The sequence below is a fragment of the Carya illinoinensis genome, chromosome 8 (genome assembly GCF_018687715.1).
Source record: "Carya illinoinensis cultivar Pawnee chromosome 8, C.illinoinensisPawnee_v1, whole genome shotgun sequence".
In the NCBI taxonomy this organism is placed as follows: domain Eukaryota; kingdom Viridiplantae; phylum Streptophyta; class Magnoliopsida; order Fagales; family Juglandaceae; genus Carya; species Carya illinoinensis.
In genome coordinates, this window is record NC_056759.1 from 2,672,726 (window position 1) to 2,811,197 (window position 138,472).

At 37.0% G+C, this 138,472-nt stretch overlaps 15 protein-coding genes and 1 pseudogene across 47 annotated transcripts; 10 read left to right on the forward strand and 6 right to left on the reverse strand.

Moving 5' to 3' along the window:
• Positions 1-4,650: 4,650 nt before the first annotated feature.
• LOC122318829 (casein kinase 1-like protein HD16) lies at positions 4,651-17,512 on the forward strand. 15 transcript variants are annotated; one of them, XM_043136497.1, is made up of 21 exons: positions 4,665-5,459; positions 6,241-6,372; positions 6,473-6,546; positions 6,657-6,726; positions 6,831-6,886; positions 6,974-7,045; positions 7,251-7,358; positions 7,465-7,559; positions 7,661-7,727; positions 7,819-7,948; positions 8,027-8,245; positions 8,700-8,842; positions 8,925-9,099; positions 9,284-9,374; positions 9,461-9,618; positions 9,711-9,899; positions 9,990-15,598; positions 15,728-15,775; positions 15,878-15,983; positions 16,553-16,656; positions 17,270-17,512. In XM_043136497.1, exons 1-17 carry the CDS (start codon positions 5,064-5,066, stop codon positions 10,047-10,049), a joined length of 2,235 nt encoding a protein of 744 aa, XP_042992431.1. In that variant the 5' UTR covers positions 4,665-5,063; the 3' UTR covers positions 10,050-15,598; positions 15,728-15,775; positions 15,878-15,983; positions 16,553-16,656; positions 17,270-17,512. The 15 variants fall into 15 exon arrangements, with proteins under 15 accessions (XP_042992436.1, XP_042992431.1, XP_042992429.1 ...); XM_043136495.1 differs by having other exon boundaries at positions 17,284-17,512; XM_043136498.1 differs by having other exon boundaries at positions 16,564-16,656.
• Positions 17,513-19,412: 1,900 nt separating this feature from the next.
• Positions 19,413-25,539, forward strand: LOC122318323 (NADP-dependent malic enzyme-like). 5 transcript variants are annotated; one of them, XM_043135568.1, is made up of 21 exons: positions 19,413-19,600; positions 19,935-20,119; positions 21,184-21,304; positions 21,399-21,473; positions 21,709-21,860; positions 21,933-22,038; positions 22,175-22,240; positions 22,715-22,810; positions 22,914-22,985; positions 23,089-23,172; positions 23,267-23,365; positions 23,444-23,491; positions 23,570-23,623; positions 23,702-23,800; positions 23,897-23,986; positions 24,111-24,188; positions 24,337-24,411; positions 24,498-24,588; positions 24,818-24,946; positions 25,044-25,145; positions 25,343-25,539. In XM_043135568.1, the coding sequence occupies exons 1-20, from the start codon at positions 19,568-19,570 to the stop codon at positions 25,130-25,132; spliced, it is 1,842 nt and encodes a 613-aa protein (XP_042991502.1). In that variant the 5' UTR covers positions 19,413-19,567; the 3' UTR covers positions 25,133-25,145; positions 25,343-25,539. The 5 variants fall into 5 exon arrangements, with proteins under 5 accessions (XP_042991502.1, XP_042991506.1, XP_042991504.1 ...); XM_043135570.1 differs by adding an exon at positions 19,798-19,834 and having other exon boundaries at positions 19,422-19,600; positions 25,044-25,539; XM_043135571.1 differs by adding an exon at positions 19,810-19,834 and having other exon boundaries at positions 19,422-19,600; positions 25,044-25,539.
• LOC122318325 (protein cereblon-like) lies at positions 25,475-37,007 on the reverse strand. The gene is made up of 10 exons (XM_043135573.1): positions 36,696-37,007; positions 36,329-36,411; positions 36,153-36,230; positions 30,001-30,113; positions 29,853-29,918; positions 28,914-29,015; positions 28,213-28,783; positions 26,488-26,693; positions 26,214-26,377; positions 25,475-25,906 (listed from the first exon to the last, which is right to left on the reverse strand). The coding sequence occupies exons 1-10, from the start codon at positions 36,824-36,826 to the stop codon at positions 25,771-25,773; spliced, it is 1,650 nt and encodes a 549-aa protein (XP_042991507.1). The 5' UTR covers positions 36,827-37,007; the 3' UTR covers positions 25,475-25,770.
• Positions 37,008-37,643: 636 nt separating this feature from the next.
• Positions 37,644-49,914, forward strand: LOC122318837 (tryptophan--tRNA ligase, chloroplastic/mitochondrial). Of its 5 annotated transcripts, XR_006244915.1 has the most exons (16): positions 37,645-37,840; positions 37,928-38,080; positions 38,865-38,952; positions 39,434-39,475; positions 40,347-40,436; positions 40,542-40,664; positions 41,270-41,341; positions 41,640-41,752; positions 41,880-41,901; positions 41,987-42,052; positions 42,659-42,715; positions 42,943-42,989; positions 43,175-43,256; positions 44,615-44,704; positions 45,790-46,056; positions 49,302-49,438. XR_006244915.1 is itself a non-coding variant. In XM_043136518.1 (15 exons), the coding sequence occupies exons 1-15, from the start codon at positions 37,770-37,772 to the stop codon at positions 49,434-49,436; spliced, it is 1,251 nt and encodes a 416-aa protein (XP_042992452.1). In that variant the 5' UTR covers positions 37,646-37,769; the 3' UTR covers positions 49,437-49,914. The 5 variants fall into 5 exon arrangements, 4 of the variants coding, with proteins under 4 accessions (XP_042992455.1, XP_042992453.1, XP_042992454.1 ...); XM_043136518.1 differs by lacking the exon at positions 45,790-46,056 and having other exon boundaries at positions 37,646-37,840; positions 49,302-49,914; XM_043136519.1 differs by lacking the exons at positions 39,434-39,475; positions 45,790-46,056 and having other exon boundaries at positions 49,302-49,914.
• Positions 49,915-54,366: 4,452 nt separating this feature from the next.
• Positions 54,367-58,708, forward strand: LOC122318697 (histidine-containing phosphotransfer protein 4-like). The gene is made up of 5 exons (XM_043136267.1): positions 54,367-54,506; positions 54,567-54,635; positions 58,278-58,349; positions 58,476-58,548; positions 58,655-58,708. The coding sequence occupies exons 1-5, from the start codon at positions 54,367-54,369 to the stop codon at positions 58,706-58,708; spliced, it is 408 nt and encodes a 135-aa protein (XP_042992201.1).
• Positions 55,426-56,846, reverse strand: LOC122318632 (annotated as a pseudogene).
• An 8,522-nt stretch (positions 58,709-67,230) lies between the features above and the next one.
• LOC122319076 (receptor-like protein kinase HSL1) lies at positions 67,231-70,796 on the forward strand. The gene is made up of 2 exons (XM_043136956.1): positions 67,231-70,073; positions 70,194-70,796. The coding sequence occupies exons 1-2, from the start codon at positions 67,298-67,300 to the stop codon at positions 70,631-70,633; spliced, it is 3,216 nt and encodes a 1,071-aa protein (XP_042992890.1). The 5' UTR covers positions 67,231-67,297; the 3' UTR covers positions 70,634-70,796.
• Positions 70,797-71,158: 362 nt separating this feature from the next.
• On the reverse strand, positions 71,159-77,447 carry LOC122319077 (nuclear poly(A) polymerase 4-like). 4 transcript variants are annotated; one of them, XR_006244994.1, is made up of 12 exons: positions 76,990-77,447; positions 76,811-76,888; positions 76,298-76,405; positions 75,402-75,464; positions 75,156-75,317; positions 74,640-74,753; positions 74,382-74,444; positions 73,939-74,268; positions 73,686-73,850; positions 72,309-73,528; positions 71,786-71,826; positions 71,159-71,665 (listed from the first exon to the last, which is right to left on the reverse strand). XR_006244994.1 is itself a non-coding variant. In XM_043136957.1 (10 exons), exons 1-10 carry the CDS (start codon positions 77,113-77,115, stop codon positions 72,761-72,763), a joined length of 1,977 nt encoding a protein of 658 aa, XP_042992891.1. In that variant the 5' UTR covers positions 77,116-77,447; the 3' UTR covers positions 71,159-72,760. The 4 variants fall into 4 exon arrangements, 1 of the variants encoding a protein (XP_042992891.1); XR_006244995.1 differs by having other exon boundaries at positions 71,159-71,826; XR_006244993.1 differs by having other exon boundaries at positions 71,786-73,528.
• Positions 77,448-77,555: 108 nt separating this feature from the next.
• Positions 77,556-84,071, forward strand: LOC122319078 (endoribonuclease YBEY, chloroplastic). 4 transcript variants are annotated; one of them, XM_043136959.1, is made up of 12 exons: positions 77,560-78,129; positions 79,361-79,612; positions 79,687-79,782; positions 80,620-80,797; positions 80,897-80,980; positions 81,065-81,165; positions 81,400-81,492; positions 81,733-81,804; positions 82,296-82,415; positions 82,501-82,551; positions 83,118-83,306; positions 83,715-84,071. In XM_043136959.1, the coding sequence occupies exons 1-12, from the start codon at positions 77,632-77,634 to the stop codon at positions 83,880-83,882; spliced, it is 1,902 nt and encodes a 633-aa protein (XP_042992893.1). In that variant the 5' UTR covers positions 77,560-77,631; the 3' UTR covers positions 83,883-84,071. The 4 variants fall into 4 exon arrangements, with proteins under 4 accessions (XP_042992896.1, XP_042992895.1, XP_042992893.1 ...); XM_043136960.1 differs by having other exon boundaries at positions 77,562-78,129; positions 80,912-80,980; XM_043136961.1 differs by lacking the exon at positions 81,733-81,804 and having other exon boundaries at positions 77,558-78,129.
• Positions 84,072-84,137: 66 nt separating this feature from the next.
• Positions 84,138-102,454, reverse strand: LOC122319081 (early nodulin-93-like). Of its 3 annotated transcripts, none has more exons than XM_043136968.1 (5): positions 102,432-102,454; positions 87,544-87,717; positions 86,144-86,205; positions 84,908-84,983; positions 84,138-84,540 (listed from the first exon to the last, which is right to left on the reverse strand). In XM_043136968.1, the coding sequence occupies exons 2-5, from the start codon at positions 87,653-87,655 to the stop codon at positions 84,443-84,445; spliced, it is 348 nt and encodes a 115-aa protein (XP_042992902.1). In that variant the 5' UTR covers positions 87,656-87,717; positions 102,432-102,454; the 3' UTR covers positions 84,138-84,442. The 3 variants fall into 3 exon arrangements, with proteins under 3 accessions (XP_042992902.1, XP_042992901.1, XP_042992899.1); XM_043136967.1 differs by having other exon boundaries at positions 102,428-102,445; XM_043136965.1 differs by lacking the exon at positions 102,432-102,454 and having other exon boundaries at positions 87,544-87,854.
• LOC122319079 (ATP-dependent 6-phosphofructokinase 3-like) lies at positions 88,735-98,919 on the forward strand. The gene is made up of 13 exons (XM_043136963.1): positions 88,735-89,211; positions 89,543-89,589; positions 89,703-89,742; positions 90,295-90,357; positions 90,443-90,580; positions 92,054-92,212; positions 92,310-92,363; positions 93,104-93,172; positions 93,279-93,408; positions 93,556-93,821; positions 97,973-98,021; positions 98,136-98,290; positions 98,537-98,919. Exons 1-13 carry the CDS (start codon positions 89,110-89,112, stop codon positions 98,696-98,698), a joined length of 1,434 nt encoding a protein of 477 aa, XP_042992897.1. The 5' UTR covers positions 88,735-89,109; the 3' UTR covers positions 98,699-98,919.
• Positions 99,097-102,505, reverse strand: LOC122319080 (serine/threonine-protein kinase Aurora-1-like). The gene is made up of 9 exons (XM_043136964.1): positions 102,349-102,505; positions 101,884-102,000; positions 100,921-101,067; positions 100,727-100,822; positions 100,484-100,579; positions 100,296-100,392; positions 99,935-100,052; positions 99,477-99,549; positions 99,097-99,391 (listed from the first exon to the last, which is right to left on the reverse strand). Exons 1-9 carry the CDS (start codon positions 102,382-102,384, stop codon positions 99,290-99,292), a joined length of 882 nt encoding a protein of 293 aa, XP_042992898.1. The 5' UTR covers positions 102,385-102,505; the 3' UTR covers positions 99,097-99,289.
• Positions 102,506-103,891: 1,386 nt separating this feature from the next.
• On the forward strand, positions 103,892-106,495 carry LOC122318808 (glutamyl-tRNA(Gln) amidotransferase subunit C, chloroplastic/mitochondrial). Its single transcript, XM_043136447.1, has 5 exons — positions 103,892-104,199; positions 104,324-104,364; positions 105,456-105,511; positions 106,092-106,143; positions 106,231-106,495. The coding sequence occupies exons 1-5, from the start codon at positions 103,936-103,938 to the stop codon at positions 106,304-106,306; spliced, it is 489 nt and encodes a 162-aa protein (XP_042992381.1). The 5' UTR covers positions 103,892-103,935; the 3' UTR covers positions 106,307-106,495.
• Positions 106,496-106,674: 179 nt separating this feature from the next.
• LOC122318806 (RNA polymerase sigma factor sigC) lies at positions 106,675-111,046 on the reverse strand. 2 transcript variants are annotated; one of them, XM_043136445.1, is made up of 7 exons: positions 110,821-111,046; positions 109,837-110,000; positions 109,027-109,593; positions 108,718-108,948; positions 108,420-108,560; positions 108,119-108,319; positions 106,675-107,325 (listed from the first exon to the last, which is right to left on the reverse strand). In XM_043136445.1, exons 1-7 carry the CDS (start codon positions 110,912-110,914, stop codon positions 107,044-107,046), a joined length of 1,680 nt encoding a protein of 559 aa, XP_042992379.1. In that variant the 5' UTR covers positions 110,915-111,046; the 3' UTR covers positions 106,675-107,043. The 2 variants fall into 2 exon arrangements, with proteins under 2 accessions (XP_042992379.1, XP_042992380.1); XM_043136446.1 differs by having other exon boundaries at positions 109,837-110,438; positions 110,821-110,975.
• Positions 111,047-113,281: 2,235 nt separating this feature from the next.
• Positions 113,282-115,301, forward strand: LOC122319241 (EPIDERMAL PATTERNING FACTOR-like protein 2). Of its 2 annotated transcripts, none has more exons than XM_043137215.1 (4): positions 113,282-113,649; positions 113,754-114,434; positions 114,521-114,555; positions 114,643-115,301. In XM_043137215.1, the coding sequence occupies exons 2-4, from the start codon at positions 114,323-114,325 to the stop codon at positions 114,910-114,912; spliced, it is 417 nt and encodes a 138-aa protein (XP_042993149.1). In that variant the 5' UTR covers positions 113,282-113,649; positions 113,754-114,322; the 3' UTR covers positions 114,913-115,301. The 2 variants fall into 2 exon arrangements, with proteins under 2 accessions (XP_042993149.1, XP_042993150.1); XM_043137216.1 differs by having other exon boundaries at positions 113,283-113,649; positions 114,646-115,301.
• Positions 115,302-118,688: 3,387 nt separating this feature from the next.
• LOC122319376 lies at positions 118,689-122,041 on the forward strand. Its single transcript, XM_043137423.1, has 2 exons — positions 118,689-119,118; positions 120,628-122,041. Exon 2 carries the CDS (start codon positions 120,649-120,651, stop codon positions 121,804-121,806), a length of 1,158 nt encoding a protein of 385 aa, XP_042993357.1. The 5' UTR covers positions 118,689-119,118; positions 120,628-120,648; the 3' UTR covers positions 121,807-122,041.
• Positions 122,042-138,472: the final 16,431 nt, after the last annotated feature.

Below are 138,472 nucleotides of genomic sequence, written 5' to 3' on the forward strand. Positions count from 1 at the left end.
TACAAGAATCGAAATAAAAGCAGTGAAATGAAGCAAGTTGGCTCTACATGAGTCCCAGTAGCCTCAACGAAACATTTCTTTCTTTAGCAATCTTTAAGCACATCCAGAAACCCAAACCCAAAAATTTCTTTATTTTCTTCTTGGGCGGGAGAGCATAGGTAGTGGGAGATGAATTATTTTAGTTTGAAAATAATATTTAGCTAGCTCAATGGGCTGGCCAGATTTGACCAGTCAAATAACCTTAAGTTATAATTACTGTTAATTTATTTAGTCTATTACAGTGATTTATTGTACAACTTAGCCAAACTTTAACCAAATTTTAACTATGTTAAATCCACTACTAGTGCTCTAACAGTAAACAACAAATATAAATGAAATTGGATACCTCTGCTTTGGTGAGTGATTTTGATGTTACATATTCTGAAGATGAATTTATATATTCTTTTCAATTAGGCAGGATTATTAAACATTTATACAAGAATATTTTGATGCAAGGGTCTCTAAAGTAATAAGATCCAACAGTAAAGTACAAGAATATATGCCTAATCAATATATGCTTGCTTAAAAAAAAAAAAAAAAAGTACAAGAATATCTAAATCTTGACCGGTGAGTGCCACAGATGCTTTTCCATTAATGTGCAAATTGCACCGCAGCTTGGTACCAGGGCATGCGGTAGCTAGCTAGGTCTTCTTCCACTGCAATTTCAAACCTTAGTGATGACGATGGGGGCCGGAAGGAAGATCCGGGAAAAATGCATCACATGCAGCATTCATTGACGTACAATTTTTTTTTTTTTTATTTTTTATTTTTATTTTTTTTTCCGGTGATAGATTTAAAAAACGGCAGTACAAGTTGGAGGTATGGATTATATTCCTAATATTTTTTCTCCACTCGTGGGGACTGCTTACAAGACTTGCAAATTACAAATACAAGAGAAAGATATGTTTTCTCATAAATATATGTGTTTGATGGATGATCATGTAGACTACGTATATCTTATTGTGTTCGTTGTATATGGTTCAACAAATTATCATAGAGTTACTTATAAAAAAGTGTATTGAGAATCATTTATAATACACAAGAAAATAAAAATAGTGAATGATATTGAACTCTCTTAAATAATCAAATATATTACATTAATCTCTCAACCTTCTTACTTTTTTTTTTTTATAATCTTTCAATTATTTCCTCTTTCTCTTTAGTTTTATAACATTTTCAACATTATCCTGAGTTCTCGATCAAAGCTGGACCCAGATATCGGCCTCTGAGTTCTGACCCTTGGCCCAATTTGACAGAATCCCACCATTCCTTCCTCCAGCGGCAGCGATAGGAAATTATTGGGATTAAAGAAAAATGATATTTGGATTAAGAAAATAATTTGATTTATGTGACTCCAAGAAAACGGTAAACTTTATTAATTGCGTTTTTCGTAATTATTACTTTTCAACCAATCCGACTTGTAATGAAACTCAATTTATTTTATTGAAAACCAAACTTTTTTTTTGGTCTTTTCATTTTATCCTCTCTCTTGCCCAACTTGGCAAAATTCCTCACTCTATTCTGCATCAGAAATCGATTAGTCCCTCGTTCCATGTAACGGCCCCGTATTTGGAGGGTCGTAGCCTCCTAGAATTGTTTTTTATCGCTAAAAATTACATTCAAATGGTACATCTAGACTCCAAAAATCACAACTTGTAAAACTACTTTAGTAAAATTATACATACTTTCACAATAAATAACATCAATGAAATCCTCTACAAATTTTATTAAAATCAGTAAGTTTCCAACAATACCGACTCAAGAAAAATGACTAGGTTTTCAAAATAAAACCTCCAATACTCCTATATATGATACTTATCTCACTGCACCCAACTAGTTTTGCCCACATATTCTTTTCTTGATTCCCCGTTGAACCATCAAGATCATTTAAAAATATTGAAAGTAATTGAATAAATTATCAACAACTCAGTAAGAAATAAATATATACTAATATATAAACATGAATCAATTACATAATGCAGAAATAAATAAATGATCTAAATACTAGAGTAACGGTTCATAAATATTAATATACAAAAGTCTTATGGCATAGCAACAGAAATACAACGCTAAATTTTCTCTTTATCATTCTCGGAGCTTGAGCGTGTATACAGAAAAGATCATGCAAAAAATTACTTTATTTTTAAAGTGGGTTTACAAAAAATAGAGATGTTGATACCAACATAATAACAGAAGTCATAATTTTACACTCATGGTAAGATCGGGTCGAAAGCACAAATATAATGTCATGCTAAAGGGTTTCCAGATGTAGCATCATATCATAATAGAATACTGAACAAATATAGATTATATTCATACCATAGTGTATACAAAATTTCAGATTTCATATTCGTTCTTTTTATATAGTTGATCAACAGAGTTGCCAAAAATGCTCATGTTTGCACTAGTTATGACAAAATATTTTTTTTCTTATTTGGATACAATGATTTATGCAAGAAAATGACCATTTAGGTAAAGTCTAACATTGGAGCACTGTTTACCTGAGTCTTACATAGAATTACCAAAACCTTGAACTTGAACTCTAGCAATATGATCACAACTTAACAAAAAAAAAAAAAAAAAAAAATTCACTAACATGTTAATAATCTACACAAGTGCAAATTCAATCTAACTAATAAAAGTTCATAATTCTAAACTATATTCCCGCACACACAATTCCATTATGATGTCTCGATTTCTAATCATGGTATAAACACAAACTCCACAACTCACTACACCAATATTTATTCCAACCTCCTCAAATTTGCTTAACTAATCACCACACACGAGTCAAGCAACAACCCGTACTTTTAAGTCAAAATAAACTTATTCTCAACATGTTAAATAACTAAATGGCCACTGTTAAGTCTTTTCCACTCACAATACTACAAACCCGAGACTCTCTACATGTAAACAAACAGCCAATAATAAACTTTTAACACGTCAAAATAATCTACATTTCAAGTCAATTCCTTCCTCAGTCTCCAACATTGTATTCAAGAAGACCTCCATACACCAACCTACTATGTATTCACAATCTCCACAATTTTACAGTCACAAAATTTTCCAAACAGCAAACCACCAACAAATCACACACCTTAAGATTCAACCATAAGGCTATGCAATTTTCTAGTGGACACAACAATACATGCCACGAAATAAACAACGCAAAAAGCGAGACAAACGCTCAGGACAACCATACCTAATTTAGTGCAATTGATTTAGAAAGTGAAGGGTGTTGGAGACGTCTTGTGATACCGGACATCAACATCAAAAACCAATTTCAAACAGTGGGGTAACACACTGTAGTGGGGACTAAAATTGGACAAATGGTAGAGAAGAATTACTTTGGCAGCTAGAGGTGTACGTGGACTTCGGTGGCCTTATCTGTCATGGACTAAATCTTAGACGGAAAGTGCTACTGTAAGAGGGAGAACCCGAGGGTCTTGTTATGGCACAACCAAAGGGAATTAAAACCCACTGAAAATGGAGACACAAAAGAGGGAAGGAGAGGGAGAGAGATGATTGTTTGTGCGAAAAATCAAACAAAATAGACCGAAAGGAAGACTGAGAAATGTAGATAAACGGAGAAGAGTCAAAGATGGGTGGAGGAAGCTTATCGGCGTGATGTAGGGCAACCGACGATGGCAACTTGACCCGTGAAGATGCACGACGTGGAGAGAGGAAGGGGCGAACTCTAGAGAGAATTTGTTGGGTGAAAAAAGAAAAACTGAAATGGCATATAGGGGGAACGAGGAGAAAGTGACGAAAATAGAGAACCTGAAGATAAAAAGAAGGAACCATCGGGAGGATGGGAGAAAAAGAGGTAAAAAGAAGGCGGACAACCTTCGATTGTATGGTGAGATGACCAAAAAAAAAAAAAAAAAAAACCTCCCCTCTTTATTTCTTAAAAATATATAGCAACTCAATCTTTGTAATTTACATACAATTATCATATTATCTCCTCAAGCATGATATCAAACAATATAATAATCATTTATATTTTTTATCTAACTATCTATTATTAAACATCACCTTAAAAGATGAAAGATTAATATTTGAAAACTACTATAATTATAAAAATATGTCACAAAAATAAATTTATAAATTAATATAATATTTGATAAATTAAATCTATTTAATAATAAAAATAATTTATAATTTAATATATTATATCAATTTATATTAATTTGTAAATGAATAATATTGAATATAATCATAATTATACAAGTACTTTATATTTATTTAAAAAATAATAAATTTATTATTAAAATATTAATTTTTTCATATAAACCTTATATTTATATATTTTTTAAAAAAGATACCATTTGCATCATCGATAATTATAAATAGAGAAATATTATATATAATCGTAGAATTGCAAACGCCGCACAATTATTTTAAAATAGAGTAAGATCCATAATTTTTTTCATATAAATTTCATATTAATTTATTTTTTTCAAAACAACTACATATTACTTACATAACTACAATTACAAATATCATTTCCCTTATATATATCATTTCGTTTCTCTTGATCAGAGTTTACGGAGGGGGGAAAGCCAAACAAATTCTCCCCGAAAGAACGGAAAAGTTCTCCCATCCAATTGGCCCTTTCTAACTTTTAGATTTATTCTCCAACACGTGGCATCATCCCATTTGTAAAAATGCATGATTTGCATCAGGAAAAAATAAGAGAGGAAAACAAGAAGGAAAGAAAATCAAGAAAGCCATAAAAATGTGGTAATTTCTATCTGTTTTTCAATCTCCATGGACAAGAAATAGAGAATCTGCGATTGCTATTTCCCTCCACAGTTCTCCAAACTCCCTCGCTCACTCTGACCGAACCCTGAAAAGAGTTTGGTTCCGTTTTCTCTTGTCTATTGGGCACACATTCCGGCCCTCTGTGAATACATTTCAAACCCAGATTGAGTTCGAACCCGACTCTAGAAGCTTTATGAATCTTCTACCAGCGCATCACCGCCTCCAAGGACTCCCCCTCTTCATGGACCTTCGTCCCCACGATGCGTGATCTGCGTAGCCGACCACGCAGGAACCGGGCACTCAACAACCCTGTGCCGAATCCGATTACCCCGCAACCAGTACCCCACAACAGTGAGGATCTTCTTTTAACTGTACGAGGTCGCCAGAGAAGGGCAGCCGAGCAGAACCGGACGAGTAATAAGAACTCGATCGGCGTTGCTGAGAGGAATATTGTGACGAAGAGAGGCCGCAAGGTCATCAAAACGAGGTCGCCGAAGGGCAACAAAGTATATAGAGAAGAAGAGGAAGGGATTAGGGTTTTTAGAGGGGGCGTTGAAGAAAAAGCGATGGATGAGTACGACAGCGGTGGCGGACGGAGCGGCGATAAGGGGCCCGCAGCCGAGGACGAGGGCAGCACTGCGCCTCTTCCCGAGAAGGTCTCTCTCTCTCTCTCTCTCTCTCTCTCTCTCTCTCTCCTGATTTCGTGCTTCGTCTATGCCTTTTTATTTACTCTTTGGTTTTACTGTCGGGGTGATAAAAAGCTGAGTAAAAGGGGAGGAACGAGACTCTTGTTTGTGGGCTTTTTGTCTTCCTGTTGTTCCATAACAGAAATCCTGTCGATGTTCGGTGTTGGTCGGATTATAATTAGGGGGTTTGATGAGTGAGGCGAGCTCATCTCTACGTCATGAAACCTAAAATTTCACAGCCCCTTTCTCATCGATGAAAAAAACGGGGAAACATTTAGGTTTCTGGATTCTCTCTTTAGGCGAGCTCAGCTCTGCGTCGTCAAAGCTATTATTTCATAGCCTTTTTTTTTTTTTTTTTTCATTGATGAAAAGATTGGAGAAACACTTAGTTTTTGGATTCTCTCTTGAGTCGCTCTCAGCTCTTCGTCACGAAAGCAGATATTTCTTAGCACCTTTTTCATCGATTTGGGTTTTTGGATTCTCTCACAATTTAGTTGCTAGGAAGATGTAGTGAAGGAAGCAGTGTTTTAATCTTATTCTCTAACTTGTTTTTTATTTTTTTGGGGTACTTTTTTCTGCTATCATTCTTCTTAGCTCCCTCTCTTGATGGTTGCATTCGCTTGAACTATATTAAACTAATAAACCGAGCAGCGAGAACACAATGACGATAACTGCGTGCTATTTATGACATGAATACAGTATTCTTATGCATTCATGATACTCATTTTGTTATATGGTTTCTCTACAACAGGTCCAAGTTGGTGGTTCCCCAATGTACAAAATAGACAGAAAACTGGGTAAAGGAGGATTTGGACAAGTGTATGTTGGTCGACGTGTTGGTGCTACCAGTGTAAACGAAAGAACTGGCCCTGGAGCTGTTGAGGTATCGCATATTTGTTATATGATGTATGTGCTCACTTAGTAATTCTGTTGGATAAGAATTTCGATGTTAACCTGTCTGAATGATCATTCTAAATTTTCAGGTAGCTTTAAAATTTGAGCATAGGAGTAGTAAAGGATGTAATTATGGACCGCCGTATGAGTGGCAAGTTTACAGGTGAGGCCCCTATCAGTGCCTGTATTATACTTTTTGGTGCATTGCTTTCTCACTTTGAACTCTTACTATATGTATGGACTCGACTGACACTTTTAATTATTACTGTGCAGTGCACTTGGTGGCAGTCATGGTGTTCCACGAGTTCATTATAAGGGCCGGCAAGGTGACTACTATGTCATGGTATGTGTTATTCACTTGATATGTTCCTTCTGATCTCACGTTAATGAAATCGTAGTTTATTATCTCTCTTTCTTCAAACTGTAAGATAACTCTATTGTTCACAGGTCATGGATATGCTTGGGCCAAGTTTGTGGGATGTTTGGAATAATAACTCACACACGTAAGCTTCTTTTTCAAATTGATACTTTTGTATGTTCATGCAATCAATTTTACCCATTTGATGTTTCCTCATTTCTTTTAACTATAGGATGTCTATTGACATGGTTGCATGTATTGCCATTGAGGCCATCTCCATATTAGAGAAGATGCACTCTAAGGGGTGAGACTTTTATTGCAATTTGGACTTCCTGTTTCTTTACAGATATATGTGATATATATTTAAACAGATTAAACCTAATTTTTATGTTAGTTTTTTTAAAAGTTAATATGATTATGGTATGTGGGGGCATCAATCTCCACAACAACCTTATGCCCTATTTTTTTGTTGGAAACTCTTTATAGCATCTGATGGAGGTCTGGCACAGAATATCTAGGTACTTTTGGGTGCCGTGGTTGAAGAGCATTGTTCTCTTCCTTGGACCCATCGACCTTTGTGTTCAATTGTATGACACAGTCTTCCAGAGTTATTGCATGTAATTGTGCTAACTAGTCCATGAAAGTAATGGTTTAGCATTTGAATGGTTTCTATTCATTGCAATTTATATGGGGTTATTATGTTGCGGCTGATATTGTTGGCAGATATGTGCACGGGGATGTGAAACCTGAGAATTTTTTGCTTGGTCCTCCTGGGACTCCTGAAGAAAAAAAGCTATTTCTTGTAGACCTTGGATTAGGTAAACTTTTAAAATACCTTTTCCTTCCCACAGCATGTTGTTACCCGACAATGAAGAAGTGTTCCATACCTTTTTATTCTGTGTATATCTTGACCTTACAGCCACCAGGTGGCGAGACAGTGCAACTGGCTTGCATGTTGAGTATGACCAACGTCCAGATGTTTTCAGGTAAAATTTAACCGTGTATTTAACCACAAGTCTGCTTGAATTTCCTTTCTGTGGTTCTTAGATTCTTATTGGCATGTGATAATGTGTCCAGGGGAACTGTCCGGTATGCTAGTGTGCATGCTCATCTTGGTAGAACTGGTAGCAGGAGGGATGACTTAGAATCACTTGCTTACACTCTTGTTTTTCTTCTCCGTGGCCGATTGCCATGGCAAGGATATCAGGTACAAAACTTTCAAAATTCAGTGAGGTTTGGTTTTTATGTAGTTTTGCTTGACCTTCCAACATGGTGGTTGTACTAGGGGGACAATAAAGGATTCCTTGTATGCAAGAAGAAAATGGCCACTTCCCCAGAATCTCTGTGTTGCTTTTGTCCTCAGCCTTTTCGACAGTTTGTTGAGTTTGTGGTAAATTTGAAGTTTGATGAAGAACCTAACTATGCAAAGTATATCTCCCTCTTTGATGGGATTGTTGGTCCAAATCCGGATATCAGGCCAATTAACACTGACGGCGCTCAAAAGGTACTTTTAACATTCTTGCATCTTTGTGTTCTTGACACATGGTGCCAATCAAAAATAAATAAATAAATAAATTCTTGCATCTTTGTTTAATGATTGACTGCGTGTTGAAGTAGAAATCTTTGGAAGTATGTTTCTTTGTCAAAGCCACATATATGTCTTTTGATGGTTGCTAATTAGGCTTTTAGTTTTCAAATTGGGTGACATCATAAACAACTCATAAGATAGCCAATTCCTTCACTCCAGTAGGACAGTTCAAGGTCAAAAAACTGAAATGAAGATTTTTGAAAAACATATCAACCAATTTATAAGCTGAATTCTACTTATAATAAAAATTATAAGATGAATTCTCCATAGAACAAACTTGATGTTACGTGTAATTTTCAGGCATGATACATAAACCTTTGTCTAAACCATTTTTTTCTAAATACATATGTATTTCTTTTCTATGTCGAAGCTTATATGTCAGGTTGGACATAAGAGAGGACGATTGACCATGGAGGAGGAAGATGATGAACAACCAAAGAAGAAGATTCGAATGGGGATGCCTGCAACTCAATGGATTAGTGTTTACAATGCTCGCCGGCCTATGAAGCAAAGGTATGTGTCTGAAGTCACCCATTTAGCTTGTCAAGTATGTCACAATAGGGTCAGAGGCTGACGTTTTCCTCTCTTTTTGGAGATTTCACTATAACGTAGCAGATGTAAGGCTCTCCCAACACATTGAGAAAGGAAATGTGGATGGATTATATGTCAGTAGTGTGGCTTCATGTTCAAACCTTTGGGCCCTTATCATGGATGCTGGCACTGGATTTACCGCTCAAGAGCACGAACTCTCACCCTATTTTCTTCACAAGGTTGTATGTTTTTTTTTTTTTTTTTCATCGAGAACAGTTTTTATCAGATATAAAATTGTACATGTTTAACTGCATTGCATTTTTGTGCCTTCACTATGCCATATGGATGTTTACATTGGTGGTTATAGAATTTGGAGTTTGTGTGTCACCTGATTATTCTTGTCTATCTTCTAATTATGTGAAGGAATGGATCATGGAACAATGGGAGAAGAATTACTACATCAGTGCAATAGCAGGGGCTAATAATGGGAGTTCGTTAGTTGTGATGTCGAAGGGTTAGTCCAAGCATGTTTAAGCATGGATGGTTTTGAGAGATTTTTTTAGTTTCCAATCTTAACTTCTATTGCTTCATTGAATTTAGGGACACAGTACTTACAGCAGTCTTATAAAGTCAGTGATTCATTTCCATTCAAGTGGATCAACAAAAAATGGAGGGAGGGGTTTTATGTTACTGCCATGGCTACTGCTGGGACTAGATGGGCAATTGTTATGTCTCGTGGTACTGGATTTTCTGACCAGGTTTTGTTCGATTATCTGGACCTGTTCATTTGGAATACCCAGTAGTAGCACAGGAAAAAATATGTAATCTATTTTAATTTCTATTTTTTCAGGTTGTGGAACTAGATTTTCTCTATCCTAGTGAAGGTATTCATCGAAGGTGGGACGGTGGTTACCGAATCACATCAACTGCAGCAACTTGGGATCAGGCTGCTTTGGTTCTTAGTTTTCCTAGAAGAAAACCTGCAGATGAAACTCAAGAGACTCTCCGAACTTCTGCTTTTCCCAGTACACACGTCAAGGTGGACTATTTAGATTTATCATTTTTTTCAATTTTCTTCCTGTTCATCCTTCATTTCTGAATCTAGAATTTCCACGTGGTGTTTATGCAGGAGAAATGGGCAAAGAATCTTTATATTGCGTCTATCTGCTATGGTCGAACTGTTTCATGAACTACCAAAGTTCTGTTAGGATGCCACTTAATGTATTTTTGACCTCACTTTTATGATCCATGAATGGGTGGGCTCTTACCATCTAGTTTTTCTCAAGAAGCGAAGATCATGTCGAGGCAAATTTACTGATCATAGCATTTTGGAGATGATGTATGCTAAACTCTTCTTTATTGCTGCCATCACATAGCATCTGTTACAAACACCTGTGCACTGTCTTTAAATTGCGTCAAAATGCTTATGAGGCTAATTTTAAATCGTATATCCACCTGCAAGGTGCTTAATTTTTCCTATCATTACAAAGTTTGTATAGGTTTGAACAATAATCACATGGCTGAAGGCATGTTCACAGGAGAGCATTTTGATTGTTGATGGTATTTTCAGACGTACAATTATTATTTTGCTGTGGGCTTTGGACATTCTCAGCTGTTAACCCTGTATCTAGTCCTTTTTTTATTCTCCTTTCTGGTCTTGAAAGATAGTTTCTGGGTTGTCAGAATTTGACTTGAAAGGAAGTGGTTGTACACTTTGAGCAAGAGTTTGTAATGATCTCTTTATTATTGTTTTTCTTCATGTTATATTTTAATTGCAATCTTCTGCACCTCCCTTTGACCAGCATGGTACATAAGGTGCATGGCTTGTCTAAGTATACCAAGGTGTTATGTGTTTATCTCATTTTTTTACTTACAAGAAAGTGCATCAAAGTGCTATTTTTGTGTTTGACACAATCATGGAAGTTGGTCTTTTTTTTTCCCCTCCTTAAAGCAGCCATTTTTCCCCTTGTACAATTCTTTTCTCACCATCTGTAACATGACCCCAGTGGTTTCTACAATCTAGATTTTGAACTGGTCACCAGAGTACATATTGTCTGGCTGACCTGTTCAAGTTCAGAAATTTCATAATAGTTTTCTTCATATTTGCATGTGCATGCGCATGTCTTATATTGTGTGTACACACAGGCCACGGGAATACATAGATATGACTTACTCATGTTCATTGCATTTGACTGTCTTAGAGGCAGCAGCAGTTGGCTGTTTTTTGATGCAGTGATCAGTTGCAAGTATATTTTTTGTGGAAGAGTTTAGATCAGTTGTGGGCCACTTGAGTACTTATTTGCCTTGCTGGTTTGTAGGTTCATTTATATAGAACTTGGCAATATGAATGTGCTAAATGTTAAGTGTTTTAGCATCAAAGATTAGGTAGTTGATGGTGGAGGAGCCGGATAACCTCTCCAATATGTGTTTGGAGACTGGGGGTCTGTCGGCTAAAGAAGATGGGTATTCATTGGGCACTGACAATAAGGAGTCGGGGTCTTTTGATGATGAAATGCTCCTAAGGCATTCTCAAGGTTGTTTAGATATCATTGGGGTGGAAGAAGTCTTGCTGGTGGAAGATACTTATAGACAGGGAGTTCAAGAGACAGAAGTTGTTCTGAACAGCTTAGTTCCCATACAGGTAGCTGAGGAAACGGGGATGGTACAAGCTGAAGAGAGTGAACCAGTCCCTTTAAACTTCTTGAGCCTAGAACAGCCCAGGATTTCAGACTGGGTTTTAATACGGTAAAGGATATTCAACATTTGGTGGGTTTGAGGTGTGAAGGTTATGAAGAGCAGTTTATGGGTCTACTTACAGCAATTGAAACAGGCCATCATCAACATAGACAAGCAGAGTCAAAAAAAGCAGAGAGAACTGAGAAGGTTGAATTGGTCCATGAATTCAGAAGGAAGTGCAAGCAAGGAAAGGACCAAAGGGAAGGAAGGGTGTGGCATATTCCAAATGAAACCAAAAATTGTATCGTGGAATGTCCGCGGGTTAAACGAGGACAATAAGCGTCTACAAATAAGACACTTGTTGTGCGAGTGGAAGGCGGACATAGTGTGTTTACAGGAGACAAAGCTGAAAATTATTAGTAGAAACTTGGTGCGAAGTATATGGAGCTGCACATATGTAGATTGGGTATACTTGGCAGCCGAAGGGGTATCGGGTGGAATTCTAGTGATGTGGGATAGAAAAGTGGTGGAGAAAATTGAGGAGTTTGTAGGAGTATACTCGGTGGCCTGCTCTTTTAGAAGTGTGGCAGATGACTTTTTGTGGGCTTTTGCAGGTGTATATGGTCCTAACCTAGACTATGAGAGAAGATTATTATGGGAAGAATTGGCTGGAGTACATAGCCGATGGGATCTTCCATGATGTATAGGCGGAGACTTCAATGTAACTAGATTCCCAATTGAGTGTTTTGGGAATAGAAGAATGAGGCCAGCTATGACAGAATTTTCGAAGTGCATCTTTGATTTGAATTTAGTGGATTTACCACTAGCGGGTGGGTACATGTACCTAGTCGAATAATCATACATGGTCTAGACTAGACAGATTTCTAATCTCACTAGAGTGGGAATGTCATTTTCCTGATGTGTGGCAAAAGAGATTGCCGCGTTTGAGTTCGGATCATTGGACTATTTTGTTGGATTGTGGAGGGGTCCAAAGGAGGCGTAGGTCCTTCAAATTCGAAAATATGTGGTTGAAGGCGGATGACTTTGAGGAAAAGGTCAGGCAATGGTGGACTTCATATCAGATACCAAGAACCCCTAGTTTCATTTTTGCGGGTAAACTGAAAGCTCTAAAAAAAGATCTAAAGCTGTGGAACAGACAATCTTTTGGCGATATAGGGGAGCGTAAAAAAAGCAAGGAGGTGGAGATCAAAGGTCTGGAAAGAATACAAGAAAACTGGCCCTTAACACAAGAAGAAATAGCTGTAAAAAAGGAGTTGGAAGCAGATCTGGAAAGAATAGTAGTTCTTGAAGAGACATCGTGGTGTCAGAAGTTAAGAGCGTTATGATTGAAGGAAGGAGACCGAAGCACCAAGTTCTTCTACAGAATAGCTAACTCACATAGAAGATACAACAACATTGAGATGCTGAAAATAGAAGGAGTGGAGTGTCGGGATGAGTCTGTGATAAACCACAATGTAGTTGACTTTTTTGAACAATTACTTTCTGAACAGGTGGTTTGGCAGCCGAAACTGGAAGGGCTTGGCTTTGATTCCATTGAACATATTGATGTAGACCGACTAGAGAGGCCTTTTGAGGAGTTGTAGGATTTTGAAGTTGTGAGGAAAATGGTTAAAAACAAGGCGCCGGGCCCTGACGGTTTCTTTATGGGTTTCTTTCAAACTTGCTGGGTTGTAATAAAAGATGACCTATTGAAGGTGTTCCAAGAGTTCTACTCAGCCGGAAAGTTTGAAAAAAGCCTTAATGTTACTTTTCTCGCACTAATTCCAAAGAAGGTGGGGCCGAGGAGATTAAGAAGTTTCGACTTATTAGCTTAGTAAATGGGGTTTACAAGATAATTTTCAAGGTGCTAGCGAATCGTCTGAGTAACGTAGTGGGGAAGCTTATTTCGAAACCTCAGAATGCATTTGTTAAGGATAGACAAATCCTAGTTGCGGTTCTTATTGTGAATGAATGCCTAGACAGTCGGTTGAAATCTGGTGAGGCAGGGATTATATGCAAGCTAGATATGGAGAAGGCGTATGATCATGTCAACTAGGAGTTCCTTCTTGATCTTTTGGGGAAATGCGGGTTCGAAGAGAAATGGTGTTCATGGATTAGGTGGTGTATATCAACGGTGAAATTCTCCGTCTTGATAAACGGAAACCCAACTGGTTTCTTTTGTAGCACATGAGGCTTAAGATAAGGAGATCCGTTATCCCCTTTACTCTTTGTGATTATGATGGAGGCACTGAGCCAAACGTCATCAACCTTGGTTACGAATGGGTTGCTCATTGGATTTAAGATTGGATCTCCGAATAGGGGACTTGTTAATGTATCTCATTTATTGTTTGCAGATGATACTCTTTTCTTTTGCAAAGCAGTCCCTAACCAGATTCGAATTTTGAAGGCCCTTCTCCTTTGTTTTGAAGTAACTTATTGAACGTTAATTTGGGAAAATCCGAGATGGTGCCTATTGGACGTGTTCGGCATATTAGACAGTTGGCTAGTATATTGGGATGCATGACTGCATCTTTACCCATGACTTATCTGGGACTTCCACTGGGGGTGACCTTGAGAGCGGCTTCTTTATGGGACTCAGTTATTGAGAAAGTGGAATGTCGGCTAGCTGGATGGAAGAGGTTATATTTGTCAAAAGGTGGTCGGATTACACTAATTAAGAGTATTCTTTCTAATCTACCCACCTATTTTTTGTCATTATTTCTTGTGGGGTGGACTGGGTGTGGAACAAAAATTTCACCTCGTTAGGTGGGACAAGGTATGTAGCCCTATCTCGAACGGGGGTTTGGGCATCAGAGATATGGGAACTTTCAATTAGGCGTTACTAGGTAAATGGCTGTGGAGATATCATAAGGAACCTGAAGCCTCTTGGAAGACGATAATAGAGAGCAAATATGGGGACCTATGGGGGGGTTGGTGTACATAAAAAGTGAGAGGAGCGCATGGAGTGGGTTTGTGGATACATATAAGAAAAGGGTGGGAGGTTTTCATTCGTTATACCCGAATCCGTTTAGGAGGAGGAACCCGTATTAAGTTTTGGTACGATACTTGGTGTGATCATGTGGCACTAAAGGAATCTTTTCCTTTGTTATTCAGAGTTGCAAGAGATATTGATGCCTTAGTAGCAGATGTACTGGAAAGATTAGGGGAGAAAATTCAATGGAATATCATATTCAGTAGGGCAGCACAAGACTGGGAGATGAGCAGTATTGAAGCCTTTTATAGCCTTTTGTATGCTACTAAACCAGATAATTTATAGGATAGTTTATGGTGGATACCTACAGTTAAAGGTACTTTTTCGGTGTGCTCTTTTTATAAGTCTCTTTCCCAAGAGATACCTATTCAGTTCCCATGGCGAAAGATATGGAGACATAAGGCGCCACTCAAAGTAGCTTTTTTTGTGTGGACTGCAGCATTGGGTAAGATTCTCACAACTGATAATTTAAGGAAGCGCATGGTGATCATCATAGATTGGTATTGCATGTGTAGAAAGGGAGGTGAATCGGTGAACCATCTCTTAATACACTGTGAGGTAGCGAGAAGGCTATGGAATGAGGTACTTGGCAGAATGGACTTGGCTTGGGCTATGCCGGAGAAGGTGGTCAGGGTATTGGCCAGTTGGAAAAATCTGAGAGGAAATCAACAGATAAAAGCAGTATGGAAGATGATCTCTATATGCATCATGTGGTGTCTATGGAGAGAGCGCAATGACAGGACGTTCAAGGACAAAGAGAGATCAATGGAGGAATTGAAATTTTTTTCTTTAGAACTCTTTGTCCATGGATCTTAGCGGTTGATTTCAATGGTTTGGGGCTACATGAGTTCCTTATATCCATTGTTCATATCTAGATGTGGTCACTAATCTTTGTGTCTGGCTTTTGCCTTCTTTTGATAATATAATTTATTTTACTTATCAAAAAAAAAAAAGATTAGGTAGTTATGCTCAAGGTCTTGGAAGCAGAAACATTGAAGGCAAAGCTCCTTGCATCCATGCAGAATTAGAAAAAAACTTTGCTACCAAGAAAAACCCCAGTATTCCACTTGGTAAGTCCAGGGATTTTTGCTGGGAAACTTAATGCAAATTTCTTTGATGTGGAGTTTGTGGAAGCATATTCTGATAGTTAAGGTGAGTTTGGTTGCTTTATGATTGATGAAATTTAATTCTATATTCAGGTACCACTTAAGATTCTGTTGGCATAATCATACCAAGACTCTACCCTGGTAAGCATCCGATTTTATTTGTTTGCATTATGCCAATAGATGGCTTTCGTGATTTTCTTGAAGAGAAGTAGACTGAATATGAGGAAAATGCTGTGCATTCAGGGCCTTGATGCCATGGAATCTGACTGAAATGAGATATACTCAAGGTGGTTGCAATCCTTCATCCACAGTGGCACTACATGAAAAGTTGGAGTCATCAGGTTGAATGGTATGAAATTCTTTTTCAAACCCCAACCCCCAAACAACACACAAGTATCTCTTAGATGATCATTTTTGGGCGATTGATGACTGTGCATTCATTTTGATGCATGCAAATAATGCAGTCGGAAATTGGCTTGTTCTGCACGCATTTAATATCTGAGCACCTGTTTAATAGTCAATCTCCAAACAATCACAAGCTTTTCTTTCACTTCATTACCAATTTCAGCTTTGGGATAGAGCCATCTATGGATCTTTTTACTGTCTTGGCTACTAAATTCAATAACATCAAAATGGAGTTCACAGTGCACACTTTATTGAGTAGGGAAATAATTTATTTATCAGAGAAGTCGACCGAACTTCCTGTACCTATGTATACCAAAATAGTGGAGTTGTTGAAAGAACTTTTGCTTCTTCTCCAACGTATTTCTTTTTGTCTTTTCTTTCCTTTTATTCAAGGTGTAGTGTTGTACTTGACTATATTCCAACCATTTAGATGGTCCTTGAGTCATTGGAGGTTCCAAATGTGAATACTTCCCAATAATTCTGGTCTTGAACTTTTTGTTGCACTTTTGGGAGGTGTGTGACAGAAAAGTGAAAGCAGCTTGAGTCTCCTGGAGCGGGGAATTATGTCGCCTCTTTTGTGGTGGTTTCTTAAATTTCTCGAGATTTTGAATGTCAAGGTGATTGTCTTACCGATTGCTGCTCTTTCCTTGAATGAAGGGAAATTATGCTATGCATACTGTAATAATTAGTTTAGTAGTTAAGTCGTCTTCTAAGACCACTGGAGGTTATTTTTTTGTTGGTGGGTTGGGGGGGAGGGGGGGATTGAGCCCCTAACATGGTAGCACAGAAAAGGTGCCAGATGATTCTAGGCTTCTATGCCTTTCTTTGGCAACCATTAGTTTAGTTTTGTGTGATATCGTGTACAGTGTTAGGGATAATCGATTAAAAACGATTAAGCTGTTGAATTGCTGGAAGATGCTTTAAAAAAAAAAAAAAAAAGAAATAAAAATTATGTAGGCCAGATTGTCCAGTAAATCACGCCAAGCTTTGCTAGGTTAAAGTGCATTAAGAGAGCTGGGAAAGAGAGAGGATAAACGATTGAATGTCTTTTCTAGTCTTGTGAGCTACCGATTGTTTTCCTTCTTAAAGAAGATTTGTTGAGAAAGTGCCTAAAAGACATGCCTGCCTGTAAATGTTCGTTCAAAGAAATAGGTTCAATTCATGCATAAAATGGAATTGATTTTCTCGGGTTATATTGATAAGCTTTGATCTTATAACACCAGTTTGCAGTTATTTTTCCACAGGTGGAAGGGCCCGGCCCCTCTGTGAGCGAGCTTCGGCGTTGATATGGCCCTGTTTAAATGCAATTTAGGTGTCACGAATTTTATTTTACAACTGAAGAAATACATCAAATCGTGAGCTTTCTACTTAATTTGATCCCATTTGAATACTAATAAATACATGTAATCTCGATTATTGATATTATTGTTCAAAGACTAAATTTATAAATTATTTCGTTTTGTATTCTGTCAACAGATCTACATGGTATTTCTGTCATTCAATCAAAAGAAAAAAAATTGACTCATAATAAATACAAATCGTGAAAAAATATTCACTCCATTAAAAAAAAAAAAAACACGGTGAACAAAAATAATTGAGAAATTACTCGAATTTAAATAAAAATAAAGAAAAAAAAAAGGGTCCCCAGGAGGTGGGTGCCGTGTGCACTACAACAGAAGTGCACACCCTATGATAGAGCACGAGCAACCCATTGTAAGTGGTTTTGGCTGAGACATTGCCAGGTGTCAAGCTTCTGTTGAGTTAGCAGACATCATATACAGGATGCTTTCATTGAAAATTCGTGAATATTTATGTAGGAATTGAGTCGTTGAAATTGAAAACCCGATAAATCTTTTAAATGCTTGCGAAAATTTGAGATACAGAGATATAGGTGTCAGAGAACGTTTATTTAATGATATTTATTTTGAAAAATTATATTCTTGTAGAGCATATCAGATAAAATACTTATAGGACATAATTTGATTTAGAAAATAAATTTTAAAATTTAAATCTTATAAATTAAATCTTATTATTTAGGTGTTAATGGTGTATTTTACACATTGACTTGAAATTAGAATAATTTATTTATTTTTACATGGGTCTGTGTTAGGTAAAATGATGGAGGGGCATTTCACCAAACTGCAACATAACCTTGTCTATTTACCCAAGATGGCAAAAGTGGTCTCTTTGGGACTAAGGGTCATAAATATGCGCACCGAGTTTGTTAGGTTTTGTGGCTGCATATTCTCGACTTGGCCCATCACCAACTCCATCACAAAGATACATTCCATCTACAATTCATTCCCAGCACATGCTTGCATTCTTTGGTAAGATTGTAATGTCAAGTTGAAGTTAGTAGGTTGAATGTAATGTGTATTTGTTCCATAACATTTAAATGATGAGAGGGAAACTTGTGGATATGTCTTCCCTAATATGTGTATAGAAGACATTATTTAGACTATTGATGTGACAAGATTTAGTTTGTAAAATTTAAAATTTAAAATTTCTCTTACAAATCGAAATTATGTCATATAAGCAGTATGAAATGTGTATCATCCATACCAGTTTGTAAATAAAAATATTCTTTATAAATGATATTGCTCTATTGCTAGTTTATTCTTCATTTTTTAACCTTTGTCTTTACAACTTATGAATCTTATGGAATTATTATTTTATTTAATGAAGTTTGGGGTAATATGTTGTGAAACTTTGCCATATTCTGAAGTGAATGAAATTTTCCACATCAAATTCTAAGGTATTATATCCAAGATAGAGGTTTAGAAGGGTGACTCTATGCTAGGTGAGCCCTCCCCTACACATGAGATGAACCTCCCCTCAAGGAGGTGTTTATAATGTGCTAACAAGAATAATGACAAATGGTTTAACAATTGTTTTAGGTGTAATTTAGATACTGAGGTGAGATGAAATGATTTTAAATGAAAGTTAAAAATGGAATAAAATATTATTAGAATGTTATTTTTTAATATTATTATTGTTTTGAGATTTAAAAAAATTGAATTATTTATTATATTTTATATAAAAATATAAAAAAATTATAATAATAAGATAGGATGAAACTGTTTCTATATCCAAACGAGACGAGGAGGTTTGGTGGTAGAGATGAAAATTTTGAGTTTGAGATGAAAATTTAAAACATTAGTTTTAATAAATAGTTTTAAATAGTTTTAAATAATTTAAATAGTTTTAAAACAAAAGTTTGAATTTCCAAACCTTCCCACTAAATGCCGAATCTTACGATACAACAAAGACAGTACAAGGGTAGACAACTCGATCCTACTTGGCGCTATCCTCACCGTACACTACCACAAATCATAAATATTCTCATCGCCTGATCCCTCAGTGAGAGGATTTCGTGGGAAATGGACCAATGGCCATACTTTCTATAACCCCAAACACGGGGTAAGAAAATCTTTCTTTACGACGGCCACACTCTCACTTTTTTTTCGAAGCCAAGACTCCTCGCATTATTAAAGAACACCGCCTGCCTTCACACGCTCCTTCATTAATATGATCTCGTTGAGCAAGAGCATCAATATTCTGGTACGCTCAAAAAACGTCGTGACTTCGTAATCTCACTTGACTTCTCTTGCAACCCCCATTTTTGTACATTGGAAATAATCAATGTAGAATAATGACCACACATCTCTTTAACGTGCGTATTCCACCTTCTCTTTGTCGTTGAAACCTAACTCCTTTTCTTTTTTCCTTTTCAACCCTTTTGCAATAATCCAACTAAGAAACAACTACAGGGAGAGGAGGAGGCTATAAAAGGAGGTTTCTGGCTTTTGTTTATGCAAACCTTTCTGCTTTTCGTGTCGGTGTTTTTATTTTTGGTATTCCGCGTTGGTTTTGTTTAAGCACCTGGTATTTGCAGAGACTGTTGCGTGTCGGAAGAGGAGCGCTGATGCAGAGAACAATGAAGGAGATGAGGAACGGTGGCGATTCGTTGGTGGATGTGGAGGGTAAGTCTGGTTTTGGAGGTGGTCTTGAGGATGTGTACGGTGAGGATAGGGTCACCGAGGATCAGCTTGTTACTCCCTGGACTGTCTCTGTTGCTAGGTGAGAGTAAAAATCAGAAATGAATGGACGTAAGAAGTTGCTGTTTTATTTTATTTTTGGTCTGCATTTCTAGTTAAATTGCATTTCTTTACATATAATATTTGGCTCTTTTGTCTCCACATTGCATTGGATTTCGATGCTTCATACTTTTTAATATCTTTATATGTATCAACTTTCTTAAATTGATTTGATTTCTTCTTTTCTCAGTCCAAATGGAAAATAATCTTTATTTTAATTTTTGTTGTTGTTTACGTGATCTTCTTTTATAGAGTTTAACATCTTCCGAGCTTCTCCCCCCGCCCCATTAGTTCGGTCTTTGTTTCTTGAGGCTTTTTATACGTAGAAGGTAGGATATCTAGTAGTGTAAAACAGTAAAAAGCTTTTCCTTTTTGTTGTTTTCCGAAACTGTCGTTTTGGGCTTACTGTGAAAATGATTAAATATGTCGTTACATGTCCTTTTCGTTGAAATTTCTGATGGACAAGTGATCGAGTTATAGAATAGGAAAAATTCAGTTGTAAGTATAATTATGTATTAATACGTATATTAATTTAATGTGATTGATAAAAAAGTAGATTTTATTGAAAACAGTACTAATTTAAATTTTAAATATGAAGTAATCAGTATTGATACGCAGATTAGTACGCGACAAGCATAATAAAACTCGTTGGCTGTAGCATCCTCCGAGAAGAAGGCTAAATGCAGGCCTTACTCCATTCATAAAGACTTTAAGAAAGTGTGCTAAATTTCCTGTCCAAAATTCTGGTGTCATGCCAATTTAAGATTTTGCTTCTAGTGTCTAAATGAAATTGTTGCACTCTGTTATTTCAGCTTCAGTTTTATAGATTCCTTCTAATTTTGTCCCAATTTAAAGAAGCTTATAGACTGGCTGTTCATTGCTTTTTTGTTGTTCCTTAGCGGTACTCATTCTTACCAACCATTCTGAAAACTTTTCCTTTTTGCGCATTCATTTCTTGGTTGATTAATCCATATCGTCGGGTAATGGCATCAAGTAGCAAAGCTGGAATGCATATTGGGTTTTTGATGAGCGGTATTCATTTTACAGTGGGTACACATTGCTGCGGGATCCACGCCACAACAAAGGGCTTGCCTTCACTGAGAAAGAGAGAGATGCCCATTACCTTCGTGGCCTTCTGCCTCCGGCAGTACTTTCTCAGGAGCTTCAGGTTATTTAAATGACCATGTTTAGGTTGGTTAGACAATTTGTGCTCGACCCTAAATGGATAATCTGTGATTGTTTTCTATGGTTATCATGTTTAGGAAAAGAAGATAATCCACAATCTTCGCCAATATAAAGTTCCATTGCATAAGTACATGGCCATGATGGATCTTCAGGTAATTGTTCACCTGCCTAATTTTATATTGGCTTTGGAACTGGTAAACATAGTTTGCTTCCTGGATTAAGTTAATTTTCTCGTGCCCCTCATAGAGGTCATACTCAAAACAAGGGGGGAAAAGTTGAAATTTCTTTTTAGGTGAAGGTGAAGCCAATCATGTTTCAGGCTGTGCAGCCAATATTTAAGGAACTCCTATTGAAGCTCTAGTGCAACGTTGTTGTATTATTGTACAGGAAAGAAATGAAAGGCTGTTTTACAAGCTCCTAATTGATAATGTTGAGGAACTACTTCCAGTTGTCTACACTCCAACTGTTGGTGAGGCTTGTCAGAAATATGGGAGCATTTTCAGGCGTCCACAGGGCCTTTACATCAGTTTGAAAGAGAAGTATAATTTCTGATTTTTTTGTTGATGTTCTCAATAGCCCGGAGCAGGTTATGAATGCTTGTCAATTTTTAGGGGGAAGGTCCTTGAAGTCTTGAAAAATTGGCCGGAGAAGTCTGTTCAAGTTATTGTTGTGACTGATGGTGAGCGTATCTTAGGGCTTGGGGATCTTGGCAGCCAGGTATGGCATGTCCGATTAAATTTGAATTTCATATTTTGTAAATCACGACCTGGAACTCACAGTCTTATCTCCCACCTCACATCACAGTTGAGTTTACCATCAACTTCCTTGACATGATCATCTCAAATCTGTGCAGGGAATGGGAATTCCTGTTGGAAAACTTTCTCTGTATACAGCACTAGGAGGAGTTCGTCCTTCAGCAGTAAGCACTATTCCTCTATTTTCTTCGTTGGGTTTTTTCGTAGTTTCTCCTTACGCTCTTTGAAATAAGACGCTTATTAAGGTGGATTTAAGTCAAGTCTAAGGTTCTTGGTATTATTTTTTCCAATGCACTTTTGTTTTGACCAATCCTAACCAAATATATTGGCCAAAAACTGCAAATAAAATTTGAAGTAATTGCATAGTTTCAATACCTTTTTCCTGAGTTTCACGTTAGTCCCAACAGTGCAGGTTCCATTATCCGAAACTTGTTTATGCCTTTTTTGTATAATTTGGCCCGACTTGGTAGGTTATGGTAACAATTTCCTCTTGGTGTAGTTTGATAAATTCCTCTTGCGGAGACTTTTGATTAATTATTTGTCAACAGATTGACAAAGTAATCGAACCCTTGTTTTTGGTAAATAAATTCAAAGAACCTTCATCATTGTAATTTACAATCTGAATTTATTGTCTACAGTGCTTGCCGATAACCATTGACGTTGGCACAAACAATGAGCAGCTGTTGAAGGATGAATTTTATACTGGGCTTAGGCATAAGAGGGCAACTGGGCAGGTTTTTTATGTTCTTGTCTTCTACCCTTTTCTGTTCAGTTTACTGCAATTGTTTAACTATTTCAAATTCTGTATTATTGAGGTGGTTTTTCACGTTGATTTAGGAATATACAGAGCTGCTTGATGAGTTCATGTGTGCAGTTAAACAGAACTATGGGGAGAAGATTCTAGTACAGGTCTTTTTCATTTTCAACTAACTAAATTTCATGGTTTTTGTACTTTTTTGAGTTTTTTTCACCTTGTTTTACTGTCATCTTAATCTTTAACCCTTTTCCCCAGTTTGAGGATTTTGCTAACCATAACGCATTCGAGCTGCTGTCACGATACCGCTCAACTCACCTTGTCTTTAATGATGATATACAAGTGACTACTTCGAAAACTTTTTGACCGTTAATAACATCTTCATTTCAAGTTGGTAATGTTTTCTCTAAAGGCGACCTCTTTCAATTTGATTCAGGGTACAGCATCTGTGGTATTAGCAGGGATTATTGCAGCCTTGAAATTAGTTGGTGGAACCTTGGCTGACCACACTTTCTTGTTCCTCGGTGCTGGAGAAGTGAGGCTCAAATTCCATTTGCCTTTGAAGCTCCTTTTACCTTTTTTTGTCCTAACTCTTGTCCCTTGTTTACTGAAGGCTGGAACTGGCATAGCGGAGCTTGTTGCACTGGAGGTGTCAAAACAGGTATTAATTTCTTCATCTAGACCATTTTCATTGTGTTCAGCGAACAATCTACGATCTTGTTTTGTTTACTTCACACAGACAAAAGCTCCACTGGAACATACCCGCAAAAAGATCTGGCTTGTGGACTCAAAGGTAATGGCTAGGAAGCTCATCTGAGCCGCCCCCACCTCTTCCCAAATATAATCACTTATAACGTTATACTAACTGCAGGGACTGATTGTTAGCTCCCGTCGGGAGTCACTTCAACACTTTAAGAAGCCATGGGCTCATGACCATGAACCTGTTAAGGGACTCTTAGATGCTGTCAAGGTGTGAAAAATGTTCCGGGTCTTGCTTCGTCTTCCTAAAAGATTACTTGATAAGGAAATTTTCAGGTAATCTTATACTATGCTTCCAATATGTCAGGCAATCAAGCCAACAGTGCTGATAGGATCGTCAGGAGTGGGAAAGACTTTTACAAAAGAGGTGCTTGAGGCCATGGCATCTTTCAATGAGGTTCTCTCTCTCTCTCTCTCTCTCCCATACTGTCGAATATATGTATATAATGTAAAAGAAAGTCTGATATTGATGTTAATTATCAACAATAAGTATGAGATTGAGATAGGTGATTGGATTGTAGAAACCTCTTATTCTAGCTCTCTCCAATCCAACTTCACAATCAGAGTGTACAGCTGAAGAAGCTTATAAATGGAGCAAGGTAGAATTCTGTTTCTCTTTCTTGGATTTTTAATTTGAGATTCCACATTTCTTGCATTTTGAAAATGGAAATATTATGGCTAAATGAACTAGTATCACTCTTTTTATACCATCATGATTCATGACCCTTGACCTCTGCCAATATGCAGGGCAGAGCAATCTTTGCCAGTGGAAGCCCATTTGATACTGTCGAGTATGATGGGAGAGTTTTTGTGCCCGGCCAGGTGAGGTCCTAAACTCTAATATATCTTAAATGACTCTTTACCCCCTATTACAAAGATTTTGAAGCTCACTTATTCATTTCATTCAGGCCAACAATGCTTACATCTTTCCTGGTTTTGGTTTGGGTTTGATCATCTCTGGTGCAATTCGAGTGCATGATGACATGCTTTTGGCAGCTTGTAAGTACACAAAAGAATGGGTGAAATTCAAACCCGATGATGGATAACTGTAGGAACCAAGTTGATAATGGAAACCAATGGGAACTTGGGAATGAATGGAAGAGTGGAAGAATGCAAAGAAAAAAAGTCAATAGGAATCATGTTTCTTCATTGTTGTTCTTCGTTTAATCAAAATGGTCTTGCTAGGTTCATGGTTTAACTTCTGTCTTCTTTTCCCCTCTTCCAACAGCGGAAGCTTTGGCTGCACAAGTGACACAGGAAAACTTTGATAAGGGGCTGATTTACCCACCATTCTCCAATATCAGAAAGATATCGGCCCACATTGCTGCTGATGTCGCTGCTAAGGCATATCAACTTGGTGAGTCTTTTATTTTTTTTTTGTTCCTGATTTGTTCAGCTCACTCAAAAGATGCCTGGACTGTTAAACATTGCTGCATAATTTAATTGCTTTATAGGTCTTGGTTCTCGTCTCCCTCAACCAAAGGATCTTTTCAAGTATGCAGAGAGCTGCATGTACACCCCAATCTACCGAAGCTATCTTTGAAATTCCTCCATTTGTAAGTTTCAACTTACCCGAGCATCTAACAGACCCCCGGGGTGATTGGTTTTCCTATATAGAACTCTAGTTCGTCAAGTGCAGTCGGGGTTGTGATGTTGCTATTAGGATGATAAATATTTTGTTTCCCTTTTTCTTCAAAGATGAGGGAGCCAAAAAAATTATTTTTTTACTCTTAGAAGATTCTCAATGTTTCAGATTCTAAGTCGAAAGAATAATATTCTGATACCAGAAAGAATCGTTGTGATTATGTACCTGATGCCAACCGACTGATGTGGGGGCACTTGGGGTCAATTCGGCTCAACATGGGTGTGTCATAGATGTGAGATGTATAGAGCAAAAATCTGTTCCATTGGATGGTTAAGGTAATATTGGAAATAAGATTTAGCTTGTCACATGCTTCCCATCAAAGACCAACATATCACAAACCTTTTATCAAGTAATTATGTACCCCATGTATATGTAACTATGTTACCAGCCGAAAATCTATTCATTCATGGATAGCAGAAGGCACCGCAAATGAACCCAACACATTACACATCTGAGAGATTGACACGAAGCCCTAACACATTAATATTATTACATAGTTACTGGAACGTTCAGGGAAGCACCTGATAACTTTGCGGTCACTGCATGTCATCTGCAACTTGAGAGCTCCTAATCCCCCAGAATGATCTGGGCTTCAACTTCTTGTTTGTGGCCGTGAATAACCACCCCATTTGAATTTCACAAGTGGCACAGTTAGTGATCGTCCATGCATACCTGCAAAAAATGGCAAATTGTCAACTGCATCTCCCAGGACAAGGATCACCCAAGAGTTGCATCATGATCGTACCACAAGTTACTTCTACATCTATATTAGCAGACAATAGCAGGAATATAATTATAACATTAAGAGAATGGGTTAACAAACAATCATTTCCCTGCTCGCGTCTAAGGTTCCAGGCACGCTTTTCATTGGCCTTAACAATCAGTCAGTTCACACTTTACTTGTGTTGGGTAAAATAGCACAAGTAGATGTTTTTCGAACTAGGCACAAGGACATGAGAACAATGGATAAATACCGTACCCAGGAAACCAGCTGTATTCTATCTGTGGTCGCCCTCTTGGCGCCAAGCCATTTGCTTTGTAAAGAGTCATTATCTCATGTACAAAGCCCTCTGGGTTCACGTAAGCACCAAGAGGACCTTCGCTGGACATGACCAGGATATCACTCCGCCTCGCAATTGCCGTCTGCATCAAAGAAAAAGGAAAGAACGGAATCATTAGGCAAACATGAGTCGCTACATACTAGTTAGCAAAAGCGCGCGCACACAGAGGATCAAATGAAGATGAGATATAACCTGACAAGTTTTACATCGAATAAGATTGACAGTCTCAAGCAACTCAATTTCCCGACGCAATCTATATGAAGTCCCATCAATCTCTAGGAGCTCCTGCCTTGTCGACTCAGAAACAGGGATTTTACTGGCAATATAAAATGACATATGGTCAGGCGTCCGAATAAGGCCATCCATGCTGGGTGCCCCGACTATCTTTTTCCACATATCTGCAAAATCGAGAGCAGAAGCATGAGTATCATCAACTGAGATAAAGAAAACAAAATCCGGAGGAAAAATTCCCTTTGTTTCATAAGATCTGAAACTTCACTAGATACTGCAATTTTCCACCTGAACCAATCAAGCACAGCTAAGATACTCTGGAGTAAATGAGGCTTTTTCCATTTTTTTTATTTCCTTTGAGGAGGAATTACGAATCATATAAGATTAGGGCAGGTTTGGTAGATGATAATTCTTATCTCAAATTCAAAATTCTCATCTTATCATTACAATTTTCTCAAATCTCCACACAAAATATAATAAATAATTCAATTTTTTCAAATCTCAATATAATTTTTTCAAATTCCAACATAATAATAATACTAAAAATAATATTTTAAACTTTCATTTCAAATTCAAAATTCTCATCTCTATCCCAAAACCTTAAGAAGTTTGATTCTACAAAATTCAAGACAATTTTGCAGATTTATCTATTGTCTATGGACAAACTTTTTTTTTGATAAGTAATAATATTATTGAAGAAATAGGCATAAGCCAAAGTACACAGGATGTATACAACGGATAAACCTACAACTTCCAGAAAACAAAAAGAAAAAAACTCAGAAAACTAAAACAGGTTCAGAAAATTATCCACCATTACATAAACTTTCGCCCAAAAACCCAAAGTACCCATGAAAAAAACCCTAAGATCTTCCAAAGTATGTTCTTTCTCTTCAAAACATCTCCTATTTCTTTCTATCCACAAGCACCACATGAGACAAGGAGGAATCATCTTCCAAACAGACGCTGCCTTCTTACAGCCCTTCAAACCCTTCCATCCAACCATTAAATCCACCACATCTTTGGGCATCACCCAATGCAAACCTGTCAAGCTCAGAACCTCATCCCACAAGAATCTAGACACTTCACAGTGAAGGAAAAGATGATTTACAGATTCTCCATCCTTTTTGCACATAACACACTAATCAGAAATAAACAGTCATCTCCTTCTAAGATTATCAGTTGTCAAAACTTTGCCCAAAGAAGCCACCCAACAGAAAAAAGCAACCTTGGGAGGAACTTTCACTTTCCAAATACTTTTCCATGGGAAAACACAACTACCATGACTTGACATAACTCTATAGTAAGAAGAAACTGAAAACTTAGCATTTCCAGCAGAAGACCATGCCATACTATTCCCCCTTTCAGTCTATGGACAAACTAAAGCAACATTTGTAAAGCTTTCCCATGCTTCGTAAAAGGATCAAAGCAAACATTTTTTTTTTTTTGATAAGTAAGGATCAAAGCAAACATTATTAAAGCCTTAAGACTTAAATTACAGCTGACATTTAATGTCTCTAGTGTTTTCTAACATTGGATTGGATACATGACAGACTTTGTTTAGGTAAATAAACAAGAGAGTTTTCAGAACTTAAGACTCTTGAGGTACAATATTCAGTCATGATTGAAGTCCAAAACCTCAACATTGGTGAAAGGAAGGAAGAGTGTATGGGGATGAACAAAAGTCACCTGCAGCCCTTTCGGCAAGGCAGTAGGAGTCATACATACGGTACACCCAATAGGGCCAGAATGCTCTTGGAACCCTGCGGAACTTGTTGAAATCCATTTTTTCCCAACAAGTGTCTGGCTCTTCTCCCTTGCAAGATAGCTTTCCGGGAGTGGAACTGGTCCCCAATCCCAATTTGACATTTTCAATTTGCTTCTTGTGGTCTTCATGCAACGATCCTGTGGATTCAGAGTCATTCAGGAAAGATCTTCTAAATTGTAGGTCTGACTCACACAAGAACTTGTCATCATCACTGCTTGCTGATTCATCCATTCTATCAGAAGAATCAGCCACGGAATGGTGGCTTCTCCTTTCCACAAGGGAGAGTGCACTCTCAAAGCTTTCTTCAGAACTTGAATCCAAAACATTGTCCTCATCCCTATAGGGATGCAATTTATCATGAGAGACTTTTGAAGGCCGCTTTAGTGAGACAATAGGGCTTCGAAGACTACAAAATGGTGGCAATTTCCCACATGCATCACGTGGAGTTCTTAATGGTTGATCTTCCTCGATAATTTGGACCTCTCCACATGGCTAAAAAGATGAAAGATATAACCCATATAAGCTTTTATCGATAGAGGTAACTAGAAAAGGGAAAAGAAAACAATATCATTCAAGCATGATAATCTTTCTTTGGGAAAATAAACATAGATATCATACTAACCGCTCCTTCCACATCAATCCAAGGTCTCCGTAGATGAAATCTCTGCTGGCCACGAGTAACCACATTCAGTGAACCGTCCTCTAACCGCCGGTATTGCCGAATCTATAAAAGTTTTAACAAGTGAATTAAGCTGTTTCCCTAGGTAACATAACAAGCATTAGAGCCCAAAATCTAACACTCTGAATGAAGACTCCCAAATGCATAAAATTTCTCTAGCTCCCATTAAAAGAGGCACTTTGCCAGCAGGTTTATTGGGCATGAAAACAGTATCATGATAGAGATTGCTTCACTTTCATTTCTGACAAACGTGAGCCCCAATCAATTTTACAACTGTTAGCCTCCACTTAAAAAAATAAAATGTCAGCCATAAGAAACATGGATATGCATAGAAAGATTCTCGGTATGTCTTGGTCTAGGCTCTGAAAACATTTATTATCCAGAGCAAATAATTTTAGGTGGGAAAATAATAGCCCAAATTAATCCACATGAATGTTCACATCATACAACCAAGTACTTCCAACCTCCATTTAAAAGGAAAAAGTTCTGATCATATCAATGGAAAAGTAGCATTATCCGTCAGATCACAATGAAAAGTTATCCTTGTATCAATGGGTTGTCCGTGCACATACAAAAGCACACAAGCAATGTGTGAAATGATAAATACAAGATAATTCTGTCAAGTTATATATATTTTTTTCATAAGTAGAGTTCAGGATATTACAGAGCCCAATAAAACCATGAGAAACAAACCCAGAATAAATTCAATAAATTTCTTTCTCTATGCGTTTCTTTCGTTCACTGCAGAGTACAACTTTGTTTGGATCTTAAATATGATAAGGGAAAAAAGTAATAAAGTAATTCTCTGAAGTTCTTAAATATACCTGTGAGAGAGGGGGGGGGGGGGGGAGAGGAAAAAGCTGCAGGGTTTTTTAATTATACCTCTGCTGTCGTCCCAATGGTTGCAAACCTTATTCTTCCGTTGTTAGGATCCCTGTGCACACGGACCTGAAAGAGTTCGACAAAAGCAAGGAAGAAATACCAACCAGAAAGAGATCAAGTGAAAAGCAGTCAGGAGGAGGTCACCTACCACTCCAATTATATAAGGAGCATCAACCTGGGTCAGTGCTCTCTCGACAGTGGCTATAAAATTTGACTGAATAACTCTTAAAGGAAGGGTGGCCCCTGGGAACAGAACAACTCCTGGCAAATATCACACGGATCTCCATTTTAGAAAAAGCTATAAGGGGACGAAAAAGAAGAGGAATGAAAGCATCCCCAGAATAATAAAAGACACCAGATAACAAGGTGGTGCACTCTACCATCATGAGATCTCAAAAATAAAAGGATTAACAGTAAACTAAATTCTCTTTTCTTTGAAGTAGAGGCCATCACAACTGAATTTATGCATGATAGTGCAAAAGCCATTAGAGTATGAATGGGGAAAATGAACACACTCACACGCACAGTTGCACACATAGGCATGAAATCTTCTCCAGAAAAGTTTGATAAAGAATATTAATAAGATAAATGCCAGCTATTTAAACATGTGGCAAAAACCTTGATATTATTTGTCTTCAGTGCTCGGTACAACTCGAAATACAGATTCCTCACTTCTTAAATTTCAGAAATTTTTAGATTATTCAATAACCGAACCCATTTTTCGGTAAAAATCGTGAATACCAAAGGCTGGGGCATATAAAGTATGGGTGTAGGGTTTAGGGAGAGAGAGAAAATTCTCTCCGTACACCTAAAGTTTTCTCATGAGGAAAAGTGAAAACTTTCCTTCTGGTGAAGCTTGAGGTTGCTAAATCTTGAGTGGGATGGGGCTTTCGAAATTTGTGGTTATAGAAGCTAAGGAGTTTGAGGTTTTTAGAGATGGGGTGCAAGTGTTCATTATCGAGAGAGGGAGAAGAGTGATAACAGAAATATGTTTGGGTCTGAACACAGTTAGATGGTTCATTAGAGCCATGAAGGATTGTCTGAAAAGTGGGAGGGAGGTGTTCTATTCTGCCCATCGAGAAGGAGGAAGAGGTTACACTGCTCAGAGATGCTCCAACTTCAGGGGTGGATACATGGAGGTGGTGGCATATGGAGGAGGTGGCCATAGAAACTCTGTTTGTATACCAGAGGACAAAGATGGTAGGGGATGAAGGATGTTGATGGAGGTGCTGAGGGAGGTGGGAAGAGGCCTTGCTGTCCCACCACCACCAGAGAAGGCTGTGCAATATGCCTCTCGGTCGTATAGGGAGACCCTTCAATAGAGGTCTAGTAACCAGCTTTCCAATGTCAGAATAGGGGACAAACCGAGAGGTAGGGTAGGTATGCCGAGAGTAGTTTTTCCAGCTGCTACCCAGAGTGTAGTAGGAATGGCAGAGAAAATGATGGTCTTAATATGGAAAGGGAGGAATGTGTGTTACAAGAGCTGATGACACAAGTCAAAGCCATGCAGGAAAAAATTGAATGGCTTATCAAACGAGCGGAAGGAAAACGAAACATGGGCTTGGGCTTGGACCTGGGCCATGATCCAGAAGTGTTGGTGGGTCAAGACTTGGTGGCTAGGCTGAAAGGTAAAGGGTTGGATTTTGGCCCAAGCCCGAGAAAGAAGTGGGTGGGGGAGAAGGCTACCCGCTTCATCCGAAATTTCGGCCAAGCCGAAATCTTCAATATCGGAGCTGATATTTGGGCCAAGGGTGACAAAATCGACCCATAATTTTTCGGTGGACTCGGGGGAGGCAGATGGTGGTCCGGTGGAGGCCAGCTTAGCAGTTGTTACGGAAGAGGGGGAACTTCTGGGCAACGACGGAGATTTCCTAGACCTGTTTGCGTGTAACCCGACGTCTGTGGATGAGGAGCTAACCTCGCCAATGGGATAGAAAACGCCGACAACTTCAGAACTAACTTTGTGCAACCCGATGTCACTGCAGGAGATCCAGAGCACGCCGATGAGTGAGCCAAGAACTGCTAGAAGGCTAATGAGTGTGATGGAAAGCTTGGGTCAGACACAGACCAAGACATTGGAGGAGGAGGAACCCCTAGCAAGTGAAGAACAGCCTAGGTCTGGGGAAGAAGTTGAAATTCCAGATGTAGAAGGCGTTAAAGCCTCTCGGGTAGGGGAAAAAGTGGAAGAAAGGGAGAGAAGGGAGGTGGAGGGGGAAGGTTCAATGGTTCTGTTTGAGGGAGAGGATTTCTCATAGGAAGATCCTTCTCCAATAAGCATGATAACTCCCTTACCTCATAATTGGGTCTTGAACAAGGTGATAAAGATGCAGAGTGTGGTGGGGATCTCGTGTGTGGGCTACGAAGACCAATTTAAGGCGCTGCTAACAGCCATTGAGGCCAGTCACTATCAACATGGTGCTGTATAAAAAAAAAAGTAGGGAGTTGAGAAGGCCTACTTGGTCTATCAATTATGATGGCAAGGATGGAAAGGAGGGGAGTACAAGTCGTAATAGAAATAAGGGAAGGGCTGTTTCAGTTGTTAAATGAAGCCAAAAATTCTGAGCTGGAATGTAAGGGGGTTGGATGAGGTTAACAAACACCTCCGAGTATGATCTTTGTTGAGACAATGGAAGCTGGACATTATTTTCTTGCAGGAAACAAAATTGAAGATTATTACAAGAAGAGTCATAAGGAGTTTATGGAGCTGCCAATTTACAGGATGGTCCTATTTACCTTCGAAAGGGGCCTCGGGGGGAGTTTTAGTTATGTGGGATAAAAGGATGGTGGAGAATATTGATGAGTGTGGGAGAATATTCGGTGGGGTGCTTGTTCAAAAGCTTTGAAGATGGGTTTGTGTGGGCTTTCGCCGGCGTTTATGGTCCTAATTTGGATTGTGAGCGGCGGTTGCTTTGGGATGAACTTGCAGGCATGGCTTCATGGTTGGAGGTTCCATGGTGTATTGGAGGAGATTTTAATGTGACTAGATTTCCTAGCGAAAGATTGAGGGAGAGTCGACAAACTCTTGCTATTAGGGAATTTTCAGAAATTATTTATGAGCTGGAATTAGTGGATGTACCACTAATGGGGGGTGATTATACTTGGTCCTCAAACCAAGCTTGGTCAAGACTAGACAGATTCTTAATATCTCCTTCTTGGGGGGAACATTATCCAGATCTCTCTCAGAAAAGGCTCCCTAGGATTTGTTCGGACCACATTCCCATTGTGCTGGATTGTGGAGGGATCCCAGGGGGTAGAAGGTCTTTTAAATTTGAGAATATGTGGTTAAAACATGAGGGGTTTGTGGAGCTGGTGGGACAATGGTGGAGCTCATATCATTTACAAGGCAACTTGAGTAATGTATTGGCTGGAAAGTTGAAGGCTTTGAAAAAGGATTTGAAGTTATGGAATGAGCAAATATTTGGTGATGTTACGCTACAAAAAAAAAATCTGTTTTAAGAGTTACAAAGCTTGGAGGGAGGTGGAGATGAGAGCAATCGCAAAGGGCAAGTCGTTGCTGATTTGGAAATAGTGATTCTTATGGAGGAAATTTCGTGGCGAGAAAAGTCAAGGGCATTGTGGCTTAGGGAGGGAGATAGGTGCACGAAGTTTTTTCACCGCATTGCAAACTCTCACAGGAGGTTCAATACCATTGAGTCCCTAAACGTGGATGGCGGTGCACTTACAGATCAAGCTGAAATTAAGAATCATGTGGCTGGACAATTTGAACACTTGTTATCAGAACCTCATGATTGGAGACCTACTTTAGACGGATTAGCTTTTGAGCATATCGACCAAAGTAGTATGGTTTGGTTGGAGAGACCATTTGAAGAGGAAGAGGTACACATAGTAATCAGGAAAATGAATATAGAGACAAAGCACCGGGCCCGGATGGCTTTACTATGGCTTTCTTTCAGAAGTGCTGGGAGTTGGTGAGAGAAGATATAATGCAGGTTTTTCATGAATTTTTCACATATGGAAAATTCGAGAAGAGTTTGAATGCTACTTTCATCGCACTGGTCCAAAAAAAAAAGGGTGCTATAGAGGTGCAAGATTTCAGACCTATTAGTCTGGTGGGGAGCATTTATAAGATAATCTCTAAAGTCCTGGCTAATAGAATGAGCACAGTTATGGATAAAATTATTTCTAAAACTCAAAATGCTTTTGTGAGAGGGCGCCAAATACTGATTCGGTTCTTATAGCAAATGAGTGTTTGGACTACAGGATCAAGTTGGGAGAGCCAGGTATTTTATGCAAATTAGACATGGAAAAGGCCTATGATCATGTCAATTGGGACTTCTTGTTATACATGTTGAGTCGATGTGGTTTTGGGACAAGATGGAGAAAGTGGATAAGACATTGTGTGTCAACGGCTCGTTTCTCAGTGTTAGTAAATGGAGATTCGGTGGACTTCTTTAAATAGCTCACGGGAACTACGACAAGGTGATCCATTATCACCCCTTTTATTTGTCATCATAATGGAGGCCCTAAGTCGAATGCTGTCAGCTGTGGTGGAGGGGGGATTCTTGGCTGGTTTTGTAATGGGAAACATTAACATCTCACATCTATTGTTCGCGGATGACACATTGCTGTTTTGTGAGGCAAATGCAAGACATGTACAAGCTTTGAAGGCCATTTTATTGTGTTTTGAAGCGGTATCGGGGTAAAAAATTAATCTTGCAAAGACGGAGATGGTTGCGGTTGGTGAGGTGAGGAACATTAGAGGGTTGGCCAACATTTTGGAATGCGGAGTCTCTTCTTTGCCATTGAAGTATCTTGGCCTCCCCTTGGGGGCTACATTCAAAGCCAAGGTAATTTGGGAGGAGGTGTTGGAGAAATTAGAGAATAAATTGGCCGGGTGGAAAAGGTTGTATTTAACTAAAGGGGGGTGGACCACTCTTATCAAGAGCACACTATCCAACCTTCCTACATACTACTTGTCTCTATTTCCTCTCCCTGCCAGCATAGCAACAAAAATGGAGAAACTTCAACGTGATTTTCTGTGGAGTGGCTTAGGCGAGGAGCTCAAATTCCATCTAGTAGGGTGGAATAAGGTGTGTACTCCGTTGAGAGATGGGGGCTTGGGGATCTGGAATGTGAGGGCCTTTAATGAGGCATTATTAGAAAAATGGTTATGGCGGTATAACAAGGAAAGGGGAGCCTTATGGAAAGAAGTGATTGATATGAAGTATGGAAGTGAACGGGGGGGTTGGTGCTCTAAGGAAAGTAGGGGGAGTTATGGGGTGGGGTTATGGAAGTAAGTAAGGAAAGGTTGGTGTACCTTTGCTAGTAACACTCGTCTTTGTGTGGGAAATGGCATGAGGGTTAGCTTTTGGAATGAAGTGTGGGTGGAAGACACGGTTCTAAATAAGGTTTATCCTAATATTTTCAGAATTGATCGGGACAAAGAAGCAATGGTGGCTGATTTGAGGGTAATAAGCAATGGTGCACAGGAGTGGAATATAAGTCTTACCTGGGATGCACATGATTGGGAAGTTACCGGGATGGTGGAGTTTCTCAGCTTGCTAATAACACGGTTATTGATGCTACACGTGAGGACAAGATAGTATGGAAACCTTTGAGGAAAGGGAAGTTTTCTATGTGCTCCTTTTATGATACAATTACTATGTAGCAAAGACACAACAATTTTCCTTGGAAGAACATTTGAAGGAGCAAAGCACCTAAAAAGGTTGCATTCTTTGTATGGATAGCAGCATTAGGGAAGATTCTTACCATGGACAATCTAAGAAGAAGAGGCATAATCATAACCGAATGGTCCTGTATGTGTAGAAAAAATGGTGAAACGGTAGACCACTTACTTTTACATTGTGAATTTGCTCGGGAAATCTGGAATTATTTCTTCAGCAGAAGGGATATAGCATGGGTCATGCCGGGAAGAGTGATAGAATGAATTGCAAGTTGGAGAGGAATTGCGGGGACACCACAAATTACGGCTGTATGGAAGATGGCTCCTCTTTGTATTCTTTGGTGTATTTGGAGTGAAAGAAATGATAGACTTTTTGATGATCAGGAACGTTCCATATAAGAGTTTGGGAGGTTTTTTTGGAAGACTTTATTTATGTGGGCCATCGCTTTAGAGCTGAATGGTCTCAGTTTCCAAGATTTTCTTGTATCAATTACTAGATCCTAAATAGGTGTATTCACATGTATACCTCTAGTGTACCTGGAATATGCTTATTAATAAAATTTCTTAAAAAAATAAAAAAAAATCGTGAATAACTTTGCACTACTGGAACTGAAAGTCAATACATTGATATTTTACATAAATTGATAAATAAGGACCTTCAAGATAAAACAGTGGGAGGTTCAAGATGGCGCCGCCTTCCAAGAAAGCCTTCCGATGGTGAGTGTCTTCAACCTCTGTTGCATGCAAGTGATATCATAAACCCTATATGTTTTGGATGAACATCAATATATGTATATGCATAAAACAGAAGATCATATGCGGCTATGCCTACCGCCAAGATACGTATGTGATGAAGCCAAACGGGTGTTAAATGTGAATTCGCAAGACGAAGTAGCACCACCATAACCACGATCACTTTAATTTATACGAAATAAACGTAGGAAAGTCAGCAACCAATGAAAATAATCAAAACGACATTAGTGAAATCAATTCCAAAGCATTATGAAGGGAAAAATTAAAAAAAGATTAAGCACACCCATCCCCTATTGCTAATTGAGTTCAAGCTAACATGCAAATTTTAACTTGAACTCATATTTTCCATATCTATTAATCTCAAATTTTTCATATCCATTAATTCAGCTTCCATAGGAGACAAAAAGGCTTTTGAAATCAAACGACGAAGAGACTAGCGAACTTACGTGGCGGCAAGCTCATCATTGGATGGCTCGCGGTGGTCATCTACCTCTTCGACCTGCAATTCCACGAGATCGAGCTCTCGAATCTGCTCCCTCCTGTGCCTCTCCATCTCCAATATGCGATTGTCGTCCATTTCTTCTGATTCTCTCTCAGCTGTGCTCTTCTCCCTCACTCGGTGTTATAGATTTTGGGCTTTGGGCCTAAGCTAAAAACCCATACACTGGACTCTGAAAAGTCACCCGCTCAAGAAAAGCATAGAGTACGAATCAAGTGGAAAATTTCAAATGAAATTGTGGTAAAATTTAAACCTAAATTATACGAATTAATCGATGATACCAATAACATTAATACTTTCTTTTGAGGAAAAATATAGAAAAACCTTTTTTAAATTTGAGTATTTTAAGTGGCCATATGAAACTTATCATTTAGATATTATCTTAACATGTGGCTACCACGTAATTTATTATAAAAATATATATTAAAGTAAAAGATCGTCGGAAGATATAATAAGAAAAGATTAAAATTTTAAATTTTCTCCATTTTTTATATTTATATTTTTAATTTTTTTAATAAATTATAAGACATTACATAAAAAATACCATCTAAACAATAAATTCAGAGGACAACTATTCTTTAAATTTTATACCTCTGAGGTAACGATTTAGGAACAGAAAACAAAAGACATATGGATGTTTTTGAGTGGGCCGTAGAGTCCTATACAGATCAGTACCGTGAGCCATGCACGTTTGTTTATTTAAATTTAAATTATTTTATTTTATCTCTTTCATTTTATTATTATAATTTTTTTAAATTTTTATAAAAAATATAAAACATAATTTAAATTTTCAAAATTTTTAAATAAAATTAATATTAAAAAATTATATATAATAATATTTTATTTAATTTTTTACAAAACATTTCATTCATTCCATATATATAACCAAACAAGATTTTGTCCTTCTCTCTTGCGTTGAACTGAACATGCTTCGCGCAGTCGGATAAACCCCTCGACGCGAGCCGTTAAAAAGGCTTAAGAAAAACAAGGACGAAGTACAAGGAAGACGAAGAGGAAGAGGATGGGTCGCTCGATTCTCTCCCACTTCCTCACCATCTCACACTCCTCGTATCCTCGCTTTACTCCGTCACTGTACTCTCTCTCTCTCTCTCTCTCTCTCTCTCCAATGTAGTAGTAATGTCTGCCCTTGTCGTCAGAGTTTTCGTTTTCTGTGAACAGATGCTGTGGATCCCCAATGAATTACATGAAAAAAACCGATCTTTTTCGTAGTTCTTGGCGTCCCAGTGGCCTTCGTGGAACCGGTTTCCGGTGCTTGTGCAGTGCCTCGGTCACCGAACCCCTTGTGCCGGAGACTCCTTCAAGCTCTGTGAAGTAATTCCGTCTTCTATCGATTATCATTTGTTGAAATTCGGCTCGATGTATTAGCATGAGGAATAATATGGGTTTACTTTACAGAAAGCTTTTTTTTTTTTTTTTTTTAAATTTTATAATTGATCGAAGATTTTATTAAAAAGGGTTTACTTGGCTGAAACTAGTTATAATTTATAAATAAGCTCTGCTTGGGCTTATAGAGCTGGTGAGATTAGCTTACAAAACAATGAGTCACGAAAAGAAGTAACGGAATGGAGTCCAATCGCGTAAAGGTAGAAAATAATCCAATAAATGAATCACAATTGAAAAATTCGAGGCTGCTTTGCAGGAAGTTGAAAACTTGTAGGTATTCGAATAAATTGATTGGATTTTCGGATTTGCGTGAACCCTCCTGGAAACAGTGAAGTATAAGATTACATAATTTTTGTAAGCATGTTGCCAGGGTTTGGTTAATGTACATTAAGTTAAAGCATGCTTTTCGTTTCTAAGAATCACAGGATTTAAGTTGGTCCATCATCCTTAATTTATCTTAATGTTGCTTCTTTGTTTACCGGGCTAGGCGCCCCCCCCCCCCCCCCGGGGGGGCAGGGTGGGGGGGAATTTGCTTGAAGACGTGTCAATAAAATTAGCATTTTGAGACTTGTTGTATCCACTTAAATTTAATCTCAAGATATTACCGATTACTTTCTAAACTCGTCCTACACTGGTGTGCAGGCAATGTACTTTCTGTTATATTTAAACTCTCCTGGATGTGTGTTAGATTTAGTTGAACTTTGTTTTACAGGAAAAGGATCGTGTCTGGAGTTCAACCAACTGGATCTATTCACCTTGGAAATTATCTTGGCGCCATAAAGAATTGGATTTCACTTCAGGTTGTTTTTTACTTTCTCTGATATTCTCTCAATGGAGACCATTTTGCAAAAGCTTGAACACTATATTTGTTGCTTATCAGATAATACCATAGCATCATATCAGAATATGGCTGTTTCTTGCCGCAATGAATGGTGGAATGAAATTTTTTTGTTTAAGCATCCGAATCATATATTCCATATATTTGTTCAGCTTGCCATTTTTTTGAGAACTAATAAAAATTTCATTAAAAAGCACAAAATGTGTGCTCCAAATTAAACTCATGGTTAATGAGGTATCTCTTTGCGCTCAAATATGCCTACTTGGGTCAGGTGAATGATAATAGTTAAGAGAAACTATATTGCTAATTTTTTTCAATGGGATGGTTGCTAGTTTGAAACCCAAATTGCCTGTGCACACTTCAAATGATTTTTTTTTTTTTTTTTATTAACCTGTTGTATTGTCCATGTTTGAGTTATAAGTTCTGTGGTTTAAATCTTGCAGAACGCTTATGATACTCTCTTCTTTATTGTGGACCTCCATGCGGTATGTTTCATACTTGAGTCACAGTTTTTAAGTCATGAAATACTTAGTGATGTTATCTCTCCCGCTTTTTGGATGCAAAGCCGCTGGAGGAGTAAATTTAATTTTTCATTGTTAGTGTACAAGATTGGAGATATCTAATACCCTCTAACCTTCTTGAGCTCCATTGAAATATCTTTTATATTTTTTTGCTTGCTCGTTCTCTGGGTCTCTTTTTCCGAAATTTTTTCAAACTAATATGTACCATTATAGTAGACTATGTATTTTTAACACTTAGTAAGGTGCATCCATTTTCTTTTAGTAGGTAGTGTGGATGAATGAATCGTGGTTATTGATGAGTGGAAAATAGCTACTTGTGTGGAGAGGGAGACTGGTAATTATTGAAATAAAGAGCTGTCCTCTCATGTTTGTATAAGCGTCAGTGTTTGATGTGTAAGAGTTTGCAAGGTAATGGGGTAATCTTTCCTCCTTCAAACTTAGCTGTCTTGGTGCCATTTTACTGTGAAGGTGCTCGACAAATAAACCCCAGCATAATGCTGTTATCTGCTTATGCTTCTAATGAGCTTTGTATTGATTTGGTATTTGAGTCTCCCTCCTAAGAAATCATGAGATAAATTATTCTGTTTGATAGGTGCTCCTGAAGCATCTTAAGTATCTAGGTGTGGTTAAGTACAGTACCGATGCCCTCTTTATTTTGGGTGAGAATACCTATAAAAAAAGGTATCTGGGTGTGGTTAAGGGAAGTGAATTCTAAGCCCTTTTTGTTATGTTAATATTATGCTCTTTGACAGATATCAATGGACCATGGAAACTATAATTTTTGGCCGTGTTTTATACTACAGTAGGCAATTAACAGCTTCATATCTAATTACAGATCACATTACCATATGAAACACAACAACTATCAAAGGCAACAAAGGATACTGCAGCCATTTATTTGGCATGTGGTGTGGACGCTTCAAAGGTTTTGAGGCAGCTATTATCCTTAATAAACATGTTTTAAGTTTTTTGTTCAATATAAAATATTTGTGTCTCCCCATGAAGGAATGAATCTGCCCTGTGGTTATAGGCTTCTGTTTTTGTGCAATCTCATGTTCGTGCCCATGTGGAACTAATGTGGTTATTGAGTTCTGCAACACCAATTGGCTGGCTCAACAAAATGATTCAATTTAAAGAGAAATCTCGCAAGGCGGTGCGTTTTTAGCTGTATGACAGCTCCAGCTTCATTTATGCTGTTTATTCTGATAAATATGTATTAAAACCTGTAATTTTCATCTGTTAAGTCAAATTTTTTGAATTCAAATCTGGTTAATGTCCAAGGGATCAGATCGGTCCCACTTGAAAATTAGTTTAATACTGTGAATATTGATCATTTTCACCAGTCAATCATTAAAATTTAACAAAGAAAAAGAATCCTAACATCAAGTTTCGGGTTTGTCACTCAGCTTTGGAGATCACAATTAAAAAAAAAAAAATCCTATTTATTGCTTTTATTAATGAAGGGAGAGGTAAAAACTTGTATTTTTGGATGTAAAAAATAGCCATAGGATATCTACAGTTCCATAATATACTCTTATTATGCTAATAAGTTATCTCTTAGTTTAGTCTATATCTACAGTTCCATAATAATACTATATCTACAGTTCCATAATAATGTTCTGGTTGTTATTAAAATTTAAGTTTTTATGGTAGACCCCAATTTATCTCTTAGTTTAGTCTTTTTTGTATTCTACTGTTGACTGTATAGTATTTTTACTGACTCAGAAGATTATGTTTCTTTCATTTTGGTTTTTCTAGGGGGATGAAAATGTTGCTGTTGCTCTTTTGACTTATCCTGTGCTGATGGCTTCTGATATTCTCTTATATCAGGTGGGTCTTTCAATATCTGCAGCATAACGTAATGTGAGACACAAAATATATATCTCTTGGAAAGCTTTTATCTGATTTTTCGGATTCAATCTGATTTTTGTTTTTTACGTACTTATGAGGAAGCTAATTAATTATCCTCTTTTAGTTGGTGTAGTAGAGTTTCGTTTGGCAGTATCATCTCGAACTTAATTACAACAAGCTCAACAATTTGATTTGTGCTTAATCAGCTTTGCACATTAATATCAGCTTTCTTACCCTGATAACATATGATTCTCATATACTCAGCTTGCCTCTGCAGTCTGACTTTGTACCTGTTGGTGAGGATCAGCAGCAGCATCTGGAATTGACTCGTGAGCTGGCTAAGCGTGTTAATTATTTATATGGAGGAAGGAAATGGAAGAAATTGGGTGGGTAAGAAGAATCTATATTTCAACTTGCATGCGAAGTTGCTTGTAAATAGATTGAAAATTTTCCAAATTTCTAAGCCTCCTATTTATTTCTGCATGACCCTTCAGAATTTTTTATGTTCTGGTTGCAGGCGAGGTGGTGCTATCTTTAAGGTGGATTTGTTGAAACCATCTAATTTGCTCATGAAGTCTCTTGCAGTGGGAGCATCCCCTTTTCTAAATGTGTATCATGATGTAGGTTCCCGAGGCCCTTATACCACCAGCTGGAGCCCGAGTTATGTCCCTCACTGATGGTCTTTCCAAGGTTTCCATTGTTCTTTCTTCCTTGCAGTTTGTTTCCTTCTATAGTTTTATACATCAGACTATTGTGTGCCTTAAAAATTACAAGTTTAATATTTCTATTTATTTTGGCATCAGACCAGGACATGAATACAGTGGAAACTAATTCAGCATTGAATTGCTTGAATGTGTTCATCAGGGATTCTTTTGCAATTTTGACGTAGTTGAACTGGAGAATACATTTTTTTTTTTTATAAGTAGTTGAACTGGAGAATACATAGGCCAATAAAGAAACTAGTTGGTATTCATGAGCATTTTACCTTTGCTAAATGCTCATGAAGTACAAGTTTAATTTCATGAGCATTTTACCTCTGCTAAATTTTCTTGAATTAAAAGCAAATTCAATTTCTTATGTGAAGGGTGTTGTTCTACAAAAAGGGCCAAAGTGTTTTCTTTGTAATAAAAGGTTTTATAACTGAAGATATTCACTCCAATCACCTTGATAACTATAACAAATTTTGGTTGACCTTCCTGATCAGTGGGTTGTATTAAGATTCTTTAATTTCTTGTTGCAATTCTCAAGAAAGTTTTTTAGATACCATTTGACATTTTTTTGGGCCCAATCTTATAGATGTCCAAGTCTGCACCATCTGATCAATCTCGAATCAATCTTCTTGATTCAAAAGATGTAAGTATGCATGCGTACTTTTTGCCTTGTAAGTTTTAGTCGGCATGCTTCCAATGTGTATGTATAATTGAATTTATTTCCATTTAATAGATTTCATATTAAAATGAGGCAAAATATCACTTATGCTAACATCAAATGTTAATGATAAGATTGTTGATGTATACATGCAATATCAAGCATTATCATTTTTCCCCTCCTTTGTTCTGAGTTGGCTTGTTTTTTTGAAGGAAATAGCAAACAAGATAAAACGTTGCAAAACAGACGCATTTACTGGGTTAGTACTTAATCATGAATTGTCTGCTTTTTTTCTACCTATAATTGTTTTTTTGTTCTGTTCAGTTTCACCTGTCCATTGAAGTCATTTTCTTTTCTAATCTTAATTTTCCCTAACAGTTTTTTTCTAATGTAAGTTCTGGTAAGCTCTTCCACGTTGTGTGTGTTTTCTGGTGATTTGTACAGATTGGAATTTGATAATCCTGAAAGACCCGAATGCAACAATCTTCTCTCTATATATCAGCTCATGTCAGGGAAGACAAAAGAGGTCTTGAATTTTCACCTATGATTTCTTTTTGTTGTAATTCCCACTAGTGGTTCGATGACCTTATTTCTGTTATCTATTTGTTTATATGTGATGGTTGTTTAATTTTTATTTATTTTAGAAAATTAAATAATTGAAATTTGGAGGTTTCATGAATTTTCTGAGTCATTACTACCATTAGTTTTTAATATAAACATTTGTTTGCACATGCTGAAAACTTGATATGTGTTAATTTAGTTGGAGCATCTATCAATTGTAATCTTTGATAACGATTTTCTAATTGTTTTTTATTTATAAAAGCTAATCAGCTATAGCTCTATTCAAATGGAACATCCCCCTTTCAAGCCCTGTTGGTAGGCCTGTGCAAAAAAGGGCCTGGCCTGATCAACCCGTTAAGCCCGAGACTACCTCACCCGCCTAAAATCATGTTCAGCGGGTCAAACCCATTACCGGGTTTATTACCCATAACATTGGTCGAAACCGATCACCCGCAGTGAAGAAGAACAACGCCCAACAACCCCATTGAATCTCAGATATTGTGGTGATGGAAGTGGCACAGGCGGGCGGGAGGACCAAGGCTTGACCATTTCTAGCCATGGCGGTGAGCTCAGCAACCACCACTAAGAGGAGGAAGCTCCACGCCGAGGGATGGAAGTGCTCTTCGTCGCCATTTTTGAAGCTGAGAAGGAGACGCCTCGCGATCAGCACAGAGGCGACGGAGGAGCGCCTGTGCTCCAGCCCTACTCAGATCATGACGCGGCACTGTGTTGCTAGAGTCATGGGTTGAGCTTGTTGCTCTCGGAGGAAGAGAGATTTCTTCGGGATGGAACTTGGTTGCTGCCCTCAATACGGCCTCGTTTTGTCCCATTTCACACAAACCCTAATCCCTCTCTCCTTCCCCAGTCCTCCCTCTTTCTCGTTCTCGCTGAGCTCTTCTCTGTTCTTTTTTTTTTTTTTCTCAGGAATATATTATTGCATTATTAGCCATTTTTGAGATTGATTAAGATAGAAACCATCTTCTTCTTCCTCTCGCTAAAGCTACGATGCAGAAAGTCATTTTGCCCTCCGTACATGGTAGAACAAACGAGGAGAAAGCGAACGGGTAGAACGGGTTCGACCTGACCTAAATTTCACGGATCGGATCGGATCAATTGTGTTTTTGTTTTCCCTGCGGGTCGGGTCGGTTCGGACCAAAATCTGAACCGGGTGGTTCGGTGTGCAGCCCTACCTGTTGGTGTAACCTTTTGAAATTCTGACAATCATGTAGCAATTGTATGCTTTTTTTGTTATTTCTTAGTAGGATAAGTATATTCCTTTTATGTGAAAATATTCCTTTTATGTGAAACAATATTTTGTTGCAGGAAGTTGCACAGGAATGCCAGAATATGAACTGGGGTACATTTAAAGTCCTGTTAACGGATTCCTTGATTGATCATCTGCACCCTATCCAGGTTTCTACTTCTATCATGATACCTATTTCAATATGTTGGTGCATTATATGCTTTTTTCTCTACCAAAATGTTTCTTTCTATCATTTGCCAAAGTTTTTCAATTCTTTAATATTGAAGAGGTAATAGATATGCTGTTGTGGTTGAGCCGCAGCCTGTAACTAGTGGCCCAACATTAGCCACACTTCAATCATATCCATTCAAAGCTCTTGGTGTTGACAGTTCATAGTGACATTTTGTTGACAAAAAACTCTGATATTTTTGTTAATATTTTGTTTATAATGCTGCCAAAATTATAAAAATGAAATAGGCCTAGAATTTTTTTTTCCCTTTTTGTGCTCTCATTAATAAATAAGCTGATTAGAGTATTATTTGTTAGAACTCTTTTTCTTTGGGCCAAAGCTGTAGACTTTAATGGCCTGGACTTTCATGAGACTTTAATGGCCTGGACTTTCATGAGTTTCTTATTTCTCTCGCTTCCTCCTAGATAGGTGTTATCTCTTGTATACCCCTTGTGTACTTGGGCTATGCCTATTCTTATTAATAATATTTTAATCCTTTACCTATAAAAAAAATTAATAAATAAGCTGATAATGACTTATCACAAGCATTGCCGTTAACTTAGCTATCTAATATGACCTTTGTGGTATAAAATCATAATCGTGCTTGTTTTTGGTTGACCATTTTAATGGATTTTTTTGCGAGTCATATTAATATGATAGTGGGAGCTATTGCCCAAATGGCCAAATTATTCTTATTGGTGATGTCAGACACATACTGCACATTCTGGTATCCACCAAGTCAATGATGAGCACAAAAAATGGGCTCTCTGTGTTTTGGTTTTCACGGAGTCAACACTTATCACAAACTAATTTTCTTTACCAGAAATAATTTAATTTGCGTATAATACGCATAAAGTTTTCCTGACACCATTTACAGAAATTTGGTGAATTCATATTGTTGCAAGTTAGAAGTTGAAAGTCCTCCCTGTTGCATGCGTCTTTATTTGTATGTGGGTGCAGTGTGTGTTTGTTGTGGAGGGTGTGCTTGCAATCCGCATGTTTTGGCTGAACATTGGCATTTTGCAGTGATCGTGGGGACCCATACACATTGTGTCTTGATCTATTTGTCTGCTTATGGATCTCTTATATTTATCTATCACAGGCATGACTATACTTTTTTGCCAATTTCGTAATGTCCCTGTTTCTGCTTACAACTTTCCGGCAATTCTTTTTCTTTTACTGTCTAATGGTTTACCAGTCTTTTCTGATATTATTAGTGATTATTAGTGTGACGCCCCCAAATTCCGTTTGGGATCGGACGGACATTTGAAGCGTCGAGACATGCAACACAAGGTTACCTGCCCCCGTTCATGACATATAAGATGCAATAATCCTAACATGCATCTAACATTATGCAATATTCGCAGCGGATAATTTTTTTCTTTAGCAATACTATGCACCAAACTGAAAATATCCCAATACTTAAAACATACTTCATACATAAAGATCCATTGAATAACTAAGATCACAGCACTATTCCAAAATAGTTATGATCCAAAAGTACTGGAGATACAACTCCATCGTACAAGTAGTAATTTAACTACTATATTAACATTAACAACGCACCGTCGTTCAGTCGACTGTGTCTAGTTGGTCAGCTCCTGGTCCACCTTCAGATCCTGTAACAAGATCTACCATTCGGGAGGAATGGTAGTTGGGACTACCACAGTGAGATTTGATTACAAATCTCAGCAAGTTAACAAAAAACTTCCACACAGACTAATGATGCATGGATGACAGTAAAAGCATAAATGCATAATCAAATTCATAAGTAATTAAAGCATAACTTAGCGTACAACATAGCATAATTGACATAGCTTAAATTGAATCATGAACTGAACTTGACTTGACATGAACTTGATCTGAAACTTGAATTAACATGAAAAATACATACTCCACAGTTGTTGTGGCCCCATGTATTCTACACAAACTTGACTTAACATTAAAAATACATACTCCACAGTTGTTGTAGCCCCATGTATTCGACATAAACTTGACTTAACATGAAAAATACATACTCCACAGTTGTTGTGGCCCTATGTATTCTACGTGTAAATACATACTCCACAGTTGTTGTGGCCCCATGTATTCTACACAAACTTGACTTAACATGAAAAATACATACTCCACAGTTGTTGTGGCCCCATGTATTCTACGTGTAAATACATACTCCACAGTTGTTGTGGCCCCATGTATTCTACGCATCACAATTGTAGTAAAATACATACTCCATAGTTGTTGTGGCCCCATGTATTCTACACAAACATAATGTACTCAAGATGAAACGTGACTTAAACATAACTTGAAATACATGACCAACTTGAGATAGAAACATTTCGTAACATGGCATAACATATAATAGACAACATATTTAACATGACATACTTGCAACAGTGAATATTACATGACTTGACATACATGTAATAGATGGCATACTTAGCATGACGTACTTGTAATGTACAGTAATACATAACAGAATATATTATGTAACAGATAAAAATTGATGACAGAATAAATTCTGTATAATAAACAATTACGTGATAACTTGGCGTGGCATGACATATATGATAACACACATACATACACTATAGTTCTTTTACTTAGCACACATACACAGTAGACTGCTAGTAAGTTAAAAGCTAACTTACCTCGATCTCCGCGTTTCTTATAAAACCTCAAGCGCGATCACGAGGAACTGTAATTAGTGATTCTAAAAGTTAGTACTAAATCACTAATAATTTGAAATATGGAAAAATACTAACTTAAAGAGTAAAATTTCCATTTTACTTCCTACATGTAGGAAAATGACCGTTTTACCCATAACTTAAGGATTTTGCATACTAACTCCAAAAGTCACCAAAATTTACATGCCTCATGTAAATTTTATCCTCAACTCAAATATCAATTTAGAAAAATTTAAAACTAATCACAACTATTAAAACTCCATAGGGCCGAAATTCTCATATGCTATTTCTATTGATTTTTGTTTGTAACTTGTTTTGATCAACCTTTTGATCTATGACTTATAAATATGTGATCTTCAAACCAAACCATCACATGGTTTAAAAAGATGTCCTAAAACATATATAAGCTTCTAATTCAAGATCACATGGTTAAAAATTAACCAAAACATAAATTTAGCCAAGAACATCCACACTTTGGCTTATCTGAATATCTCTTTGTATAAAATTTCATATCTTTGAAACTAACATCAAATATCTTCAAAATAATAATATAACATGTATATAAGATGCTTAGGATCCTCCAATAAAATTATCAAAGTCATTAGAATAGGTTTAGACCACCAAAGAGTTAAACTTTCTCAAAATAGAAACTGTTTTTCTTCTTCCAGTTTCTAAGTTTCTAAATCTAAGCAAATATTTCATCAAAACCTTCAATCATGCAAAAATCCTCAACCAATAGTCATATATACATGTTAACAATACTCCATAAAAATTTCGGACCAATATCTATCCATTAGCTTGGTCAAAAACTCCAAACTATAACATATTCTCCAGTTTATCTCCCAGAATGACCTTTCTATAGTTTACACAATATTTGACTGACCAAATGATCTTCAAATGGGGCAAATAAGATATCCATGTAAACTAGACTCAAAAAGGAACAATTTATATGAATGAGACTTTATGATAAAACACTTACAACAGCTTCGAAATGGGCATGCAAAAGAACTCCTAAAAGCTGTCCGAGAGAGAATGTTTGATATTCTTTTAAAGAAACGTGTAAATGAAGATAAGTTCGTGGGTGATGGCTGGAGATGCTTATGGAAGAGATAAGGGAGATGATAAGGCTGGAGTTGAGAGTTGAGTGTGGTTTTCTCCTACCCAAAATATCTATAAAATATTATCTCAAAATATTCTATCCAATAATATCTATAAAAATCAGCTCAATATATTTTCCAAATGTGGAGTAGACTTGGAAGAGTAAGGTGGCTAAAATCTTTCTATGTGTATTTTAAATCTCTATTCTTAAGATATTTTCCAAATGTATATTTTGCTTAGGTGTCATGATCTCACACCTTGATTTCCTTCACAATTCCATCTAATGGTTTCTCTTTGTGCCAAGTATCTAATACTATTCATTATGTGTGGTTAAGATCTTGCCAAGTGTCCAAATAAAATATCGCTATCCTAATTTGGACATTTCACACTATGATTTTGAAAACACTGCGCTCAGTACATTTACCGAGGTTACTATTCACTCCAAAAATAAACGTAATAAACTTAGTACTGAAAAATTCTAAATATTTAATTAAGCCTAGTGGTGTAGACTATAATGTATTCTGACACTTTTAACTATCTCAAATAATTAAAATCGCATTTCTAGCACCATAGTGAGTGATAACACTAACTATGTTGACAGGCTAAAATTTATGCGATTAGTCGATTCGTGTAAACTTACAGAGTTTTCACGAGGTTCCTAAAGTCAATAGAAATTCCTTAATTGAATTTCTAGCGGGCTGTTACAATTAGCATTTATGATTCAGCTTATCTAGAACTTCGATGACTTTTTTGCAGGTTCGCTACAATGAAATAATGTCTGAATCAGCTTATTTGGATAGAGTCTTGGCAGAAGGTGCTACAAAAGCTGCAGATATTGCAGATGCTACTCTGAATAATGTCTACCAGGCAATGGGATTCTCGCGAAGATGAGCAGAATTGATGCTACTGACAGAATTTATGCCGAAGGATGAGTAAGACAGCAACCTAAGTGTAACTTTTGGATAATCATTCATTGCGAAAAGTTTTTGAAGTACATCTCTAAGCATGTTCTTTGAAGAGTGAAGATGAAAAGTTCCGTGAAGGCCCCCCAGATTTTTGATGGAGTTATCTCCACTTTTCTCCTCTCATTGGTGCATATATATTCCTGGTGTTCCAAAGAATCTGGTAGTTTTAGGATTTATTTTATTTTATAATTCAAATTATCAAGCAGTATTTTACATGTAATGGAATATGATATCATAGGATCTGGTTTTGCTTTTCCATTTGTTATACATTCATTCAGCCGAACTAGAGCTCTCATTGTTGTCACTCTTCACGAATTCATGTAATATGAAGCCATCGTTGGGCTTTGCCAAGATTGCTGTTAATAAATAAAACAAATGTAATATGAAGCCGTAGCTTTATCAAACCTTATAGTCCATCTGTCATATTCTCTCTTCTGGCCTCAGTCTTTGTGATGGTTCTACTTTCCTTGTGATTCTTCATTTAAACTCATCAACAGAAATTTACATGGACTGTTTCAAGAGTTTAAAGAGATCAGTCCTTATTCCCCTGTATTTTGTGGAGTCCTTATCGGCATGATATTTAGAACGACTTAACTTGTAACACTCATGACTTCATCTCATTTGGGACAGCATGATATCTGGAACTTTTTGCTGTCGGGTGGATTATGAATTTATGCAGTGAACTCATGACTTCATCCCATTTCCTTATTTTCAAACGTGAGAGCATACGTTGTGCAAAACTCCACAAATGCAGAGGCATAGAAATCTTGAAGTCAATGAAGGCTGCAAGGTAAAAATGATTGTATGTATTTAATCATTATTTAATTATTATCTAAATATAAAAATTAATATAATTTTTATAAATTTTTAAATAAAAATAATATTTAAAATTTAAATTTAAATAATTTTTTTAATTTTATGATATTTTTATATATATATATATATATTTTAAATTTAATAAAATATCCCAAATCATATAAATATTATTGACATAAATTAAAACTGCACTCGTACATCGGGCCCATGTGGCCGGGATTCTTATCAACACAAAAGCCTTTATTATTTTATTTTATATATACATATTTAGCAGAGGAGGAGATGTGACCATGCATCTGGACATTCCGTTACGGGATTGGGAGAAGATCTTCCAAGCTCTCTTCCTCTCTTTAGTGGTTCCTCTCTTTAGTGGGTCCAGTAACACCCCAAATCTCTATGTACCGACACGAAAAAATCAAGATGTCTGAATGGTGATATCACGAGTCACCACCTTATCGCCAAGTGTCAAGTATGTGCATAAGCAATAAATATACACGAAGAAACACGCAGCGGATATCAAAGTCATAAACTAAGTACCATAATTTTTCTTAGTTTAATATAAAGCCGTTCAAAATATACATAATAAAATATTACAAATTATAAATATTGTTTCAAACCCAACAATAAGGCATAAACTCCAACTCAAAACTCCGACGGAGCCGCATCTTCGAGCACAGCCTCTTCCTCCTCCTCGATCTCTGTATCATAATCTACGGTACCAAAAATGGTACCGCAGGTAAGTAAGATTCAAATGCCACTAGATAAAAGCATATTAAAACTCAAACAATATGCATGAAAGAATGTCAATGCACATAACCCGTAAAACCATATTTTTCCACACACGCCAAAAATTTCATTTGGCTCCAAAAACATATTACTTTCCAACTCATGCCAAAAGTTTCATTTGGCCCAAAACCAACTCATATCAATATCCAGTTAATCCGAATGCACCATGACCTCACCTAGGGGTCATCCGCACACCCTGGCTCCTAAACGACCACGTGTGTGACACCTAAACGAGGGATGCCCAGTTCCGCGCCCCGCGCGTTCGTAGCAAGCATCCTCTAGCCCTCGACAGCGAAGGGCCACAGAGTCTGTACGAGAGCGTTACCATCCCGCCCGCTCCCGTTGTCGCCCAACAACAACTCATGGGACGTCACTCAGTATATTACGCTCCCGAGTGACTAGAGGAGCTCCACCAAGATAATACCCCATCTCGACTTGGGGTCGTGATACACACGCACCCAAAAATCCATTTACGCAAATAAAACATGATTTTATCAATTAAAATAAAATGCACATGTATGCTTCATGTAATGCACGCCTCAAGGCACAAAACAACCAACCAATTACAGATCAATAAACCAAGCAACTCCGTCCTCAATCCATCCGACCCCTGAACTCCTCGGACTCAGTCCGGAATCAACCAATCAATCCAATAATTTATTGTAAGAGCAAAAATATATTTAAATCTAAAATGAAATTTGGAAAATACTTACAGCACTATAAGGTATTTTTCGAAAGCTTACGACGTCGCAAATGGCGGAGGAAAAACAACGTAACAGTGTATTTTACACTGTGGCCGTGGGTAGTAAATTACCCACTTTCGAACGGGGACAAATCAAGACATGAAATTGATAGGGAATGGTCTAGAGATGTTTATGAAGCTAAAGGAAGTGAGCTTTGGCCGTGGGTGGCGGTGGAAACGGCAGTGGAAGTGCAAAAAGGGGCTGATCGGAGTTGAGCTCGTGGGAGCTGCTCCAGCAACGGATCGGGGCCAAAAATGGGTAGGTTAGGACGGCAAGAGGTAGGGGGAAGAAGTGGTGAAGAGATGGTAGCTGGAGGTAGAGCGACGGCGCCAGAGCCAGAAACGGCTCAAAACCGTGCTGAAAGAAGGGGTTCTAGGGGGTTAACGGCGGCTCGGATGGAAGTGATTTTTGGTGGGGGTGTTCAATGGCCGGAGGGGGATCGAATGGTGGTGGCTGTGTCGGCCGGCGGTGGCGGTTCTGGGTGGAGAACAGATCGGCGACAGGAAGAAGGAAGAGGGAGCCTTGCGCGCGCGGGGAGAGAGAAGGAAAAAGAAGAAGAAGAAAAAGAAAGAAAAGGAAAGAAAAAGAGAAAGAAAAAGAAAAGAGAAAAAGAAAAAAGGGAAAAAGAAAAGATGAGGGAAAAGAAATGAGGTTCAGTCCTCACCTCCGGAGACCAAAAACTGATCCGACGAAAACGATTTTAAAAACCGTAAAACGACTAAAATAAATTAAATACCACAATAAATAAAATAAAACCAATTTAAAATGCGATAATTTAAAATAAAAGGACTACTATATTAATTAAATTAAAAACAAATCTTTCAGTGAAAATATACGTAAAAACGGTGTATCACAGGTGGCATAGGATAGGAGTAAGAGAGGAATCCCTTTTCAACTCTCTTTTCCATTTTTGGTAAGAATTATAGAGAAACGGATAGAACAAAGGCATTCCAAGAACCACTGTCTGACTCAATTAAAGGTAATATATTCTCTTTTGAGTAATGTTATATATAGTCACTTTTACATATTTTTTGTATATTCTACTGATGTGATTAGTTGCATCAATTTTTTTTAATATACAATCAATCATATTAGTGGAATACGTAAAAGTGATTGTGCATAGAATTTTGATTCTCCTTTCAATCATTATTTGAAATTTCTTTCTTTCTGCTTCTGGACTTCAAGACAAACTCTTGTAGCTTCTCAGTTTTCCATGTAATCTTATTTCCCAATTCAAAAGAAATCGATCATAGGCATCATATTATTTAGATCCAATAGTACTTTAGGAAAGTAAACTAGAAGGAAAAAAAGAAAGAAAGAAGAAAGCTATTTGCAAGCAGATATGGAGGACTCATTCTTCCGACTACAAAGATGTCATATAGAAAATAATTTTAAATTTTTCTTACGAATCATTTTTTATCATGTCGGATAATCAGTTTCTAAGTAAAAGGATCTCAAAACAAAACTTTTCTTTCGGTTATAAAGGAGAAAGATGTGTAAAGCTTGATCTCCTTGCTCATTGAGTTGACCGTTTGTTCATTACTTGTATTTACTGGCCAACTAACCCAAATGAAACGAATGAGCAGCACAGTACCATCACAGTGAAGATTATAAAAGTAAGAAGATATGTTCTTCCTAATTGAGGGTTTTGGAATCTCATGAATGCATATACTCTGGCAACTAAATATGGATATGAAAGCATCATATCCTTGACACGTACCTACCGTCTTGAACACACGCACTTTTGCTCTCTTTTTTATGATTTTATCGCTCTCGCCGGAGTGTGCTCTATAAATACCTTGGTCAGTCTGCCATATTACCGTATAGCCTGTGAAACCATCAAAGCCTGCGCACCACTTTACGCCAAGAGATTTGCTGTGTTTGTCATACTCTGTTCCATCAAGTTCTGCCACTTTTTAACATAGGGGAGGGGAAATGGTAAAAAATCACATGCAACGCCAGCTTGACATGAAGAGGTCTCTCCTTAATTAGGTTCTGCTCACACTTCCCTGCACGCACTAGATTATTTACATATACATACATACACACATACATACATACATACGTGTTCACCGCTCTACGAGACAACGGACTTTGTTTTCCCAAAAGCAGTGAGATTATTAAGGATTCGAAGGAATGGTTTTTTTTTTTTTTTTGGACCATAGCCTAAATTAATCAAACTTTATTCTGTGGGCTAAGCTTAAGGTAGAAGATTCAAATTAATGGTGCTTAACTTGACCATGCTAGTGGTAGCCCTACCACGTACTGCTCTCTTTCTCCAGCCACTGAATAATTACTATTTCAGTAAGGTTGAGTGCTTTCCAGCTAATTTGCATGAATTCTTCACCAAGTCACTGCATAAAATGAACATTTACATCTCTCTCACTTTGGGCTCTTATATTCGTGTAAGAACTTGATGGGATTTTTTTTCACCTATGTGTGCAACGGTAATTAGAAATTGAAAAAAAAAAAAAAAAAAATAGGTGACTTGGCCAGTCAGATGACAATGAAATGCTGCAGGGGTACCTTGATGAGCAATTTATACAGCTTGAGGAGTTGGAAGATGATGACAACCCTAATTTCGTAGAGGAGATTGTGACAACATTCTATAATAATGCTGCTAGACTGCTACAAAACATTGAACAGGCACTGTACGTGGATTAATGTTCCTGCTTCTATTGTATTTTGTTATTAATGATTTATATATACAGGGTTAGTCGACCTATTGATTTCACCAAGCTGGACAATTGTATGCACAGATTCAAGGGTAGTAGCTCAAGGTAATAATTCAAGGAAAATGCTGGTATGCCGTTCCACTTGTACCGCTACAGTATACTGCTAGGCTTTTTTTTTTTTTTTTGGTAATTAAAGAAATGATTTTAAGTGTATTGATGTATTTTTATTTATTTAGTAATTAAGAAAGTGATTAAAAAATGTGAAAAAAATTGAAAAAAAAAAATTGGGCGGCACGCCCAGCAGTATGCTCCAGGCGGATTAGTAGCCGCACCAATAATTCAAATGGTTCATAATTTAAAGGGAATTGGTGTTGAAAGCAAGGAAAATGCAGCACTACTCACCCAACATAAACATATACTTTCAGCTTCCAACAGTTGTTTGAGACAACTACCCATTTAAAAGAAAGTGGAACACTTCGAAAGAGATATTTATAACAGATCTTAAATCAGTGGATCAAGAAATAGATATTAGTACATATATAACTTGACCTTTGTGATATGGAAGTGGCACTTCATTAGGCCTGTTCATCCGGGTTCCAACTCGGGAATCCGGATAGACCCAAACTGGAACCTGGATTTCAAACCCGGGCTGGAACCCAGACCGAGTTAACCCGGGTCATAAACGGGCCGGAACCCGGATAAATCAGGGTTTTCAAAACCCGGATAAATCAGGGTTTTCAAAACCCGGATTCCGGGTTCCGGATTGAACCCGGGGTTTTTTTTTTTTTTTTTTTAAACCCATATAAAAGCCTAAATTTATATCTAATATTTTCACATGTAGCTCTGATTCTTTTATAAAAAACAAAAGAATAAATTTATTTATACACTTTAGAGGTTGAAAAATATCAACTCCTCTATCAAAATTCCACTTAATTTGCCTCCAATAAAAATGCATGTAAAACAAAAAAAAAAAAATTCCAATATTCATCTATGCAAGTATACATGCATTACAATACAATCCACTACATATTATATTATTTGTTATTTATACATTACATTACAAAATACTAAATTATAATATAGGAATTACAAAATCAGTGATTTAATTTCCCCACATATGGCTCCAAGGCACTGCATGATGATGTAGAATAGAGCTCTTGTGAGAGAGAGTTTCATTGCCAAGAGGAGTCCAAAGGTCACAGCAGGATTGATGTGTCCACCTGTTGCAAAACGAGCACAAATATTTGGTTACTAAACATCTTCCTTAAAAACATTTAGCTCCATGGCCTTTCTCCAAGAAAAAGTCCATAGCAGCTTGAAGAAAGTCAGACTCACATTACACATAGCAGGAAAAACCCATTAAAAGGAGAGTTGGGAAAGCTAACCTGAGATACCGGCCGTGCAGTAGACAAGGGCAAAGATCATACCACCAAAAGCCCAAGCAATTCCTTGGATACCCACACTTTTACACTTTTCAGACTTGCCCACACCCATAACAGTCAAGATGGTGATGTAGAGGAACAAGAAGGTAGCCACGAACTCTGCAATTCCAGCCCTATAGAAGGACCATGAGGAAAGCTCCCCTGGCTCAAACAAAGGAGCTAGGGGTGGCTCCTTGTAGTCTTTGTCTGTCTAAGCAGTTGTGCCCAAGTCTTAAAACTAGTAGATCCTCAAGTCTTAAAACTTGCTACTGTTTACATATAAGAGAACTAGAAACCAGAGTATGGAAAAATTATGTCTTTCAACTTCCTTCAAGCTATGAGAACTAGCAACTCATGTACTGCCCCACCATTAAGTACAATAGCTGAAAACCAACTAAACAAAAAACATATAAAGAATTCCCAGATTTCATCTTCCATGCAGCTGCCACTTGAGAGCAAGGAAAAAGGTCTAGGCCAACATGCAAGTGCTTCTACTACTGAATTAGGCATAAGCCAGGACAGTTCCAATCTACCAAGCACACCATCCCATAACCCTTCAGCCACATCACAATGAATAAGAAGATGGTCCACAAATTCTGCAACTTTCTTACACAAAAAGCACCTTCCACAACAATCGTGCCACGCTTTCTCAAATTTGAATAAGATCTAACAATAAACTTTTTAGATGTTGTGTGTCTCCAGTACATTTGATCTCTCACGTGTCTTATTAAAACTACACAAATTACGAATCCCCAAACCTCCATCAACTATAGGACAGCAAACTTTATGCTTTTTTAGGAGTTATTAAGACTTCATTGTAATGTTTTTTAGTAACTATGCTCCTCTGTTTGGAGCTTCTTAATTTCTTTTGTTTAACTGGTTTACCCAGTGCCATTCTTGTGGATTGCTAATGTTATAAAATAGAAAGAAAAAAAATAGAAAATAGAATCCAAACAATGAGGTGATAAAATTATAACTCTAAGCGTCTCAGATCTACTTTATACATATTTAACAAAATAACAAAAGAAACCCAGATCTACCAAAGGTTCTTCCCCTTTTCATTTTCTACACAATGTTACGAATAAATTTTTTTTTCTTGGTTCAAAGAGTTCGATTCATACATTTTTCTTATCGTAATAAAACAAACCCAAATCTAAAACATACCCAAATCACAGAGAACAACCTTGAGGTCGAGGATGATAGCGAGTTGGCGACGACGACGATGGGTCACAGGATAACGGGGTTTCTTCGACCGGCACTGAGGGAGGGAGGCTAGGGTTTCTTCAATCGGCACTGAGGGAAGAGAGGAGGGCTATCTTTTCTTCGATCGGCCGACGGCAGTGAGGAAGGGAGGCTAGGGTTTCTTCGGATTGAGAGAGAGAGAGAGAGAGAGTCAGAGAGGCGGAATGACCTAGAGGGATGGGAGAAAGGCATTGGGAGATAGATGATGGGTAGGGTTTCATTTTCTAATTTATACAAACTTGGTACCCGGTGTTTTAAAAGGAAACCCGCTTTTCATACTGGATCTGGACTGCATATACCCGGTTTTCATAATATGGGTTTCAGTCCGGATTTAATTCGGGCTGGAACCCGTAACCGGAAATCCGGTTATCCGGGTTTCGAACTGGGCCGGGTTTTACCCGGCCCATATGAACACCTCTACACTCCATGATTCGTCTCACACTTTTTTTTAACAAAAGAAGAACTTCATTTATCAACCTACATTAAGGCCGGAGTAAGGTTATGATAGAAATACTCCCAAAATCATGGATTGTGATTCAAGCAATATCATGCCAACAAAATATACTAAGGAAACAGAGGATATCATGAAACATAATGCTCCATGCTGACATACCAGTTGCTGTGTTTTTAGAAGTTTTGGTTGTACTTGCTAACGTGCTTAACTCCTCAAAAATACAATAGCTGGCCTATTGGTGTGGAGGATTATGTTGCATGATATCCTCCCATGATTTCTCAATATATTTTGTTGAATTGTGCTTGAATCATGACTCATGATTCTTCTCATCCTCAATTTGATATGTTTACTTACATCATCTACAAACTTACATATAAAGTAATGCAATCACTTGGTAAGTTTTTATGATTAGTGGTGATTTAATATAGTATTAGAACGGAAGTACTGAATTTGAACCTTGGCTCCACCCTTTATTTCACGTACAGAGTCTATTTATTAAGGGAGAATCTAATCCTTAAGTGAGGAAGAGTGTTAAAATAAAATAAAATGATTAGATTTACTTATTCTGGTTAGCTCAAGTTGTTAAGACAAAGTGGTTGTCTGACAATTTTTGGATGATTTGTTTTGCAGCATAGGAGCTACAAGAGTGAAGAAAGAATGCACAATATTCACAGAATACTGCAAAATAGCCAATGCAGAAGGGTAATTATTCATAGTACCATTTTAGCTTTGCTCTTTTGAACTTACAACTCAGATTGATATATACGCGGCATCGGTTCCTTGAAAGGGGTTTTATATTTCTTGGATTTTTACATTCCCCATATCCAGATGCATTAGGACATTCCTACAAGTCAAACAAGAACATGCATGTTTGAGAAGGAAGCTGGAAACTTACTTTCAGGTATCTATCCTGTCTTGTCCTCTCCTCTGTGTGTGTGTTTATCCTGACTAGCTCTTTACTCTTCCTTATATATTTGCTTGCTATTGTGTTTTTAACATTAATTTAGTTGGGAAGACAAGCTGCTGGACCATCTGCAAAGGCAGGAGGTCAAGTCGGATGATTATATGGACACACATGAACGATCCAGAGTCATACTTCATACACACACACACACACATATAGAGAGAAATGGTAGTTACAGTCGTAAGTGCGTAAGTATCGTTCAATCACTTTAAAAAAAGTGAATAAATATGGAATTCACATAAAAAAATTAATTTTTTAATAGTAGACCCTGCTTTTTTTAAAGCAACTGCACGGCACTTGCGCACTACACGACTATATGTAGTATTACTCAATGCCTTAAAATCTAGATCCTATACAAATAAAACAAGTTCGCTTGTCTATCTGTATGGCTTATGTTTGCTTGTATTGTCTCGTCTGTGTGTGAGGAAGATCATGTTGAAATCTGAACACTTGAAGATAAAAATATTGAAATAGAGAGAAACAGCAAGCATGAAGAGAAAAAGATTCACTTTCCTTCTGTATTGATTTCTCTATATTTTCGTATGTTGTTATAATGATAACTACACACACACACACACATATATATATACACACAAATACAAAGAACCAAAAGAGCAACAAAACAAAAGAATGACAGCTAATCCTAGAAACAGACAAAGAAGATAGTGGCCACGAATTGCTGTTATGGTAGTGGCAACAACATCCTCTGACACTAAGAGACAAAACTTTCTAGTGCTACCGTGCTAGGCAATTTTCTGTGGTGGGACTAAAGGTAGAACTAGTGCATCCCTCTGATCCTTTTGATGAAGTTTGATACTCCCCCTCAATATGGGCATAGATGTTAAGAATGCCCATCTTGGACAGTAAGAAATGTAGTGTAGCAGTAGGCAAGGCCTTGGTGAAAATGTCAGCTAATTGAAATTTGGAAGGAAGGTGAACTGGTATGATCATTCCTGCTAAAACTTTTTCCCGAATGAAATGACAATCTAGCTCTATGTATTTGGTCCTTTCATGAAAAACTGGATTCTTTGTGAGGTGTAGAGCAGATTGACTATCATAGTATAATGTTGCAGCCTTAGTGTGATCAATCTGGAAATCTTTTAAAAGGGAAATGATCCAAGTGATTTCATAACTCGTGTGGGCTAAGGCCCTATATTTTGCTTAAGTAGAACTTCTAGAAATTATAGCTTGCTTTTTAGATCTCCAACTAATCATAGAGTTCCCAAGAAATATGCAATACCCTGTGATTGATCTTCTTGTCTCTGGACAAGCTGCCCAATCCGAGTCACTAAATGCCTTTAAATGCAAAGTTGACAAAGCTGGGAACAATATACCTTGCCCTATAGATCCTTTCAAATATTTCAAAACCCTATGAGCAGCTTTCAAATGTATCTCTGCTGGTTTGTCCATAAATTGGCTGAGTATATGGAAAGCAAAGGTAATGTCTGGTCTTGAAATTGTTAAGTAGATTAGGCGTCCACTTAATCTTCTATAGATTGTAGCATCTTGCAACAAATCTATAGAAGTGTGACTGAGCTTGTAATTAGTCTTAATGAGGGTGTGGACAAGTTGCATCCCAAGAGATCTGATCCTCAAGTATTTCAAGAGTGTACTTCCTCTAACATATATGTATTCCAGACCTTGATCTTGCAATTTCTAACCCTAAGAAATATTTCACTTGCCCCAAATCTTTAATTCTGAACTATGAATTCAAATATGTCTTTACAACATTAATGGTTGATAGATTCAAGCTTCCAATGAGTATGTCATCTATATACACCAATAGAACAACAAAACCATTTTTATTTGACCTTGTAGACAAAGAATAATCTGATCTAGACTATTGAAATCCAATAGAAAGCAAAAAGGAAGAGAATTTTGCATTCCATTGTCGAGAGGCCAACTTGAGACCATACAATGACTTGTGCAGCCTACAAACTAACTCCCCATTTCCACCATGAGTCTCCCCCTTGATTTGATAATCTGGAGGTAGGTCCATATATATTTTTTTCATCAAGATCCCCATTGAGGAATGCATTATGCACATCCATTTGACTTAAATGCCAATTATGGATGGTAGCTAAGGCTAGAAAAATTCTGACAGTGGTGAGCTTCGCTATAGGACTAAATGTTTCTTGATAATCAAATCTCTCAACTTGAGTGTAACCCTTGACCACTAAACTGCCCTTATATCTCTCCACAGACCCATCTGAATTGAGCTTGACTTTGAAAACATATTTGCAGCCCACTGAGGTCTTTCCAGGGGGTAAATTAGTGACTATCCAAGTTTCATTTTCTTCTAAATCTTTCAACTTAGACTGTACTGCTGCTTGCCAATGCTGAGATATCACAGCCTCTTTGTAGGTTTTTGGTTCATGCAAGAGGGAGAGTGAAGGGGCAAAAATTTTCTGTGATGGAGAAAGATGGGAGTAGGATAAATGTTTGTAAAGTGGATGATTAGTGGAAGTGGAGAGTGATATTTGAGTGGGATTGCTAGTGACTATTTGACAGTGATAGTCATGTAAATATGAAGTGGGTTTCCTAACATGATCAGATCTCCTGAAAGAGGTGGTGGGCTAAGTGTTGTCTTGTGAAGGAGTTAAGAGATGAGCATTTGGAGTGGGAGTTGGTTCAAGGTTAGTGTGAGGGAGAGAGGAACTAATTGGTGAGTCTGAAGTGGGAATGTGAGAGGAGGAATTAGATTGAGGTGTTGAAGGAGAATCAAGTTAGTTTGTGAAAGGATCAGATGGGAAAGAAGGAGAATGTTCTGTGACAAGTAAAACTAGAGGTATGTATTGATCATGAAAGGATTGATCATGAGAGGAAGATGTGTTAAGATTAGAATTTTGAAAGGGGAATGTGGATTCATAAAAAATCACATCTCTGGAGACAAAACATGATTGATTCTCGATGTCATAAACCTTGTATCCCTTGACACCTGCTGGATATCTTATGAAAACACATTTTCTAGCACGAGGATCCAATTTAGATCGGTTGTGTTTATGAGTGGAGACAAAACACAGGCAGCCAAATAATCTTAAGTGATCATAGGATGGTGTAGAAGAGAAAATTTTATCATAAGGTGATTTTCCATCTAAGACAGGTGAAAGAATCCTGTTAATTAAGTATGCAGTAATGATGACTGCATCACCCAAAAATTTTAAAGGAAGTGAGGCCTGGAAAAGAATGGCTCTTACAATGGAAAGTAGGTGTTGATGTTTTCTTTCAACGACTCCATTCTGTTGTGTAGTATATACACAATACTTTTGATGTAAAATTCCATGAAGATTATAGAAAACTGTCATATTGAACTCAAGGCCATTGTCTGGTCGAATTTGTTTAATTTTAGCATCAAATTGAACTTTTACCATGTAGACAAAAGACTGTATTAGAGTTCTAACTTCAGTTTTAAACTTCATAAGAAAAATCCAAGTCACTCGATTGTAGTCATCCACAATTGTCAAAAAGTATTGGTGCCCTTGATTGGATACTTGAGAATAGGGTCCGTAAGTGTCACAGTGAATTAGTTGAAAGAGGGAATGAGAAATAGAAGTACTCAACCGAAATGAATTTCTCTTTTGTTTAGCCAAATGACAAATAGTACACTGAGTTTGCTCTCTACATTTTACATTAGGAACTTGAGAGTGAATTAAACCCATTCTCTGATTGGATAAATGTCCTAATATAAAATGCCATAGATCAAACTCATGCTGTCCATTTGCATTGAAAACTTGGATTTTGATTGGAGGCTTGAGATGGTGACTGGAAGGAAGATATCTTTTGACTGCAGTGTTATGAAGGGAGCTGGGAAGGAGATAGTAGAGTCCATTGTGGACTTTAGCTAGACCAATCATCGTCCATGAATAAAGGTCCTGTATAACACAGTGTTTATTCAAGAACAAGAGACACAAAAGAGGGTTATCAGTGAGTTTAGTCACATTAAAGCTAAATGATGGCACACATAGAACATTAGTGAGAGTTAATGATTCTAAAAGTTTGACAGCTCCAATGTGAGTGACTCGAGCTTGTGTTTTATTAGGGAGCTGCACAGAGGCTTGAGTGAAACATATTACAGAAGAAAAAAGGGAGATGGAATAGACCATGTGGTCTGTAGCACCAGTGTCCATAATCCAAGGTGTCTTTTGTGTTTCTTGTGTGGAGGTGGGATTGTGATGCATCAGTGAACCAAGAGCAGAAAAAGCACAAGAGAGACAGATACTCTTACCTGCCATGTTAGAACTTGATGGAAGTTTGGTCACAATATTAGCTGACTGAGTGGGGTTACGTTGAATGGATGAGGTTTGGCTAGAGGATAGGTGGGTCTTTGGTTCATGTATGTTCACCTGAGATGTCTGAGCATTAATCAATGCAGCTAATAGTTGAATCTGAGCTTGATTAAGAGGTTTGATGGACTTCCTGAGTTTTGCTCCTAGTTTAGGGATTGTACCTGATGTGTAGAGTGGCTAGCACCAGAAAAACCACTAGAATATCCAAATTTTGATTTAGCGAATTTGAAATTTGGTGGAAAACCCACCAACCTGAAACATTTCTTCTTAGCATGCCCAACCTTGCCACAATGATAACATGTCATATCAGATTTTTCTTTCCTCTTGTTATTTTGAAATACAGTAAGAGCTGATGGCTCAGGTGAAGGCAATGATACAATGCGTATTTGCCTTTGCCTTTCCTCTTGCAAAACTAAAGAGAAGGCCTTGTCAAGGGAAGGTGTGGGGCTCATGAGTATGATCTGTCCCCTTATGTTATCATATATGTCAATCAACCCCATCAAAAACTTGAAAACATTATCTAACTGTTGTATTTTGCCAATGTCATTCAAAGCATTATAGGTACATTTTCCACACAAACAACGAGGCAAAGGTTTGTAGCTATTCAGTTCTTCCCATACAGCATTAAGTTGAGTAAAATATTCACTTACAGACAAGTTTTCTTGCACAATGGAATTTAGTTGCTACTGGAGATGATAAATCCTTACATTATCAGGTTGTGAAAAACGATCTTTGAGTTTCTCCTAGACATCCTTGGCTGAACTCATGAACATCACATTTGAACCAATCTCCTTCGAAATGGAATTGAAAATCCAAGTGAGGAGTAAATTGTTGCATCTTAATCAGGGAACATAGAGAGGATTAGAAATGTCTGGTGTGGGAATAGAACCATCTAGAAATCCTAGCTTATTTTTGACAGAAATAGCCAATGTGAAAGATCTATTCCATGCAAGATAATTTGAACCTATTAAAGGTGGAGTGACTATCACCGTGTGAGCATTGTCACTATGATGTATAAAGAAATGGCTATTAGGATCTTCTGAATGAGAGTTATTTTTGAGTGATTTTGGTTAAGGACTCTCAGCCATTGAGATAAAAGAAAAAATAGATATGAGAGATTAAAAGAGGTGAAGAATGAATCAGTAGCAGATTGAACCTTTAAGCAACTTGGCGCTTTGATACCATGTTGAAATTTGAACACTTGAAGATGAAAATATTGAAATAGAGAGAAACAACAAGCATGAAGAGAAAAAGGTTCACTTTCCTTTTGTATTGATTTCTCTATATTTTCGTATGTTGTTACAATGATAACTACACACATATATATATACAAATACAAAGAACCAAAAGAGCAACAAAACAAAAGAATGACAACTAATCCTAGAAATAGACAAAGAAGATAGTGGCCACGAAATTGCTACTAACAAGTTGCTACTATGGTAGTGGCAACAGAGTCCTCTGACACTAAGAGACAAAACTTTCTAGTAGTGCTATTGTACTAGGTAATTTTTTGTGGTGAGACTGAAGGTAGAACTAGTGCATCCCTCTGATCCTTCTGACGAAGTTTGATAGATCAGACAGAGAGAGAGAGAGTAATATGTTTTAAAACATATTAAAACACCAATATGTTTTAATATTTTTTAATATGTTTTAATATAAAGTAATATGAAAAGAATTCCAAATCAAGTAAATGTATCAATAAATATTGCATTAAATGCGTCCATGTAAATTTAAATACACAAATTAATTGAAATTTGTATTAGGAGCAATTCGGCATCGGAGCTGAAAGCACCAAAAGCTCAAAATGATCATAAATATGTTACAGTTGAGGAAAAACAAGGGAAAGTTTGCCGCCGCTGTTTCCTCTTTCCTTCCGACTTTAGGTGACCTAACTTTGATTTTTGCATCATGTCGAACCGATAAAAGAGACTCAACTGTAGCTGGGGACCTACCTCTTGCATAGTTTGAAAAGAAGAACCAAGGGAACAATTCTAGATGAGTAATGTTCACGTTTGGAAGTTAGACTACTTCAATCTAATTTTAAATTAAATTTAATATTTAAATATTTAACTTTTAAATTATTTAACTCATCTTAATTTAAAATTTTTTTACATATGAAATGCATAATTTTTTTAATTTCTCATAAATACATCTATACTCATTTTAATATTTAAACATATTTAAATTTATCTTAAATGAGTTCCTCAAAATTCACTATATTATATCAACTCATTACTATTTATAAAAACTGAATTCATCTTAACTTATTTTAACATCCAAACCGTTGTAATTAAATTGGTGCACTCATCTTAAAAAAAAAAAAAAAACAATTGAATCTATCATAAAAATAAATTAATTTTTTTATATATAATTATTTTTAGTACCAACTTGCAACACACAAAAGACCTTGCATGCTTCAAAAGTTCAAAATTTTAGACTTTTGACTACTGAGTAAAATATTATCAGTCAAAAACAAACCACGTTGTCGTATGGAGAAATCAAATTCCGGCAAAAGGGATAAAAAGGAAAGAAAATAAAGAACAAAAACCGAAAAGGTGTAAACTTCCAGCTACTTTCCATTATCTGCGAACCATCGAACTTGTTACAATTCTTTGTTTTCCACTGCATGCATCATCGTCCCAAATGGATTGACTTCAGGCATGATCACTTTTTTTAAGTAATTTTTGACTGGAGATCGAGCTTGGGCTTGAGCAAGCTGATCTGGGTCACTTTTATTTCCCAAATTCTCCCCGCACTCATGTATAGATCAGTACACAGCAATATTGGATCGAAGATATGTTTTTTTAACAAGAGATTATATAAATATAAATTTATAAATTGATATAAATTGATGTAATATATCATATTAAAAAATTATTTTTATTATAAAATAGATCTAACAGATCATATAAAATCATATCAATTTATAAATTTATTTACATGTAAATCATGTAGCACTTCTAATATTGGACCAGACATATTTTGTTAATGTTTCCTCTCTCCGATATCAAAGCCACCCATAGATCCACATCCGCTAGCTTAATTACAGCTTTCTTCCATAGAAAATAAATCCAACCACCTTGATATTTTTTTTCCGTCTCATCTAGATCTAGCTGCTTCAAATTTACAAGTTCAACGCGTGCTTAATGATGGTCACATCAACGTCACTATCTTCATCCCGTTGTAGGACTATTCAAACTCACGAGCTTTTGGCTTGGATCTTCTCTCACGGCAGCTCAAACTAATTCAAACTCTTGGGAGGTTTTCTTTCCTACCTTACTTCATGCAACTACTAAAGTTTTAAAGGGGGAATAGGCTTTAAACCATCTTCCATAAAGACCAAAAGCTTGGACGTTCATGAAGGATTTATTTTGGGCATACATGCATGCATGGAATCGGGGCATATAGAAACTAAACAGACAAGGACCTCGTGAGACGCTCATATTGCCGAATTGTCAAAAGTGATCATGGCCAAGATCCATGCATTCTAAACTTCCAGAAGGAGCCTCTGAATATTGAAAGCGAAACATGTTTATATCCCACATGAGTGTGCGCTAGCTGCCACGGAGTATTAGCTTCTGTCTGACTTCTAGAACGACGGATTCAAACGGAACTGCCATCTACTTCGATAAGTAGATAAGTAGGCAATTAATATACTCAATTAAACATATCCTATAATTTAAATCCTCAAAGAATAAAATTACCGAATTTCACGATGAAGAATAGAAATCCAAAGTTGGACATAGGTTTTTTTATTCAAGGATGTGTACGAGGAGGTAGAAAATGGAGTATGCGAATTTTTTTTTTTTTTTTAAATTTTTAAGAAGACGAGTCCCTAATTTTATTAAAATCCTTACCTATGTTCCCTAATTTTATTAAAATCCTTACTTATGTTTGGAGAATATCGTGAAAACGAACACGGAATGCATGAACCTCACGGTTTAGGATGCCTGAGGTCCACTTACCCTTAAAAATGTCTCTCTCTCTTTCTGATCTCAATATTTATATGAATTTCTTATATATAATTATATATATAATTGTAGAAAGAAAAAATTTATTTATAATCTATTTTTTTATTATTTTATGATGTGATATTAGATAATAAATTTATAAATAAAATATAATAAATAATTTTTAATTATTTAATATCATATTAAAAAATAATAAAAAAATAAATAATGAGTAACGTTACACATTGAAAAGCAATAAGGTGATAAACCAAACACTTTGAGTTAGAGTTGGACTCGGACTCTAAAAAAGTTAAATGTCTTTGAAAAGGAAATGCCTTTGTTTTTTATATTTATGCATGGATTTGTAAAGAATTTTCAACATCATTAGTTTGACTGCATTTCCATTAGCCGCCAATAACTTTTGGGGTGACAAGTGGGATCCATTGATATATGGTCACGTCACACTCAAATTACATCTTAAATCCCCACGAGGCAAAAAACTGTCAAAACCTCTTACGTGGTATTCCATGTATGAATTTTGACCGTTTGTTTCCCACCCTTTTTCCCCGGCAACGGATTCCGATCCGAACTGAACCCACACTCCAAATGCCGCAACTACCCCTATCGTTCCCCCAAACCCCGCTCCTCCTCTTCCTTCTCCTCCTCGTCCCCATACCCCCCTATGTAAATTCTCAATCGGAAAACACCGTCCTCCTCAACCTTAGACAGCAGTGGGGCAACCCACTGTCCATCCAGTCCTGGAACTCCTCATCCTCACCTTGCGATTGGCCGGAGATCAAGTGCACCGATGGCGCTGTCACCGGAATTATCCTCCGCGAGAAGAACATCACCGAGAAGATACCGGGATCGATTTGTGACCTCCAGAACCTCGCTATCCTCGTCCTCGCCTCTAATTACATCCCCGGAGAGTTTCCTAGAATCCTATACAATTGCTCCAAGCTCCAAACTCTTGATCTCTCCCAGAACTATTTCGTCGGTCCAATCCCGGAGGACATCGACCGGATTCCGACTCTCCAGTACTTAGACCTCAGCTCGAACAATTTCTCCGGCGATATCCCCGTCGCCTTCGGGAAGCTGCCGGAGCTACAAACCTTGTACCTCCTTGGAAACTTGTTTAACGGCACGTTTCCGAAAGAAATTGGGAACTTGTCCAATCTCGAAGTTTTGGCCATGGCTTACAATGAAAAGTTGGTGCCTGCGCCGATACCACCAGAGTTTGGAGGGTTGAGGAAGTTGAAGTTTTTGTGGATGAAGCAGATGAATTTGATCGGCGAAATACCGGAAAACATCTCCGGTCTTTTGAGCCTCGAGCACTTGGATTTGTCAAGGAACAATTTGGCAGGTGCCATTCCTAGTAGATTGTTGTTGTTGAGGAATTTAAGCCTCGTCTATCTCTTCAATAACAAATTGTCTGGGGAGCTGCCGAGCTTGGTCGAGGCGTCAAATTTGATCGAACTTGATATTTCTAAGAACAATTTGACCGGTTCGATTCCTGAAGATTTCGGAAAGCTAAAAAACTTGAAAGTATTGAATTTGTTCGCAAACCAATTAACCGGCGGCATTCCGAGAAGTTTAGGTCTACTTCCACTGATTGTTTTTCGAGTTTTTAGCAATAAGTTGACCGGAACTTTGCCATCGGAGCTAGGCCTGCATTCGGAGCTCGAAGCATTTGAAATCTCGGAAAATCAACTGAATGGTCCATTGCCCGAAAACTTATGCGCTAGAGGTGCTTTGCAAGGACTGATCACATTTTCCAATAATCTCGGCGGGGAACTGCCGAAATGGGTAGGAAATTGTCGTACTCTGCGGTCGGTTCAGATTCATGAAAACAACTTCTCCGGTGAGGTTCCTCCTGGCCTTTGGACATCATTTAATCTATCAACCTTGATGTTAAGTGACAACTCGTTTTCGGGCGAGCTTCCTAGTAAGTTGTCTCGGAATTTGTCAAGGTTGGAAATTGGAAACAACAAATTCTCAGGTCAAATCCCTGTCGGAGTCACTCTCTGGGTGAACCTGGTTGTCTTTGAGGCAAGCAACAATCTGCTCTCGGGAACAATTCCGGTGGAATTAACGAGTCTTCCTCGTCTGAGTTCTCTCTTGCTGGATGGTAATCAACTTTCCGGTGAAATTCCGTCGGAGATAATCTCATGGAAGTCGCTAACAACTTTGAACCTATCAAGAAATGAGCTTTCTGGCCAAATCCCAGCCGTGATCGGTTCTCTACCTGACCTCATTTATTTGGACTTATCGCAGAACCAATTGTCGGGTGAAATCCCACCTGAAATTGGCCACTTGAGGCTCACTTCACTCGACTTGTCCTCCAACCATCTATCTGGGAAAATCCCATTTCAGTTTGATAACCTTGCATATGGAAACAGTTTCTTCAACAATTCCAACCTATGTGCTGTTAGTCCAAACCTAGACCTTCCAAGCTGTTATACCCAAACCCATGACTCCAACAAACTGTCCTCTACCTATCTAGCCATGATTCTTGTTCTCGCGATTGTTGTTTTTATGGTCGCTGTTTTGTCGGCATTCTATAAGTTCAGAAACTATCGCAGGACAAAGCACAGACGCGATCTTGCAACTTGGAAGCTTACCTCATTCCAGAGATTGGATTTCACAAAAGCGAACATCCCGTCGAATTTGACGGAGAACAACCTTATAGGAAGTGGCGGGTCAGGGAAAGTATATCGGATTGCTACAAACATTCCCGGTGAGTTTGTTGCCGTGAAAAGAATTTGGAACAACAAGATATTGGACCACAGGCTGGAGAGAGAATTTCTGGCTGAGGTTCAAATACTGGGCACGATAAGGCATTCCAACATAGTAAAGTTGCTGTGCTGTTTTTCGAGTGAGAATTCAAAGCTTCTCGTCTATGAGTACAAGGAAAATCACAGTCTGGATAGATGGCTCCATTGGAAGAAGGGAAAATCGATGACAGGGACGAACCCAATGCAACATATGGTCTTGGATTGGCCAAGGAGGTTGCAGATTGCAATTGGGGCAGCACAAGGACTGTGTTATATGCACTACGACTGCTCTCCTCCGGTCATTCATCGAGATGTGAAGTCTAGCAACATTTTGTTGGATTCTGATTTCAGGGCAAGCATAGCAGATTTTGGGCTAGCCAGGATGTTGGGTAAGCACGGAGAGTCCCACACGATGTCTGATGTCGCAGGCTCTTTGGGCTACATCGCCCCAGGTAAGATCATCTTCTCATTAGTATATTGAAAATTTCTGCTTTTGAAACAAGACAAACAGAAACAGAGTTTAGTATCGGAAACTGTTTTGAGAACGTCTTATTTATTTACTTACGTTACAGAATACGCTTATGCAACAAAGGTCAACGAGAAGATAGATGTTTACAGTTTTGGAGTTGTACTTCTTGAACTCGTCACTGGAAGAGAACCCAATTGCGGAGACGAGAACAGGAACCTAGCAGAATGGGCATCGCGACACTACCTCGAAGGGAAGCCTGTAATTGATGCCCTCGACAATGAAATCAAGAAACCATGTTACTTGGAAGAGATGATTAGTATTTTTAAACTAGGACTCATCTGTACTCACAAATCACCTTCAACTCGGCCTTCCATGAAGGAGGTTTTGGAGATTCTTCGCCGCCGTGGTTCTTTGGGAGGTTACGAAGGGAAAAAGACGGGAAGCGAATTCGATGTAGCCCCTCTTCTTGGCAGTGCTACATATCTTTCTAGCTACAAGAGCAGTAAGAAAGTATCCAAGGAAGATGATGATAGCTTAGTTTAATGCGCACGATGTATTAAGTAGTTTTGTGTAAGTGCAATCAGTATGTCTAGAGCTTCGTTCAGTATGATGTACCAAATAGTTTCCAGGAAAATTCAGGGATCTCTTCTGACGAAATTGGCTGAATCAACAAATGAAGAACCAAGTGTACAAGGCTTCTGCTTCATCGGAACCTTGAACCGCTCTTTGCAAAGCCTTGACAGAACCTTGCTTGGCGAACTAATTTCCAAAGATAACGCAAGTGACAACAATGAACAGACGTGTAACTATATAGGAAACCTGGGTATAATATCTGGAAAAGCCACCATAAAGATCTTTCCACCTTGCTATGACAGTATTATAATATTATTTTCTGGAATTCGGCTGAAAAAGAGATCGTCTTTCATTTGCTTCTTGATAGACCGTTTCATTAGCAACACCAAAAGAGTATCTGAAACTACTACTATCGAACACGCCGCTCATATGCAAACGTCTACTACTGACGATGCACGAAATTTGTGTTGTCAGAGAGGAGAGAAGATAAGCAAGGGTTCAACAAAATTCTTGTTACAATAAATCATCTCTAGAACCTACAAGGTTTATCTCAAGGGGGAAGAAAGCCCACAAACTACAATAGTTTAGGGTGGTAAAAATAGACCACCCCACCCCCTCCCCCCAAAAAAATAAAAAAAAATTTCGTCCCAGTTAAAAGGAGTTCTTTCATCATCACATCCACCGGCAAAAGTAGAAAACGGAGACCAGACTTCAAAGCACCAGTTTGCTTTTTATAATAGCATTCAGCGGTGCTCTTGGCTTCAACAGCATTCAGCAGCACAGTGAAACGTAGAAATCCATGCCAAGCTATGGGATGTCTTCACTTTGCTAACCCCAGCTCTCAGCTCACGAGAGGCAGACAATGCACACCTGGAAAAAACCATAATGAAAGCCAGCAATGGATGTGTCACTTACCAAGATGCTGGCTCTCTCCTTTCATTGAAAGGAACCCCCGTTCAGTTATAGTCACCATCTGAGCATTAAGCTGCTAAGAGACCAAACCTGCATAAAAGAGTTGTACACAAGAAACAGCACAGTATAAAGATATTATGATTTGCATTAAAAAAACCTAAAGTTTGAATAACATGCCTTGTCATCAGCTATTTCATAGATCTGATCTACCTGTCATCGGAATTTACAACATTCTCGGGTGCAATATTTGGCTACACAAGACAAAAGCAGGGGTAAAAGAACAAGTTAGGCCCCACACAACAACATATTAAAGACCAGAAACAAGAGGAGAGTGTAATGTCTCTATGCACGGTTACTGTAAGCATGATGTATAGTGGTGCAGGACCTGCCACCACATATGCACCAGTCGGGAGATTTTCTGTGCAAAAAATTAGAATTATCAAATAATTAAACAAAAAAGCAAAATTCTATAGAATAATTTCGATAACAGCATATGGAGATCAAATGACAACCCACAAGCGAGCTTTCTCTCTCCTGAATGATCCACTCAGATAGAGAGAAAAGAAGAGTGGAGGGATTCCATAAGAAGTCTAAAATGAATTGGGAACCTACACACCGGCTTGCTCTCCATCAGTAACCCAACCACATAACCACAGAGATATAAAAGGAGGGATAAAAGAGGTGGTGAGGGGAGACTTGATAGGAAAAGGATCAGAAAGTTTAGATTCAGAACCTCCATGTCCTGAGACAAGTCCTTTTGAAATGCTCCGCTCGCATTGAAACGCCCATTTGCCAAAAGCAAATCAGTATCTGCATCACATACATCGTCCTGAAATGATTGAAGACTCCCCACTTATCTCCAGAACTTCCATTTTTCTCCCCTAAGATGCCCATAACCGCATCGCAACGGAGTTTCCAAGTACTGCAACTTAGTTTAAGCCCACTTTCAGCATTTTATTTAATTGCCTGATTTCATGGTTTGAGTAATTCTTGATCAACATCTTCCTCCATTTCAGCAGTTTCGTTCAATTCAGCAGTTTCCTGTTAGATCCAGTCACAGCACTCTCCACGTAAGCTACCCAACTTTGTCCTCACTCTAAGTCGATTTGACTCATTCCCCAATTACAGAATTAGGTACTTTAGTGCGTAAGTCATTCCTGGCTGCAGGTTTCTCCAGTGCTTTAGTTACATGAAAGCTACTCCGACTTTGTCCCCATTCAGACCAATCTGATATGCTTCCTCAGTTACAGCATTAGGTAACTCATATGAAGCGAGCAACTCCTTCATGGGTGAAGGTTTCTCCACTCCATCAGTTAAAAGTACTTCATCTCTAACTTCTGGCAAATTATTACTCACAAAAGTTTGCCCAGCTCGGCTGACAGAGTAATCAACAACAGTTTCACCATTCTGCACATGATTTTGTTTGATACCCTCCTCTTCGCTCCCCAACTGTTTACCACAAGACCTAACGTCAGAATTAATATCTACATCCCCAGTTGTTAAACACCCTAACCTAATAGAAACTCGCTTATTTGGATTACTGGGCTCCGCATCCATCATTGTAGGATCATTTTTCCTCTTGGGATGCCTTTCCTTAAACGCAGACCGACACTCCACAACATCTTCACAAGTTTTTTCAGCCTGCAGGCTCGTGTGTCTTGACAATCGAGAACGTTTATAACCATCAGGGAAAACAAAAGCAGGGAGCTGCTTTCGACGAACATGAGAAACAAAAATATCCATCCCTGGTTTCCAAAACATGTACATATTGATCTCTTGCCTGAACTCATCAACTGTTCCACGTATATCAAATTGCTGGCCTTCTTGACCTCTAACACCCTCTTTCCTCTGCAGGCCCATGAAGAAAGCACAATGAGAACACGGCTTGGACATGTCTACATATTCATTTGGACAAGGATGGCACTGAAGCATCCCATCTGTGTCCCTCTCTATCTGCACAGGATAAACAGAAAGCATTAGTAAGAAAGTAAACTGTACCTCGTGTCTCAAGCATGCAAAATATTCAACAATTGAAAACACATAAAAAATAGCCTAAAACACAGTGAAGTTTACTCCTGCTTTTTAGGGATGTCTAAAAGATAGATTTAACCTTCAGGGTAAGCTGTCTAAACCGAGATTCCACCCATCCCTTCCAAGCTAGCATATCATCAGTATTAGCCGCAATTACATCCACCTGCAAATAGTTTTTGTATGCTTCAAAGAATAGATACGGCTCAAATAGAGTGCTCCATTGGGCTTTGTTCAGTTCAATATCCTGCCAAATCACAAAGGCATTTCATCAGAAATCAAATGAGGCAACCTATATGGAGTAGAAAGGAGGAGGGGCGGGTGCAAAATCAAACCTCACAGATCCTATGACCATGGTGGAACTGCTCCACCATAACACGGAGAGTACTTCCTGAGACATTGTAGCTAGAATTCATGCAAGGGTATGCAGGAGTTATTATTGGCATGTGATGAAGTCGGTCCCTAGGGTTTTTGCGAGGATGCCATACAGGAAACCCAAGTTCGTTCTCTTCTATTGAACATAACATCACAGGGTTCGGCCAACGCCATTGTGTATAAACTCTGAAGAATCGAGCAACCAGCATACTAGGAATGGCATTGGGATAAAGCTGGCACACCCGAGCAACCAAAAGAGCCCAATTTACGCCACCAAGGAATCCAGTAACCTACATAAAAGATAAGAAAAAAAATAGAAACCATGATAGAAAATTAAAATGCAAAGCAAGACTCATTGGAAAAATACTGAGCAATGAAAAACAGACAAATACAAAAGTCTTACGTTTGAGTAAACACCTCGCATTTTAGCCCAAAACTTCAAGCATCTGAGTGTCATGCGAAAGTGCTACAATTGCATATAGGAACAGACCATAAAAACAATAAAAACAATAAAATAGAGGTATAAACTGTATACTTGGGCCTTGCCCATTGTTATGATCAATAAAATTTTGTTTACTAATAAAAAAAAGAGAGAGAAATATAAATATATATTTTTTATAAGTAAAAAAGAGAAATAGAAATATAAACAGGGATTCTTCACCTCAACATTTGGAACAAGTTTAAGAATTTGATCTGCAACCCTGCAGCCATTAAGACTTCGGACAGTTTGCTCATCAACATTGTACAGCACAGATCCATGCGAGATGTCCAAGTCCTGTTGAGAAGATGCAAGTAGATGCAACAATATATGCATCCTTTAGATCCCAAAATCTCAATCACTAGAAGATTCCAGTGCAAAAGGACATGGTGTATCAGTCAGAAACAATCAAGAATTATTTTATTTTATTATTTCTTTTTCCATCCGATAACAAACTCTAATTGTGGTTATTTATTTATTCATAAAAAAAAAACAAACTATAATTGTGGTTTATGAGAGTGACTACAAAAACTCTAGAAAGCCTAGTTTACCAAAGAAGCGAATAAGCAACAGCACATAATTCATAGAAAGAAACTGTGTTTTAAAAAGACTCATGAAGCTTGAAGAGACATAATCTATAAAGACTACTATGAAACATAACTAAATGAATAAGCTCAAAGAGCTGCACTCCAAACTTACTTCTGGAACTACCAAAAGAGATACACTCGCATAGAGAAGATCAATCGATATTCCCAGGAACTTGAATTTCATAACTGGGACATGAGCATCTGGAACTGGCTGAAGCTCAGTAACTTCTTCCATTCCAGCCAAAATATTATGCAAAACCACAAAAAAATCTTCCTGGGAAAAGACAATTGTATGTTAGGTGAAGCTTAATTGTTTGGACTCAATAAAACCGAACAACAAGGATCATATTAGACTCACATCTCGATTCACATATGATGGCCCCACACACAATGTGTCAATGTCAGCCCCTGGCCCATGGACCTGTCAATACAGTAGGTACGTGATACTAGAAAGTGGTAGTTGTTACTGGGAGGACATCAAAAGTGTGAGAATATGTGTGCATATAATTAGACTCTAGTGAGAGTAACTTATATTTTTTTTAATAGTGAGTAACATTTCTTGCACACACAACACCTGTTTGTGGATGTAAGTTGAGAGAGGGGAATTATACCACAAGAACTGGTCAGAATCTAAAATGATTTACTTTTCTTGTACATTTTTTGGCTGCACCAGATTCACCAGCAGGATAACAGCAGAAGCAAGACCAAAATCAGCACAGGAGCAGTTCCCATATAAAACAACTAGCTGTCTAAGTTAAATGTACAACTGAATGTGAGATTGATAAAGATATAATCCTCATCTCTACTCCCACCACCTTGGGTGATGCTTGCACAATGAGAAAAGAATTACCATGTGCCCCAGATAATCACATAATACAAAATCCTCTATTTCCTCCAAATTAATCTAGAAAATATAGCCAGAAACTTTCATTGGTACTGACATATCAGGGTGCTTCATAATTGAATTTGAATTCCCCATCCCAAGCATATCACAATGATGATGCAAGCTACCAAAAAGGATAGTACAGCATTCTGGCAGGTAACTTGATTCTTATTTCTGAACTCTAAGATGATCCTAAGTAGGTCCTCCAGAAAACAAATGGAAAACAATAGTATAAGATTCTGCACATAAAGCTCACAAGATTATACACTACCGAAAAAGATATTTGAGGGACTAAAATAGCAAGGAGATGAATATAACAAGGTAGAAGAGATTGCGCTTATAATAACAAGTGTGAGAAAATTCATACTGACCCCAAGACGATAAGAGCCAAAAGTAAAAATGACAGCATTTGCATCCTCCACCATCTGATCTGTGTAGCCTTTCTTGCGGGTTAACTGCTTGACCCAAACTTTTACAATCTACAACGAAGGTTTTGTCAGTGAAGCAGAAATGCATTCCATGGAAAAGAGTGCAGAATGCAAAAATTACAAGAAGCTAAAATGCCAATGTTTTAGTCAACAAGACAAATTAGCAATGGTGTGTCAATTGGATGAATTATTCATGGACAAGATAGAGACGAAACCATGTGGCAGCTGAATCCATCAAAGATCGAACAGAATGAATTCTTTCGTCGTATTTCCACCATCATTTTTATCGGTGATTTCCTTTAATCCATTTAATCATATATCAAGCCCGAATACTTTTTAATCGAATAGCTTACAAAACTAAGTATCTACCACTACATAACTTGATGGCAAATACATATACACAATATTGTCCTGAAAATGCAGTCAACAAAACAACATAACCAATCAATTAATTACCTGATCAATGCGGTCCAGGACCTCTTTTCTCCTCTCAGCTTCTTCCTTACTCTCATACAGCCCCGAATCAATCAAGAACTGCCAACAATATAGTAATTTTACCCGTAGACACAAGCAAATTCAGAATAACGTGGATGTAACAAACCGAACCATTAAAAAAAAAAAGGAAAAAAAAATACCTTGTCCAGTTCCATATTGCGATGAAGATCAGCCTCGGCGGGCCCGGCAAGAGAGATTGGCTTTGTGATGCCGTACTTCTTCGCCAATTGTGGCGAAGAATCGTTCGGACTCTCAGAACGCACCATTTTCAAAGGTAAATTTTCTTTCAAAAGAGAACACACTGAATCAACCTGGCCTAAGATTGATATAAATACGAAAGCAATGGCAACGGAGATCGAACGTATTCAGAAAATCATAAAGCAGATCATGTTTAGGGGGACGGTTGAAGAGAGAAATTGAGATGAGAACAAAGTCAAGGCGGAAATCTGAAAGACGGACAGAGTGAGGCGATGAAAAATAACTGCCTGGAGAAGTCGGAAACGAGAAAAGATCAAAACCCTAACCTTCGATGTAGGCGAGGTTCGCCGGTCGAACGCGGAATATGATATGAGAGAGAGAGAGAGAGAGAGAGAGAGAGGAGTACCGGTGTGCGAAAGATCCAGAACTGACAAGGCGTTAAAAGTTAAAACTAGCTTCCGGTTTTAAAAGTAACAATAAACTAAATTTTGTTTTGTTTGATTTTTATTTTTACTTTTATGTTTTTGGGCTAATAGAGCCCTAAAACCCTTGTGAGGGAGTCGTAGACTTGCGAGAGATCACTCATGTCATTGTCACTGTCACTGCCCAACAAGACCAAAGCAAACCCGAGCTCAAGGCTCAAGCTGACATTCCTCCTTCCTCTAAGGCTCCTCTTTATGCTTTCACGCCTCTCCTCTCTCCTCCGCAACCTCCACCCACCTCCGCTTCTCTCTTCGAGGTCTCCTTCAATGGCGCGTGTCCTCTCGCTCCCCACTCCGCTCCCTCTTAGCCTCGCTCCCAAGACCATTACGTCCATCCGTGTCTCCGCGCAGTCAGGCTTTCTTATCAATACGAATAGTCTGCGTGTCTCTCCGTCTCTGAAATCTTCGCTTTGCGATCGGGGGTTCAACTCTCTTTGCAGAGAAGATGGGAGGGGTTTGGCGCCGCTGGGAAGGGTTTGGGCCTCTCAGAGAGAGTATCGGAAGGTGAGGAGGCGGGCTTCGAGAAGCAAGGTGAAAGAGTTGGAGCTCAATGTCAGTATTTGCATCGAAGAAGATTTGCCAGACGATGCTGAAATTCTGGTATTGACCTCTTTGTATTACCTTCGCATTATGTATCGCTGGAAAGCCTTCTAATTTCAAGGCATTTAGGTTTATTACGGATTGCGTTAGTTTTATTTTCTGCGCGCTCTGTGTTAAAATGCACGTGAAAATATTTCCATTTGGAGGTTTGGTCATGAAAATGGCTCCCTCTTCGGTAAGATTTATGATCGAATGCCTGAGACAATATATGTTGTTGCCATGTGAGAGCCTGGGCTATTAAAAGGGAGTACGTAAGCTAGTTATATAACATGCTGCGCTAGGGTTATTTTTTATCCACTAAAGGGTGTGGAGGAGGTGAAATTGCTACGAAATTTCACTTTTCTTTTTACCTGTTTGCTGAGATATGTACAAACATTTTACCAAGCATCATGTAACAATCCCAAGTTTTTTTTTTTTTTTATAAGTAAGAGATAAATATTATTGATCTGAATGAAATAGGCTTAGCCTGTGTACATAGGAAATATACATAAGAACACCTAAACACATTCAAAGAGTAATGAATTAAAGACAGAAAATCATGAACATTATTCCCATTTAATACAATAGCAGAAAACCAAAGCAGTAAAGTGTGAAGAAAAAGTTCTTCAGCTCCACCATAGTGCGTTTCTTGTCTTCAAAGCAACGCGCATTCGCTTCCAACCAAATACACCACATGATACACAATGAGATCATCTTCCACACTGCTGCCACTTGATGACAACCTTGTATCTTCCTCCAACAATCTAACAAATCCAACACGCTCGAAGGCATAACCCAAGCAACATCAACCCTTTGAAAGATCTCATCCCACAACTCTCTTGTTACCTCACAATGCAGTAAGAGGTGATCCACAGATTCTCCATCCTTTTTACACAAATAACACCAATCCGTCACTACACAACCCTAATTGTTGGTTACTACCGTCAAATATATGTGGAATGTTCTGTTTCTCTGTTTTTTAGAATTACTCCTATTTTCTTTTTCTTTGGTCAAGTTTTTATTTCCTTTGCATTAAGAACATAAATTGTAGACTTGCCCGGTCTTAACTTTGAAGTTGGGTGGAACTTGGTTTCTTCTAAGTAGCATTTATAAGTTTTCCACTGCACATGAGTTATGGAATATGTCATACAAGTTTAGTATGATTTTTCCCCTTCAATGGGGATGGGGGAAGTTCCTCCTCTTTGATTGATGATTTAATTCTTCCATCTATCTTTTTTTGTACATGCTGCAGAGTATCACAGAAATGCTTCGTTTAAACGTTCCAATGGCAATGAAATTAGCATTTGATGGCTTAAAAGATTCGGCATATAAAACAAGGGATGCTGCTATAAGTGATGTTGGTGGATTTGAAAACGTAGAGTTGTCTCTGCTTCTTTGCAATGATGAGTTTATTTGCAAACTCAACAAAGAATGGAGGGATGAGGATCATCCCACTGATGTTCTCTCCATGTCACAACATGCCCCTGAACTTAAGCTTCCAATTGTAAGAACTTGAAGCCATTAACTGAAGGCTTTATCTTTAATGATAAAACAGTTGACTTATTCTCATTATTGCAGCTTATGTTAGGTGACATTGTAATTTCTGTTGAGACAGCTGCGAGACAAGCTGAGGAAAGAGGGCATACTCTTCTTGATGAGATACGCATCCTCATGGTTTGTCTATAAACATTTTAATTCTATTTTGTATTTTCTCAAAATTATGTGTTTTGATGGCATGATCTTCATTCTCTTGTGATTATTTTTAGATGAGTCATGTCATGGCTCTCCCTTTCATTGTTTAAAATAATACTAATGCGTTTTCCCTGGTCTCTTAAAAAAGGATATATCGATTTGGCTAGAATCAAATTGCTGGGAATATGAGTGGAATGTAACCTGGACTTCTGTAATTGCTTTCACCTGTCAAACGAAAGTTGTATTGCATTGGTAACAAAAAGCAACTGTATTCTACCCGGTTGTAACATTCCACAGAGGTTGGGCTCATATGCATTTGTTTAAGGTTAATTGGAGTTATGTGGTCATTCACAATGTTACCCAATACTATTTTGTAAACCTCCATAATATGAGATTGGTTTGCATTATTCATTCAATTGTTGAAATCAACATGTTCATGGGGCTGGAATGGGAATTGCAAATTAATGCATGCTAATCTGTCGATCTGGACAGGTTGGGACAAAGCCGACTGATTATTCATTTTGACACTAAGTTGAATGGGAAGAATGTGAAGAGAATACATTCTTTTTCCCCTTTATCTTGAAGGCTTTGTTAAATCCAATATCGGGATCATAAATTTCTTGTACGGTGTGTACTTAGAAAATCAAAAGAATTCTTTTGTGTTTTTCAGCTGGTAGTAGCATATGATATGAAGGCCTCGTATTTAGGCATTACACTTTTCCATTTCCCTGCCCTCAAAGTTTTGAAAAGGAGTTTTAACTGTGTGTAAATATATAAAGCACGCCACCTGAGAACTATAGCTACCTAACAATCCTGCAGGTGCATGGGCTGTTACATCTTTTGGGATTTGATCATGAGATCAGTGAAGAGGCTGAAGCAGAAATGGAAAAGGAAGAGGAACGCCTTTTGAAGAGTCTCAGGTGGAAGGGGAAAGGATTAATTCAGAGTGCATATGATGCTGAAACAAATGCAAACTCTCATAACGAATATACAGATGGTGATTTCACTCTTTATCTATTGTTAGATGTATGTATTTGATATACATTTTGAAGCTATAACATGCTATATATAAGTTTATACTGAGATCATCTTACAGTCGGATTGTTAAAAGACAGGAAGAAAGAAGGCAGTCTTCGATTTTATAAACCAAAGTTCAACTATATCTTCTGTGATATGGATGGTGAGATAATGCTTACAGTACTGGGTACATGAGTGTGTTGGATCCTGTTCGTAGCTGATAACATCTTTCTTTTTCATATGCAAGGTACACTGCTAAACAGCAGAAGTCAAATTTCATCAGCAAATGTCAAGGCCCTAAAAGAGGCTGTGTCAAGGGGTGTAAAAGTGGTGATAGCCACTGGAAAAGTAAGAGCATTCTAACTTCATTAACTATCACGACATTATAATGGAATAGTATTTCAATATCATTCCCTACTTGGAAAATACATTGTCTGTATTTATGTCGATCTGTTTACTTGAATCATTTTTAGTTTAGTTGATGCTGCTGGATTATCTCTTATTATATTTTTCTTTCATGTGTTGGATAACACTGCTTGTCTGTGTGACCATCAGTTTTTAACTTAAAATTTTTGGTTACAGGCCCGTTCAGCTGTGATAAGCATTTTAAAAATGGTAGATTTATCTGGAAAAGATGGTGTTGTTTCAGAATTTTCTCCCGGGGTTTTCTTACAGGTTTATCTCTTTGCCTTCTTTCTCTCATATTTCGGCATCTTGCTTATTTTCAGTAAAGTTACTCCATATCTTGAAGTTGAATATGTAAGAGAATTAGTTGCATCTCTGGGCAGAGACTTGCTTAGTCTTTGGTTCAGAGAGCTCTTGTTGCTCATGTTTTTTAATTTGGGCATTTGTATGCCCAAGTTACTTTTGACATGTATATTTTAAGTATATTCATAATAATATGCTTGATTCTAGGGATTGCTTGTTTATGGTCGACAAGGTCGTGAAGTTTTTAGAAGGAATTTAGATCCAGATGTCTGCAGGGAGGTAATATCCCTTGTACCCCATTACCCCATGCCATCTTACTGGATAACACAACTAAAAGAATAGCAGAATTTATGATATGTAAGTTTGATAGATTATGAAGGCTGAAATATATTTTTGTAAATATATTCCCTCAAGTTCCAATCGGAGGAACTTAAATCCTAAAATCTCATTATATTATGAATAGAGCCCCTAACATCATGGAAAATTAAGACTGATTCTCTCGTTGGCAAAGGGAATCCCCTTTCCCCTTTCTGTAATAATAAGGGATCCAAACCCATCTTACTAATAATAAGAAAGCGGCTGCTAGTTGTAGTGCGCTAGCGCCTCTAGGAGTAAGGCTCTTCTTCTGCAAGACTCCCTCAAAATCCACCACTCTTAGTAAAAATTTGAAAACTATATACCTTAACAAACATGGAAGATATTATTGATTTATTGGAGGATTCTTTTTCCATTTTGCATAGAGCAAAGACTTACATCACTCAAATTTGCAGGCTTGTCTTTACTCCTGGGAGAATAAAATTCCTCTCATTGCATTCACCAAAGATCGATGCTTAACCCTATTTAATCACTCACTCGTTGACTCAGTGCACACTATATATCATGAGCCAAAGGTACCTCATGGACTTGTTAATACTGTGTTATGGTTGTCGGATAGAGGCTTCTTAATTAGTATAATTTACCAGAAAAACTTAACAGGCAGAGATCATGCCATCAGTTGAGCATCTCCTCGCTGCAGCTGACATACAGGTATGCCCTTGAATGAATACTCCCCTCTCTCTCCCTCCCTCCCTCTTGAATGCCTATTTTCTTTGGTATGAATTCATGGATATATGCTTATCTTTTAGTTTCATTGCAATCCTTTCAAAAGCTTATGCATGCACATTATATTATAAGCACATCCCTTAAATGTGCAAGTTATATATGCATTGGGCTTTTCCTCTCAACATTAATATTAATAAGAAAAAGTAGTGACCCAAGTCCGCTCCAAATGTATTGTGATTCAAACGTACACTTTCTTTTCTTTTCTTTGGAGGAAAACTTTTAAAGGCCTTAGTTAATTATCAAAAAAAAACTTTTAATGGCCTTAGTTTACCTTTGCAATTTATCCTACTTGCTCTTGAGCTAACCATCCAGCCAAAAATCTTGTACTTTAGGAGCACCGTCCTTACTCAAATGAATGTGATCCGTTGTGCATTACCCGTATTTACATGATTAGGCAGCATCCAGGCGTACTAAACTTTAGAAGGGAGAAAATCACTTTTGGTGTTCAACATAATGACTCCTTGTTATGCACGTATATTTTGGATTCACAGAAAATGATCTTCTTAGACACTCCTGTGGGAGTGGCTACTACTTTACGGCCATACTGGACAGAAGCAACAAGAGATCGTGCCACTGTTGTTCAAGCTGTGCCAGACATGCTTGAAATTGTTCCACATGGAACTTCAAAAGGGAGTGGAGTAAAAATTCTGCTTGATCATTTGGGTATCACTGCAGAAGAGGTATGGACAATTCACGATTGTATATGTTCTCCAATCATGTTTTCACATTTTTAAGAAAAAACTCTATCCATTCTCCCTGACCATCAAAATCCTTGAGACGAAAAGGGTGTTTAATCCAACTAGCCCACCAAAAATTTAGAGAAGAAAAAAAAAAAAAAATTATCTAGGTTCTCTCTTACTTGATGAATGCCCCCCGATCTGCATTTTCAAACCATGAAACACAGCATGGCCACCATTGGACTCGAGAAAGCAGATGTTCAGTATGTTATACAATGATCCTATTCCTAGAAGCATCGTTCCGTACGTTTGGAGGATACTGTAATTTAAGTTTGACATATTTTTGATTGTTTGGAGACGGGCAAATTATAACCCTACACCCTGAGCGATTCTAATCAATGAACCATTTAGGTAATGGCTATTGGTGATGGAGAAAATGACGTTGAGATGCTTGAGCTGGCTTCTTTGGGCGTTGCTCTTAGTAATGGATCAGAGAAGACGAAAGCCGTGGCCAATGTAATTGGTGACAGCAACGATGAGGATGGCGTTGCCGATGCCATCTACCGGTATGCGTTCTGACCTTCGTTTCATGAACAATATGCTACACGGTGTCAAGGGTGGCGACGTGTGGCTTGTTTCCCCTTTTTCTCAATTATTTTTCTCTCAGGAGAAACATTAAATGAGCTCAGCCAAAAAGGCGAGAAGAACTCTGTTTATACTCTCATTGAATCAGATTTGAAATAAATTTTAGATTTGCAAACTTTTTAATTTTTATTCCGGAAATTTAAAGTGAAATTAACTTAAATTTGTATCCTAATCAGAGAGAAAAACACATTTAACAATATCATGCCATGTTTTTTTCTTGACAATGGACAAAGAAATGGTTCACTATAGATGAGGAAATACAGTGCTCGATGCCAAGTTGGGTGCCATTTTACAACTCTTGGAATTAAATAAAAATCGTCAGTAGTTCCATATCGAATCGTACAGTACGAGTCACAGAAAGCCATTTCAAAGGAGTAAACAACCCCCGTCCAGCTGAGAAAACTGAGAGAAACCCACTTGACTGCAGCATGATGTGCCAATACAAAACATTTAGTCGTGGACGTACAACTAAAACTTGGGAGAGTTGGACTGCATCATCTCTGGTGTCTCAAGGCGTCTTCAAGCTGGGAATTTCTTCTTGCACACTCTAATATTGTTTTGTCGGCAGTGATGAAGTACGCTGCAACTGATGCTGTTCACCAATCATAAAGTTATGCTGTTAGGAGTCAGGACTATTATTATGTTTCAGAACCTTCCTACCTATCATAAAAAATGTTTCAGAACCTTCCTAGTTTGAAAAGGTGGAGATACGTTCGGGGTATTCAATATATGTACATTAGCAAAACAAAATATATATATACCAAGAAAAACTGGATGAGAGATTTTTTTGGGAAGGTGGTGGGGGAGGGGGAAGTGCTTCTGTGCGCGTGCGAGTGAGAGAGAGATGTTACAAGTCAACAAATAATACTCATGTCAAGAATTTCTTTTGTAAAGATTTACTTATAAGAAACTACTTTTGCACAATAAAGTTCTTAGAAAATTTGTAGTCATGAGCATACCACCAGATATAATGAGTGCCTGAGCAGTATAATTGAGGTTTGCCTTTGCCCAAGGAATCACACGAACTGCAACCAACTAAGGGAGTGAACAAGAGAAACATCAGGAAAAGAAACCATGCTCTGCACGCATGGTACAGAATAGAATATGTTCAGTATACAGGAACCAAAGGCATCTTTCAACTATAATTTCTCAGCACATGCACATCTTTGTAATCAACTAGTCTTTACCATCGATGTCATCAGCATTCTCATTGTTATCGTTATCATTCGAGAACTACTATAGATATAAAGAGATTACACAAGGAATCACACGAACTGCAACCAACTAAGGGCGTCAACAAGAGAAACATCAGGAAAAGAATGGGAAAAACCATGCTCTGCACGCATGGTACAGAATAGAATATGTTCAGTATACAGGAACCAAAGGCATCTTTCAACTATAATTTCTCAGCCCATGCACATCTTTGTAATCAACTAGTCTTTACCATCGATGTCATCAGCACTCTCATTGTTATCGTTATCATTCGAGAACTGCTATAGATATAAAAAGATTATACAAGGAATCACACGAACTGCAACCAACTAAGGGCGTGAACAATGGATCATTCGAGAACTGCTATAGATATAAAGAGATTACACAAAATAAACTCACAAACTGATGTGGCTTTAGAGAATCTATTAGATCTACTTTATAATAAAAGTAACTTTACAATCTGATGTACCAAATCAAGCCACATCAATTTGCGGGTTTATTTTTTTATAATCCCTTTGTGGATAAAATATTTTCCATATCATAATAAATTAAAACTTTTTTTTCCCAAAAAAATAAAAGTTTGATATATTATAATTACATGAAAAGTAAAGGGGGACAGTTAATAAGCGGTTGATTTGTCATGTTCTTCAATTAGTTTTCCAAACTTACATTAGTTCCCACCACATAACCTATAAAGTGCATTATAAATTTTATCTGCCTCAATGCTAGGAAAGCTAATAAAATTTACAAAGTAGCTCTTGCCAACTGAAAAATCAAAACATCTCACGGTAATTGTTTAATAAATGCAAAAATCTTTGCAGATAAAGGTGTGCAAATAAGCTCGTTTTCAAACAATTATGACCTCTAAGAACAAGTTAGATATCAAAATCGAAATAAAAAAATAAAATAAGATTCAAGCTGGATATTCTAATATGAATATTTCTAATATGAATCCCAAAGAGAGTAAAACCACGGATACATACTGTAGGCACAGCGCTGACAACACATGCAATGGAAGCTGCCTTGAAACCAGCACGAACACCTTCTGCAAATTATGCATATATGCCAAAAGATGCAAATCATGTGCAAATACTCAAATGTAAAACAATAAATGATCATAAATACCAAGGCTCTGCATGGTTGCTGATGAAAACTGAAGGGAATACAAAAAGAATATGAAATTTCAGATTTCAAAATTTTTGATTGATTAGGACCCAAGAAAAGCGAGATTGCCTCCAACTAAACTTAGAACAGCAGGCTTAATTTTTCTTACAGGAACACACAGATACACAAAAGGACGCAGGCCACTGTCCCACAGGCATTTCCGACTGAATTCACCAGCCAATGACAGGAATTGACCCTCTTTAACTGGTTTTGTGAAAACTGTAACAACCTTGTTGACTGTGAGAGATGGGCTCAATGGTCAGAAAGGGTTAATGGTATACGTGTTTCCTTTTGTTTCCTTTACTATCATTGACCGATTACATTGGGCAGTTGAAGTGGACAGTTATATTGGCCTGAGCTTAACTGATTGATCTTTAGTCAGCTAAGAGAAATGTAATAAAAAGGGAATTAGATTCTTGTATTAGGCAATCTTGAAATAAATCACTTCTTGATCTCTGGAGGCTGGTTTCCTCGAAAAACCAGAAGCGTGAGTGTGTGATTGTTTTCATTCTTAAGTTTTGCAGTTACTGTAGAAATTTGGTTGAGTAGAAGGGAGGAGTCTTGACAAAAACTGAGGAAAAAGGTATCAATAACCCATCAATTTTAGATATTTCTTATAAATTAATCCATCGATTGTATCAAACTAATTTCGATTATACTTTCTTCTGGATTTCTGGTCCCAAAAGATAAGTATCAAAGTAACAAAAAAGACCGTAATTTCTGTTGCAAGCTTTTTTCCAAGAAACCAAAAAGGTCAAAAAGACAACTCAACGCATCTGACATTAGGATTTCAGAGCTTTATAATCTCAATTACTTTGAATAGAGAACAAAACAGAGCCTGACTAGAACTTACTTATAAAAAAAAAAAAAACAGAGCCTGACTAGAACCAAACAAGCTGATGACGATCGAGTTTCTAGAGATTTAAGATCTTAATTTCCGTTTCTTTTTCCACCATCTCTCGGGAAGCAAACCGAGCATAAGCATTTGAACGAAAAAAGTAGAATAAAGGAGATTATTACCACAAAAATCGACACTTTCAATCGGCAATCAAACAATTAATCAGATCATCAGCATAACAAAACAGAGCATAAAACTCATCCAACAACATAGAAACCCCCGTTCTTTTCTTTTCCGGTTCTCGGCAGCCAAAGAGAGAATTACTAAACTAAGAACAAGAAAAGAAAAATTAAATTGAAACAAAATAAAAAAGGGCAGAACCATTTGTGCAGTGTCTGGCTTTGAGGATCTTCTCGGCTTCAACAGGAGAAGCAATTAATAAGCTTTGTCTTTTCTTCGCCCATATGTCCCTCATTTCCGATGGGATTCCCATTATTCCGTTGTTCTCAGAAAATTCTGTAAGTCTCAGATTTTACACGGAGAGAGAGAGAGAGATACAGTGATCGGTAATTAGCTAAGAATAATGATAGTGCTCTCCGGATTGAGCCTTTACTCGGTGGTTTTGTCGGCCGGCGGCTTTTGTTCCCATTGACAGCCAATGTATATAAAAAACAGTCAAAGTTGTCAGTTCATTTAGGTGAAGTTATACTGATTTGAGCTGGATTGAGGATAGTTTTATGGAAAATACTGCTTTATTTGACCGTTTATTATTATTTTTTTAAAGAAATTTAAAGATTAAGAGAGTGATTTTAATATATTTTTATATTTTTATTTTTAAAAAATATTTAAATATATTAAAAAATATAAAAAGAAAAATAATTAAAAAATAAAATCTTAAAATATTTTAACGGTGAGAAAGAACAATACTACTCAAGTATCAGAGTAGAACCGTTCTAATTTTAGTATATGAGTTTTATTAAAATATTTTAAGTTTTTAAGTTAAAATGAGTTTAATTTTTTAAAAATAAAACGTATAAAATAATTTAATATGAATTTAATTTTTTTATAAAAAGTTAAAAAAATAATAAATTTTATCAATAATTAATTTAAAATAAAATTAGATGATTGAATTTAATTTAACAATTAAACACAATTTTAAGTTTTATTTAGAATTTATGTACTTTTTTTCAGGTTTTTTTGGTTAAAAAAACTTATAAATGCTTTTTTATATTTTACAAAATTTAGTAAACATTTTTGGTTAGTAGTGTAACTTATATATTTCATAATATTATATTTTTTCTATTTTAAATTTTAAATTTTATAATTTTCAATAAAATGACAAACACGTAAAGAATTAAACTTTTTCATACATTTTTATTATCATTTCTTTTCTTTTTAATGTAAGCATAATTATTAAATCTTTTTTAAACAAGAAACACAAATATATATATATATATATATATTTTTTAAATAGATTTTTAATATTTAAAAAAATAATAAATAAAACAAACTGTCTTTCCATCGGTATCGGTAGAATGACATATAAATTTAGGGTGGAGTACACGTTTCGCAGGTCGTCCATCGGATCGAAGCTCGGAAACCACGTCCCACTTACGGACGTACGGTATTACGACAGTGGTCAGTATTACCCCCGCCGCCTGTTTTCGCAAACATCGAATATCAGTCACTATCAGCTACAACTTCTCTCACTAAGCTCTTTAAGAACCACGTTTGCATCTCACCGTCAAAGTCGAGTCCTGATCTCGCTGCCTCCGTTTAGCCAAATACGCCCGACATTTTTCTCCGATTTTACAATCGTACCCCTCTCAAATCTAGAGCGAGCGCGCCCACGGATGTTGTTTGTTTTCTGAGTGACTCGCAGAGCTTCCTTGAACGTGTTGTTTAGGTTCCCGTTCTGTATCAACTCACCGAGTTTTCCTTGACGTGATGGGGTGCTCTGAGAATTTACAGTTGAAAATCGTGAGGGGAGACGCTGGTTACGTGCTCGAAGATGTCCCTCACCTCACCGATTACATCCCAGATCTTCGTGTATCTCTTTCTCTTTCTCTGAAGTCTTCTTCTTTTTTTGTTTTTGAAGTCATTCATTCATGTTTAAATTTGGTTCTACGAACTGAGCGGCATTGGTGGATCAATTTCGTTTGTTTATCAGCCAACCTGCTATTGTTTTCCCGATACTTTTATGAAGATTTTTTCAGTATTTAGCAATGGCCAACCCCGTTTCAATACTTTTCAGTATTTTTCCCCAGCGTGCCTACATGTTCCATTACTTTAAAAAAAAAAAAAAAATCACTTTTTTAGTCCCTAGATATTTTTTTTATCAGTTGTATTTTCTTCTCATGGGTGGTGGGTTATATGGCAGACTTATCCGAATCCGTTGCGATTCAATCCTGCTTACTCGGTGGTTAAGTAAGTTGAAAATAAGTTTTATGATGATTTTTCCCTTTTTGAGATTGTTCAGTCTTTTTGTTTTTGTGATATGAGGATCTTTACCCGGCTTTCTCTTTGTTTTCACTTGTCAGGCAGTATTTTGTTAATTTGGATGACACCGTTGCTGAGAAGGTTCATTCTGCTCTGCTCTCTTAACATGATTAAATTCACAGATGTTATTTATGCGCGTGTGTATGAATATAAATTTAAATATATATATATATATTTATATGTATATAAATGCTTATATTTAGGTGTTTTTTCTTGGTTTGTTGTTTGGAAGTTGTAAGTATGTGTTCCTCCACCTCAACGAGGGATTCTCAATAATAAGGGGCCGTGACCTTGCCCTTTGTTATAAAAAAAAAAAAAAAAAAAAAAAATACTTATATTTAGGTGTTTAGGTGGGTGAATGCAAAATACTGTATTTATCTGTTTGAGAACTTGGTAGTTGGTATTCCATGCGTCCGTGAAGCTTTGGGCTTTAATTGGATGGCAAACCTGATCAAAGGCGTGCTCTATAACAAAATGACTCCCTGCATTTCCACTTGCTTTAGAGAGATTGGCACACGATTGATGTTGCCAACTTGCCAGTGACAACTCTGTGTACACAATTTTCAAAAGCAAGTTCGTTTTATTTCTTTGTCACACGATTGCTTAAAAATTGCTGGTTTTACTCATTTACAGATTGTTGTTCACCAGACTAGCCCTAGAGGGATACACTTTCGGCGTGCAGGCCCTCGCCAAAAGGTATTGCTTCTCATCATGTCTGAATCGTGTTGTAGTGATTTCAAGTCATGTCCCTGCAAGTAACATGGAATTTTATGCCGCTCAGGTCTATTTTGATTCAGAAGAAGTGCATGCGTGTATTGTCACATGCGGTGGTCTTTGCCCCGGAATCAACACTGTGATCAGGGAAATTGTTTGTGGTCTTTATCACATGTACGGTGTTACTAGAATCCTCGGGATTGATGTGAGTAATTCTACCAACTAATGATGTGTGAGAAAAATTTATGTTATTATTGTGATTCTTTCTTTGCCTTGCATGTGTTCATAAGTTGCTATTTGCTTTCATAATAGAAGTTGCATATCTCAATCTAAGTTAATCTAGGCCACTTCACTTTTCCCCGTTCCTGCTTGAGAAAATGGTAATAAAAAGATTAGATTTAACTATTGTGAGTGCGATGAACATGATTTTTTTCATATATTAAAATTCTCAAAAAAAAAATACAATAAGCTTCATAGAGCTCAATTGCACTTACTCTTCCCATAAAGTTATTCATGTGTGAGGACGTAGGTTCATAGTCTACTGGATGAATTTCTTATTTACCAGTGAAAGAGAAAAGAGTTGCATACTACTGTTATCCAAATGTAATATATATAGAATGTATCTTTCTCGTTTGATAATAATGCTAGCAGACGCACCCAATAACATAAGGATTTGTGGTTCTAATCATGTTCGAATGCAGCAAAAGTTAATCTTTGCTATAATTGAGAGCTGATTATATTGGCTTTGGTTTTTTAAAACTACTGGTAGCATGTGCTTAAAGCTTGAAGAAACTTAGAAGACGCTACTATTACTTATTGATGGGGAAAAAAAATGTAAGAGACTCCTATACTAAAATCTTTTGCATTTGTTTAAAATTTCTTGATTACCTATCAAAAAAAAAAATCTTTCGCATTTTTTTATATTATGTTGATGCATTACTCTCAAATTTAAGTAGGCCAGGTTGTATGATATTTCATATTGTGCAGTAACTCTTTTTTGTGGGTGTAACATCTTTATATTGTGATTTGTTTTAGGGCACAGGTGCCATATTTGTGGGTGTTGTATAGCTTTTATATTGTTGAATTTTGAGAATATGCCATGTGGATACAGGAGAGGGTCATCCCAAGAAACTTCATTAGAAACATTCAAGCTTGGAATAGGTCCCATTTTTATTATTATTGTTATTATTTTTTGCTTTACATGGACCTGCACAAATTGGTTATATAGGATTAAAAAAAAATTACTGATAAAAAAATATAGGCTTAAAAAATTATCTAGGTTTACCCACACAATTTGGTTTTGTGTGCCATGGGTCTTTGCATCCCCTTTGCAGGACCTCTTATAAGTACAGGGTATAAGATGTTTGTTGCATTTAAATTATACAAAGTTTATGGAAAGTGTACAAGTAGGACACCAGGACATATACCTGTACGTAACATCATACCTTAGTACCAGTTGCATCGTTTACATCATGTATTATCTCTTACAAGGTGTGTGGTACCCCGTTTCCATTTCAAAGCCATGGCAGATGCTAAGATCTTGAAGGTGGCTGAACCTTGTAACACAAGTCTTGTGGATGAAGTTCTGATATTTTAAGGCATAATGTTCTCCTTCATGTTTGAGACTCACTTGGTGATTCATTGTCTCACCAAAAACTTCTGTTTGCTGTGTATTTAGGGAGGATACAAGGGCTTCTATGCTCGAAATACCATTACTTTAACACCCAAGGTTGTCGATCATATCCATAAACGTGGTGGTACCTTCCTTGGGACATCACGAGGAGGCCATGATACCTCGAAAATAGTTGACAGCATTGAGGATCGTGGAATTAATCAGGTGTGGAAAGGGTTGCTTTATTCCAACTAATTTTACACCATGATTTTCATATCAATCAATAAACTCCTATGGTTTATCATTGCTTTTACATGTCCAGGTTTATATAATTGGAGGAGATGGAACTCAAAAAGGAGCAGCTGTCATTTACGAGGTAATTTTATCTATGAAATTGGATGGAATGGGAGATCTTGGGTTGAATCAATTTTACAATGTAACGCCCCCGTTCTCAATTTGTGGAGATGTTGACTTTGATATCTGGGGCTCCTCAGTTAGAGGGATGTGGCCAACTCCCTCCCCCTTTACCCCAACCTATGAACCTGCCATGGTTGTCGAAGGGATTGGCTTGCAATCTTATGGCCCATTTATATGTGTCGAATCAAGCTGACCCACTTATCCTTTCCTGACAGGTGGTTGTGCTATAATTAGAAACTGTAAGGGACAAGATGAATATCAAGAAATTAGCCATAATTTGATTAGGAGTTTTTTAAAACTTTAATTATGATGGAAAAAGTTATCTTAATTTTCTTATTCTGGAGCATCTTATCTTTGAAGATATTAAAAAAAAAAAAAAAAAAAAAATCTTATTCTTGAGCTTCATAAATAGTGTGCCCATTTAGTTATTATATTACGAAATCTGAAACAATTATGAAGATAAGAGGTTGTATGTGTTTGCTCCACGATGATGTGGGTTGATTTTGCATTTAAGCTGTATGACCAGCTTACTAAATGGGTCGGGTAACATTTTATACACACGAATAAAATGGTCGGCATAGAGTGCATTAATGTTATTGTGAGTGGGTGACCTGACCTGACCTGACTTATACCCATGCTTAGCCCACCATTGTTTCAGGTGTCTTAGTTATTCAAGCATTTTAGTTTCCTATTGTGCAGGAAATTAGACGCCGTGGACTCAAAGTTGCAGTGGCTGGAATTCCAAAAACCATAGATAATGACATACCGGTACTTCTTTTACAACAATGAACTGTATTTAATGAATCTAAGTTTTACTTGTCCTTTTTACTGTATTTACTCTTCAAATAACTTATGGGACCTTCCATTGATTCAGGTTATTGACAAGTCCTTTGGTTTTGATACTGCGGTTGAGGAAGCCCAACGTGCCATTAATGCAGCCCATGTTGAATCTGAAAGTAATGAGAATGGTATTGGTTTTGTAAAACTAATGGGACGCTACAGTGGTAAGCTCTGTGTGTTTACTCTTCTTGTATGCTTTAAAGCTCCACACTTGTGAACTTAATGTAAATGATGTAGCTCTTTCATCTTTGTAAAAATTATCATTTCCATCTTTTCAGTTCTTTTTCAATCTAACAGGATCCCCGATGCAGGTTTCATTGCTCAGTATGCTACTCTTGCCAGCCGTGATGTGGACTGTTGCTTGATTCCTGAGTCTCCCTTCTATCTAGAAGGAAAGAATGGTCTCTTTGAATTTATCGAAAAACGGCTTAAAGAAACTGGGCATATGGTTATTGTGATGGCAGAGGGAGCGGGACAGGATCTTCTTTCAGAGTGCCTGCAATCCAAGAACTTGGAAGATGCTTCGGGGAACAAGCTACTTCAAGATGTTGGGCTATGGTTGTCTCAGAGGATCAAGGTATCTCTTGAAAAAGAGCTAGTATTTTTTTTAAAAAATGGTTTTAAATCTCTCATACAAGTGTGTTTTGTGCTGACACACGTCTTATCTTATCTATGTCTACATTAGATTGTGTATAAAATATTTAACATTTTGGTGTACATGATTAAGTTTTTTTTTTTTTGATAAGTAAACGGTAGTATTAATGATAAAGGACAGAGTCCAAGTACACAAGAAGGTATACAGATGGAGCATCTATCTAGTTCGATACATTAGAAACAAGAAAATCATGAAGACTTAGGCCATTAAATTCTATTGCTATGGCCCAAAGGCATAAAGTACGGAAAAATAAAGACCGAAGCTCCTCTAAAGACCGCTCCTTATCTTCAAACGTCCGATCATTACGTTCACGCCATAAGCACCACATGATGCATATGGGGACCATCTTCCACACTGCTTTGATTTGAGGGACCCCACCCGGAATTGCCCAGCTGGCCAGAAGCTCAACTACTGAAGCCGGCATTACCCAGTTTAACTCTAAGCGACTGAACACTTCGCTCCACAAAGCTCTAGCTATCTCACAATGTAGCAAGAGATGATCCACTGATTCACCCTCTTTTTTGCACATACAGCACCAATCTGAGATAATTATTCGACGCTTACGCAGATTATCTGTTGTCAATATCTTCCCTAGAGCCGCTGTCCATGTGAAGAAGAGTGCTTTGGGGGGTGCCTTATTTCTCCACAGGCTTCTCCAAGGGAATTGGGAATCCGTTCGACATGTAAGAGATTTATAAAAAGAGCAGACCGAGAAAATACCTTTACCTGCCGGTATCCACCACAACTTATCTGCACACGAAACCTGTAGTCTCGCTGAATATACACGGTTGAAAAAAGCCTCAAAACAGTTCATTTCCCAATCTTGGGCAGCTCTACTAAAAGTGACATCCCATAGGACTTGGTCCCCTGAGAGAACCATAAGGTCTGCCACTGAAGCTTCTTGGTCACAGGCCACTAGAAAGACAGATGGAAACGCATCTTTTAAGGCCTCCTCCCCACACCATATGTCCCTCCAAAATTTTACACGAGTACCCTCCCCCGCCACCAGTTTAGTGTGTCGAACAAATACCCCCCACCCTCTTCTTATGTGCTTCCAAACCCCCACGCCGTATGTACCATTCCCCTCTCTAGTACACCATCCGCCCCACAAGCTACCATGTTTGTAGTCCACGACCCGTTTCCAAAGTGCTTCCGGTTCCACATTATATCTCCAAAGCCACTTCCCCAGAAGGGCCCGATTAAACGTTCTCAAATTCTTAATCCCCAACCCACCTGACTGAATTGGCCTGCATACCTTTGCCCAGCTGACTAGATGAAATTTTTGTTCCTTCCCCACCCCACTCCATAAGAAGTCTCGATATAGTTTTTCGATCCGGGCCGCCACACTTGCTGGAATTGTAAAAAGAGACAAAAAATAGGTTGGTAAGTTAGAAAGGGTACTCTTTATTAGTGTCACCCGGCCTCCTTTAGACAGGTACAATCTCTTCCACCCTGCCAATCTTCGTTCAATCTTTTCGATTACTGTATCCCAAGTAGATATGGCCCTTGAGGCGGCTCCCAAAGGTAATCCCAAATAAGTCATAGGGAGGGACCCCACCTTACACCCAAGTATATTGGCCAGGTGTCGAGTGTTACTTACATTCCCAACTGGTACTAACTCTGTCTTCTCAAAATTCACTTTTAGTCCTGACGCTGCTTCGAAGCATAAGAGTAGCGCCTTTAGTGTCTTCAATTGGTCTTGCTCTGCCTCGCAGAAAATTAGGGTGTCATCTGCAAAAAGTAAATGTGATATCGAGATAAAACCCCTACGTGAATCTCCAACTGAAAATCCAGCCATAAAACCATTTCTGACCACCGCCTCTGTCATCCTACTCAAAGCTTCCATGACAATAACAAAGAGTAGTGGGGATAAGGGATCGCCCTGTCGTAGTCCACGAGAGCTACTAAAGAAACCTTCTGGGCTACCATTAATCAACACAGAGAATCTTGCCGTCGAGATGCACCACCTAATCCATGAACACCATTTTTCCCCAAAACCACATCTCTTCAGCAAATAAAGGAGGAAGTCCCAGTTAACATGATCGTATGCCTTTTCCATATCTAGTTTACACATTATACCTGCTTTACCAAACTTTAATCTACTATCCAGGCACTCATTGGCAATTAGCACAGAGTCCAGAATTTGTCGACCCTTTACAAAAGCATTTTGAGGATTCGAAATTATCTTACCCAAAACCGCCGCTAATCTGTTGGCAAGCACTTTGGAGATGATTTTGTACACCCCACTAATGAGGCTGATAGGTCTGAAATCCTTCACTTCTGTTGCTCCCGGTTTCTTCGGAATCAAAGCGATAAAGGTGGCATTCATGCTTTTCTTGAATTTTCCAGACACAAATAGTTCTTGAAACACTTTCATGATGTCCTCTTTTACAACCTCCCAGCATGTCTGAAAGAAACCCATAGAAAATCCGTCTGGACCTGGAGCTTTATCTTTCCCCATTTTTCTGACCACTTCATATATTTCCTCTTCCTCAAAAGCTCTTTCTAACCAGGCACCTGTCTGAGAGTCAATAGAGTCGAATCCCAATCCCTCTACTTTTGGTCTCCACCCCTCTTGTTCTGTAAATAAGTGTTCGTAGAAGTTTACCACATGTTCCCGGATCACTGGAGCCTCCATGCAATCTATACCATTAATATTCATCATTTCAATAGAATTGTTTCTCCTATGAGAATTAGCCACTCTATGGAAGAATTTTGTGCTTCGATCACCTTCTTTCAACCACAGTGCTCGTGACTTCTGTCGCCAAGAGATTTCTTCTAAGGAGACCATTTTCTCCAACTCTGCTGTCAATTCAGCTCTTTTGGCATTTTCGACTATGGTAAGGGGTCTATTTTCATTAGCCCTCTCAATATTCTGTAACTCCTCCAACAAAGTTTTCTTTCTTCCCCCTACATCACCAAAAGTATGTAAATTCCAAAGCTTTAAATCATTCTTTAAAGCCTTAAGTTTACCTGCAAGAATGTATGATGGGGTACCATGTAACTGGTATGAAGACCACCAAAGTTTTACCCTATCCACAAAGCCTTCGCTCTGGAGCCACATATTTTCGAATTTAAAGTATCGTAGCCCTCCCTGAATACCGCCACCATCCAGTAGAATGGGAAAATGGTCTGAGCATAAACGCGGCAACCTCTTTTGGCACACACCTGGGAAATGAGATTCCCATTCTGGCGAAATTAGGAATCTGTCAAGCCTAGACCATGTCTGACTATTGGACCAGGTAAAGGGCCCACCTATCAGCGGAAGATCCAGCATATTCAAGTCAAAGATACATTCAGAAAAATCAGTCATTGCTGGTCGTATATGACCGTCTCCTGATCTTTCACTAGGGAATCTTGTGACATTAAAGTCTCCGCCAAAGCACCATGGAAGATCCCAGCAGCTATAAATACCAGCAAGTTCTTCCCATAACAATCTCCTATTTCTGTTAATATTCGGTCCATAAACACCTGCAAAAGCCCACATAAAATTATCCTCCACCATTGAAAGAAATAATAGCACACACCACACCCTCTGCTCGTTTCATCTAGAAATTTCACCATCTACAAACTATTTAAACATTAAACAATAGGCAAGATACATTTAAAAGTGGATAGTTATTTGTGTTGTATTCTGCCTTGTGAAGAATTGCTGTATCAGCAGATCCATATTATTGTCTCTCTATATCCCTTATACATAGCCATGCTTTATCTTCTGTACCATTTAAAGCAACGTTCTATAAAACTTTGCTTTGTATGCTAACCTGAGCTGCTGCAGAGTCTGGTGCCAGATTCATTTAAAATTAGTAACAGTGAAATGCTTAAGAGGTGGTTGACCTTTTACCAATTCATATTCTTTCATCATATGACATAGCAAGTAATTGATTTAGGCTTTCTGCAGGGTGATCTTTTGGTTCAAGTTTCAACCATCTGATCACAACAAGAGACATCATTTTATCTTCTTCCAATTTGAGAACTGTTTCACTTATTCTCATGTTGACATTTTATATAATAGGCGGTCAAATATAAATTTCTTTTTCACTATTAACAGTCTTCTGTTTCTTTTCTTGTAGGATCATTTTGCAAGACAGCGTAAGATGGTCATTAATCTTAAATATATAGGTTAGTCCTCAACTTTAGCTTCCCTCACGCCCCCCCTCCCTCTCTAGTGGGTTGGTTGGGGGAAGGATGCTTGACTTTCAAATGGGTATCTAATTGAACCAATTAATCTTGCAGATCCTACATACATGATCCGGGCAATTCCAGGCAATGCTTCTGACAATGTCTACTGCACTCTTCTTGCTCAAAGTGCAGTTCATGGAGCAATGGCTGGATATGCAGGCTTCACGGTTGGGCCTGTCAATGGCAGACATGCTTATATTCCTTTCAATGTATGGAATCCTGTGTTCTTAGATAATCACTCTGTATTTCTGCCAGTTTTTTGGTAAAATCAACACTCATGGTAAAATCAACACTCATTTTGACCCTAATGCATGTAGTCAGTTACTAACACTCTTTGAATCTGAGAATCAGAGGAAATCGTTTTTTCACTATCCTTTATAAGAAGTTGCTCATCTCACAGCATGAGGCCAGGACCTACTATAGGGACTTATTTTTTCTTAATTGTTTATGGGCAGCGTATCAATGAGAAGCAAAACAAGGTTGTGATTACCGACAGGATGTGGGCAAGACTCCTTGCTTCGACCAACCAGCCAAGCTTTCTGCACCCAAAAGATGTTACTGAAGTCAAGGAAGAGGAAGTACCACAAACCCAATTGGCAGACGGGTTCGACGGGTAGAATTGTAAAGGGTCCTAAGTCACTGGCTAAAAGCATTCCTAGTCTGTGTTGTAAACGGAGACTCCTTTCTGTTATATAACCAGGAGCTACTATTAGTTTGACTGAATCGTGAGTTTGTGTGATACATGTTCCAATCTACTTGAAGATTGGAAATTGGTGTTTCCGGTAATGCTATTGCCCTGTGCTTTCTATAAAATAAATTTTGTAGTTCCAAGCTGTAATTGTTTTTGCTTCTGTTATTACCATTTGCATACATGAGAAACGTATTCTGCTGAAGAATTGAATCAGACTGATCTGTGCTGGAAGAATTGCTTGAGCTCAGGTAAGCTTATATATATTCGTATGCTCGGTAAAGAAAACAGCAAAAACTCAAAAAACAAACAAATTCAGTCGACAAATAAACTTGAAAATCCGATTTTCTTTATTATTTTTTTGCCTACAGAGCTGAGAGACAACTGCATCGAAGAACAATATATGCTAAACAAATTCATATTATGAAGTGTTGGTCAACAATGACGAAGGCTGAATCACAAGTTCTGGAACTCCAAAGAACCTGCTACAATGACAATACCAACATCTCGGATAAGGAACTTAAAACCTATATACACCAGAAGGCTCAGCGTTCTGAACAATCCATGGATGTTCAAGAAGCTTGTGTAGCAGCAGGCGCTGAGAAGAATCCTTGACGAGCATCTGTTAAAACGAAACTATAAAATGATCGTTGTTTTTAAAAAGAATAGTCTCCAAAATAAAACAAGTACAAGCAAAAAAGTGAAACCTGACTGATGAGGTCCTTAGCGGCAGAAGAGACGAATGGTTTAGGAGGGAACTTGAGATCTACTTGCACAATCCTGCAAGCATTATGAAAATCCAATCACTTTTTTCTTTTACTAAGAATACATATGCTTTATATTAAATGCTAAGTACACTTCATAAAGTTTTTTGTGCCTGCACTAAAAATGTTCGTCACTAACAAGAACCTTGCATCTTTGGAAGTGGGGGAAAATCCCCACTGAAAAAATAATTAGCATTACAAGAGAAACGAATCTCTTATAAAAAAATAAACTATTCTTTATGGTTTTTTTATCTAGAAAAATAAACTATTCTTTATGATGAGGTCCCGCGAACGATTCTTAATCATTCCATGCATTTTTTAACACACAGCATTTTAAAAACTAGGGTGGTGGAACATCTAAAAGATACTAATGCTGATCATGTCAATTCATTATGCTTTACCTTTTATATGTATCCGAGTGTTCCTTAGCCTCAAAAGGAGGGACCCCATAGAGGAACTCGTAGCAAAGGACACCAAGGCTCCAAATATCCACACTTGCGTCATGCTCTACACTCTCCACTGTTAAGGGCCAAGAAAGGCATAAAAAATAAATAAGTTCCATGTCATTTAGTTATGTCAAGTAATTCTCAACACGTAATTTCTGTGACATTAAAAATTAAAATTTTGACCAAAAAATCCCAGTTGACCCACAACTGATGCAAAGACTAAAGAGATGAAATGAAACCCAACATATATGATGGAATGGAAATTGGAAATCAATGAAGTAGCTCCATAGGAGCATTCTTATCCATTAATACATACCCATCTCAGGGGGGAGGTAGTCCAGCGTACCACACATGGTTCGCCTACGATTGAATGTATGCACTGACCACCCAAAATCTGCAATTTTAAGTTCACCCTGACAAAGAGAAGTCACGATGACATTATAAATACAAGGCACATCCCCTGTAAGTCAAAAGACCAAGAAACAGATAGATATTGGTCATTACCTCTGCCCCAATTAAAAGGTTCTCAGGCTTAATATCTCTGTGTATCACGTGCTTTCCATGGCAATATATGAGGGCACGAGCTAATGATGCAACATACTGTCCCATGGGCCATATGCACACACAAAACTTGTGATCAGTTTTGCATAGAAACGTGAGCTGAAAAGCATAAAGTACCCCGCCCAATATTTTCTTAAGGTATGAAATGTATTAAGAGCCTAGAATATATAGAAGTATAGAACTTACAGTGGCAGCACGTTTTTCACTGAAGTATTTGCACTTCTGTAGTTCCTTGTAAAGTTCACCTTTGGCTGCATATTCTAATATCAAGTAAACTCTTTTCTGCCATAATCACATCGAAATAATACATGGTTAATCATGGCATAATTCCCCACTTCGTGCCTTCATACATGACCCAGTCGCAAAAGATCACTATTTACCTGATCATAGAAGTATCCATAGAGCCGTAAAATATTGGGATGTCTCAGATGACTTTGTATTTCAACTTCTCGGCGAAGCTGATGCTCAACCTGAGACTGTTGCAGCTGGCTCTTAAAGAGGACTTTCAGTGCTACGATATGATTGCTCTGTTCAAGAAATTAAATGAGACCCATTAGGTTTCATAATCCAATTCTGCGGATTATAATCTCTTGGGAAGTTAAAGCTCGGGTTGTTGCAAGAGGAAGATTTAAGAAATCTGCTGAGAACATGATATTCATTGCCATAAGGGGTTATCAGAATCTATCCTCTCTAAATGGTTGGGGTATGAGCTGGTTAGTCTCACCTGTCAAAGTAGATTTTGGTGTGATCGGTTGGCTGCTTTGGTTTTATAGTCGCTCTTAGATGTTTCAGCAGCTGAGGTCCAGCTGGAAAAGTTGGAGTGCTTTTTACCCTTCTTTTTTTTTTTTTTTTGGTCGATAAAATGTTTAAGCATTCATATAAAAAGGATGATGTAGATATTACACTAGAAAATATATGAACCTTCATTATGATCAAACATATCTTCCATATCCCGGCTCATTGCGTAAGAAAAAATGAGTAGCTAGTTCGGAGTTTTGCTGGACACTTCGTAAATTCAGATTTAAAATCTCGAAATGATTTAGGACAAAGGAGTCAAATAACATTCAACCGTTGGAATCACTTAGGGAAGTCTAACTCAATAAAAGGTCATATGCACTTCAATTTTCTGAATTTCGTAATATTTCGTAGGCAACACCACGGAAGGACGCAAGAACCTTAAGTGTGTTCTGACTAAATAGAACCAAAACCCTTAAGACTACCAAAACCCAATATCAACTTGAAAATATCTAAAGTTTCAGAGTCAATGGATCACGTATTTAACGCATGATTATTGAAGAAGTAGTTGGAAAACTGAAGAGGGGTCAGAGCACGTGAAAACTAACTCGCTTCTCTCTTGCTAAATAGACATGACCAAACTTTCCACGTCCGAGAGGTTTTCCGATGTCAAAGTCATTAAGCGTCCATCTTCTTTTCTCCACTCCGGAAACATCTGAAGAAGCCTATACAAAGAAATGTAAGAACTAAGTTCGCTAAAAAACGCAAATTGGGAAAATAGTGCAGAGAAACACAGCAGACCATATGTAATGAAAGCTCCTGCAAACTAGCAGTTAAGACCAACATCCCAGAACCTCGAGTCTGCAGAACTACACCCGAATAGTTTAAAAACCCGGGTGCTCCAATTTTATTGACTGATTGGGACCGCCCCCCAAACGAAGAGAAAACCAAGATTGGGGGGGGGGGGGGGGGGGGGGGGGGGTGAAAGGATAGAAAGAATCCCTAATATTTCAGATCTGAGAAATCAAGAAAAACCGAAAGGCATAAGTTGAAGCATTTTACAATCAATGTACCTTCTCTTGTGTTTGGGTCTCTGCAGCGATCGCCATGGGAGGGATAGACTATCCAGGGAGTCACAGAGAGAGAGAGAGAGAGAGAGAGAGAGAGAGAGAGATGGATCGATGGAGAGGACGATGGCGAACAAGGAGGGGGGGGATGGGGGATGAGATGCTTGAATAAGCACATTACAACGGTCGAGTTCGTAGGGAACGCCACGTGGTCCAATCCCCCTCAAGTTCTTTTTTGAAAAAATGAATTTCGCATTTTGCCTTGTTCTGTTTCGTCTGCAGCAGGAGCGTCCGACTTTAACTCGAAAAGAGAACAATTATAAAATTTCATAGTCTGTATCATATGCTTTATTAATAATTATTTGATATATTGAATTGCTATAAAAAAAATATATAATGTGTTTGCAGGTGCGGATCAGGCCTGGTCTGGATAGCGAGTAGGAAATGAAATGAGATGAAATTTAAAAATTAAATAAAATATTATTATATATAATTTTTTAATATAATTTTTATTTTAAAATTTTAAAATTTAAATTATTTATTATATTTTATTTAAAAATTTGGGATAATTATAAAAATTAAATAAAATGAAATAGGATGATTTCACTGACTAAATCAGGCCTCAGTATATTTTGTGGCCAGAGGCGACCATTAAGTACATGATGCTTTAATATTAAAATAATAATAATATATAAATATTAAATAATGAAATTCTATTGATATTTTTTAGATGCAAAACAAATATTAATATTGTTTTGAATAATAGTATGTATAAGTAATATAACAATTCGAAAGAGAATCTAATTTTTATGTAAATAGAGTATTACCCCTTATCCATATATATACTTCTTTTAATACTTAATTTTGAAAACAAAATAAGGTCATTAACATTAAAATACACATCATATTTTAGAAAATATATATTATCATTTTGCTACTTCTATTCCAGCTTCACTATTGTTTCTAAATTTTGTGCATTTTGAATAAGATATGTTTGAGTAAAACTTTTCTATTTACTTTCTTTTCTTTTCTTTTTACCAAAGCTTTCCATTCAAGATTGAGTTTATTTTAGGCAAAAAAAAAAAAAAAATCATCTTTTATGCTAACTAATATTTTTTTATAATTTTTTTTTAGGATCATAATTTCTCTTTCTTTTTGAGAAATTTTATTTGTAATTTCAACTTAGAAATTGCATGTGCAAACTCTTTATTAAATGAAAAAAAATTATTTTAAGAGAGAGAATTTTATAATTTTAAAAATAAAATTATTTAATCTTGTACTATAATCTCTAAATAAAAACGGTACGTAGCATTATTTTCTTCTTCTTCTTCTTTTTTTAATTGTTTCTTCCTCTCTCTTATGGGAGCCCACTCAAGGTGGGGAGGCCTTAGGCGGTGGCCACAAACGTTTTATTGAGTTTGGATAAAAGCCCAAACGTTGTGACTGTGTGTATTGTAAGGACAAAATGAGAAGACTGAAAACTACAGGTCGTTTTAGGGAGAATAAGGCGACGGCGTAGGGTGAAAATGATCGGGAGCTACAAAATACACTCGCAGAAAACAATAGGATGGGATTGAGAATTTGAGATTGGGAATGAGAATGGGAATGGGGAGCTGCAGAGCCTTGCTTGTGGGGAGAGGAGTAGCAGCAACAGCTTCGGCTTCTATACAGAAGACCCAGTTCTTTAACTCCAGCAGCAACAGCTTCGGCCTCTGCTTCTCCAAATCAGTTCTTATCACATGCAGAAACAACAATGGGGTCCGAAGCTGCTCCACAGCCTCAATTCGATCCTCTCTTGAACCTCCGGACGTGCCTCGTTTGGCTGATACTGCTCGAATCTCTCTCACCCAGAATGAGGTATACAATTTAACATCCATTGGCTGGGTCGTTACCACTCTTTTAATTTTTATTTATATTCTATGCTTTCAAAGTAATTTCTTTTTCTTTTCTCTTTTGTTCGCCCGTTCGTTCTTTATTGCAGGTTGAAGAGTTTGCACCAAAGATCCGACAAGTCATAGATTGGTATGCTTGCGTCGCGCTCTCTTTCCCTTTCTCTTTCTCTTACTAGAAAGGTTTTAAACTAGAAATTCTGCGGATGTCTCTTTCTTCAATTTATTTCGCAGAAATTAGACATTCTTTAGTTTTTGACTCTTTGTTGTTAATTTTTGGTTAGCTTTCTATCTTACTTATGGAAAATAAAAGGTTAGTTTTTTTATCTAATATCATCAAACTTTGAAGGATGAGCTGTATATTCAGTTATGAATGAAAACAGTGGAAAATAATATATCCGTCTCTGTATGTATACATTTATGTATATGTAACCTATATATATATATATAATATCCACGTGCGTGTAAAATCACCAATTGTCTCAAAAGCTTAAACTGACATGAAGATGTAGATTTTATTATTTAATTTATAACTTAATACTCTCCCTTACGTGTAGGTCAGACTCTCTCCTTAAGGAATTGAGCCCAACACGTTGAATATTTAATTAAATGGAATAGAGTGTAGAGTCAAGATTTGAAATTCAGAACTTATGCTTTGATACCATGTGTAATCACACCACTTGTCCCAAAAGCCTAAACGCAAGAGGTAGATTTTATTATTTAATGTATATCTTAACAGTGTGTATTGAAATATATCCTTCACAGATCATCACATTCGGTCATCCGGTTATAGAATTTGGTGATGACACTATAGGAATGCAAATAAGATGCATATAATTCGATGAAGGTGACCTCGATATCTAGAACGGTTAAGCACCTTACTCCCTTGAGGATTCTGGTGCTTTCTTAAGCAGAATTAGAAATGTAGTTGTTTATGGCTGGCCCTTTTCATCCATATGCTGGTTTAGAAAGGAATGTTAAATTCAAATTGAAAGTATCCCACTTCAATAGCATTTTATCATCAAGATTTTGGTCTATTGTATACATTGAAAGCCATGCTTATGTGACGATGTTGGGTTGAGAGTCTTGTGACTCACTACTACATCCGACATCACAAAATAGTTCAGATTATTAGTGATATTTTAATTTATTTCTCCTAGTTTTAATGTTCTTTTGAATTACCTCATCACTATCATTATGATAATTGATAGTTGGACCTGGCAGGTTTGGACAACTTCAAGATGTTGATCTTCATAGTATTGAGCCTGCCATCAGAGCAGGTCCGTGAAAACCGCTCAAGTCTCAGATCTCTTTGTAGCAAAATTAGGCAATGTTTGCATTCACAATGAGATAGTGGTCTGGTACATCTTTGAGGTTTTTATTTGTAAGATAGACATTAGGAGTCCGTAGCTGGATCTGTTATCACAAAAAAAATGCCCTTGACTCCTTCACTGCCATTTCTCCTCAATGTGCTTTTTCAACCAACAGAAAACAACCATCCATCCTAATTTACTTGTTCGGTAAAGCACAAAACCTTAAGTAGTTCGGCTCACTCCATTATGCGGATGGTTCACATCTCTGTTCCACTCTGTATCTAGGGTCAACTCAGTTTCATTAGATTACACATGTAACATGGTGAAGAAGAGCAAGATGTTGTACCATGATGACAGGTGCAGTAGTCAATGACTTTCTTCTTTACTCTCGCAGAAAAATCCCAAATCCTGCTCTTTTATGGTGAATCCTGCTTATACATCTTGATCACATAATAATATATTTTGCTGTCAAATTTAGTCCAAAATCTTAATGGGTGGGAGAGTGGGGTGAGGTGCAATGTTTTTAATTTATTCACTCTATCTACAGATACCGAAGGCAGCAACTTGCGTGATGATGTCCCCGAAACATTTGAGAATAGGTGAGATGGTTTCTTCTCTACCCTGCAATTCAGGATTTGGCTGGCAAATTTGAGATACATTAAATTATTCATTTTGACCCTCAACAGGGAGGCCATGATTGCGGCTGTTCCAAGCTTTGAGGAACAGTATATCAAAGTTCCCAAAGTCCTGAACAAGGAGTGACATTTTTTAGGCAACCTGTTTCTTCTATATTGTAATTCGCAAGTTATGCAGCCGACGGAAAGCAATCATGCCATTTTACTCTTAATAGTTTTGTATTTTTTAAAGTCAGCCCATTCTATTTTTGGTTCTAATGTGTGCCATTTTGGCCTCGGACCCCATAAATCATACGAAGTTGTCCTTTCAGACGTATATTTATCTGCTCCTGCTGTAATTCTACATCAAGGAAAATGTCAATTGATGAGTAGGTACAGCAAGAATTTACATGAAACAAGTCCAGCCAGAAAAATTCACTTTCATCCGTGTCCATGACCACCATGCACGCTGTATCAACTTCAGGATCAAAATGCTAAAATTGTAAACACCGAGTGTTTTTGCAAACACATGAATATCCAATGGCCAATTTTGCCTTTAACCCTATTTTTTTAAGAAGTTGATTGATGTGGAAAACCTTCACATAAGTTGTGTACGATGGGTCAAAAAAATACTTGTAAATACTATTTTTATTTCCTTTTAAAAATAAAAAAAGAAAAGAAATGAAAAAGGAATGTAATAATGGCTAAAAAAAAAAAATGTAATCATCAACCCGATCGTGGTTGGGACTCCGGAAATCCCCAGGGCAGCTCGTGTTTTTTTTCAGATCTCCTTAGGACTGCATCTCTGTCTGGTTTTTATGACAATTCATCTCCCCCATGCAATCAAAAGCAATCGACTTTGGAGCTTCGCGAGTCAAGCTGAAACTAGTTTTCCAAATAATGGCTTAAACTTCTAAGAATATCTTCATTTCTTAGGTTTGAAAGAGCTTTCCTTTCAATCTTACGTATCCACTCCTTGGTGACGTGGAGAAGCCTCCCTGTCTCCTCAAGTGACTTGGGCTGGTAGTCCTCGAGTCCATACCTTAGGAACAGAACTTGCCTCTCTCTTGAATCCAAGCTTTTTAGAAGATCGTGAATTTCTTTCCTCATGTGCTGCCTCGTGACAGTTTCTTCAGGACTTCTTATTGACATGTCAGGCATAACTTCCTGCAAGATCGCCAAAACAATTTTAATTTGATATCATTGTGAATTAGGGAATGTGCCAGTGAGTAGTATCCAATATACAACGGAGAAAGAAACCAGAGAACGGTGCACACATGGAGTGACCAGCCGGCCTCCATACATGACAAGAAGGATGTTTTTCATGCATTACCAAGGATTGAATCCTTATATTTCTTCAAGATTGGCTGCAACCATGATGACCCATCCTATGAATCATTGCACACCAAATGGAATTCTAACAAAAAGAAGGCCTAATGAGAGCTTGTCTAGCAAGTAATTTGAGGAGTGAGAGACCGTGGACGTGAGTCAAGACTCAGTCAAGCCAAGTCGGTTCACAAGCCTCAAGGTAATCTCATGCATCTATTCGCAATGCTCATCCTAGAGGTTTGTCACTATTTGAAAGGAGTCTGTTCGTTTTTGTCAATTAGTCAGAGTTGTAGTCCTGTTAAGAGAAGATGTGTCAAATATACAACTGGATCATCACACTAAAATAGTCAAAAATTGGATAATATAATTTAGTCTGTTAGTTTTTGAAGGTATGGGAGCCTTAACGTGATCTTTCTGTTCCCAAGGGTTGGTTCTATCAAATTTACAACATCTTTTTTGAATAATGCGGAAGTTGTCCAACCTCATAAGTAATCAGTGACCAAAGCTAAAACCAGTGTCACAAAAATACGAATTTACCAACAAGACTTTCAATTGACAGCATGGATAAGATGACAATATGGATAAGATGAATCTGCATATGAAAAATAGAGAGTATAGATTCTAGTCATACCCTGTATTGTAGATTGATGTGATCCCCTATCTTCTGATCAATTGAACCAACAACTCTTAAACATTTTCCAGCCGATCTGATTTTAGCCAAAGAAAGACCTGTGTACTTCGAAATATCATCATCATCTGGGTATTTCCCATGGGTTCTGGTAAGGTCTTTTCGAGCTTTTACTATTAGATTTATCGCGCTGCTCAACGTATACTGCAAAGCAAAACAGAAAGGAAAACGATTGTACCAAGCCAAAATATCACAAAGATGATATTTCTACTTCCAACCAAAATATCTCATAGACGAAACATACTGGAATTTGGATTCCCCTAGAATGCTGTGCTACCATTCTTGACATTGATTTCCTAATCCAGTACTGAACATAGGTTGAAAATCGGTATCCCCTGGTATGGTCAAACCGTTCAGCACCTTGGAGGACTCCCAAGTTTCCAGCCTATAAGATAGCATAAAAATCTTTAACTCCACGTTGTTAGAAGGTATTTGTTCTCAAGCACTATATACACCAATTATCAATATGAAAAGTTTTTTAGAAATTATGAAAAAAAAAAAAAAATTGATCCAGGATAAATGAAAAGGCATGTCTAGCAAACCTGAAGCAAGTCTTCTAAAGCTATTCCCAGACCTCTGTAGTTTCTTGCAAGATATAGAACTAAGGAGCGAGTACTCCTTAGAAGCTCATCCCTACAACACCAACCAAAATGCAAGTGCTGCTGCAACACCTTTTCATCAAGTCCAGCTGCTTCTGCCCAACAACTCAAGCTAGCTACTCGCCCAGTTTCCTCTTCCAAAGTTATCCTGATTCTCTCTAAGTTTGCAACCACCTGCAATAAGGAGGAAATAGATGTTAGGGATTTGTTTGAACAGAAAATTTGCATTGTGTCCAAGAAGATGAATGCTACCTTAACCCCCCTCGACATTTCGGCTTCGTTTCTAGCAATCTTAAGCCTTCTTATTCTAGACCTGGATCCTTTTTTTACAGATGAAACAGTAGGCTTCCCAAAATATTTCTGACTGACTTTTGAGGGCAATGACAGAGGAGAAATTTCACTAGCATTTACCAATGTTCTTTTTCTTGATTTTCTTTCTTTCAGTTTCCCTGAGCGAACAACTTTTTTACCTATGTGATCATCTTTGACACTTCTCATCTTGTGCTCTCTATGCTGAGAAGGTATGTCCACCAAATCCAAAAAAATTGAGATTTCAAGGCTCCTTGATAGACAAGTATAAAATAAGTTTATAGCTCCAAGCCTTCCTAATTGCAGCAGAATATCCTTTTCCAACCTTATCACGTCTGAATCAACAAAAGTTTCCTCTAAAATGTGAAGATTTTCCATTAAAGAATTAAAATGAGTTGCCTTGCATGCTTGTAAGCTTGTGGAGGAAGTAAATTTGTTCTCTTTAACGGGCACCTTGGCGTCATCAATTATGTCATGTAGACTGCTGAATGTCCTCTTCCTAATGTTTTCCTGAAAGATGAGACCTAAAATAAGATTTCTAATAGAAAAAAATCAAGGTATGGCAATGATGTGTCTACATTGTGTATGTATGTATGTCTGCATGGACGTAGTTATGCATGTATGTACGTTTGTATGTTTATATGCATACGTCTTTTTCATCAACATGTTAAATATTCCATCTTCACCACAAATACGTTTGCGATATCATTCCATGCAGCAGCTTGCCCATGAGAACATGATACAATGACAAACCTTCATGTCTTCCAATTCTGAGAAATTATTCTCCTTGAATTGTGGAACTGCAGGAGAAGAAGTGGATGATTGCTGAGGATCTTTATAAAATCTATCACTCTCATCTGAAATAACCAACACTAAAGACTGCCTTGTTGAGTTGAAAGAAGCCTCCTTGCCCCTAACTGTATTATTTCCCAATCAAGAATAAGAAGTGTATCACAAAACTTTTCCAATCAAATGCAAATGCATAATCCAAACCCATGAGTAGTGTGTTCGGATTGAAGAAAATTGTGCCTAGAACTCTAGTGAAAAAGATTAAGGAAGGAAAATACTTCCCATGTGCAAATATCAAAGCGAGAAAGATATTGACGGAAGTGGGCGAGCTAAACTTCTCCAAAGAGCCCACTTTCTACTTCAAGCAAGAGACGGTGGGAATGAGTGAACCTTTTTCCCCTTCTTTTGTACTCAATTAAAACAGGAAAAGAGAACAATAATATATTTTAGAATGAAGAAACCCAATCTCCCCTGTTGCTTGATGTCTAAAATCCTCCTAGAGTTCTGTAGCGAGCTGAGAGCATACTTCAGAAAGTGCGAAAGCCCGTGAGATTTTACCGCAGTTCCTGTAGGAAATCAATTCTAATATCCATTTCCTGGAGCAAACTCTAAAATTCAACCCCTATCAAAACTAGTTAAGTGTTCGCCTAGCAAGTTCCGCATCTGCGCTTAAGTCTGCTATTGGTACTTTGTTGGGATTAGACATGGATTTCAAGATAACAGGGTGACGAATATATGACTAAATTTAAGCACCAATACTCAATGCTTTCGAATTTGAAGAGACAACTAAACAATCTCCACGTGAAGTGTGTTTATGTGGGTGTGTGTCATTCAAAAACTAATTACGGCAGAGATGGAAGCTAGACAAAAAGAAAGCGTTTTTCTAGCTCATTTATTTTTTTCACCCCTTTGGGAGAACAAGTACGAAATGAGATCCAATAGACTCACCGTAAGAAGCAGAAAGCCTGAAAGGTGAATTGGAGGGGGAATGAGGCTGAATCGGCAAACCCCACTTGACGTTTAGCCTGAAACCGAAACCCATTGTGTTTCTCGGAACAAAAATGACGGAGAAACTCGGTGCATTAATTCTGGATGGCGCTCATCATGCTACAGAGACGCAACAAAATGTGGATGCGTCGGTAGTGTCACTCTCGACCACCGGTTCTTCATCTACAAGTACAAGTTGAAAGTCAATTTATATATATGGTTGAAGAAAGAGCCCAAACATTCCTCCTAATTTTCCCATGGCCCACAATAGATCAAAATATCTGAAGAGTTTTTGTTGGGCGCCACTAATTAATTAAGAAAAAATTCAACTCATCTGTATCAGTTATTATATTAAGAAAAATTATGTGATTTTTTAATATTTTTTTAATTAAATATGTGATATATAAATTATGCATAAAAAATTTTAATTAATTTAATAAAAAAAATTAAATATATATAATATATAATATGAGACGATGTGTCGCAAAACCCATATAATATCTAAATGGACATAGAGTTTATATTAAAAGGGTCAAGACACTTGAGCCAACCGACTGATAAGTCATGAGATCTATAAGGTTCGGAGTAAGGAATGAGATATAAAATTTTTATTTTATTTAATTTTATCTTATTTGATTTTTAAATATAATTTAAATAAAAATTTTTAAACTAATTATTATAATTTTTTCAAATTAATCTTTATAAATTTTTCAAATTTTTAAATAAAAAATACAAATAATTTGAACTTTTTAAAATCTTTATACAAAAATTATATTATAAAATTATATTTTTATAATATTTTTTATTCAACTCTATCTCTCTCATTTTTTAAAATCTAAAAAATACTCTAATTAAACTATCTCACTACCATTCATAATCTATCTTACAACTATTCAGGTAATGATAGGCTTATTACTATTTTACCACTCCTTTACTACTCTAGTGTATTTGAATATTTTTTTCATTATTTTCTTTTAAGTATTTTTTTAACATCTTTAATCATTAAGAACAAATTTAAAAAATATACAACTTCACTAATATTCACTTCCTTAACAATCAAGTATAAAAATATAAATTAAAAAAATAAAAAGAGTAGTAAAAGAGTGGTAAGAGAGTAAGAAGTTTGTCATTATTCTTTACAAAATTCTCATCTCATCTCACTTTCCAAACTTATATTTAAATCTAATGTTACATATAGTTTTAGGGTTGGTAAGTTTCACTCATTTTCTTTAAAAAAAAATAGTCATTATTAAAAAAAAATTAATTTTTTCATACGAGTTATGGTCTTCTAAATTTATATACAGGAATTTGAAAGGATTGTAGGACCCATTGAAAATAAAGAATTTTCTTTGGAGAGGTTATTATATAATTTCGTGAACATTATTTTGATTTTCATTTTTCATAAAATAAAACATCGAAGGTAAAAATTATTTTTGAGACTTTTTGGTATAAAGTTATTTATTGAAGGTACAATTTTTCTACCCGAAAAAAAAGAAATCTAAAAAGTTAAATTAGAGCAAGGAATATCGTCCTCATGTCTTCTTAAGAGGATGAACAATATATAAATTTTGTAAAGCCAGGTGCAAAATGGAGAGTGTATGAGTGATGGTTCTGGAGATCCATGCACATATATATAATTTGGAGTAGATGGAAATTCAAAGGCAAGCTGATTGGGTTCAAGAAGCCAGTCATAAACAGGACGTGTTACGTTCATTTATCCCTACTCCCTGGCATGCATTCTTATTCTCGGTTTTACTGATCCTATATCATGTATTCTAAAAAAGTAATATTATATATAATTGTAAAATATATAAATATTATATAATCATTTTAAAAAATAATAAAATTTATTATTAAAAAATTAATTATTTTTCATGTAAAATTTATTTTTTTACACTTTTTTTAAAGAGCTCCATAACTGCACATAATATTTCCCATCTTAAAAACTTTGATACCATGCAAAGAAACTCAAAACTGACACTGCAGGTGATCCATTCATTTAAATTCAAATTTATGTTACGAATTATTGTCATGTTGACAAATTATATGAAAAAAATATTTCAATTAAATTCATTAGGATTAATTAGCATAAAAATATATTCATTTGAGTGGTAAATTTCAGATATTTAAATATTATTATTATTATTATTATTAACGAAATTGAAGTTGGGTACTTGATGAATTAATGCAAATGATTTTTTAATTTATTTATGTATGGATCTTGATAAAGTTCTGCATCTATCATGTAGTAGTACTAGTCCTACGTAGCTGCAGGCTTTAGGATAATTGTAAATATTATTGAGTTGTTCTGAAAATGACACATGGGAAATAATTGTGGTGTTGTGAAGACCGCTTTTGAATTATAATATGAGAAAATCATTCATTACCCACTTGCTGGCCTGAAGACTTGGGGCCAACTGTTTTTATTGCATGTCATAGAATCGCAGTCGCTACGCACTGGATGAACGAGGCAGCGTACTGATACAGCCTACTGACGTTATTCTCCCCGGTACAGTGCGTGAATTTGCAGCCAAACTCGCCCCAACCCGCCATGCATATTATTCCTTCAGAAAGAGGTTTGCTTCTCACGGAACTTATAACGTACGCAGTCCCTCGTGTCTACTCTCTAGATACGTTCCCTAAAATACAGTATCTTCCTTGGGAAATATTATTTACCATACTCTTTCGGAAGATGAGAAATAAGCTAGGCGAGGTCGACTTTAGCGTGCCGAAATGGAATTGCTCAGATCTCCAGAAAGGAAAACGCAAAATCATAGGGGAAAATTCGAGGTAAATATGGAAGGAAAACGAAAACCCAAGAGTCCCCACATACCGCTTCTAATATATCATTAACGGATGTCCTTTGTGGGGAACTGATCTCTATCACTTTGCAGGTATATATAGGAGGTGTGTAATTCTTTCTTGTTGCTGTTTCTGCATCGATCATGACAGAATGCACCTCTAGCTTTCGGCATCGATACCTTATGGTTGCTCATGTGCTGTCCATCCCTCTTTTTCTGCTACTTCCAGTTATAAACACATATATATGGTACACTTTGGCTTCTGGTGGCTCATGAACCGAGGTCGAGGTCCTTCCGTTTTCGGCTGGGGTCCTAATTCATCTCTCTTTCAAGCTTTATTGTAGATTTGTACCACTCTTTGTTGCCTTCTGCGTCTACCACTGATAGGGAAAATATAAATGGGGAGGTAAAAGGTGGCAATCTTATTTTCATTATGGAGGTAGCATTCAGTCTCTGAACCTTCTCCTGGACACTTTTCAGGATTTCGGTTTCATTTCCTTCTAATCTGCCAGCATTCAGGCCTCTCTCTCTCTCTCCCTCTCTCTCTCTCTCCCTCTCTCTCTCTCTTCCTATTTACTATTCCCCTTCCCATTGTTTTCCTCTTAGGGTTTTAGTTTTACCTTCAAAAGAACTTCTCCCTCTCTCAGTGGAAAAAAAAAAACATGGGCAGCCCTGGAAATTGCGTTTGTTGGCACAGATATAGACATATACTCATTTCCTTGCTCTTTGTGCTTTTGGTTTCAAGCTCGACCAAAGTGAGATTCATGGCTGAAGGTAACAAATAGTACTACCACTCATAGAAAGACATATTTCTTTTCATTTCTGACTTGGGCTGTTCTAACTTTTATGAGATATTGCAGGAAGAGGCATTCCAGAGTTAGTTAAGGCTGCTCAAGTAAGTAACAAGATTTCCTTAGCTTGCTCTATCTGAATATTCCGCGGTGTTTTTATTGAAATGTTGAATTTGAATTCATATAATCAGCAGGAAAGGATAGAAGAGAAGAAAGTAGTAAGGATGGCAAGAACTCAGATAGGGTCAAGGCCACCAAGTTGCGAGAGGAGGTGCAGCAACTGTGAGCACTGCGAAGCAGTTCAGGTCCCGATCGTCCCAAGAGTACTGCAAACACCCAGGACAAACCACTTCTCTGCTGCCGTTGCGACCCCCACAATTGCATACTCCAGAGATGGGGTCTCTAACTACAAGCCTATGTGCTGGAAGTGCAAGTGCGGGGACTTCATCTTCAATCCTTGATTGAACTTTTTCACCATTTTCAATCTGGTAAAGAAGATACTAGCAAGTGTAACACTCCGTCTCTTTCTCTGGTTATCTTTTTAGAGATTTCCTTTAACGATCCCTATATATGCACGATGGGGATTGGATTGTAGAGTACATTCGTGTGTTGCTTTTGCACATTAAGCTGTGTGCGGCGTGCCCATCTCCCTAATTTCAGCATCCACTTTCTGTACACATTCCTTGCTTCATTAGTGTTAAGTTAGCAGAAAGTTTATGTTTCTGCCGTAACATTAAGATCGTGTATATATAAGAGTTGCATTAAATTCTGAACTTAAATGCTTAGAATGATTACAGCAAATGTATGATATAACTTGTAAGGAAATGTAGATTGTTTTTTCATTTTGTAATCTCGAGGTGTGTAATTTTGATGGTAAGTGACGACATGGCATGGGAATATTAAATGAGATAAAAGGGTGCTTCAAAAAGTAACATGTTTTTTTCCTAAGCAATGTCAGACGGTTTCCGTTTTCGTATCTTACAAGATTTGTGTTGTGCATATCGTGGCTGTAGCTGTGCACTTAGACAGCCCACCTCGAAGCAATAAACTACAGAACACGTACCAGTACATGATCTCATATTTACCTCTTTTTCTTTTTCTTCTAAATTCTTTGTGACTATACACGTACGTAGATTCATCTCCCGACATTGAGATTTTCAGTCATTACGGTCCTATTATTTTTAACTTCCATGCATATTGATCTGGAGAAGCCGAGCGTGGAGTAAATTAATTAAATAGCTTCTTATTTATGTCACTGAAAAGATACAAAGACGAAGAAATTAGTTAGATGGGGAAGGATAGCTGGACCGTCGTGATCATCAGCATCGTCTTCGTCATTTTTTAGGTGGCCTCTGCCTTCTGAGTTGTATATGTACGTACGGTTCTGTCTCTTTCTAACAGGGGGCGGGGGGAGGGATAAATGATAAAGTAAGATCGTCGAGATCATCACCATCGTCTTAGTCATTTTTTAGGTGGCCTCCGCTTTGAGTTGTATATGTACGTACGGTTATGTCTCTTTTTTTTTTTCTTCTTTTTCTTTTTTTTTTCCAGCAAATAGGATATTTATAAATAAATTAACAGATACAAGATATAAATTCAATGGAGGTGAGAGTCCCCTATAATATTCTCAAAACCAATACACATTATAACACAAAAAAAAAAAAAAAAAAAAAAACAAAGTAGGTGATCGAAAACAAACAAATGGCTTCCACCCAACTTCCATAAGGGAAGACCGTTTGGTGACGGTTTTAACATAATCTGATAAGCAGACTATAAAACTGCAGCTGAAAGCTGCAGCACAGAAGGGTGTGCTACAACATGCTAGTCTGGATTGGCCGGAAGAAACTATCGCATTCACTTTCACTCGATTTTGGATTAGAGAAAGTTGAAACATAATGTAACAACCAAACACTGTAACGAATCTCCAAGGAAGGGCCAACACTGGTGGCAACAACGCCTGCAAGCCACGCGCCACAACTGGAGAGAGAAAAACAGTTGGATCTGAAAGATCCGAAGGTGTTGGTCCCAAACTTGCCGCACATGGTGATAGAAAACTCCCAAAAACACGGTAGCGCTTGGATCTCACTCGTGGCATAAGTCACGTGTAAGCATAATGCGCCGCACAAAACAACAGATTTCTTCTGCTAACAAGACAATCGGCACCTGGGGAAGCTGGCTGAGGGGCGCATGTCGGCCTTTGATCACTAGAAGGCAGTAGATCGGCAATTGATGGTGCTAACGGAAAAACAAAAAAAAAATAATTGAAAAAGGACATAAATAAACGGAAAATGACACTATCGTGACCGGCGAGGAGATGAGGTGGGTGGAGCCGAAGCACCAACCCCCCTCCCCCCAACAAACAGTGACAAAAACTGAGTGGGGTGATAGGAAGGTTTTTACGAGAGAGAGAGAGAGAGAGAGAGAGAGAGAGAGAGAGAGTTACGGGAGGATATTTTTGAAGTAAGTTCGTAAATAGTTGCTCCTCGTTATGTCCCTTTCTAACGATGGGTGAGGAGGAATAAGATGATAAACTAATGACTTATTTTGAGAATGAAATTAGATGAGATATAAGTTCATTTATATATATGTATGTACGATTGTCTTTTTCTAACAGGGGCCGAGGAGGAATGATAAAATAAATGTTCGTTTGTACAGGGAAGTTAGATAAGATAATTTTAGATAAAATTTAAAAGTCTAATAAAATATTATTTTTTTAAAATTTTAAAAATTTAAATTGCTTATTATATTTTGAGTAAAATTTTAAAAATTATAATAATAAGATAAAATGAGATGAGATGAGATAAAATATTTTTTGAATCTAAATAATCTCTAAATTTGACTGCTTGCGAGAGGCAAAGATGTTGATGGGTCTCACGCAAGTCACTCACAATAAATGATAAATCCAATCGCACATATTTTGTATTGAATTTTATTTTTATTTTTTTAATAATTTTGTAATTTTTATTTTTAAAAATGTTTAAATGGATTTTTAAAATGTTTGAAAAAAATAGAAACAAAAATTAAAAAAAGAGTTACTATTTGGTAAAAAAAAATGTGTAAAAATTTATGTGACCCTAGCACTACTCTATAAAACAATGCATTTAAAATAATAAATAAATGTTGAATATTTTATACTGAAATAAAAATAAGATGTGAGTATGGTGTATAAAATTTTTCTATATGCAAGAGCAATGATACGAGTATAATTATTTTCAAAATTCTATTTTAAAATTAAGATATTTATATAAAGTGATGTTGCTCATATAATTTATATTACAAAAATATTAGTAATTTAAAACATAATTATATAAATAGTTGTGAAAAGAGGTTTAGGTATATGCTATATAAATAAAAAGTAAGAATAAGGAAGAAGTTAGCAAAAAATGTAAGAACTGCTAGAAGTTTTGAAGATTTTGAGTGGTGTTGGAGCATGGATAATGATATAGATTGTGTGAGGGGAGGCCCCTCAAGGAAGAGGCCTAGGCCCAAAGAGACCAAGCCCCAAAGGCTCTGGCCCCTCAAACTGGAATCAAAATAGGCCAAGGGCTCGATAAGAGAGTCAAGTGCATAACCCACAGTGGACCTTTTCATCTGAAGAGGCCTAGACGTTGGGCTCGGCCAGGTCAAAGAGCCCACCACGATGTAGCGATCATCTGGGACCTTTTTGACGGGTTGAGCTCTGAAAAAGGGCATAGAGCAGACAACTGCCACAAAAAGCGTAGGCGGCTGGGTGTGTCCCAATTTGGACGTACCAAGTTTGGGACACATCACATTTAATGAGTGTTAGTGAGTCTAAACACGTGACAGCATGCTACTGTCGTAGGATGACATGACCTAGGCCTAACACCTTGCCCTGCCAAGAGGAGGCTAGTGGCAAGTTTGACCTAAGCACGACCTAACACCCCACGATCTCTCCCGACAATCGAGTCCAAACTAGATATAAATACATGGGTTCTACCCAGGGGGATTCCCTCTGAATTTTTCTTCTTCACTTGTTTAGTTTCCTTCTTTACTCAAACATTTTCATTGATTTTAGCGGCAAGGGGAGTCCAAACCACGCCAGAGCCCATTCTTCGTTTTAGTTGCAGGCTACTGAGTTGGGCCTCCGTGAAACTACCCAAGCCACGAAACATGGCATCAAAGGATCGAATGATGATTTTCTTTTGTTGATCATTGTCCCGTGTACATGCCAATTCTAAGCGTTTCTTCTTTCATCCGTAATGAATCAAGAAAGGGTGGCGTTCAAGTAAGGCATTTTGAGAGATTCTTTCATCCGTAGTGAATCAATAAAGGAGATTATATCAGTAATCAAAGTTTACTCGAAATGAAATCTCCGAAGATATTAGGTTCGTTATCTTAGGATATGGCCAAGGTGGCCCATGCAGTTGATTCAAAGTGGATTTTAATGCTCACCTGTCTCTGTCACACATCAAAACAAGCTCCTCTCTCTCTCTCTCTCTCTCTCATTCTTATGGCGAGGGGTTATCTTTGGAGTTGCTTTGCTCAGACGGAGCGACACACTATTCGCATCACTTAACGACTCAAGTCTCTCTCTCTCCGTTACCTACTTTGGATTTCGGGGGAAGAAACCTTCTTGCCAGGAAGCTTATTGTGCCCGTACATAACCGATTTGAAGCCTCGATCATCCCTTATTAGCGACTTAACTGGTACATTTTCTTCCATTCTTCTCTATGCATCCATTTCTTTGGATGGGAAATCAGTTTGGGTTCGCTGCCGTCTGATTCTTCTCAATTTCTCTCTTATTTCTTTGTTCGACACCACAATTTTCACAAAATCTCTGGAATCTTCAAATTCTGAGAAATGAATTTCAATTTGTGTTTGGTGCTGTCTAATGGTTGTTGTAGAGTTCGGATAAGAAGAGAGCTATGCCCCGGCTGTCAACCGGGTTAATTCTGGTATAATTTTCTTATCAAATCTAAAGTTTTGGGTTGATCCGTTATTTGGTTGAAGATGCAAAATCAACTTGTGCACACCAATTTTAGAGCTGCTCGAGACTGGGTGTGATTTTTGGTGCTTTCAATTTTATAGTTGTTTACGGACCCAAAAAAGTGGTCAATAGCAGTTTCCTTCCTGCTGGCTCGGGTCCAAAGTCCAATTTCTTCTATTTCCCATGCATCCACGAAGTTTTGAAAATGAACAAAGCTTCTGTTTGTCACCTGCAAGTTAACCGTGATACTCCATACTCGCTGTGACAAGTGTAGGAGGTGTATGAGATCCACATGCTTGGGAGGAAGTCCCTGATGTGGCTTGGTCCATCCCTTGGGACGTTACATTACCTTATAGTTTAATGGGCATTTCCTTCAAACTAGGGGAAGAAGGTGCTTCTAAGCTATAGATAGCAGCAGTTTAATTTTAGAGCACGGATTCACACGCTTTCATTTCGTTTCTTTCACGCTTTGGTAGTTGATTTGGTTGACACTCTAGTGGTTGCTGAGAAGACCTGGAGAATGAAAGAAGGTTTTTAACCTCAGATTTTCAACAGTAGTGGACCTGGAGAACAATTTTCTTTTGGTTTTAGACCTGGAGAACAATTACATCCTTCATGTTAAGCTCATTATCTGACTAATTTTTGGCTAGTTTGTGAAGGACTGATCCTTTTTGGGCCATTACTGTTGTGGGACTGCTACTTGGTTGAGGTTTCTCATCACTTGCCTTTTTTTAAGGCCTTTTCTATTTTCTTTCGTCTGCGGTTCCTCCATAGGAACACTTAACACTGAGTTCCACAGAGCAGCTCTTTCCCTTGCTCTCTTTCACCATAGTTTAGTAACACAAACAAAATAAAGATTCCAAGTCCAAACTTCATTTCTTTTGAGTTGGGTTGGGGGTACACTACCGAGGGTAACCGATTGACCTAGGTTATTGGGGTAGATCTTCACAATATAAAACATGAAAAGTGAAAAATTCACTTCTTTTTTAGTCATGTTGGTGGTACCACTACCAAATGTAGCTGTATGACCAAAAATGCTGGTGTAGTTACCAACAGACAAGAAAAACAAACCAGTCCAAATTTGACTTTAAATGATTTGAAACTCCTGCTTTTTTTTCATATAGATCGTACCCATTGATTTTGGTTGGCTTTCTTTCTGATTATTCTATTGTAATCTTAAATTCCCTGCATGTTGATTGGGTTCTCCACTTAATGGTGATATTTGTAGGCTTATTTTCAAGCATTAAACATGTTGAAACAATCACCTAGTAGAAATCAGAGGTCAAAAAGCTTCAAGGTGAAGCATGCAATACAGGTATGTCTTTTGCTTGCCATTTGCATATGGCTGCTTTACCAAGTCAAACATTCCCATGAAAGGAAGAAGGCATCTGAGGAGAACTCCAGAAAGGTATCTGAAAAATTCCTGGGTGGGCATGAAATCATTAAACTTGGGAGAAAGGACCTCCACCCTCAAGTGGAGAAAACAGATTTAGAAACTGAAAGAAAAGAACTGGAACAAGTAATAGAAGAGAGTAAACCAGAAGAAATTGATGATGGAAGAGGTGGTGGAGATGATGAAATGGTAGGACGTGATTTTGAGAGAGTTGACGAGGCAGAATCTGAAGAAGTGGATGATTTAATCGATGGAGAAGATAGGGAAAGAGAAGGAGGAAGTGAAGAGCTAGATGATGAAGGGAACGGAAATCAAATTGAGGATGGAAGCTTTCTTGAAGATGATGCCCAAATTGAAGAAGAAAGGAATACCCAGGAGGCAAGGGAGGAAAATTACCAAGGTGACGATGCATCCAATGCGGTGGTTCAAAACACCCGAAGCATAGGCACTGAATTTGAAAGTGGACGTTTGAGAACAGTGAAGGGGCAGGAAGTAGAGGATGCAGACAAAATTGAAGTAGAGCAGGTCAATGAAACTAATAGCACACTAGAAGTTGAAGTTAATATAGAAGATTCGGGTCCAGAGGTGAGTAATGACCGGAAAGTAGGAAGTGTTGCCTTTGGAGATGCAATCCATATTCAAGTAGGTTCTGTATCTGAAGTGGCAAACTCAGAGAGTGGCTCGACAAGGGAAGCTAATATTGAAACAAAAGTGCACAATGATTCAACCTTGATGCTGACGGAAACCCCTGGATCTTGGAATGGAACACAGAGATTCCACGAATCAACTCGGGTGATGGATATAGCCTCTAATGCGACCAATAGAGAAATAGCAGTATCAATTGGTTCTGGGACTGTAGTACCAAAGGGAGCTGCCAACCTTGACGCATCTGCTGTGTCTAGGGAGAGCTCTGCTTCTAAAACTACAAAGGAGAGGGATCGTACGGGTGAAATAAAAACTGGGGCTGGCTCAGCATCCCTGAGAAACGAGAATGTAGACTCTAGAATAATATAAACGACAGCGAAGACGCCACATAATGATGGTTTTTGATTACTATGTTGTCGGGTTTTCCCCCTTAGCTGTTTCTTCCAAGGATGGACATGTTGAGGGAGATGAGCAATTGTACATGTTCTCCCTGTATTTGCTTTGAGTGTGATGGTTTTAGGAAATCTTAGTAACTCAAACCTACATTACAAAAATGCTCTTGATAATGAAATATATTAGTTAGATACGTTTGTCCAGTGGTTAATTCTCTGCTTGGAGGCGAACAGCCAGTCTAGTATTGTTGACCATGCATGATGGGTGCTAGAGTTGGATGCATAACTTCCGCATGTATTCCTTATTAGCTTACTTGACACATTTAGTGATGAGCAGTGATAGGATGACAACCTATCTACAATTCATTTACAACTTATGGATAAAATAATATTTTTAAAATTTAAATGCATCAAATCAAAATCAAAATTACAATATATAGTTTAAAAAATATTATTTTCTTCTAAAAATATAGAAAAATTATAAATGAGTCGATGTTTTATCATTTCTTTTAGTGATACTATAAGATCCATTGGTCCGATTGGATAGGAGTAATTGGACCACACTTGAGAATCTGTTCTTGCAACGTCACCCACTCTATCATTGTATTCGAGCCGAGCAAGTCGGTGTTAGAGTTGCCGAGCTCGAGTCGTGTATTTTTTATTTTTTTATTAATATAACTTAATAAATAAAATATTAGAGAAGTTACAAAAAATAAAAAATAAAAAATAAAAAAAAAACACGTAAGATAACAAAACCTGAAGATTATTTCAAATAAACAAAACCCATGTAAAGAGACTCTAAACTACACAATTCATAATATGAAATAATCCTGAACATAGATTAAAAGAATTTTTTAGAATTAAGTTGTGCAGATTAACTATTGTACAAATTATAAAAAACTACTATAATTTAATGATTTAAGTATTTAACTAAATAACATATAACTATATAGTATATGAGATATATAAGCATAGGTGACTAGGCATAAGTATTTAGATTATATACTATATATTTAATTATAAAAGTTGCGAACTTGTACATGCACATATAAATATAATCAATGTATAAATAAGCTTTAATTGAGTCAAACTAATGAGTTAAGTCGGACATAAACGAGTAAGTCTTAATAAGTTTTAATCGAGTCGAATTTAGATTAATAAAGTATATATTATTTATAAATTGAGCGAATATCTATTTTTATGGGCAAATTTTTTTTTCATGATTCTAATTTAACCAAATAAATATTAAGTGATCTACCAAACAAACTTGTTAATTTACAATCCTAACCTAATCCATCATATTATGGTAGGCAACTCGTAATCCAGGAGCGTTCGCTATTTTTTTATGGGTGACTAGCCATCCAACTCATGAGATTTTTTAATTTGAATTAAAATTTATTATTTTTATTTGATAAATATTTTGGGTCTCATATATTTTAGAAATTTTGTTCCAATGAGTCTCCTGTGCGTTATAATTATTACTGTAATATTTCTCGAAAAAAAATAGCAAGAGAGAACGAGGGGCCAAAAAGAGAGAAGAAAATATACGGCTGATACAGTTCATGCGCGTAGGAAGATGGCGAAACGCAAAAGTACTCACGTTGGAAGACCAAAAAAAGTGCATCGATGTCAAAAAGTCTTGGCGGAAGAGAAAATAATAATAATAATAATAATAATAATAAAGAAGCTCCGTTTGCCGAGATGCATCCCGACAAAGCTATCGATTCTTATTTTATTTTTTTCATATTTTTTTATTTAACTGTTAAAAAAATACTTTCAAATAAATTTGTAATTTTTTTAAATATTTAAAAATATATATTTTATATTTTTTGATAAAAATCTTCGGGATCATTCTGGTCAAATAATAAGAACAAAGAAAAAGAGAAAAGAAGTACGAAAAAGTAAGACGGAGGAAAGTAGTGCACTCATGGCAAACGGTCGGTAGAAGGGAAGACAATACAATAAAAAGAAGATTAACGTTAGGGAGAAGTTTTAGAATAGATAGGGCTCTTTTAATAGGGTTTTGTAAAAATGTGTATGTTTCACTAAAAAATAATATATATTGTTTTTTATTTTTTATGGTGTGTGTTAATGTAAAAAATTGCATAACTAAATGGGAGAAAGAGTAATTCTAGGCCTATTGAGATAGTGAGATTAATGTTTTGAATATCGTATCGGATGTCATACCGATCAAGATATTATAATAAAATATTTTGATATTGGTATTATTTCGTGTACCGTTTCGAAATACTCGATATATGAATAAATTATATATATAAATATATATAAATTATATTCTGTTGCCCAGATGACTAACATAAGAGGGGGGTGAATTGAGTTGTATTAAAAAAAATAACAATTATAAATCAAATATATAATATAAAAAATAAACAAAATATGAAATAACAATAAATATAAAGAGTAAGGGTAAGAGAGAAGCAAACTCAGTATGTTAACGAGGTTCGGCCTCACTGCCTACGTCTTCGCCTCAAGCTGCCCCTTAAGGATTCCAAAATTCACTATTCAACCTCATTCAGGTGGAGATAGAAACCTATTACACCTTTGAACAACACCGCTACAAAGGATCCGTGTAGAACACCCTCTACACTTGCAATCACCTTACACGTGGTGATTCAACTATTCCCCGTGTAGAATACTTTCTACACACACAAGGGTTATATACACCATTTTTCTGATACAAGAGCTGATAGTGGGTAGGTTATCAGAAAACACTCCTTAATGAGTGAAATAAGAACAATACAGCGCAAACTATATTTCTCAAAATGAACAATGATTAAGGCTCAATGCTTAGATAAGAGAGAATGAAAGCTTTGAATGAATGTTGTATGCTCTTGGTGTTGTGAATGTGAAGCTCTCAAATGATCTATTTATAGGCATATGAGACTTCATATTCAAATTTAAAAAGATTCACATGTCAAAGACAACATCATTAACTTTTTCAAAAAATTCAAATAAAAGATTCTTCTTTTTCAATTGTCAAAGACAACATCATTCACCTTTTCAAAAAAATCAAACCTAATCTTTTACTTTTGGCATATGACAAAATGAGCACATTTTCCTTTTCAAAAAATTTAAACCTAATCTTTTACTTTTTGCATATGACAAAATGAGCACACTTTACTTTTCAAATTTTTCAAACAAAATCATCTACTTTTTGTATAAGTCTAAAAAAGCATCAATCACTTTTGAAAATATTCAAATAAAACATGCACATGTGAAAGATGACAATCAATCATCTTTAATATTTTCAAAGTTCAACCCTTTAATCAAGGCATGCACATGCAAAAGATGACAATCAATCATCTTTTAAAATTTTAAAATTTAATTTTCAAAAACATTCATGCACATGTGGAAAATGTATTTTAATGCTTTATGATAAAATATTAATTTTAAGCATTAATCCTAATTTCGAATTTTGAAGAGATTTACAACATTACTCTATAATTTTAATGTGAACTTGTTCCCTTCTTGCTCATGCTTGTTTCCTTAATGTGCTTGACTCCATTGTGTAGACAACTTGAGCTTGAGACTTCTTTATTCTTTGAATTCATTTGTTATCATCAAAATCTATGTGTAAATATATAATTGCACAAAACTTGAAATCTTGGGTTCAACATATTCTAAAATAATAGTCTATATATGAATAAACTATACATAAATGCATACATATATATATATATATATTATAAATAACCTGGTTTGAATTAGCGGTCCAAAATGAACTTGTAGTTTGAAAAAATGAAAAAAAAAAAGAGTAAAGACCGAAATACCGACCGGTATGGGTTAGTACAGGTATTTGGACCGGTACGAAACAAGTAAAATACCTGTACCAAAGCAGTGGCCGGTATGGCATATACTAGTCGTACCGGTCAGTACGGTACGGTATTTAAAACACTGAATAAGACTAGATGAAGCAGTCCGAAGTGGTGGTGCGGTTCTAGTACGTGCATCCTTAATAATAAATGGAAAAAAAAAATATAAATAAAAATTGAGACACAAATATTTACGTGATTTGGTATAGCGCCTAAGTCTATAGATCGTTTAGAGGGAAAATTTATTATAATATGATTATTTTATTGTCTCTCATTTCTCTATATACAATAGAGGTCGGAAATCTCTTCTATGGAAAATATCCTCTTTCTAGAGCTCTCTTCACGAGGTTGAAGATTATTTCTGTATTATTTTATTGTTGCTTAGTCATTTGGAAGTCCTCTTTCCTCACATCTCAAATTCCTTTTTATTGTGGTATGTCGGTGGTAGGTGAGGAAATTAGATTTATGCTACTCTTCTCTTCTCTTGCATGTCAGACTTGATTTCATCTTATTTCTCATTTTTTTTCATCTATTTTCTCTTCACATTTACTTTTTCTTATTCCCTCATTATCACTTATCACTTACCTCTTGATAGTTACCCTTTGATGAGTTGGACTTGTATCTTTGGGTCTACTATTTTTATCTTTTTTAATAAAGACATTTTTTTGTAAAAGGAAAGAGAAAGAAACATATTAAAGGTACCTCAAAAGACATAATAAGGGGTTATTTAGAAAACACATCTCATCTCAACTCATATCAAAATTTATAATAATTTTCTTCTCGAACATCAATAAAATACAAATATTTTTTAATTTGTCATATAATTATTACCTAATCATTATAATTTTTCAAACTTTTAAAAAAATATTACTTTTTAAAATTTTAAAACAAAAATTATAATAAAAAATATTTTAACTTTATCATAATTTTATTTAATTTTTTAAATTTCATTTAACAAAATCTAATAAAATATATTAACTCAAATAATTTAATTACTCTTTTAAAAAAATAAAAAAGGCTACTCTTTCCGCTGGTGACTCTCATTGGAAGTTACTATTGGGATATTTTTGTTTATTATTATTTTTTACTTAATAATTAAATAAGTATTTTTTAATAATATTATAAATTTTTTATTTTTTTAAAATATTTTAAAAGTGTAAAAAATATATATATATAATAAAAAAAAAAAGAAAAATAACTAGCAGAGCTCCCAACGGTGAGGCTAGAACCATCTAAAAACTTTTCATCAATTATTCCCAAGCATGCGCAAAAGAAACAATGCAAAAATAAAAATAAAAATGGAAAACTTTAAGACATAAAAAAAAAAAAAAAGGGAGGGTGGGGGTTTGGGAAGGAAGCAGGTGAAAAGAGAAATGAAAAAAGCACAGAATATGAGAAAGAGAAAACATCACGAGTATACGTTAATTTAATATGAAGAGTTTTGTTACGTATAAATAAAGTCGTATATTAATTTCTATATTAATATTGATTTATTTATATTTAAAATTTAAATTAGTATTATTTTTAATAAAATTTAATTTATGACTAATTACATTAAATTAGTACATATATTAATACATAATTATATTTCTAACTAGATTTTTCTTAATAAGAAAGTGCTACTTCCCTTAATAATATTAGAGTATTTTAATTTTTTTAAATTATTTTTTTAATTTAATGATTAAAGAAATAATTATTAGTAAAATTATATATTTTTTAATTTTTTGTTAGTAGTTAAGAATAAAAAATATTTTTAAAAAATATAAAAAAGAACAACAAATATGTACTTCCGAATGTCCGGTGGCAAATACTTGCCAACCCACTAGCACCACCCTAAACTACAATTTAATAATAGATACTATAGTGCCGTTTAGCGAGTATGCCCCCAAGGACAAAACACCTTTTTTATTTTTTCATTTTCACATTTTTCAAATGTATTTTAAATATTTTAAAAAAATAAAATAAATACCAATACGTTTGTTAACGTTGTAATTTCACATATTTGAGTCAAGCTCTCAGTAACTTGGATATTTGCTTTTGGGCTTGTGAACACAAATTACATATTACGAGATAGGGGCTTTGATGGAGGCTGGGAATTCTAAGATGCCAAAGTCAGTATTATTTTAATATTTTTATGCAAGTGAATAAATAGAGAGTTTATAGTATTTTGAGATTGTCTTTTATACTTGATTTATGGAATCAACTGTCCATGCCATGTGTTAGGAGATGTGTACCTCAATAGTTCTTTTAGCAAAATTTCTTTAATGCCGTGTGACTTTCTATTCCGTTTATAATACGGATATATTGTAAATATTTTAAATCAATCAAAATAAAGAGAGTTTCAAACATAGAGAAAGAATGAGAGAGAACTCAGAGAGATTGAGAGAGAACGAGAGAAGAGATTCTCTTATTGATCTGTATATCAAACTATATATTTCTTAAAGAATTCAATGATATATATAGGCGTACAAATGGGACTATGCTAGCACTATGCACTATGCATTTGACGACTAGATAAATATGGTCATACAATTCAAGATAGTTTATAACACTTCCCCTTTGGATGACCATATTTAAAGAATATGCCTCGTTAAAACCTTGCCAAGGAAAAACCTTGTGGGAAAAAACCAATGGCGAAGGAAAAAGAGTACAGTATTCATATGTATCGCCAAGTGCTGTTAGGATTGCCTCATTAAAACCTTGCAAAGGAAAACCCAGTGGGATAAAACCTTAGCGAAGGAAAAAGAGTACAATCAGCACAAGTCTTCAAGACATTACTTTCCCTGAAAAGTGTATGATAACATGTCTTCAAACCTCCGCATTCCAATGTTCTGCATAATCTTCTTAAATGTTGCAGTTGGTAATGCTTTAGTGAATAAATCTGCCAGATTTTTACTTGACCGTACCTTCTTGATATCAATTTCAACTTTCTTCTCATGAATTGCAATGATCTTCTTGTGTGTATCTGAAAGATAACTCGCATTTGTACATCCAACTAAATGTGGACCTTATTTTTAATAAAAACGGTGGCCAGCCTTTTAAGATCAGACAAGCACCGCAGATTTTCAACTCCTCTGTAGGTGTCAGGCGTGCTTTCAGGTATTGCAGCTGTCAGGCGTGCTGTTAGGTGCTGCAGCTGTCAGGCGCCGCAGAGCTATGAAGCTATATTCTATCTCTTTTCTCTTGCTTCACGAGAGATGTTGTATCATAATTTTCTCTATAAAAGAGATATTCAGCTCATCTTCATTCGCATCTCATCTTCTTCACTTTTCTGTAATCATACTGCAATTTTACTCTGCAATCTCTTTCTGCATTCTTATCTTGCAATCTCTCTCTACATTTTTACTCTGCAATGGCTCAGCGATCTTCTCATGGCCGATATATGAGGTATTCTGCACCTCGTTCATCAGCTGTTCCTGCTTCTACCACAGGTGCTATCATGCAATGTAATGATCTGACTCATAGGTCAGATAATGAAGCTATCTATGAGCTTGTGAGTCTCGGTACCCGATACTCATCATCCATTGTCGCATTTTCTCAGCGACTGCAATCCAGAACTTGTGGAGTTGACTATCTCCACGAGAATATTACTATACTTCAGCGACTTCTTCTGGAGTCCAACATGAAGATAGAATCAATAAAGAAAGAGAATAGGAATTTAAAATCTTTGCTTAAATCTTCTTTTCGATTGCCCACCGCTTTAGATAGGGATGACATGCAGATTCTTGAAGAACAAGAGTATTTGAAGAATGAGGCAAAGTGCCTTAAATTTCTGTAATTCTTGCTTCAAGATAATAAAATAATATTTCACAAATATTCATATTTGTGTTTCTATCTTCTGGTAGATGTTCCGTGTTCTTCATTTTATTTCTTCTTTAATAATGCACACTCCTTATCAAACCTATAATATGAATCTGAAATACTAATTGTATTTAAAAGATGGTATTTCATGACTAATAACATCATCCATCTTCCCCTTGAAGCTGCAAGGGTTTCAGATTTATATTTCAAATATGTGCAGTTTCATGAGCTCTTCTGGAGCCTCAATGACATTTAAATCATATATATAAACTGCAATAATAGCCTTTTTTTTTTTCGTTTGGATTGCTTTAGATTATATAAGGATCTCTGAAACTTGATTAGAAGTTTCAGACATTTTCTATCCTTCAGGGATTTTTATATATATATCATGATCCAATGATCCATATAAATATGCAGTTAATCATGCATATCCAAACTCTCGGTAACTTTCAAGCTAATAAAAATCTCAATATGATTTCAACCATTTTAAAATCATATCAATATTGTTTCTTCGAGAAACTAACTTGTGATTTCTATATCACATTTTCATATTAAAAGTTTCAGACTTTTTTTATATCATGTATATAAATATCCACTGGTATTTAACAAAAATCACCTCTTTAGGTGTTTGGACTTCAAGTCCATATTTATCACATTTTACTGAGTGATATCAATTCTGCAGGAATTGAGAAACTGACTCGTGATTTATATATCACATTTTTATTTCCTTTCTATAAATACCCACAGACATTCAACAAGCATTACCTCTTTAGGTGTTTGGACTATAAGTCCCGATGCATCATATTTTACTAGTGAATCAATTCTGCAGGAATTATTTCTTTCGAATATTGGCCAATATTTTACGTCGGTATTCTTCGACGGTTCTTGATTCACTTGCTACATTACTTCTGGTAATGTCAATTGCCATCTCATATGGAAATACGTTGTCGACAACGATTTTATTTCTATCCATAATTTCTCCATTATTCATGAAATGTAACGAGATCTCGTTATTTTCAGGTACTTGTCCCTCTTCAAGGGAAGACATTTTCATGATAAACCTCTTCAGGAGGCACTCTTCAGGAGATTTGTACTCTTCAAGATTTTATATAGGAGAATTTTATACAGAAAATCTGGATGAACTTTATTGCTTGTTTCGTGGGTATGGCCTCTTCAGGAGCACCAATTATTTGTGTCTTTCTCTTTTTGAGATGCTCTATCTTTTGTATCAATAAGTCTCACATGCCTTTAGACATGTCTTATGTTCATTAGACTGCTGAATTTCTTAATTGTCCTTCAGGGACTTCAATCCTCGCTGGGATTTTAGCAGCTCGAATATGAGACATTTTTATCTTATTGCATCCATAATTTAATTATCATATGAACTTCTGGTTCACATATGATAATCAAGATAACGTCGAATTATTTCATCTTATTTGCTTCTGGCAAATTTTTCTTTCCACTTCTGATGGTAAGACTTTATAGTAAAAGAATCTTCCGGTTCTTTCATGGACGTCCATATGAAAATCATTCAACTTATCGTAATTCATTTTAGATTATCAAAATAATCATGAAAAGATACAAATATTTTGAATCATATCACTTTTTGATGCATCATAATATTTGATTCAATAATTGTATAATATCATCTCAAAGAGAAAGCTTATAGCTTTTCCAATACGAGCTTCTGGCCCGAAAAGATATTCATTATCACGTCCAATCTCTCAGTTTCTTTAAATGAAATGCATCATTCTTTTCACTTCAGGAAATAGAATGATATAAATTCATTATCATTCACTTCAGGGAATGATATAGATCTAGTAAGACGTGACTAATGATTTTTATCAAAAACTCATTATTTTGCTTAGTCACTGAAAGACCAGATATAAATTTAGAATATATTGTGAACGTTTGCATTTCATATTGCTACTTCAAGAGCACATTCGAGACGTTTATTCAAATATATATTCTTTCCACAATTTCAATTATGCAACTTCAAGTGCATAAATCATAATGAGCTTTTGGTACAAGTATCAATCATTTAAATTATGAGATACTCAAAAGCTATTATTTTAGGGCGATCCTTCAGGGATGCTCCATTTCTATTCTCAGATAAATCATATCATCAATAAATAAAACTTGTATCTAAACTATGTAAATAAACATAGAGTTTATCAAGTAATAATAATGAATATAATCATAAATATTCATCTCAACAATAATATATTAAAAACTTACTTAAGTTCAGAATCATTAGAACCATACACACGCAGCGTACTGAATGATTCCTCACAGCCCCTTTTCCTTGTTGATCAGTCTGTCTCCATGCTTTCTATCTTAATACAAAATTTTATTTATAAACAAATAATCAAATAAGATAAAGAAAGCATATAGCAGGCTGCAGGAGTGTAGGCGGGCAGCAACCATCATAGGGCCAAAAAAATCCACCCACCAACCTATTATATTTATTTTATTTTATTATAAAGATAGTTAGTCAGTTGCATGCTTTGAATTTGATCATAGTTCTATTTTTGTCATGTGCTCAGCAACCAAAAAAAAATGAGAGAGATGTTGGTTCACATGCTCAAATTGCATGCATGGACCTACAAAATAAAATATAAAATGTGATAGTAAGATAATTGAAATAAAATCTTATCATAAAATGTGGACTTATCTCGTCGGGTAGGATGTGCTATAGTACCAAGCACTAGCACCAAAGCCACTTCCCTGGACAATGACAAAATGGTTGGTGAAGTGGGGTCATCTCCAGCAACCAGCATGCAACTCTTCTCCATTCTTTTTCTTTTCAGACCCGCAGTTTGTCCTCTTCATCAATCTTTCTTTTTACAAAAACCAAACGCTTTCCCACTACAATAGTATTCCAGCTGGCCAAAGAGAGATGAGTGCTGGAGTAGGTAGAGTTGGCCTGGTAGGTGGCTTGGTAGGCTGATTCTCACCCAGCCAACTAGCATACTAAGCAGAAGTGGAGAGCAAATGAAACGAAGGACCTTACGTTGGAGACAGGCAGGGATTCAGGGACGAGCTGACCAAGACCAACCGAGAGCCCCAAAGAAAAACTGGGTTGATGCTGAGAGATGGCCTCTCTTCCGGGTTCGGATTCATGGCTGTGGCTCCATGAAATCTGCAGCTCAGCAGCAAGGTGAAGAAGAAAGAAGAACAGAAAGATGGAGATAGAAAATCAAGAACCATGCGGCAGTAGAATTTTTTTTTTTTTCTTCAGCATCGTGCTGATAACGTATTGTAAATATTTTAAATCAATCAAAATAAAGAGAGTTTCAAACATAGAGAAAGAATGAGAGAGAACTCAGAGAGATTGAGAGAGAACGAGAGAAGAGATTCTCTTATTGATCTGTATATCAAACTATATATTTCTTAAAGAATTCAATGATATATATAGGCGTACAAAGGGGACTATGCTAGCACTATGCACTATGCATTTGACGACTAGATAAATATGGTCATACAATTCAAGATAGTTTATAACAGGATACATGTTGTCAGCCTCTTTCTTTCTTATATATTAGATGATCAAGGGCTCCATGCGATTAGGACTCACCTATCTACTCAGAGCTACATTAGACTAGACTTTGTAAGGAGATGCTAAGGCGGCGTGTTTTCCCTTTATTTGGGTTATGGGGGGTTTCCTACGTGTTGGAAGTTGTAAGGCAACCTCTACTCCAAGACTGGGATCCTTTGATGGGTTGTTTGGTTGACCTGATCCCCATTCATATTTGGGCTTGCACTCTAAATCTCAAGTCCGAAGAAAAAATCTTTTTGCAATATTAATAATCAATTTCTTAACTATTAAAAATAAAAAATAAATATATAAGAGATAAAAATGAAAGGAGATACCATCATTTTCTTGCCTTTAATAATCTTGAAAACGGTATAAATGATATTATAAAGAACAGCTTTGCTACATACAATCGCCACATGCAGTCGGCGTGCAGTCGGTTGTACGGAATGAATAAAAAAAATTATAAAATTTTTTTTTATATTCAAGGGGACCTACATGAATTATAAAAAGTTATAAAATTTTTTTTTTTTATATAAGTCCTGTATTAATTTTTTTTTACAGCCGACTGCATGCCAACTGTATCTCCCAACTACAAAAAGTATTTCTCTATAAAGAATGAGTGGCTTTAGAGCGGCAGATGAGGATCCTAACTGGGATCCGACAGGGCAGTATAATTTCTTTTTATACTTGTTTTAATGCTTTTAAATATATATTTTTATTAAATTTACAACATCAATAAAAATTAATTTTTTAATCACTAAATAAAAAATTAAAAACCACAGTCAGGATGCACGTCAGAACTAACGTTTGTGGCTTTAGCGTTTTTGATCAAGAATTCCTGAGCCTTTTCGGTTACGTTCGGAGAATAAGATGAGAACTTAAAATATTATTTTTTTAATATTATTATTATTTTAGAATTTAAAAAAATTGAATTTTTTATAATATTTTATGTGAAAATTTAAAAAAATTATAATGATGAGATGAAATATAATGAGATGAGAATTTTATAGTTGAACAAGACCTGTTTATTTTTAAAGTTGAGATTAAAATTAAAAATTGAATAAAATATTATTTTTATATTAAAATTAAAAAAAAAATTGAATTATTTATTTTATTTTATATAAAAATTTAAGAAATTTATAATGAGATGGAAGAAGTTACCGAACCTAACCTTCACTCATGACTTTCAAGTCTAACCCCCAAATTCCAATTATTTTTCCACACCCTCTGGCTGAGAAAAGACCCCTGCCATGCTCCCCATTCAATTTCAGACACCTAAAAAATGGCAGAAACCAAGATAAGCCTGAAGCTTGTGATAGACAAGAAGAGAAACCGAGTGCTCCTCGCTGAAGCAGGCAAGGACTTTGTTGATTTCCTCTTAGAAGCCTTCACTCTGCCGGTCGTGACTGTTGCGCGCTTCCTGAAAAATGAAGACTCGGCAGGCAGCTTGCAAAGCCTCTACAATAGCATTGAAAACCTGAGTGACTCTTTCATCCAGCCAGGACGAAGCAAAGATTTGGTGTTGAGACCCAAATTAGTAACGTCTGGAGATACAGGCTCCCTCTTGCCAAGGGTCGATCACTGTACGTTCTTGAAATTATATCGGTGTTCGAAGTCGAACTGCTATTGCCGTGGTACTTACCTGTCTTCTATATCGGGCAGACGTTGTTTATCATGCGATTCAGCAATGAGCGACGAGGTAAGAATTGAAGAGCTAGAAAGCAGAAACAAGGCGAGTGGTAATTTCGATTTCGTGAAAGAGAGCGTCATATACATGGTTATGGATGATCTGGAGATAAAGCCCATGTCGGTCGATCCTTTCATAACTCTGCTTAATGACCATAATATCAAGGAATTAGGGGCGATTGAGAAGAAAGTGATCGATCTGAGTATGGATGAGGTATGGCAGTCCTACCTTGCTCCTCTTTTTTTTTTTTTTTCCATTCTTTTTTTCAAAGTTTGACAGTGAAGTCGATAAATTAAAACCATAAATAGTGGCCATTTATGCAGATTATTTTGCAGATATCATTAGAATATATTACATGAACAATGCGATTTGATTATGTCGGTGTCAATGTTATTGTTGAATATAACTATTTTGACTCTCAATTTGATTTCATTCTAGTGTGTGAAATTGTTGAAGGCTGCTCTGCAATCCAAGACTGTTCTGACTGATGTCTTCCTGTCGAGACCATCAGAAACTGGGGAGTCAATCAAAAAGAGTGAGAGTTCGGATGGGCCAAGTAAAGGCAGTTCTGTATTTCTGCCCGATTAATCTCTAGCTGCTATGAACTGCTCTTGGATTATTTTCGAAGAAGTATCCGGTCAAATTTGGTGTGGCAAGAATAAAATATGTATTAACACCACCAACGAGTCAGAAGAAAACTTACCTTGTGAAGAACCAAACGGCTACCTCCCATACAAAGAATCAACGGCTACAAGCAAGATTACATCTTATGGAATAACCAGCCCATCCTCTAGACCATGCAACAGCTAATATATTTATTGTAATATAATTACTTTCCTTTTACCGTATGTATCCTAGGCCTCCAATCAGTACAAACTCTCATGTATTGATACAATATACGAAATGTATAAATACAATAAGACTCTCAAAGACTCTCACGGTTGAAGAGGTATTACAAAAGCTCATTGTTTTAATTGTTTTCATGGTACCAGAGCCCTTGTGAGAGAAGAGAGTCTTTCTCCTATGGCCACCATCGCTCTCAATGTCGGTAACTTTGTTACCTTGCGATTAAATGCCACCAATTATCCCCTTTGGCGAGAACAAATCCAGGCCTTGGCTGAGAGCCAAGACTTTGTAGAGCATCTCACCGATGCATCTCCACCCACTAAAATCATCACTGCCAGTGAATCAGATCCTGGTTCGAGCAAAACTGAACCCAGTCCTGCCTTCCTTCAATGGCGCAAATCGGATCGATTGCTCCGTGGCTGGATTATCGGGACACTATCTGAGGAAGCTCTTGGTCTTGTTGTAGGCCTTGATTCCGCCCATCATGTCTGGGTGGCTCTCAAAGAGGCGTATGCTCATGATTCCCAAGAACGGGAATTCCATCTCATAGCAGTTAACATACCTGCGCAAGGAACCGTCGACACCGCTGGGTGACCATCTTCGCACGTTCAAAGGCTTGTGTGACAGCCTTGCTTCCATTGGACGTCCTGTGCAAGACAAAATGAAAGTGTTCTCTTTACTGAACAGTCTCGGCGCCAAGTATGAGCCCTTCACAACGGCAATGTTGAAACCCTCCATGCCCTCCTACGCCGAACTGCTTCCTCTACTCCAAGGGTATGAAATTCGCTCAACTCTTCATGATTCCACTAATAATTTTGCTTTCTATGGACAGAGACATTCGAAAGATTACCGAAACAACAACCGATCTCAGAATCGGTCTTTCTCTTCAAAGGGTAGAGGGTTTCAGCCCTCTAACCAGTCCGTGAGGCCTTCCTCTGGAGATGGCCCTCAAACCGTGCATTTTGCACCAAACTCCAGTGGGTCTAACCCACGTGATACTCATGACCAACTCCCTAACAAAGGCCCCACTTCTAATCGTAATGAAAGCTGTCAAATTTGTGGAAAAAAAGGTCACGTTGCTCTTAAATGTTGGAACCGGTTCAATCACTCTTATCAACCTGAGGATATTCCTCATGCACTTGCGGCGATGACTCTTGAGAATTTTTCTCATGATGCTGAATGGACGGCTGACACTGGTGCTTCTGCTCATATGACCGGCGACCCAGGTATACTCAAAAATTTACGTCGCTATTTTGGTAATGACGCTGTTATTATTGGAGATGGTAGTTCTCATGCTATTACTCATATTGGTGATACTTATCTTGATAATGGCACTACTAAAATTAAATTATGTGATGTTTTATTAGTTCCTGCATTGGCCAAAAATCTTTTATCTATTGGGCAACTTACCACTGATTATCCTTATAACTGCGAATTTTACGGTGTTGGTTTTGTTGTTAAGGAACGGGAGACCAACCGCTTCCTGTTGACCGGACGCCGGAAGGGTAACCTTTATGTCGTTTCTCCTCCGTACGAAGCTCACTTTTCCACTCGTTTCCGACGTGTCCCTGAAGATGTTTGGCACCAGCGTTTGGGACATCCTCAGGCATATTCTTTACAAGTCTTAAAATCAAAAGGCCTTATTCAAGTTTCTGGCTCTTCCAAAAATTCTTTTTGTGATAGTTGCCAATTAGGCAAACTTTGCAAACTTCCTTTTTTACCATCTACCAATATTACTCTTAATGCATTTGATAAACTTTATTGTGATTTATGGGGTCTAGCTCCTGTAGTCTCTGTTGGTAAATTTTATTATTATGCATGCTTAGTTGATGCTTTTTCTAAATTTATGTGGTTTATTCCTCTACGCAAAAAATCTGATTTTTTCCCTGCATTCTTACTTTTTGAGAAATATGTTGAGCGACAATTCTGCAAAAAAATTAAAATTTTTCAAACTGATGGCGGTGGTGAATTTGCTAATTGCCAATTTACATCCCATTTACAAAAACAATGTATTATTCATTAGTTTTCTTGTCCTCATACTCCTGAACAAAATGGTATGGTTGAACGACGCCATCGTACTATTCGTGAACTTGGGATGACCATGCTTTTTCATAGTAGCGTTCCAAAACGCTTCTGGGTTGAAGCTTTTGCCACTGCCACTTTTCTTATTAATTGCCTCCCTTCCACCACCATTGATTTGCAATCACCCTTTTCCATCCTTCACGGCACCTATCCTGACTATAGTTCCTTACGTGTGTTTGGGTCAAAATGTTTTCCTTACACTTGGGATACAAAAAAAAATAAATTTGATCTTAAAACCTTACCTTGTGTTTTTATAGGATACAGTGATAAGCATCAAGGTTACAAATGCTATCACCCTCCCTCTGGTCCTACTTTCATCTCACGTCATGTTGTGTTTGATGAGTCCACTTTTCCTTTTAAACACCCTGGTAACCTTCACTTACCCTCACCTCCCGAGCCAGTCCTCTCCACGTTTGATATGTGGATCACTCCTCCTACCCCTTTCTCCAACTCCACCATACCCGAAGTTGGTCCCGCATCTCCCATAGCAGCAGATATTCCTCTTCCATCCACTTCCGCCCCTTCCCCTACACCTGCATCACCCATCATTAGTGCTAGTAGCTTACCTATATCTACATCTCTATCCTCTGGTACTGACGCCACAGTACCCCTGCTACCCACTGATCCTCCCACCACTTCATCAGTGACCCTTGCTACCACCATTGTCACACGGTCCAAGTCTGGCATTCGTAAGCCTAACCCCAAATATGCCTACTTGCATGACCTTACTCCCATTTCGGCTGAGCCTAAATCCATTCGCTCCGCTCTCAAATATCCTGGTTGGTTACAAGCAATGCATGATGAGTTACATGCCTTACGTGTGAATAACACTTGGACTCTTGTCCCCCGTGCTTCT

Excerpts from the sequence above, each read along its gene's own strand:
- LOC122319079 (XM_043136963.1), top strand. The coding sequence starts at position 89,110 with ATGGGGTGCTCTGAGAATTTACAGTTGAAAATCGTGAGGGGAGACGCT. Across the intron at positions 89,590-89,702 it reads CCTGCTTACTCGGTGGTTAA|GCAGTATTTTGTTAATTTGG; the intron begins GTAAGTTGAAAA and ends TTCACTTGTCAG. Across the intron at positions 93,822-97,972 it reads GGTTGTCTCAGAGGATCAAG|GATCATTTTGCAAGACAGCG; the intron begins GTATCTCTTGAA and ends CTTTTCTTGTAG.
- LOC122318325 (XM_043135573.1), bottom strand. The coding sequence starts at position 36,826 with ATGGACGACAATCGCATATTGGAGATGGAGAGGCACAGGAGGGAGCAG. Across the intron at positions 36,412-36,695 it reads AATGATGAGCTTGCCGCCAC|TGATCGTGGTTATGGTGGTG; the intron begins GTAAGTTCGCTA and ends TATAAATTAAAG. Across the intron at positions 26,694-28,212 it reads CCTTGCCGAAAGGGCTGCAG|ATATGTGGAAAAAGATAGTC; the intron begins GTGACTTTTGTT and ends TCGATTTTGCAG.
- LOC122318697 (XM_043136267.1), top strand. The coding sequence starts at position 54,367 with ATGCTGCAGGGGTACCTTGATGAGCAATTTATACAGCTTGAGGAGTTG. Across the intron at positions 54,636-58,277 it reads TTCAAGGGTAGTAGCTCAAG|CATAGGAGCTACAAGAGTGA; the intron begins GTAATAATTCAA and ends TTTGTTTTGCAG. Across the intron at positions 58,549-58,654 it reads AGCTGGAAACTTACTTTCAG|TTGGGAAGACAAGCTGCTGG; the intron begins GTATCTATCCTG and ends ACATTAATTTAG.
- LOC122319076 (XM_043136956.1), top strand. The coding sequence starts at position 67,298 with ATGGTCACGTCACACTCAAATTACATCTTAAATCCCCACGAGGCAAAA. Across the intron at positions 70,074-70,193 it reads TTTGGGCTACATCGCCCCAG|AATACGCTTATGCAACAAAG; the intron begins GTAAGATCATCT and ends CTTACGTTACAG.
- LOC122319077 (XM_043136957.1), bottom strand. The coding sequence starts at position 77,115 with ATGGTGCGTTCTGAGAGTCCGAACGATTCTTCGCCACAATTGGCGAAG. Across the intron at positions 75,465-76,297 it reads TTGGCTCTTATCGTCTTGGG|GTCCATGGGCCAGGGGCTGA; the intron begins GTCAGTATGAAT and ends CTGTATTGACAG. Across the intron at positions 74,754-75,155 it reads CTCTTTTGGTAGTTCCAGAA|GACTTGGACATCTCGCATGG; the intron begins GTAAGTTTGGAG and ends TCTTCTCAACAG.
- LOC122319078 (XM_043136959.1), top strand. The coding sequence starts at position 77,632 with ATGTCATTGTCACTGTCACTGCCCAACAAGACCAAAGCAAACCCGAGC. Across the intron at positions 80,798-80,896 it reads TCATAACGAATATACAGATG|TCGGATTGTTAAAAGACAGG; the intron begins GTGATTTCACTC and ends ATCATCTTACAG. Across the intron at positions 82,416-82,500 it reads CTATATATCATGAGCCAAAG|GCAGAGATCATGCCATCAGT; the intron begins GTACCTCATGGA and ends AAAACTTAACAG.
- LOC122318837 (XM_043136518.1), top strand. The coding sequence starts at position 37,770 with ATGGGTCGCTCGATTCTCTCCCACTTCCTCACCATCTCACACTCCTCG. Across the intron at positions 37,841-37,927 it reads CCTCGCTTTACTCCGTCACT|ATGCTGTGGATCCCCAATGA; the intron begins GTACTCTCTCTC and ends TTCTGTGAACAG. Across the intron at positions 42,716-42,942 it reads ATCTTCTTGATTCAAAAGAT|GAAATAGCAAACAAGATAAA; the intron begins GTAAGTATGCAT and ends GTTTTTTTGAAG.
- LOC122318806 (XM_043136445.1), bottom strand. The coding sequence starts at position 110,914 with ATGGGTTTCGGTTTCAGGCTAAACGTCAAGTGGGGTTTGCCGATTCAG. Across the intron at positions 109,594-109,836 it reads CAGAATTGGAAGACATGAAG|GAAAACATTAGGAAGAGGAC; the intron begins GTTTGTCATTGT and ends CTCATCTTTCAG. Across the intron at positions 108,320-108,419 it reads CTAGGGGAATCCAAATTCCA|TATACGTTGAGCAGCGCGAT; the intron begins GTATGTTTCGTC and ends TTTGCTTTGCAG.
- LOC122318808 (XM_043136447.1), top strand. The coding sequence starts at position 103,936 with ATGAGAATGGGAATGGGGAGCTGCAGAGCCTTGCTTGTGGGGAGAGGA. Across the intron at positions 104,365-105,455 it reads ATCCGACAAGTCATAGATTG|GTTTGGACAACTTCAAGATG; the intron begins GTATGCTTGCGT and ends TGGACCTGGCAG. Across the intron at positions 105,512-106,091 it reads TGAGCCTGCCATCAGAGCAG|ATACCGAAGGCAGCAACTTG; the intron begins GTCCGTGAAAAC and ends CTCTATCTACAG.
- LOC122319080 (XM_043136964.1), bottom strand. The coding sequence starts at position 102,384 with ATGGCGATCGCTGCAGAGACCCAAACACAAGAGAAG. Across the intron at positions 100,580-100,726 it reads GTGAAAAACGTGCTGCCACT|TATGTTGCATCATTAGCTCG; the intron begins GTAAGTTCTATA and ends CCCATGGGACAG. Across the intron at positions 99,550-99,934 it reads CACTCGGATACATATAAAAG|GATTGTGCAAGTAGATCTCA; the intron begins GTAAAGCATAAT and ends TAATGCTTGCAG.
- LOC122318829 (XM_043136488.1), top strand. The coding sequence starts at position 5,064 with ATGCGTGATCTGCGTAGCCGACCACGCAGGAACCGGGCACTCAACAAC. Across the intron at positions 5,460-6,240 it reads CTGCGCCTCTTCCCGAGAAG|GTCCAAGTTGGTGGTTCCCC; the intron begins GTCTCTCTCTCT and ends TCTCTACAACAG. Across the intron at positions 8,246-8,699 it reads ACACTGACGGCGCTCAAAAG|CTTATATGTCAGGTTGGACA; the intron begins GTACTTTTAACA and ends TCTATGTCGAAG.
- LOC122319081 (XM_043136968.1), bottom strand. The coding sequence starts at position 87,655 with ATGGGAATCCCATCGGAAATGAGGGACATATGGGCGAAGAAAAGACAA. Across the intron at positions 86,206-87,543 it reads AGCCAGACACTGCACAAATG|AAGGTGTTCGTGCTGGTTTC; the intron begins GTTCTGCCCTTT and ends CATAATTTGCAG. Across the intron at positions 84,984-86,143 it reads TTGTCAGCGCTGTGCCTACA|TTGGTTGCAGTTCGTGTGAT; the intron begins GTATGTATCCGT and ends TCACTCCCTTAG.
- LOC122318323 (XM_043135568.1), top strand. The coding sequence starts at position 19,568 with ATGATCTCGTTGAGCAAGAGCATCAATATTCTG. Across the intron at positions 23,624-23,701 it reads TCTGGCTTGTGGACTCAAAG|GGACTGATTGTTAGCTCCCG; the intron begins GTAATGGCTAGG and ends TACTAACTGCAG. Across the intron at positions 24,412-24,497 it reads GAGTTTTTGTGCCCGGCCAG|GCCAACAATGCTTACATCTT; the intron begins GTGAGGTCCTAA and ends CATTTCATTCAG.
- LOC122319241 (XM_043137215.1), top strand. The coding sequence starts at position 114,323 with ATGGGCAGCCCTGGAAATTGCGTTTGTTGGCACAGATATAGACATATA. Across the intron at positions 114,435-114,520 it reads AGTGAGATTCATGGCTGAAG|GAAGAGGCATTCCAGAGTTA; the intron begins GTAACAAATAGT and ends GAGATATTGCAG. Across the intron at positions 114,556-114,642 it reads AGTTAGTTAAGGCTGCTCAA|CAGGAAAGGATAGAAGAGAA; the intron begins GTAAGTAACAAG and ends TCATATAATCAG.
- LOC122319376 (XM_043137423.1), top strand. The coding sequence starts at position 120,649 with ATGTTGAAACAATCACCTAGTAGAAATCAGAGGTCAAAAAGCTTCAAG.